Genomic DNA, 144179 nt, shown 5'->3' on the forward strand with positions numbered 1-144179 from the left:
TGGGATATGTAAGATCATACCTTTCAAGTTGAAAGCATAAACTGCTAATATATGAACGCCACGAGTTTATCGATAAAAGGATAAGCTTCATGAACTCAGTAATACTAACAATGCTCATGTGATAAGAATATCTGAAACATGGATATCTTCCCAATACACAGACTAGTAGCTAGTAGCACCCGGGATGTCTTTACTTCGCAACGACAGAAAAACATGAATGTAACGTGGAGTATACCTTTATTTGCAACTCTGATTGGAAATACATCAAGTGCACAACCACGAGTTTATCAATCTTCATGAATCTGCGTGGTGCTCAGTAAGATTGTCAACCACCTCGAGGTGTCTGGTCGGAGTCATCTACAGGAAGCCCACTACTAACATGGAGCACGACAGTCATATGCTGGAAGTACTGCCCCGTCCTACTCGACCCAGATTTACTCATATTCTGATTCTAGGGGAACAGCTCTTCTAAAGTCAATTTCGTGGAACTTACGTACATTGGAGGTGACAACTCTACTGAGGCTTGATTCTTCGAAAGTGTCACGTCAGCGACTCGTTGGAGAAACAGTCATGCGCTGTCAAGCGTAGACTGCGTATCTACAAACGAAAAATTTGTAGTTGACAACTCACTTCTGACTCTCCTAGGGGAAAGCGATCAAGCTCTCAGCCTTCAGTTTTATCAGGAAAACTGGGTGAAGACATCCTACCGTCAACAAGCGCTGGACGTTCAAACGGTCAGATTTGTCAGCTTAACGGGACAATTTACAACCGGCGAACATAGCAACCTGTTATACATCACTGGTGAAATGACGAAAGTTTGTTGCTTTTTCGCAAACCCAATCATTGAATTTTCGTTGTTGCAGATGTTTCTATGTCAATTATTGGTATAGACCCGCAACAATACCGTAATCTATTCGACAACATGAGCAAATGGAGGTTATTAGGCGTTAGTGCTTAAATATCCTTTTGCGTGACTTTTTCCGGTTTTAGATTACCACCCAGTCACATTAACTCACATGATCTATCAATACTATCAGCAAATACTCGTCATGTCTCTCGATCTATATCAAATGCGACAGAAATTACCATGTGTATTCAGCTATGTTACACATCACATCACGACCACAGGACCACCTGTATTTCCAGAATTAGCATTCTGCAAAATTCGGGTAATAAATCTAGACTTGCGAAAACTAGTAAATGAAATGTCGAGCTGCTCAGTCCATCATTGAAAAACCAAAGCATATATCGTGCAGATACAGCTATAAAAGTTAAAATTATTCCGCGGACTTCATTAAAGCTGTCAGCTAAACCGCTCATGCTTCATAAAGGTCCACCACACTTTATCTTAAATAGAAAGTGAAAAATTAGGTGTGATACAAACACATTCGGTTATTCAATAAAGTGAAATATGTAGACTTTACTTCTTTGAGAACGGTATTTTTTATTGAATTCTCGGATCGATCTAAGTTAGACAATCATCGGAAACCTGGAGGCACCAGATAGCTGTGTCGTCCTGGTATGTAGGTTCTCTATAAGACACATTAACCACGGCTTTGCGATTTCAACAAAATTTAACAATCTCCACAACCTCATACTGACATTTATCATGCACTCCAAAGTGCTTAGCTTCAAAAAGACTACCAGATTTCTAGTGAGAAGCCGTGGCCTATGAAGCCAAACTGTGTCAGTTGTGGAGAATGTACCTACCGAAGACAATGAAGATGGTAGTTCACTATTATAGATCGAATACAGACTGCACACAGTTGAATCTCTGCTCACTGGTTTAGAGTTTAAGCGTTTGTGCGCTAGACAAGTCTTGTTTTCGATTCTTAATCGTGGTGTGGTAGACGCGCACTAGTGATGAGTACCATGCTAGGAAGAAGAGGCTATACAGTGCTCCTTGGTTCACAGTGGTGTTCCGATTCAGATCAGTACGTGATTATAATGAGATTCGACCTCTGAAAAACCACACTAACATCCGCATTTCTTACCTTTATATATTGTAGTTAAATGTCTCAAACACTATATTTAAATCTTTCGAACATCTTTTTCTGATTGTTCGGCTCACTCAGTATAGACTTGCTGTCATTCCAAAATTCGTTAATCTCCGATCAAAAGTAACTAGGAGTAGTAGCTCTTCTCAAAATCTTTCCGAAACTCAGTTAAGCAGAATCTAAATGATACAAACTGAAGGGTTTGAACAATCCAAGTTTGAGTAAACCTGCAAGTATTGACAAGTATCGACCATACTGTCCAGTACACCTCACTGCCTAAACGAAATTTTGGAGGTTCGTTATGAAGCACAAACCAGTTTTATACAAGTACACTCGATCCAGCTAATGTCTGATATGGCGATGTCTGGGCAAAGAACTGTCCAGTAGAAGAAATAGATGACCTGATAGCATAATAACAGTAAAGTATTCAAGTTATAAGATCAAAAAAGCTGTATTTGAAAAAAACTTGAGATTCACAAGCAGATAATCGACTAGTCTCCAGTCAAAGGGAGGAAGAACAGGCACAATCACATATTTCTCACTGCTGGTCTATCTTATTTGAAATATTTTTCCAGCTGGTTGTGATCCTTGCTCCTTTACGACTTTACTTACTCAAGAAATACGCATTAGCTTAAACTCAAAATACATCGATATCCTAATATCTACCGAATTCACTAAAAATATTAGAGACGAGTAACTGAACTACTCTTGTTGTACACACACCAAGGTATGAATACATCCTGTCACATCAAGATAAGATTTGAAGAAATGCCTTTGGTTTATCTTGCGAAATCTCAGAGGCATTGGATATTTCGGAGCGGCTAATGCAAACGTGTGGCCTTGCGGCAGTTTAAATGGACAAGGAGGGTCCTTCATGGAAAGATGCTATACTTACATCCCTGCTTGAACGTGATATTATTGAGAAGTCATTTTTTACTGAAATTTTTACACAATGTTTGTTTAAATTCGCATTTATTTACAATTTCAGACGACTCAAATAAGGACATTGTGTTATACATCAAGGGGGAAAACACTCGTCTTGTACGTGAATTAACACTATGCCAACAAGAGAAATCCTCAATACAGCTAGAACTTGAAAAGATGTATCCTTCTTTCCCTTGATATTAAGATTTCCCTTAGAAAGTCTGTCAAATCCTATGACTATGAGCAGAAGGTGTTTCATTTGCAAGAAGAGGTTACCGAATTGCATCGACAGAAAGGGAACGTAAGTTCAAAAGTCTGTTTGCAAAACTGCTAGCTCGCGCAAAATGTTATTGATTTAAACAGAGTTCTTCAGGAGAAAGACACCTTGCTCCAATCAAAGTCCTTGAAGTTGGTTTTACAGTTATATAAGCGAGCTGCTTAGGATTTCGGAGTTAGAGGACTGCCTTAAGGCTAATCAAGTGCAGAATCATCACTTGATGGAAAAGGTTAAGGGACTAGAGGAAACTAAAGAAGTGTGTTGTATTGGTGTTATGCAACGTGTGTTCTCAGTTGCTTACAGATGAACAGGCCTCACACTTAATGACCGCGAAGGCACTAGAAACAAAAAACAGGCAACTTGAGGATGATAATCTGCAACTTATGAAACGAATAAAAGCCCTCCAGTCCACTGTCGAAAGGTTGAAAAATATAGAGTATGATGTGCAGTATAGGTAAGTCTAAAATATTAAACATTTCGTAGAAAAACTCAAGAAACAATCCGCAAGAATCTCCAAGATGCAGTCAATTCGACTATATGCGTTACTGATAGGTTTAATTCTGTTGTTTCTTGTAACTTTTCAGTGATTGTTCGGACAAACCACTACCCTGTAAATCTGCACTTCCGCGTAACGTTGCAGTCAAAATAGTAAGTTCTCTATCAACATTCTTGTGATTGTCGCTTCTAGGATGCTAATGAAAATGAAGTAAATAGTGTTCGGTTCACTCCATCAGGCCACATTTTCGGATCAGCAGGATTTGATCGTAAACTCCGATTATGGACATATCTAAATGGTATACATTTTTTAATTGTCCAGCGTAAAATTTTTACAATGTCAAAACGAAACCTACTTGAATTAGAGGCATTGTTTTATACTCTGCATTTACTTTGTTCTTGAGTGAATTTCGTATCACATGTGGTATAAAATTTGTAAAGTCATACCATTCGTATAATTTATAGTAGAATATTTTATTGTGCAAATGTTTTCATACTTTTGCAATTGCTTATTTTTTGAAACTAGGAAAATGTGAAATCCATTCAACCCTTGTTGGTTGTAATGCTGCTGTCACTGCCATAGATTTTGACCCAAATGTGAGTTTCCCAATGTAACTGGGATGTTTTTTTTTTTGAGTAAGTTTTATGTATACATCAAACGCATTTCCAGAGGAATTTATTCCTAGTTTCATTAAATCGGGCATTCAAAAATAGTCGCGGTCATGTCTTATGCATCGAAATCTGTGGGCCGTCTAAATACTTTAGATTATTATGTGCCATATAATCATTGTAGACCAACCACCATCGCGTTGTCAAATACGTTCAGTGTTTTATTATTAATGGATCTACTCACCTGATTTTCTAATTCGCTTAAGTCTCAGTTTATTCTGCTTACATGGGTCTGACGAATGAACACGAGAACACCTCAAAGCCTAATAATTTTTGTCATTTCACGCTGTTTTAGTATGTCGTGCTTCGGTCTGGGCACCCGGACAGTATCACAGCCCACACACAACTCAAGTGACTTGTATGACGTATATGTATTCTGGTACTCCTTTGTACCAATGTTTGTGTTCAAATAAATAAAATATTCTAATTTATACCTCATAAGACGGATTATGAAAGAAAAATAAAAATAGCAGCTAACTATGCGAAATAAAGTCAACACAAAAAACGAGACAAAATGTGACATCGGTAAAGTAAATCATGGGGTAAGTAGTAACTGAATATTCACGTTACAAAGTACCAATCGTCACAACACCCGCGGAATCTCCGTGCGGCATATTCACCGTATTTAAGCAATGATAAAGAAAACCTTATCTCTAAATTTACACACAATGATGTATTTGACATTACGTTTGAACTCGAACACAATTAAAACACTCCCCATTTGACAGATTAAAACGTCCGTTCTCGCTCAACGTCAGTTAATTTTGTTTTTTCTACATTTGATAAATCGTCGCCAAGTGGTGTAGATCTGTTCATCAGAGGTTTCTTTCTTGCTCAGCAACAAGTACTCAATTTGCAAAATAATGGCTGTAAAATGTTTCACACTACTCAATAAGTTTACATCCGTCTTACCGTTTGCTGCCTGTCTTTTTGTTCATCGGTTTTTATCTTTTAAGTTCTGGCTGTTGTAGTTTGCGCATGTCAATATTATGCTATCGTCCATCCGGAGCTACTGGCTACATCGAGGTATGTTTTTCATTAGAGCAGTCCTTAGAAAGAAATCAGTGTTCTTGCAAATACTTAGCGATAGTCCAACAAACCAGCGACTTTGAAGTTTTGGATCACAGACTGACTTTGGTCAGACAATTAATATAAAACTGAAAGCATTAGACAGGTGTTTCGTCCTGGTCTAGGACTCTTCACCGATTTACATCCAAAACTCTACCGAGACTCAAAGACAGGACTTACAACATTCTCGATGAGGGCCTGATCTTTAAATCATGTGACCCAGTAACCAGTCCGCTACCTGTAACTTCAAATTTTAAAATATCCACAAAACCCTACAGTGACCGTCGATTGTTAGTGTAGACCATAGGGGGCATGACAGTACATGATTTGGCTTTGCGCAACAGTATGACTTACCAGTCGAAATCTCTTAAAATTGATTTCGCTGGTGTAAATTCTTTTCTGCATGAATCTTTTGAGCGTTATTGGTCTGAACTCGTGGATTCACGATTCTTCATTCATCCCATTCTATTTAAGTAAAACTTTTCTTATCAAACTATCGCAGATTGGTAATGATCCTAATTTATATCTATTCATGTTGAAGCACTTCTTTTCTTCAGTCTAGTTATGCCTTTTAAGTATTATTAATTTTGCGCGACACTTTGCGTTACCTAGTATAAGTTCGCAGCCGAAGAATGTTAAATATTTTTGTTTTCTTTCTTTCATCGTACTAACCCACTTTGTGTTTTGTCACTTACACTTTTTCCTGATTTATTTTAGGAAACTGCTGTTTTAGGTGCCTCAAGTGATTTTTCGTGTCGTGTATGGACACTAAATGATTCCAGACTTCGAGTCAATTTGACAGGACATTCTGAGCGTGTTATCTCTGCTAAATTTATGAGGTCTGCTAACCGCGTTGTCACTGCTTCATCAGATAGAACGATCAAGGTGATTTAGAGTGTTTAGTGTTATCACTGCAATCACTCTTTTCAAAAATAATTTTAATATTAAGTGTTGAATTCTTGCTAGAATTCTTATTTTATGGATGATTTTGTTTTATGAACCTAAACAGATTAAGATGCATTAATGACATAAATTCTCTGTTTGTTAGGCATCATCCTGTATGTGTAGAACTATATGATGATGGATCCACATAACAGTGACCGTAGGTTGAAGCGTTTGAGCAAAATCGTTTAATAAAAATCGTACGAGACATTCCCAGTTTCTGAACTAGGTTAAAACAAGATTTTCTTTGAACTCACTAAAATGACATCAGCTGTATTTTGAAATTTGCCAAGAATACATTGTCAAGACAGGATTATTAAAATGGTATTTTGTTCAAATGTACATTCTATACCACATAGATTTTTATAATATAACACTTAAAAGCATGCTTAACTACTCATTACCCTAATCTAAAAGGTTGTGCAGCTTATACTTCGTTTTATGTAATAATGATTGAATTTCCTTCTGTAATCAATTGATTTTACTTTGGGTAATCTCAGATTTGGGACGTTGACAAGTGCTGTTGTAGGCGTACCATCATGGCTGCCTCCACATTCCAAGATGTAGTTGTTTGTCCCTCCATATCTGCGCTTGTTACTGGCCATTTCGATCAGCATTTACGCATTTGGGATGAACGATCTGGGGAAAATACTGGCAAAATCTTGCTCTCCGGGCGTATTACTGGTATGGACATCTCCTCTGGTGAGTGTTTGACTTTTTCAATGATGACTTTTTAAATAATGTTTTGTAGTTTACAATCGATCAAGACTTTAATAAACGCAGTTGTCTCAACTTAGCTTAAACTAGCTGTAATTTTTTATCATGTATTTATACTCTACACGAATCTGTATACTTTTTTGAGCTTACGCGATAAAAGTACAAAAATTCAGTACCGTATTTTCGAACGTCCATTTTGAACTACTTTATGGGTTAGAGATAATCTATCCCTGAGTCAATTTTCACAATAATCTTCATCTTGGATTTCTCGTTCCTGAAGCTACAAATTAACCTTAAGTCCCTAAAATTACATTATGTCCCCGGTTTACGAGTAATAATCAATCCAAAGCCTGGGTCAATCAACCATAATTTGCAGAAAACGTCCACATTACAGTATATCACTATGTTATGTCGATCAGTAGAAATGTTACTAATAGATTTACTTTATGTACCTTGGAGGATAACAGTTCTTCATCATTCGATGAGCTTTTAATTAGATGATTTGTAAGTTCATAGAAGGTTTCAGCTAATACAAATGCACTGCTGTAGAGTTTCATACTAGAACGAAACGGTCATCCAGTGCTTCCAGGTTTTCAATGGTGGTCTAGCCTAGATTGACCCATGGATTCAACCGTTAAAATTAATAGAAATATCGTCAATTCTAACTAGTGCCCCCAAATGCCCTGGTATGGCCGAGAGTGGGGAGTCCGCTCTCCCTCTCGAAATGCTCTCATATGGCCACGCGTATATAGCCTCTGTCAGGGAAGTCCAACTCATTGCCTTCTTGTGACAAGGGTGTTGTTTACGAAATTCAGAGGACGAAAAGTGAATGTCGTCGCTTTAACTGGGTTGGCGGACATGGAGAGTCCACCTAGGGAAGTTGGAAAACCCTGATTCCAAACCAATGGTACCCATGGGTTCCAGTATCCTGAATGAACAAATGGCGTATAAACCAATCGTTGGTCACCGGCTACCATGAGACTGCATCTCCTTATGATGCTCCACTGCCTTGTGGATCAGACCTTCCGGTCGAAGGTTGCGGGTGTGGCCCCCTAGGAAAACCACCTGCTTCGGTTTGGGCACCCAGGTAGTATCACAGCCCTCATACATATCAAATGAGATTTGTGTGGCGCATATGTATTTGGTGCCTCCTTGTACCAGTATCTGTGTTAAAATAAATAAATAGATAAATTCTAACTGGCGTTGAATTTAATAACTTATCAAAATATTAATTAAGAGAATCTCCGTTTGCAGTCAGTGACCGTAACATATTCATTATGTACTCGGCCTTATCACAAAGTTTGGCATGGTGGAGTGGGGGGGATAATATACTTCACAAAACGCTAAACCCGTTTTGTGAAGAAACATAGATGATTAATACCCGTATATTCCCGAACAGACCTTCATGAATCGTTCTTTCTTAGTCGATATGTAGACAAATAAATATTATTTATTTGAATACATAAATATCGGTACAAAGGGGCAACACAAGTCACTTGATTTGTGTGTGGGATGTGATACTGACCGGATGTCCAGACCGACGCAGGTGGTTTTCCTAGGGGGCCACACCTGGAGCTTTCGATCTAAAGGTCTGACCCACAAGGCAGTGGGGCAGCTTCAGTAGATGCAGTCCCATGGTAGTCACTGACCAATAATTGGTTCATATGCCATCTGTTCACTCAGAATACTGGGGCCCATGGGCACCATTTGTCTGGAATCAGGGTTTCCAACTCCCCTAGGTGGACTCTCTGCGTCCATCAACCCAGTTAAAGCGACGGACATTCACTTTTCGTCCTCTGAATTTCGTAAACAACACCCCCTCCACGAGAAAACAGTGAGTGAGACTTCCCTAGGAGTGGCTGTATACGTGTGGCCATGTGAGAGCATTCGGATAGGAAGAGTTGACTCTCCCCACACTCGGTTGTACTAGGGCAGATAAATAAACAGATAGAGTGCCTACTCAGAGGGATTCACTGAAGCTTGAGCAAAAGTATTTGAAATACCAAACACACCGTTTTATGTTTGCCGAAACAATTCACACAAGGTCAAATAAAGTCAAAAAGACTTGGCTTCTCAGAATATGTATGTAAGTATATAAATAATAAATGATTCTCCAACAAATAACAGTCAAAAATTAAGGAGGAAAAATATATTTGTGAAATCTTAGAGATTGAATTTTAAGCAAGTCCGACGTTTCTCTTGGTAATTTGGTTCAAGCTTGTTCAAGGAAATACAATCAAACCTCAAAATTTTGGACTATGAATAGGTACATGGTTCTCCGGTTAACTGTATATTAAACAGGTCATCCAATCATGTTAACAAAGTTGAAAGTATACATAAAATGAAGATAAATAAAACAAAATAAAAACAAATGAATAAATGCTTGTGCTGTTATGCTACTTAGGTTAATTGTTTACCATATATTTAGATAAATCAACTAATTAGAACAGTTGAAAGTAATTGTTGTTGTCCAGATAATGAGTGGTAAATTAAATTAAATAAAGAGTTCAGGTTTACTTATTAAACATTAGTTGCCATGGAACAACTAATTACATTCCATCTTAATAATACTGTTTGGATTTGCCCACATGTGTATGGTTTTAGCTGTTAGTCTCTCTTTTTAAGACCTGAAACTTATTTTTAGGATCTTTATGCCACTGAAGCCAATTGTATGGCCCAACTCTACTGAGTGTTATGTTATCGCTGATTTTTTTGAGATTTTTTAAAATATCATCTGAGGATTTAGAAATGTGCTTCAAGCAAAGTTTGTGTTTCTTCATCTCCACATTCAGTTTTCGTGGTCTCACCTACATATATAGAGTTGGGTCATATAATTGATTGGATGGCCTGTTTAATATACAGTTAACCGGAGAACCATGTACCTATTCATAGTCCAAAATTTTGAGGTTTGATTGTATTTCCTTGAACAAGCTTGAACCAAATTGCCAAGAGAAACGTTGGACTTGCTTAAAATTCAATCTCTAAGATTTCACAAATATATTTTTCGACTTTAATGTCTTACATTAACAATGAAACTATTCGTTCGAATTTAGACGAAATATCTTATGAATAATGGTTAGTTTGTATCAACTCCATATCCAAGGTAATGCATTTAATAAGAACAGTAAAATCTCAACTCATATGGGCACGAAAAATGCTCTTTCAGTGCGGTTGAATAGACAAAATATTTATCAAACCATTAGAAAGTTTACCATTGATTAAGTCAGTAAAGTATAAGTAAGGGGATAAATGTTCGTTACTCATAAGTAATATAGTTATAACTGTGAAGTAATAAGTAGATTCGTTTTGTCTAATTTGCATCACAATACTAATGATTAAAATAACAATTCTAGACTCAGACATGATTTTATAGAGTCTCACATCAGGTCATAGCTTCCAGTTGACAAGCATTTAGCGGCTTCAGGCTGTTTTAAGAAAGCAGGACTTCCAAAACAGACATGCTGTTAATTTAAACAATGATTCTCGCTACGGCTAGCTTAATGTAAACCAATCAAAAATAAAGGGTTTAAAGTCCTGTCTTTTATAAATCCTACACCGCTAAGTGTCTATTTTATGAATGTTATCCGCTAATGTAGGTTTTTATAGAGTTATTAAAAACCACGCGTCCGTTTAAAATTATTATCTTGTCATGCAAGTAATATGGCGTCTAAAATATTAGCTTCGGCAATACTCCGACACTTAGCTAAGTCTCATGAAGAGCAGTCTAGTTTCAGACGTGGATGTAGATAGATAGACCAAATATTCACCCTTTTTCTGGTCCTGTAACATAAACATTGTTTTCGTCTTCCGGCTATAGTTGTATTCCTTGACCTGAAGAGGGCGTTCGACTCCGTTAGTTGTGATATTCTGTGTTAGTGTCTGACATTGAAATGCATGCCAACGAGTGACATCAACCTTGTACAGGCTCCCTAGTTAGACACTACTGGTCTGTCCAGAACTTACGGTGAACTGTCATCGGAATTGATAACCTTGGGTGACTTTCGTTAAGACTATCTGCTTTTTCCATTTTTGTCCAACCTTGTTGTAGACGTCCTTTTAGAGACAATACTTTGATTGCCTGATTTCTGAGAAATCAATCTTCCACTTTGAGATTCACTTGTTGATTTAGAATATGCAGATGACATAGTTGTGTTTAGTGAAGACGCTGACGAAATGCAGTCTTCTGATCACTCTAATCAGTAATGCAAGCATGTTTAGGATGCGATTCTCTCTTTCTTTTTTTTCTCTCTCTCTCTCCAAATGCAAGTGTTGTTCCAGGACTGGTATGGGTAGGTGCTTGAATTAGTGGTAGGGAGTGAAATAGTTGATCTTATATATGTATGCGGCATATACTTGGTCACTGCGAAGCAGAAAAACGACTGTACTCACTTTCTGTCTTTTGAACTTTGGATTTTTCTCATAATTAATGTTTCGACATTTAGAATTGATAACTCTTGACTAATGACGGACTTGTAATTTCACTTCTCTTTTTGAGTCCAATCAGCACTGATGGATGAGCGTCTTACGAAAGCTCAATTGGCTTTTTATGACTTACATCGGAGAGATGTCCACCTGCCCACCAGAGGACGAATACACTGCGCAATAGTTTGCTCCATTGGTACTTTGTGGCTGTAAAACATGGCCATCAAAAGTAGAGAATATTTGTAGGTTAGGGTTAGGGATGTTTTGACCATCTATTTACTGAGATGGTCAGGGCACTTATTAGGTCTTTATCACCCACCGACTACTTCGACGTGCATGGATAGCTGGTGTAAGAGTGGGTTGAAAGGAAGCTAGGAACGTCCAAACCATGAAGATACTGACTAATAGACTGAGCGATGTTAACAGGTGTAGACTACGTGGTTGTGTTTCGTGTGATTATCGTAACCAATGATCAGTGACTTTGAATGTCGTGGCTCAAAATCATTTGCTATGGTGCAGGTGCATCCATTCTTTGTCGTTTCCCGAGATTCCGAGATTCTGAATTTTTCATAAATATTTTTGTCTCACTAATTTATATTTTTTTCTTGAATCTTATTTTAATGGTTGAATTCATGAGTCAATTGAAGGTAGACCACCATGGAAAACGTGAAAGCACTTGATGGCCGTTTCGTCCCATTATACGACTCCTCAGTAGTGCGCATACACGATCCCGCCTGCGGGACTCGAATCCAGGACCTATCGGTCTAGCGCGCGAACACTTAACTTCTAGACCATTGAGCTGACATCTAACGGTGTTAATGTTTAACGTCAACCAATTCACGAAATCGCGCCGTCGTCCACCACTGTCTTCAGTGAGTTACTATCTGACAGCAGACCTGTTTGAACTCCGCTGTTCACGGCTTCTCATTAGAACTTCAGGAAATACCTCGTGAAGCCAGTCACTAATGACCACATAATGATTATCATGAGTAGAGGGTTTTGTGGAGATTTCAGTAATTTAATTTAATTGAATCCATGAGTCAGTTGAAGCTGAACCACCATGGAAAATCTGGAAGCACTGGACGACCGTTCACACTAGTATTTTTAATGATAAAAAATATTTTTCGACTGATTTGATTTCAAAACTTTAATGTTTTAAAGAATGAAATTAATAGGTCTCATTTAAATATTTCTTTATATACTACGCACATCCTAGATTTATATTTAACGAATATTAATTATAGATGAATTGAAGGTGGAGAATAATGATAAACCCTTCCCTGCAAACGTTTGCTCGTAATCTCAAACTATATTATGATAACTACATTCATTTAGGTATCAACTTAAAAATGGTTATTGGAAGTACTTGTCATTATATTTACATTAAATATAAGGTTCAATAAATCCTTGACATGAATACAAACGGATCATTTTCTGCTTATCAAAATATTTCAAAACATGATCTCAAACAACCTTCGACGAATTCAACTTCACAATTATGTCACAAACATGATAAAAAATTAATGTTGTTACTTTTCTGACAACTGAAAATGCAAGATTTTCAATTCATTCACCCTTTGAACTTTGTAATACTGTATGTGTATGTATGTAAACGCATACATGAAATATGTTACTGTACTACTGTTGTTAAGTTTCTGATGCACATCATAGAAAGAGACCAGTAGATCACTAAAAGACTAATAGTTTAAATGGATCTTTTTGATCCATTTTGTTGAATATGTATGAAAAACTAACATGAGTAAATGAATTATCTTCTGAAAGTGGGATTTAAACCCTTACTGAATACTTTTGTGTATTCTCTAAAGTAGAAAAGTGCTCTGCTATCAGTTAAAAATATTCTCTTGTTTTTAATTGATGAAAAAGAACTTTACATTTAACTATTTTTTGCATTTTTAGATTTCACAACTGTTTTATCTTGTACACGTAACAACACTTTAGAAATTGTGGATTTACGTATGAATCAAGTTACACAATGCTTGAAAGCTGATGGTTTTCAAACAGGTTTAGATATAGTTCGACCATGCTTCTCACCTGACTCAGATTATGTAGCTGCTGGTGGACATGATGGTGGAGTTTATATTTGGAGCACAGTTTCAGGAAATTTAGAAATTTGTCTCCGTGACCACACGTATGTTTTGATTTCGAAAATTGTCATCTAAAATTAAATGTACTTTAAAAGTTGTGTAATCGCTGCTCAACTGACTTCTTTGAGTAACGGTTATCGATTTCTTTCTGTTTCCTCTTCATCAGTTCCTTTTTCATTCTTGGGATGCTTGAAGCCTGTTTATTTGATATAAACTACACACTCAAACCTCTTTAATAACGTTAAGGATAAAAAATCAAGTAGGTAGGAAAACAAATATTATTCCATTATCTGATACAATCGATAGACTTCATTGAAGCCTTCATTTTCTTTTCCCTCAAGGTACAGAATTATCACTTATTCATATTTTGTTCTTGGATAGCTCGATATTAAACAAATTCATTCTTATTTAACTGTCAGGTTTTAATCAATATGTTGTTTACAAAGCAATATATCATTAGTTCATATTACTATAAATAAATACAATTCACGACTCATCTTTGAGTATTTTCGTGAGGATACTAAGGGTTTGTTTTTTTGAAATTCTTCTAGTTTGAAGTTTGAATAAAAATACAATAATAAATGTTTAAATTATGTTATAAAATATAGTAGATAATTGTAACGATTACTGTTTGTGGTGACTAAAAACTAAATACGAGGACTAAGTGCTCAGAGTGAATTTTGTTTGACATCTGTTTTTTTAGAAATATCTACTTGAAATGTTTAAGGTACTTTCTTTACTTGTAATCATCATACTTGTAAAACCATGAAAGCTAAACTGATGGGAATGACAATTCAAATCGTATTGGTGCTGTGGAATCATATACAAAGAATATTGAGTTTGTGTTTTTTGAAAATCACTTCTCATGAGGACGTACGCTTTTAATTTTATAATTCATTTATCAAGTGCATGTATGTGTATGTATCAGGCTTTAAGCCACACTTTCAATAAATTTAGTCAGTCAGTCAGCTACAACGTAGAACCAGGCACATAGATGCATCGGTCCAAGCTGCTATACCGCATTACCACAGCAAGATAAACACCGGATTCATAGAGGTAGTTAAGTCAATGGTGATAATGTATAAAAGAAAGATTGCATATAAGGATATAGTACAGGAAGTAAGAATTAGTACGTAGAAAGATATGAAACGATTTTAATCTCATAGTCAAGCTATTGGTTATATTTACTGTGTCATCTAATATTGCAAATTTACTGTTTCTCTAAATTTAATGTATATGAAATACCGGCATATGTGTATATAATATGATAGCAACTGTCTGAAAAAGTACACTTAAACGTTTGTCATCTCAAGTATGGCTATTGCGTTAAGTTTATTTCTACGTGAAAAGCGTGGATACCAGGAGTATATTACAAATTCCCCAGCATTAAAACTCAAAAGAACACAGCACTGCGAAAAAGGTTGGTATTTAACAAAGAAAAAATCAAATGGAACAGCTTTTTATATATGATAAAAAAAAACATGACATTGAGACAGGAGATTAGCAAACTGAAGGTTGTAACAATCAGTATTGAAAGAGCAAATGTTATGCGAAAATATGAACTAAAATGTACTTGTTGTTATCTCTACAAGGAAGCACCAACACTTGTTCACAAAACTGAGTAGCATAGGACCCTCTTAGCAATATGTATACCAGATATAGAAGAAAAAACTGGACTACTCTTCCATCATTTAAAATTGTCGTATTGTTTCCAGTTATCTACAATCTACTTAAGTTAAATCTTGATATGGTTGTGCTTTCAATGCATCTTTTTCTGGAAGCCCAACCCATCAACTGTCTTTCGTTACTATAAGGAGTGTCTGCACTACTGATGTAAAGGAAGTAAACCCTACTTGTGTAATGTCACTTTTTCGGATGCGTTATCTTAAGCCTCTCAATACATTGGGATTTGAGGTGATATTGAGACTAGCTATGCTTCATACTTAACTGGAATGCTCATATGTTTCAATAATGAGACCTCGTTGATTATTCATGTATACTTAAATTTCTTCACATTCATAATACGTATTAAATATATTTTAAATTTACATTTCGCACGCGAGTCTGTAAATCTACTATTTCGTCATGTCACTCACTTTAAACCCAGATGTTTTATTTCGTTTGTTTTATTTCAGAAATATTGTCGTTTGTTGTCATTGGAATCCGAATGGTAATTCTCTAGTTTCATGTGAACGTATTAAGAAAGCAATTGTCTGGTCTAGTTTGTAGAATTTCATTACTATGGTATTTATTTACTTACACATAGTCTTCCAGTAAACATTCTCTTTAATCCGGCTTTACATTAATCTTTTCAATGTTCGTTTGTTTTTGTCATGTTCTTTCTTACCAGATATTTTCCCTTCTCTCTCCTTCCATATTTCCTAATTTAAACACTATTTGTAATTTTTTATTACATACGTGATAATGGTTATAATAGGTTTCATTATATTTATAATTAATTATATCGACTTACGATTTATGTATAGTATTCGTAATTAATTTATGTATTAATTTACTTCTAATAAAAAAGATAATATTGAGCAAAATGCACTTCTTTTTTGTACCTCCCTAGGTATGAATGTCTGATATTCATACTACTGATTGTTTTCTTCATTATTATGCTGTTACTTTCATTTTTAAAATAGGTAGTCAATGTTTCAACTTCTGTTAATTTAATCCCATCATGCTGAATTGGTATGGCAACTTAAGCCAACACACATTTGTGACAGTCTCTACATTGATTATGACTGTTTTAGCATCTAAAAGTATACAGCTGTTTTTTTTCTTGAGGGAAAAGAAACATATTTAGTCTTTTCTGATAATGTAAGTTTCATTCACATTTGAACAAGCCACTCGAATTCGACTAATGTATGAAATAATTCTACGAATTGTTATGAAATTAGCGTGTACCCTAGTAAAAGTCGTTCACTGTACTTATATATGAGATAGTTAACAGGATGACTGAGTACAAGAAATCCGGAATAATCTTGAAGAACAAGCACCTCAGAATAGTAGGTATTATTTTTTAGGGCAAGATAATAAAATAAGAATTGTGGACCAATCATATCTATTCTTCTACTTGGCAATTGTTAATTTTATAATGTTCTGTGCAAACCAGATAAAAACCGTAATTCGGTCGCTTATCTTAAACGTTTGTACTACTCTTATGATTATCGACTGTAAGGTAAAGTACATGGTTCTTACATATAAACTGAACCACACTTCAGTCATGTTGACTGAAAAATATTCGGAAACTAATCATCTGAGTCATTTAAAGGCAGCACATATTTCAATTTAGAATATTCTCCCATCGATTTTTGTTTGTCAAGCGAAATAGAATATGAAAATGGGTAACCAATCAAATGGTAAATAAGTAATTATGGTAAATGAATGCTTGAGAGATTTTCCCTGGATTCAAAAGTAGTGCAATTAGCGTTCGTTGAATAATAATAATTAAGTGATTATGATAGTTACCCATCGAAATGCATAACCTCTATCTATTTTAACCTAGTCACTTCAGCTTTACAGTCCAGTTCACTTATCATAGAAACTCGTAATCAGCCTAATAAATAGACTAAAAAACTGTAGGAATTTGTTTTGTTAAATATCGGGCTCGTTGCCTACAACAATTCATGTTTATTTATGAGTTAACAAATCAACGCGTCGGTGGTGACCTTCGCTATATTGGTAATCCATTTATTGTTTTCATCTAACTTATCACCTAACCTTGAGATATGGTTTGTTCGGTATAGAACTTGACGTAATTTATCAGTTACATTTTGCCGCTAACTAAATAGGTTACAGCCACAAAATATCCACAAATTCGAATTTAACGATGATTTGCAATCAATGACTCGTGACACTTATCTTCGTGATAAAATTTGGTAGAACTGTGAATTTGACTGATATAGTTGTACACTTTTGTGCTTTGTTATATGACTCACTTCTATAGTCACCGGAAGTTATCTTCAATAGTGATGATAAATCGATCTCATGTGTACAATCCATTACGAATATTTATATGCGCAACCAATTTTCGAATTATTCTTAATCTGAAAATGATATAAGAATAATCCAGATTTGAACGATGACTAGTTTTCATCACTATCCGAAAAATATGTTCCAAATAACCCAAGCACAGTCTCTGATTGAATACAAAAAACATGAAGTACAATCTCATCAACTCGTAGGAGAATCACAAAATCCCAACCATGTCTGATGATTCTTGTGTATGATAGAAAATATTAACACTTAACTTAAATAACGTTTAATATAATTATAGATAACAAAACTTTAAAATTTTGTTACCATTTTCGTTTTAATCCTTTAGGTTTTATGATTAGTCACTAATACCTTTATTATAAAAATTCGTAACTCGACTATACAAGTAAAATACCACAATGTACTACAATTCGTATATCATAATACATGCCTTACTAGCATATTTAAAATACTAAGCTGTGTAACACTCAGTTAATTAGTAATAAATTTTCAGCGATTAAAGTTATATCATCAATTGATGTATTAAAAGATAGCTCAATATTAAGGATATTTGATTCAACCTTAAGTAACCATCTAATAAATAAAATATAACTCGTTAAATATTAACTAAAATTTTATATTTTCCTTTTCTCAAGAATTTTCAACATGAACCGCATAAATGCTAATTTTTCCCTTAGTTATTCTAATTCTCAGCCAATATTTAGTTTTCAAAATTGTATACATTTTCACGTTCAAATAATACTAGATAAATAGAAGTTGTTTAGATGCACTGAATATTATTGTTTTTTTTTAAAGAAATGCTCTTTGAATAGGAAACCATCTTAAATAGTCTATATGTTGGCTTACTTTCGGATAAAAATTTTAATTATTACTTGTTACTGATCCACAAATAAGTAACAAGAATAAGATGAAAAAATATTTTTATGTGTACTGCTTTATATTATTTATATCTTTATTTGAAATGAATCACCACTCCAATCCACTTTGATTATTTATTATTTTAAATTTATGCTAAATTTTTAAGTATTTGACGACCTTTTGAATTATCGTGAATTCATAAGCAAAGATGAATAGTGGCTAGCAGTAGAATCCAGGATGCGCTTTTCATTCTATTTTGGACTCGTCAGCTGGATGTATCTGCATCTCAGGATTGATTTACACTCTGGGACTTGAACCCAGTACCGTTCGCTTAAAACGCCATCGCGTTATCCACTTAGCTACTGAATCCTGATAGCCACTTGCTTGCGCAATGGGATGAAGTTTAAATTCACTTGGTATTGTTTACTTGAATCTTCCCATTGATGATTAGGACTGCAGTTGATCAGTCTCTTATTGGCATATGTGTATACTGTGTGTATTGCTTTGATATTGCCTTATCCATTTTTGCTTATATATATATTCACGTTAAGTAGCTCCTACTGCAAGAAAATGACTCAAATCTGACGTTTTTCAAGTAACAACTTTCCAGCAACCATTCTGCCTTCAAAATGGAAGCATATTTAAAACATCAACTATTCATTTCTTTTAACAATAACAAAAACTTGAAAATGATCATCTTTCGTAAAATCGTTGATAATTCATATATGTTAGTGATAAACTTTGTTATTGTTCTAATTAATCTTTTCTACACATTTCTAGCGAGAATGCCTACTGGAGATAAACAACCGGAAAAGCATAAGAAAGAGTCTATAATTGATTTAAACAAGTATATAGATAAAAGAATCCGTGTCAAATTTTCAGGTGGACGGGAAGCTGTTGGTATCTTGAAAGGATGCGATAATTTACAGAATATGGTGATTGATTGTACTACTGAATTTCTTCGTGATCCAGATGATCCTCATCGTTTGACTGAAGATACAAGAGAACTCGCCCTTGTGGTTTGTAGGTTAGTTTTAGTGTTTAGTTCTATAAGAAATTGCTCCAAACTATTAATCGTCATCTGTTATTCTTACTTAGTATTTAAAGACTATTCTTTGATTACGTAATATTTTTCTCGGAAATAAGAATTTCTGCTACTGTTTAGTTGTTGCTAAACTTTAGTGCTTGATCATAAATTCTTAATATTTAAGTGTACTAAATACATCAATACTGACTTACGTTGTGTAACATCAAAACTCTTGAAAAAACTACGGTAATTTGTTAAAGTTCAGAGAACATCAAATGATTGCTTTTTTTTCACGTTCACAAATCCATCTTCAAACCTACTGTCCTATATTAATTATTTAACTTGAATCAATAGTTTTCAAAAATGAAGCAGTCGAAAGGAAAGTTATATTCATGTCTTGTCACAAGAATTTCAAATGATGTTCTCTTGAAAACTAGTTAGTTACATTCATTACAATAACTAGATAGTCTTTCTTATGCTAACAACAATCTCTCTAAAGCTGTCATGAATTCACTTGATTTATACGTGGATATCTTATGTAAAATTATATGCTACAACTATCTTATTAAACTTCACATCAAAAGCTAACCAAAGAATGCTGAATCAATATTATTTATAATTAGGAAATTAATGCTACAATGCCTTGTATCATATGAAAATGATCTCTTGTTGAGTAATAATCGTTTACAGTGTTTAATTGTGTTCGTTTAGTAATTAGCTAAACTGTGGTCAAAAAGTAAGGAGTCCTGAAGTTCTAATTTGTATTTCGACGTTCATGAAACTACTTGTTCTTTAATAATTCAGCTCATTACTGTTATATAATTGTTATATCCGGTGAAGATTAAACTACAGGTAAATTCCAAGGACTATTCATGGACTAATATTCTATAAATATTCTTATTGTATAACTACGCAACAATTACACTATGGATATTTATATTCCTTTTATGATAAGCTTTATTTTGACCTATAATTTATTATTGTACGATTTACGGTCCTTAAGTTATGTTCAGTTTATTAACTACTGCCTCCTTCATTCACAGCCACTTTTTGGCTTATTTGTGTACAAATATTATTTCCTATTTTATGGTACGTTGCGGTCTGTATGATTGATATATAAACCAAGTATGCCTGAAATAAACGATCTGCTCTGATTCGGAAGCTGGTATTGTGTTCTGGACTCAAGTGGAAGGGCTCGTAGGACATAGGACCAATAAGGACGCTAAACTGCCCACACCGGTTGAACGTCATTGGTTGGCCTAGTGTGAAGATTCGTATAAGTCGTATTCGGATTGGTAGATAAGTCGTGTGATCGAAAAGTCAGACATCCAAGGTCATAACAATTGGCGACGGGGTGGAGAAAAAGTTTTGAACCCTCAACTTCAAGGTCATAACAATAATTTTTGAAAAACTTATTCCTCTGCAGTACTACTCTGTGATGGAATGCATATACATAAAATTCCTCACTTAAAACTGATCACTTTTTCGGCTAAGCTGACACGCAAAGAGTTATTTTACATGTACTGATTCCAAGGTATATTAATAAAATTAAAGAGTACTGGCGTACGTCATCAAGGTATCTGATACATAGTGCATTTAACCTATTATATATATATATAAGAAAAGCTATTGCGTTCGAAAATTTTCGTGAATTTACAAAGATAATACCGACTGGAAAGTGTTTTGATTTTCATATTGATTCAAAAGGATAATTTTTATACTAACCAACTGAAGTGTTTATTTTTAGTCATTTTGTTGTCTTTTTCGAATCAGTTTCCAAGCAGCAGTTTTTCTAATCTTCTATTATTCTTATTGAAATGGTTTTATACCGAATAAAATTCATGTAACACTGGAAGTTATTTTAAAGCCTAAACTTTTGAATGAACCATGCCCTTCTTTCTATATAATTACATAAAGAGTTATTATAATTAATAATCACAATCTCTTCTAATTTTTTTCGTCTCTTACAGGGGTCCATCCGTGGAACTTGTTTGTCCTGCAGATGGAATGGAATCTATACCTAATCCATTTGTTCAACAAGAATGATTCGGAAAAAACTTATTTATTTTATATGATATAAATAAATTTGTAAAATATTCCCGCCTTCTCTCTCATTGTAACTGTACGTCACATAAGCTTCTTCATGTCATTAGCTATTAATTTTTTACTAAATATATATATTTAAAAAAATACATTATCTTTCTACAAAAGTCATATTTTCCATAGACTTTTGGCGTATGTTAATCCTTCGAGAAAAGGACTATCAGATAGACTTATTAGACCGTGTAGTAAAAAATAAATAGTCAGTATAAAGTTTCCCAGGAATATTAAAACTTCAAAGATCAACCAGTTTGTTTCTGACAACATTTTTTACTAAATCAGGTTTCCTTTTGGTGTGAGAGCCAAATTAATTCTGTAGTCGCAATTGTAATCTTACCTCCAGAAATAGTAGCTAAGTAAAGAACAAATGCACTCTATATATGACCGCATAACAGCTATATATCTGACTAAATAGAAACTATCAAGTGTCATAGCATTAAATATGAACTAATAATCTAGCAGAATAGATTATGTAGATGTTGTTCATATACATTGTGGGAAAAGGCACTTATTTTTGTGAACTTGAAAGTAGTTCGCCAGTATAACGAACATAAGTAGATGCTTATCAAGGAATGTAAGTGGGAGTCTGTTGTGTTCAGTGTATTCAACGAAATGTACAGACTCTATAAATCCTTGCAGTAAATTAGTTCAGCTCACAGTTGCTCAATATTTGCAGCAGTGTCTAAATAATATAAAATGTGCGATGTATTCTAAGTCAGGGCTAATACTTTTAGTGTATTTACTCATATTTATTACTTCAGATGTTTTCTCATTCTTAGGTTCTACCTTACAAAATGTATTCTATAGGCTTGAAAATAGTAGCTCCAGTCTTTCAATTAATATGCTTGAATACGATAAAAATTCCACTGAATTTGCTAGCAATGTTTCACCGGTTGGTCCCATGTTTATACTCGCCAATATCATAATTAGTAGTTTGTATAATAACGTGATAATTACAAGTATTCAAACTGATTTTCTAACTAAGAATTCCCGAACTAGTGCAATTTTAGGCAGGTAGAAATAAAGAAGCAGAACTTAACATATTCTATTTGGGATTCGTGAAAAGCGCGCACTCAAGTACAAAGGAATTACCAGTTAGTTCAAATACCACAGTAAGATACGATAAATTAATAAATTTCACAGTGTTAATGGATTCAATAAAACAACTAATACTGATAAAGTCACTTGAATCTGTGAAATTAACATATATAAGCATATTGGATACTTTTATGCTAATCATAATCCATGGTACTATTTATTTTAATAACTGAAAGTACTCATAGTGTATGTGAGCATAATTATTTTTGAGAATTTTCCACTGTAAATGTTCATATAAAGAAAGACTACAAGGCAATCACAAATATATCTGTAAGTGAATGAAAATTATTTGAGCGAAATTCGTACTTTAGAACAAGATAGTAGCCTGCTCAATTATATTATTATTATGACCAATATTTCCGTTTCATTAATTTAATACCTAAGTAAAACCCGTATGTTAAGGAATTCGGAAGGACTACCAATCATGCTAATCTTAAATAAATTAGAAAAGGTCATATAAACACTAAAAGGGGCGTTTCATTAAGATCACCTTAAATTACCGTCTGTCATATAGCCGTAAGCAAGTGTCTTCAGCAGTCTGATTTATTTTGGTGGCGTACTTTCCAACTAGAAACTATATCTACAACAACACATATCAAGTAATATACTCAATATTGGTAAAAGTGTCGATTCATTTTCCTATCATAAAACCTGCAAGATACCCTAATTACCCTGTATTTCCTCAATTCTTGAACGAGATAAGATTGATAAATGCAGAAATTCATCCTTTAATATATAAACATGAATACACGCTTATGTTGTATATCCCCATCAACATTCGGGGAAAAAACATCATCTATTGTTAACGAGTACCATGAATATGCAATTGACGCTCCACTGTTTTTTAGATTATGCGAATAAGAATTCTTAAGACAGCTGTATATTTCAGTCTGAATGCTCAGCTTGCCCAACTCAGGTTATAATATAATTTAGAAGTTTGAAAGTTAATCAATACTTCTTTTTGATGCCACGTCTACGTGATTCACAATTTGTTAAAGTGTTAATCATCTTAACGCATTTAACTGTAGTCTTTAATATTTACCTCATTGTGTATATTAGTGGTGTCTCTAGCTCACTTGTTCTGGAACTATGAATGGAATTTAGTACTCAGCTTTGTGCAAAGTTTGCACCGTGGTACTGATCTTGGAATGATTAGAATTAGTCGGAGTTTTTTTATCCTTGGTATACGTACAACACTATTTTGGTGTGAAATAGCACACAAATTGATCTTGACCATTAAGGATCAGAACCTATGATGGTATGTTTCGGACTATTAAAGTATTTTTGTAATATTGCTATTGTTATGTCATTCTTTATACTGAGTAGCATCAATAACATTTCAGTTGATATATATAATAGTTATCAAGCGTTGTTGTAATCTGCATGAGACTTATAAAATAGTCCCCACGAATCCCCATACTAATAATAATTATGTACTCAATAGTGACTAGTTTCGAGATGGATTTCCTGGGGTTCTAGTGAGAAGCCGTGACCAATGGAGTCCAATCTGTGTCGGGTAGAGACAGGTATCTACCTCTGATAATGGATTAATGGTTTCGTAAGATCATTAATCGATTGAATTTAGACATTAACACCATTGGATGCAGGCTCAGTGGTCTAGAGTTTGAGCGTTCACGCGCAAAACAGAAAGTCCTGGGTTCGAGTCCCGAATTCGGGATCATGGATGCGCACTGCTGAGAAATCTCGTACTAGGATGAAACGGCCGTCCAGTGATTCCAAGTTTACAACGGTGGTCTAAGTTACATCAACTCATGAATTCAACTATTAAAAGCATTACAATCTCCGAAAACCCCCATTCTAATAATAACTTATGAAATATACAATTATAATGAACAGGTTTTATCGACTTAATTAATTAGGAAGAGATATTGCAGTACATAGCTAAATTCTTCACTTGATTGTAAAATAAGGTAATTACAGATCGAAATTACCTAATATATAATACTTACCTACAATCGCATCATCATATTAAATACTTTATAATATTCCATCAAATTGAACTGAATTTTAATAAACACGGCAGTAGAACTTTTATATTAGTTATCACATATTTTGCTTAAAATACTGAAATTTAATAAGTGTTAATGTACTCAGTGTCAATAGAATTTTAGTCTAATATATCACGTGTATTTTATTAAAAACACTTAGTTGTATGAAATGAGGTCAACAGTAATTTTTGATAAGTTTTATAGTGTGAATAAACCAAATATTTTTGATATGTACTAAAATCTGTGACTTTTTCTACAAAAAATCATTATTAACTCAGCAATTACATTGAGTTCGTCTATTATAAGTTATTTTAGAGTTCCACTTGTTAGATTTTTCTTTAAGTGACCAATAAATCTTACTGTAAATAATGATATATTCAGTGAAGACTAAAAGTGGAAAAATATCTGGGTCACAATGGAACACAATATATTGAGTCATAGTTGGAACTTTTTCACTCAAGTCTAGCTAACAGATTTAATTGCAAATTTAATATCGACCTTATTTCAGTCACTGATTATTGTGTCTAGGATTTTTTTTCTGCTCGATGTATATAACCATGTATCAATAAATATGTTGAATATTTAATTCTATTTAAAATATTGGCCAACTTTCTACCTAATCACCTGTTTGAGTGTTTGCTTCCCATTTCGATTGAAACATTTAATATACAGTTAAATGTTACAACTGTCAAAGATGTCACATTTTTAATAAAGTAAACGTAACAGAACATCTGATCAGGGGCCAATGGTTAAACTTTTTTAAGGTTTTTTCTCTTAAATCCAGTTATTTTTGTATACTACTTAATATTATCAGTTAGCATTACCTTAGAAACTTAATTAACAATTCGAAAATATTGGTCATTCAACAATCGATTTAGTCTTTTCTTTTATGATTATAACTTTTCATTTAGAATTAACGAATAATCGAATTGTCACGTCAGATAAACCAAAAAGCTTTAGTTAAACAACCTAAACAACTTAATAAAGAACTTCACACAAAATAATCTGTATGAGTCATATTTCCTATATCATTTGCCCCCAAATGCCCTGGTACGGCCGAGAGTGGGGAGTCCGCTCTCCCTCTCGAAATGCTCTCATATGGCCACGCGTATATAGCCTCTGTCAGGGAAGTCCAACTCATTGCCTTCTTGTGACAAGGGTGTTGTTTACGAAATTCAGAGGACGAAAAGTGAATGTCGTCGCTTTAACTGGGTTGGCGGACATGGAGAGTCCACCTAGGGAAGTTGGAAAACCCTGATTCCAAACCAATGGTACCCATGGGTTCCAGTATCCTGAATGAACAAATGGCGTATAAACCAATCGTTGGTCACCGGCTACCATGAGACTGCATCTCCTTATGATGCTCCACTGCCTTGTGGATCAGACCTTCCGGTCGAAGGTTGCGGGTGTGGCCCCCTAGGAAAACCACCTGCTTCGGTTTGGGCACCCAGGTAGTATCACAGCCCTCATACATATCAAATGAGATTTGTGTGGCGCATATGTATTTGGTGCCTCCTTGTACCAATATCTGTGTTAAAATAAATAAATAAAATAAATAAATCTTATATCGTTCAGTTAATTTAACATTAGATTTTTTAATATAGGACTATGTAATTAAGATGAATTACTTTGCTAAATATTTTCATTTTCACCTATCTCTACTGAAAATTTACTGGCTCTAAAATTACCATTTGCTACGAGTTTACGTTAGATAATTATGATTTACAAATTCCTTCGACAAACTAAAAAAACTTACTGATTGAGTACAGGAAGTATAACGCTCCTTCATCAGATTACCGTAAATGAAAAACCGAGTATAATCTGATGGTCGAATGAAAGTATTTTAAAATCAAGCATTCAGATTTAATTGAATTCATACCATATATAAATTATTTTCCCAATACATTGGATTTTGACGTTTAAAAACTAAACATGCACATAAGACTATATATTTCCTGTCTTTAATTACATCAATACTGTGAATAAACAGTGACAAAGCATTATTCCAAAGTTAAACAGCGGTTGAAATAAATGGTTTTCTAACAATTTTATCGATATTTCGAATAGCTTATCGTTTATTCTTAATTCCAATTAATTTCTTTTCTGTTTAGTAAAGATGACCGATTGTCTGTAATAAAAATGTGTTAGCATATGATTACATGTATTAAGACGACAAACAGAAACTCAATATCAGAAGGGGTTTTTGTGGATATTATAGTAATTTTAATAGTTGAGATCACGAGTCAATTGAAGCTAGACCACCATTGAAAACCTGGAAGCACTAGACGGCCGTTTCGTCCTCTCGAAAAACTCCTCAGCAGAGCGCACCCACGATCCCGCCTCGCGAGATTCGAACTCAATTCTTTGACTCACTTCAATAAAAATTATCATGATTATTGACTTTTGGAATAATTTGTAAAGATAAAAACTATCTAGCAAACTTCATCACCATAATCTTGTGAAAATTTAATTGCGAAACTTTTAGAAATAACTAGCTATCTAATAAGATACAGGGTTTACTAGGCAAATAAAACCGTATAGATGGATTTTGCAGTCCATAAGCATTCAATAAATTATTACCTCCGAAAATTCAATTTCTTTGTTAATAAAAATTAGTTGATACTGCTTAAATTAATAATTGACTTTAGAATACCGGTCCTGCTCTTTTCTTACACCTGAATATATACTTGAGTCTGTAGAAACTCTATTACAACTCAGTCTTGTTTTTGTTTTTAACATGTCAATATGCAGATCAAACCAACAGCGAAAATCGAATGAATGCACAATTTATGTGATATATGGATTTGATAAGTCAGTTAAATCAGTGTATGAGTAAATGTATGGATTTACATAGTCCAAAATGGTTAACAATGTAAGTTGATATATAGACATAAACTCAAACACACGTATATATTGAAAAGCCGAATACATTAGAAATTAGCAGTCACTTATATGAGAATAAGTACCATATGATCAATTAGATTAACAATGACGCAACTGATATTCACAAGATGTTTATGTCTTTTAATATTTCAGATAAGAACAAGTCCGTTCGGGTGCGAGGACGATATATATAACCACAGGAAAGATGTAGAACATCGTGAACATGCATGGAAGCGTTTCATTAAATACGTAGGTAGCAAAAGGGTATGAATACATAAAAAATACTAGTTACCCATTCACGTTATTTATTTGCGGGTATATATATATATATATATATATATATATAATCCATTCAAAAGCAAGCAGAAGTAAAAAGGTGGAAGTAGACAGTGTCGTCTAACACCATTGTTCACTAATAAAATATCTGTGAGCTATCTTTCATTCATGTCTCTCCGATTTCTCTCGTCCTAGGAGTTTCGTCTGATCATTACAGGTGAGCCATAATGTCAAAGAAGATTCCATGAAGTTGTACTATCTAAACTGTCAAATCCTCTCTTCTGGTCAGGGAATTCTATAAATAGTTATGTTGCATTCACTTGACTGTTCAACATTGAACCACAATGTCATGATTGGGTCGGTACATGATCGATCCTTACGAAAGCCAGGTTGTTGATCTTGAAGTTGAGTGTCTAGTAAACACTTCATTCTTTTTGGTAACATTATTAAAATATTTGTCTGGTATTGATATTAGTGTGATCCCTCTGCAGTTTTCACACTCGCTAAGCTCTCCTTACTTCTGTAACTTGACCCGATATCCCTCTTTCCAGTCTTCTGGTACGATTTACCAGCCATTTGAGGTTGGTTAACCAATTCTTCTGGTGGTTGATTGGATTATGATGACCTCCACATTTGAGAGGAAGCACAGAATACAATAGACAGGTTGGATGCAACTAGACGATTTCGACTTCATAGATCATCACCTGAACCTTCTATCACATACACACCAACTAACGCAGATGAAGACAACTAGTGTAGCAGCTGTCTCTGCATCAGTACGCTTCAACATACACAAGGAAAAAACAAAATCCTCAAATACAACAAGGAGAACACCCAATCAACCACACTTGATGGAGAAACTCTGGAAGAGGTGGGAATTTTCACGTACCCAGACAGCATCATCGATTAACGTAGAGGATCTGATGCAGACGTAAACGTGAGGATTGGCAAAGCATTCCTATGGTTGAAGAACATATTGAACTCAAAACAACTGCCAACCAACATCAAAGTCAGAATCTTCAATACAAACGTCAAGACAGTTCTACTGTACGGGGTTGAAACTTGGAGAACTACTACAACTATCATCAGAAAAGTACAAGTATTTATAAACAATTGTCTACGCAAGATACTCAATATCCGTTGACCAGATACCATCAACAACAGCCTACTGTGAGAAAGAACAAACCAGCTCCCATCTGAAGGGGAAATTAAGAAAACATGCTGAAGTTGAATAGGACACATAATGAGGAAATCATCAAACTGCATTACGAGACAAGCGCTAACTTGGAATCCTGAAGAGAAACATAAAAGAGGAAGGTCAAAGAATATACTGCACCGGGAATTGTAAGCAGAAATGAAAAGGATGAACAGCAACCGGAAAGGACTGACCAGGACAGAGTTTGATGGGGAATGCTGATAGGCGACCTATGCTCCTCGACGAGGAATAAGAGTTAGTGAGTAAGTATGTATGTAAGCAAATAAGAGAAGTATATATACAAGCGTGTATTTGTGCATGTCATTCGTTAGCCCGATATACTCTCTCGTCTACTCTTGTGTTCTCGCTCAAGTAGTCATGCGAGGGTTTGGTGATAGCACGTTGTGTATCATTATCAGGTCTCGGACACCGCTCATCATAACACAACTTTTGGCTATGTCGTCGACCTGAAGGATAAGGCCGTTTGTTTTATTAGATATAGAGCAGACATTTTTTCAACTTAGGTTCCGCGTGCTAACCAACGCACGTACACTTTGCATATACTTTCATGCATAAACTACACAATGCGAGACTCATGCAATTCATATGCATATGCATACACATCGAGAAGCCAATCACAATTTTCAAAGTCAAGTGGTGTGATGGTCCAATATCTGCCGAAAACTTAAATTATCTATCACGTTTCTACTCACTACCCAGAAGCACCAGGTGCAGCCTTTGAGTCGGATTTTTCTGCCAGACTTCTGGTACTTGACCTTCCTCTCAACATGGAACATCTCTAATGTTACCTCCAAATCTGTCTTCAGTTCTTCAGCTGGCATGCTGTCTAGTCCCATTAATTCACCACTATTTATATATCTGATGGCTTTCCGAATTTCTTTTATTGTTGGTGAATTTCCATCTATGGGGATGCATTGTATGTTTTGCTTCGATATCCTTTGAGTTCAGCCATACTTTTTCATTCCGTTTCGAGTAACTCTCCATAGTTTTTTCCTCTTCCTTTAGTAGGTCTGTTAGGACTTTGAAACTGCTGCTTAGAGCTATCTTGAACTGACTGAGCCTTTTACTATCCCGAAGAAAGGATGCAGTTAAATTTTTAGAATTGTCTAATGCTCCTTTAGCTTCTATTTTAGCCTCGCCACAACCGTCTGATTATCTGAAGCTACACTCGTTTCCCTCTTTGTTCTTATGACTCCGATGTACCTCCTGAATTTTCAGCTCACGTGTATGTAATGGATTTGATTTTCTATAGCGTGGCCAAGTAAAACTCATGTCCCTTTACGTATGAAGTTGGAGGAAATGTTACCATCTATAACCAGGCTACTAAAGGCATATGAATTCAACAGTCACTAACTATTCTCATTCCTTTGTTCCAGTCCATTTCACCCCATGATGCATTCGCTCTCGGTGTTGCCTTACCAAAACTTGGCATTCAGATTCTCCATCATGATTTCCAGGTCTTTTCCTGGTCATTTATCTAAGATAGGGTACAGCCCTTCATAAAACTCATCAATATCCTCTTTGTTGTCACCATTGGTGGGTGCGTAGGACTAGATTACAAAAATTGTAGTTCTTTCCTTTCTTTGTTCTGAATGATACTATTGTGGTCATAGATCATATATTTCCCATCTTATTAGCGCTTTTCGTGCTTATCCAAATGGCGTCAGTACAACTTCTTAATTGTAAGGGGGCATTTTCTTCTTCATGACCAGAATACATCAACAGCTTTCCCGACGTTAGTCCTTTGTGTTCAGTTTGTGTTTAATGGATGTCACTAATTTTAAGCACAGCTAGGTTCTACCTTCAACGTGTATTTGAAGGATCCTCTCAGCCTCCAAACATGTCCCTACTTTTATTGTTGCCATGAATATCAAAAGGAACGTTTGTCTAATGAATTCCAGAGACTTGTTTCTCATAACTAAACGTCATAACTCTTCTAAATGAAGATCCTTTAATTCGCAACGCACATTTTACTTGACTTTTTCTAGTCAGCCACTTTTTAGTAGAGTTCATTTTTTCGAGAAAGAGTTACTAACTCTACGTCTGACCCTACCCCTTTACACAGGTTTGGGACCAATAATAACCCAAGAGGGTCACGAAGTAGAATCGATTCAGTTTAGTTATCAAATTTTCAGTTTTATCGAGGATTAACAACGTATTGTGTCATGAAAGGAGAAAATAAAGAATTACTGGTCAATTCGTCACCATCATTTTATCTTCTATAAGTGTTCCATACAAAAATGACAATGTAGTTTCCCCCGCCCCAATATGTTCAGCCTGTCAGTCAAGTTTTCATTGATAAGCTATTCGATTGTAGTTAGAAAATCGTACCCATAAGCAAATTATTTGTCAAACTACTTCAGTAATCACAGTATTGTATCGATTCAATTAGGGCATCATTACGGTTTATTTCATTCAAGCTTTCTCTATAAATACATGTTTTTATTGTGGTCGCAATCATGCTTTTATCAATACCAATTATTATTTAATTTCCGGAAAATAAAGAGAAACATATCATATTATTCATACTGAACTACTGACCTCTTTCTTTACTGACCCATTAGTTCAAATTATTCACATTTCTATGAAGTAATATTTCCTATTGTAAAACATTTATTTGTATCTTTTATTCAGAATTTTAGCTTATATGATTTATTACTTAACTAAAACCTCAATATTTGCTCTATGATGATATTCAGTGTATGAGGTATAAAAAGGTTTTTCACATGGAGAAATCATGAACAGAACAGTCATTACTATGTTTTTATTCATAACATGTACCAGTAACATCTATTGTCTGTGTATGTACAAACAATAATATTCTTTATTGCATCCATGGATTTAGGTCATTCCTACCTTGTTGAAAATTTTTTAGTATACTTTAATGGCTTATTAAATATGTAATAATGAAAGAGGTGTTAAACACTCCTTGATATTAAATGTTATTTTTTATGTAAACTGTGAAATCAACCTCATCAGAAGTAAGGTAGCTACTCATCGTTGATATTTCAACCAGTGAATGAACTTGAAAATATAGATTATTATATTCTTAGTGAACTAAAGCTGTAATACTCGCTGAAGGATCAGAGTTTATGTTCGCTTCCTACTCCTACTTGTGCCTTGATAAGGGATGTACTTTAAAAAAAATGTAATAAAATTGCTATCATGAATCAAACCTGCACAAAGCTTAAAAAAGGTGTCATACCTATAATAAAATAAAGTTGTAAGCTAATTGTCTTGTATTCATATTTATATTTAATGTATGAGATTAGACTAAAAAGAAAGGACAAAGATTGGTGCAGAATAATATGAATTCATTTTATTTCGTTAGGTTCTCATCAGCTGCTTACAACCTAAATTATTTGAAATTCAAATTATTACAGATATTGACATCTTTATACATAAGAGTGTGATTAAGGATCAATACATGTGTATGATGATGTAGCAAGCAAAGATTCAGATAGAGTTAATGAGCTCATAAAATGTTTGATTCGAATAAATAAATAAAGTTAGAGAGGGGAAGTTCTGGAACATTGAAATAGTGATTAGAACAATAAATAAGAACTTTCGTCTAAATTTGAACGAATAGTTTCACAATATTTGGGCGCCGAGTTAATTTGAGACATTAAAAAGAAGAATATATTTGTAAAATCTCAGCGAATGATTAGAACTCATGAAAATAGATTAATGGTAATAAAGAAAATATGAATTGAAATCAATCAGTTATATATGATGTAATTTATATTTCAGAAAGAGTTGGAATAATGACGTAATAAATAAATAAATAGGAGCAAATTAATAGAAAGAGTGGGGGTTATTGTTACCAGGGTAAGGAAAGATTTATTACTGTCTCTTTTTGTATACATAGATCTGGTTTTAAACGTTTGATTGCTAACGCTTCAGCTGATGAGAACCTAACGAAATAAAATGAATTCATATTATTCTGCACCAATCTTTGTTCTTGCTCTATTTAAGATAATAAAGGGAACTATGTGTATGAAATTTCTCAAAATGCGTCTCCCTGCACAGTCATTCAAGTCACTGAATCGTCTGGTGACAATACGCTGCAGAATATCAAGAGAAATAACTCGACTAAAGTTTTTTGATGAATGTCTCAAGTCATGCCGTTTCCCACGTCAGTTCTTAAAGTCTTTACGCTCATTTAAACTTCCGCCTTCTCTTAAAAATCTTCGACGCATCACAAAATCTCACATTGAATCAACCAAGTTACTGATTGAACGTTTGAGGGCAGAAACTAATGCCTTTGATGAATTAATCAACAATCTAAGTATCGTATGTCGCATAAAATTTATCAACTTTATACAAGATCTGCAAAGCAAAATATGCAAGAATTTCCACGTAACTTTGTCAAAGACTCTGTCAAAGGAACAAATATGTTTTGGCTTTCCGGAAAACCCCGAAAAGTTTCTCTATAATCTATCAACAATGAAGTTAAATCAGATAGAAACAGAAGCCTTGTCACTTGGATTTAAATTTCATATCCCCAAAACACATGCCGACAGAATCGACACAGAAACTCAATTTGAGAATTTATTTGATCAAATTAAAGAGTTGCACCCAGTTAGTAAAGAAAAGAAAGGCTGGTTTAAATCTAAACTAGTCGATATTGCAAACCAATATCTTGTTTCACCCGCACCACAGTCTAAGCTTTTATCCAAAGACCACCAAACAGCATTACGAAATATTAAACGAAATGACGATATAATGATATTACGGTCAGACAAAGGCTCAAGTGTTGTTCTAATGAACAAAACAGATTATGTTTTTAAGATGAAGTCCATCTTGAACGACCATATGAGATTCAAGTTAGAGAAAAGTAACAAAGACTTAACTGATTCCATTGAGAAAAGAATCACCAAAGTACTCAGAGATCTTCTGAAAAGAAGATGATCGATAACTCTACTTACAATAATCTACGACCTCGTGGGTCTCGTTTGCCCCACATGTATGGATTACCGAAAATACATAAACAAGGTTATCCTCTTAGACCTATCTTGTCAATGATCAATTCACCATACCACAAAGTTGCACGATGGTTGGCAGATAAGTTAGAACCAGTGCGTCAACGACTAGCCACCTATACACTAAAGGATTCATTTGTATTTGCTGACAGCATGAATCACATAAATATTGCTGGTAAGTTTATGGTTTCTTTTGATGTAACATCTTTGTTTACAAAAATACCACTTCTTGAGACCATAGACATAATTTGTCAACATTCTGACATCCTACCTCTACCAGTACCAGAATTCAAACGACTATTACTCATTTGTACAAAAGATGTTCAGTTCCAGTTCAACGATATCATATACAAACAAACCGATGGTGTAGCGATGGGAAGTCCGTTAGGTCCTGTCCTAGCAGATATTTTCATGGCTAACCTCGAAAGAACCAAACTCAAACGAGCGATTGATGAAATGACGTATTATTCGAGGTATGTTGATGATACCTTCATCGTATGTAATAATAAACAACAAGCAATAAATCTGCTAGAGTTTTTCAACGAAGCACATCCGAATATCCATTTCACTATGGAACATGAAAAAGAAAACAAGTTCCATTTTCTCGATATTGCGATGAAAAGAAGAAAAGATGGTACAGTTCAACGTTCAGTTTATAAGAAAGACACATGGAATGGTAGTTATCTTAATTTCAATAGCTTTTGTCCAATCAGTTACAAAAGGCACTGGTCAAAACACTGTTTTACAGAACAGAAAGAATATGTACTTCCGATACACTAGAAGAGGAAGTTATGAATGTTAAAAAATGTTTAAAGAATAACGGATACCCACTGAAATTTATTGAGAAATACGGCAAATGTGAAGATAAAAAACCGAAAGAAATTACAGCAAATAAAAAGCCTATTTTTATTAAACTTCAATTCAAAGGTGACGATGTCACAGGATCAATCAATATGAGACTAAAAACTGCACTGACAAGAACCTATCCTGCAGCGAAATTGATTGTCCTGTCCAAAACAACATGTTCTTTGACACAATCAAAGGTCGACAGGTATCCCTTTCATGTTACCACCAACTGTGTATACAAATTTACATGTACCTGCCAAAGCAGTTACATTGGTAGAACAGAAAGGAGAGCCTACGTCCGATTCAAAGAACATATTCCGAAAAGTTTAAGATTAAATGGATTGAACTCATTCAACAGTGCTATCGCAAGACATCTCCTTGATACAGGACATAAAGCTGATATACTGAAGTCCTTCAAGGTGATTAACAAACAATCAAACTCGAACCTTTTGAAATTCGCTGAAGCGTTAGCAATCAAACGTTTAAAACCAGATCTATGTATACAAAAAGAGACAGTAATAAATCTTTCCTTACCCTGGTAACAATAACCCCCACTCTTTCTATTAATTTGCTCCTATTTATTTATTTATTACGTCATTATTCCAACTCTTTCTGAAATATAAATTACATCATATATAACTGATTGATTTCAATTCATATTTTCTTTATTACCATTAATCTATTTTCATGAGTTCTAATCATTCGCTGAGATTTTACAAATATATTCTTCTTTTTAATGTCTCAAATTAACTCGGCGCCCAAATATTGTGAAACTATTCGTTCAAATTTAGACGAAAGTTCTTATTTATTGTTCTAATCACTATTTCAATGTTCCAGAACTTCCCCTCTCTAACTTTATTTATTTATTCGAATCAAACATTTTATGAGCTCATTAACTCTATCTGAATCTTTGCTTGCTACATCATCATACACATGTATTGATCCTTAATCACACTCTTATGTATAAAGATGTCAATATCTGTAATAATTTGAATTTCAAATAATTTAGGTTGTAAGCAGCTGATGAGAACCTAACGAAATAAAATGAATTCATATTATTCTGCACCAATCTTTGTTCTTGCTCTATTTAAAAAGAAAGGGGAAGAACTATTCTTTGGATAAAATTTTCTGATCTTATTATGAAGTGAAAAAACCTTTGTATGTTATGTATGTATTGACTGACATTAGTGGATTTCAGCGGTGTTTACTGAGTTGATAGATGAGGGTTCGGAACAGGATGACGAGTAAATACAACTTTGGCCGAAAAAAATTCCACGCAGTAGTCATTAGCACTGAGAAGCAACTCAAGTAAAATCGATGGAAAAGGCCTTGACAATAGAAAACAACAGCAAAATTTTCAGATTTATCAAAAGATAGTTACTAATTACTCAGGAATTTCTGAGACAACTTCTGAAAAAGTAAGACAATAATTCACCCCAAACCTAGGAGACTAAAACGATAGGCATAGCATTTTAAAGAACAGTTTAACTGTTCTTCATCTTCCCATCATTCGTCTACCATTATTAGGCACACTAAACAGGATGTCAACTTAAGCTCTCCGACTCCAAATAAAGTAGGAAAAGCTAATATGAAGCCAGTGCGAGCAGTAGAGGATGACAGATTAACTTCTGAGTATATCAAGGATACTGTTTTTTAACTGTTGAATTAACTGAGCTATCATCCAGAATCTGTGAACTGAACTTAGTCTCATGGGACTGGTCTCGGTAGTTGATCGTTCCATTCTACAAGGGGTAAAAATCCCTATTGACGACAAAGGAGTAATCAGTTTGACCAATATGTTGTTTAAAACGTTAGCCCCAGTAACCAACCAACGCTTATCTGGTGCTCTTGAATAACAAACTCGGGGAAACCAGTCTAGTTTCAGACGTGGATGTAGATAGATAGACCAAATATTCACCCTTTTTCTGGTCCTGTAACATAAACATTGTTTTCGACTTCCGGCTATAGTTGTATTCCTTGACCTGAAGAGGGCGTTCGACTCCGTTAGTTGTGATATTCTGTGTTAGTGTCTGACATTGAAATGCATGCCAACGAGTGACATCAACCTTGTACAGGCCCCCTAGTTAGACACTACTGGTCTGTCCAGAACTTACGGTGAACTGTCATCGGAATTGATAACCTTGGGTGACTTTCGTTAAGACTATCTGCTTTTTCCATTTTTGTCCAACCTTGTTGTAGACGTCCTTTTAGAGACAATACTTTGATTGCCTGATTTCTGAGAAATCAATCTTCCACTTTGAGATTCACTTGTTGATTTAGAATATGCAGATGACATAGTTGTGTTTAGTGAAGACGCTGACGAAATGCAGTCTTCTGATCACTCTAATCAGTAATGCAAGCATGTTTAGGATGCGATTCTCTTTCTTTTTTTTCTCTCTCTCTCTCCAAATGCAAGTGTTGTTCCAGGACTGGTATGGGTAGGTGCTTGAATTAGTGGTAGGGAGTGAAATAGTTGATCTTATATATGTATGCGGCATATACTTGGTCACTGCGAAGCAGAAAAACGACTGTACTCACTTTCTGTCTTTTGAACTTTGGATTTTTCTCATAATTAATGTTTCGACATTTAGAATAGATAACTCTTGACTGATGATCGAAATACATAGTTTTCCGTAGTTCTTATTCTCGTTCTGCAGACTGAACTAATTGGTTTGATTTCATTTGAATTTATATAATTTTTATTAAAAACACTGATAATTATACTGGGTATTTCAATTTTATCGGTGATAATGTGATTAATCTTTATGACAGGACTGAATAACATGGGACTTTATAGGAAGACGTATTTGACTAACGCTTATCTTGTCATAACTATTATATTTCTGCATATCTTTCAAACAAGTATGAGGTTTATTCATGTATATTATAGACTAATTACTCACTTATTTAGTGACAATTTATATCACTCAGTTTTAAATATCTTATTTTAATAATAGAAATATTAACTTTTTATAAGACACTAAATTTTATGGAACACTTGTGACAGAATATTCTAGAGGTGAATATTCTAGTTAGCTGAATAACTCCTGGAATGTGCTTCTACGATACACGGGATGAACACTATTATTCTTGAAAAAATATCACAATTTTCATTGTTAAGAATCTACAGTAATACTATGTATAAACATTGTGTATTGAATTTAGGTTCAGTTTTAGATCAACATTAATAATTACCTAAGGCTGTATTTTGGGAAAATGTTATACCAATAAAAAATAATTTTCAATACAAATTAACATTAATTGATAAATTATTGGAAACCAGGCGTTGGTGAACATTTACTTTGTCCTATTTAAAAAAAACTATACACCTCTAAATAGATCCAAATTACAACGAGCTTAATATTCAAAGCTTTTTTTATTTCCACTAATTTTTGTCTTCATAATGAAAATTACTTTCAAACCATTATCAATATAATCCATTTAAAAATATTCAGGGAACATTCTGAGTGTTTAAATATCTCATTCAGGACAACAAAAACATTCTATCATGTCCCACAGTTGAAATATTATTTGTTACTTAAATGAATTAATGAAGGATTTTTCTCGACTTTACTACTTAATTTGCTATATACATATATAACTCAGAATGATCTGAAAAAAATGTAATCTTTTAAATATTGATGTATAAATTAGCATTGTCTATAATATAGTAGCATTTATATTTTAACTTTATGATTACTTGCATAATTTTCTACCAAAGTAACTACAATTAACTTGTTATTTGTACTATATAATGATTTTGAAAGCAATTAAGAGTTCTTATTGTTTCATGACAAGAGATTGAAACAAGTTCAAGTCTTAAAAAAAAACGAAATAATAACTTCAATAGACAGATAACCATGATAGACTATCATTCAACTCCTGTCTAAGTATAACTGACGTTTTATTCATATTGTTATAGAAAGTAAAATCTATCTAGTACAATTATTGTGAATGGCTTGGAATCGATAAAATTGATAACCTTCACAAACGAATTCTCGCGATGAAACGGGGAGACGTATTTACTATGAATGATTCTATGAAATTAAAATATTTAGTTCTTGTGTAAATACTCTGTAATAATATACTATTATGAGTACTGAGAAAATCTCTTGTAGACCCTGTAAATTCACTAATAATAATAATAATAATAATAACAATAATAATAATAATAGCAATAATAATAATAATAGTAATAGTAGTAGTAATAATAATAGTAGTAATGATAATAATAATGATAACAATAGTGATGATAATAATAATAGTAATAATAATAATGATAGTAATAATAATAATAATAGGTTTTTCTATATTTGATAACGTTTTTCGATTTTAGAAATTGAAATCGAACTTCAAAGGCAATCCTAAACGAAAAATGAATTAATCATAACTGTCATCGAACCTACGACAGCGTTAGTTCAAACAGCTTTTTAACTGGTAATTTTTAATTCAATAGTTGAGATCATGTGTTAATTGAAGCTAGACCACCATGGAAAACCTGGAAGCACTGGGCGGTCGTTTCGTCCCAGTATGGGACTACTCACTAGTGCGCATACACGGTCCCACCTGCGGGATTCGAACCCAGGACTATCGGTCTCGCGCGCGAACGCTTAACCTCTAGACTACTGAGCCGATATCCAACAGTGTTACTGTCTAACTTCAACCAATCCACGAAATTGAGCCACACGTCCGCTATTGTCTTTAGTGTGTTACTATCTCACAACAGACCCGGTTGACCTCCATTGGTCATTGCTTCTCACTAGAACTCCAGATAATACCTCTTGAAGCCAGTCACTAGTGAGCATATGTTGATTCATATCAGAAGGGTTTTTGTGGATATTATAGTAATTTTAATAGTTGAGATCATGAGTCAATCGAAGCTAAACCACCATGGAAAACCTGGAAGCACTAGACGGCTATTTCGTCCTATTGTGGGACGCCTCAGCAGTGAGCATTACTTTTTCCCATATACCGTTTGATAATAGTAAGTACTTTACTTATCAATCATCTAAATATCTAGTGTTAGTAATAGGATCTAATGGGAAGGTTACATAAATTATTATTTTAAAATTATGGGATAACTTATGTAATGTTACATATAAATCACATAACAATGAAACGTTATTTGAGCTGAAGTAATTTATCACATAGTTGAATCTCAATTGAATTTCCGACGTTTTACAATGTAGTGCAAGTTAGTTTTTCAGAAATAAATAAATAACTGAATTAAAATTCACACAAGTGTAAATAGCATTTAGGAACAAATCAAATAATATTAGCACAATCACAACATATCTAGCCATAATGATGCATATCACTCAAGTCAAAGATGAAGCACCTTTTTGTATTCGTGCATATCTGAGTGGATGGGAATTTTGCAATTTAAAGAAGTTGAGTTAGCTTGTTTATATGTTAATAATATGAGGTTTGCGTAGTCTAAATAAATGGATAGTTAGGCATTTCAGCGCAGTACGGTTTAGCATTATGCAAAAAGTTCCAGTCAATCAATTTTCTTTATAGTTAAAAACCTTTCTGAATAATTTTGATATTTTTAATACCACTTTAATGTTAGTTGATAATAACACACTTATATAACTGAGTTTATTTGTAAATTTTCGATATCATCAAAATTATTAGGTCTTATATGTAGCTTAGATGTTCCTTGCACGAGTCACGATTTTTTATGAAGACTCTTGATTATATTACAATAGACAAAACCTAATCTGCACACACAATTCTGTTCAGAGATAAAATGGATCCTTTCCTTGATTCAAACTAAAGCATTTCAAAGCGTCGATTTTTTATATTACGCTTTATTCTGTGTATTTTTAAGATTCGTTGCAGTTTTTCTGTTGACCAGCAGGGATAAAACCACGGTATCAAAGGGCAATAGTTCATCCTGATTATTATTTAATAATAAACCGTTTCGTTTTAATATATATTTAATGATATTCCTAAGAAAATTATTAAGTTGAGAGACGTTTATTATATTCTTCTGTTCTGTTTGCCTGTCTTATTCTGAAGCAATAATCTTGGTAACCTATATATGAGTAACAGTTATCTAACACAAGGCAGTAATGAACATTAGCTATTATAAAATGTATACCTTTCAATTGGTTAATGAAAAATATTATGAATATAGATAATTGATTAATACATTAGATGATAGATCATTTACAGTGTATTTGATTGAAAAACACTCAATACACAACCAGATCTAGTTTCTTTTTATCAAGCACGTTGCATAATGGTATGATGATAACAATGAACCCAGTTTAGTGGATAAAAAACAGATTTTCAAGAGTAAACGATTTCCAACGTCAAGCATAAATATTCCAATTTGTAACATTTAAAAAGGGATCTCCAGAATAAATCGAATACTCAAATATAAAAATAGATTGACATATCTAATCCATTTCTTTTAAATCAACAATATGATCATACTTTAGTATTAGTAAATCCCTATGCAACTGGAAATACTAACAAACTTCTGTAATATATACAGTTAACTTCACTGTTAAATTGAGTTGTTTTTTCTCTCCAAAAAGTCGCATGGTATATTACAGTAAATATGTGAACTCAACAAAACTAAATGTAAAATACTACTACCCAATGACAGACTAAGACACTATTGGGTAATAAAAGACAACTCCACATAACTAACGTACACTAATAAATATTTAGATATTTTATCTGATGAAATGGACAATGTACTTTTTGATTACATAAGTAATTGTAAATTTGATAGAGCAACTAAATCCAGTCAATAATACAACATTAATGACATAAGCATACCAGTGAAATATTTTTACTGGGGATTGCATACTTATAATGTTATCTTCAGATAAATACCGTAGTAAGATTGGGTATAACCAAAATTTCTTAATGAACAGATATGTACCCAATAATATTTAAATGGAATATGTAAAGAAAGTGTTTCAAATATCATTTATCCATCATACACTTCAAATATTTAAAAGAAATTAAGGAAATGAGTAACGTTGTGTGTCATGTAATATTTAAAACAATATATATATGAAATACGAGGAAAGAATTCATCATAAGAGATTTTATGTCACTGGAACATATTTTCATATTGTGAAATAATAACTATTTATTAAAATAATTATTACTGTTTATCAAATATGGTGGTTAGTTTCAATTTGGCTGATCAATATTTAGTTAGAAGGTTCGTGGAGATTAGGTAGAATATGAAAATATTTTTCTACATTGACTGACAAAAACTGAAGGATTATAAAAAAAATCAATAAAAACTGAATAATTATTTCTCCATAGTTTAGGATTATACAGTAGTCTTCTTTACCTACTACTTTACAAGGAATTAGATGAAAGACATTCACGTCTCGCAGCAAGTACGATACCTTCAACCCACTTGGTGAAAAGCCATAAATAAATTTATGGTTAGGCATATTGATTATCTAATATTATTGATAATGACTATATCACTTCTGATAACATGGTAATTAACGTTTTAAGAAGGACATTAGAATATATTATCTAAACCTATTATATATATATATTAGAAAGTTTGTGTAAAAACGGGAATAATCTCTGACTGAAAGTGGATAACAATCAGGTCACTTCCAAGATTAATAGAGCTATCTGATCTATTGATTTAATAACGTTTCTATATGACTTCCTAACGAGAAATCTTTTAAAACTAACTGGTCCAAACTACAGTATTAAGTAGCGGTGACTGGATAATAGGTTCAGATATCTGGTAAGTTTCGAAGTTATTTAAATAATATGAAATGTGCTTTGGCTACAATCTAAACACGAGTCAATATATTTGAAAATCACTGCACTATATCGTTGTTTAACCACACAAATATAAACAGCCACACACCATATCCCAACTAGGTAATTCGAAGACTTAAGTATATTTACAAACTAGAATCCATGATGCAAATGAAAATGTTAGGAAGCAGTATATTATTTATTCCAAAGAAAAAGAATCATTTGGCCAACAGGTTGTGAGCCACGAAACCAATCATGCAAAAAGCATACCACCAGTAAGAGTGTACACAAAGGCACTAATCGAATAAAGTGAGAATCGACAATAACTAGCAGTTTATCTTGAAATGACTTATCTGGGTATCGATAACAGTTGTAGGTGATGGGAAGTGTAAAGATATTAGACTAAATTGCGATTAATTAGTTGTAGTGAAAGTATAATTGCATTAAAAAAAATTGTTATCCGTCCCGTTTTATAACAAACTATTTGAGCAGACTTTGAAATACTAAAAAAAGTATTTATAAAAGCAGTAAACTGAATTCCAGATTATATTTTCATATGTCTCACTAAAGTGCTTTTAGATTACGCGAAAATTGACCACGTCCCCAACTTCCTGATAATGTCTACAAATTCATAAAAGAGAAATTAGTTAACGACAAGAATTTTCGTATAGCGAAGCGTAAGTTGGGCTATCATACGAAATACGGAGTGATTACAAAACAGCCTACGGAACACAAACATGTTCCAGACACAGCTAAGCTAGATACAAAAAAGTAATCAAAATAATAAAAGATAGAGTGGATTTACTAACGGAAGCAATTTTGTCTAATCGTAACTGCGGCATCTGGCGGCTTGATGGACGCGGTGTCAGCTCAACTTCCAGTTGTGATTCGGATAAGATGGACAATTAGGCAAGTAAGACATTGTCATCGTGTCACCTTACCAAATCCGAAATCATTGGGACTATGAACTTTGGCAACTAAAATAAGCCTAATGTGAGAGGCGAGAATTCCCCTCTACATAAGAATGAACCAGGTTAGAAACTAAATTTGACCTATCCTGGAAACCAGAATTGTTGGAGCAGTGTCCTTAATGGTATGACAACGAAAAATTCAAGAACTCACAACCACACAATTCATGATATGAGAATCAAAACAATGATTTTAATGAACGAAGAGAATACAAATTCGAATGTGCGCATGATTATCGGATTGAACAAACTACATTCAACCTTAAATCCACCAACTATCCAAAAAATCTCTAGGAGACATGTTCCTTATTTATTTAGAAAAGTAACACAAAGTACGAAAGAAACAATAAAAAAAATAAGGAGAAACAGGTTGAAGTAAAGTTATTTTATGAAAATATCAACAAATAAGAAGGAATATAAATATTCCGCGGTTGTATAAACAGTGATTAAATCAGGTTAATTTCGTTATACATGGCTTGTACAGCAAATGCAAGAACGCAAATAATTACATTCATAAATCTTACGAGTGAGTTATGGAAATAAGAATAAAAGAATTACACAATACGAATTAATAAAAATAAATATCGATATGCTCAAAAATTTCAGGTACACAGCTGATTGTTTAAAAAATAATGACTCAGTAATGAAATAAAAATTTCGAAACTCTTACTTCGGTTCTTCTTAAAAAATTAGGGTCTCCAAAAACAAAGAGAAACTAACATTTTTTATTACGGTTATTCACAAAAGACTTGCGACCACGACCACGGCTGAATTTTGGTGGAGTTAAGGCAGTCCGAATAACATTCTCCTGTTGAAGTTTTGATTCATTTACAACAAAACGTGCCATTTCAATTGCACCGTCACGTGTTTTATTGGAACCTAAATGACCACAGTTATGCACAAAAATGCAACCTGATATTCCAGTCATCGCACACAATTGATCATCTTGAAGTGAACGCCAGTCGGTAGGGAATGGTAACCTAATTCGATAAAACAAGTTGTGGAAAAAGGTTAGAAACAATTCTTACGAAGTTTATGTGCACGAAATTCAATAAAAAACAAAAAAAATCTCATACACAGGGTTATGAAACCATCCAATGACTGCTCAAACCCATACAGATAGATTGAAATACGAACAAGCGATCCATCGACTGAAAGTTAGTGATTAGTGGTAATTAGTAACTAGATGCAGTAAATAATAAAATGAGTTTCTGAGTTTATGTAATAACCTTTAATATTAATTTGAGAGAAGGATATATTAGTGATTTAGGAACAATTGGTTCATCCTTCGGTAGCGTTTCTGCTTGCATCACTGAGAAACAGAACTTATTGAAATTATGCACGAAAACTAGACTATACAATGTTCATACATGTCAGTTAGTTATGACAGTAACTCCACCTATAGCTCTTCTAGGGTTGCTGCCGGTCCCAAGCCCGGTTAAATGAGGAGGGCTAGGTGTGGGGTTAACTCTCCCATCCCATAGAAAACAACCTTGCTAAAAATACGCTAACCAGAATAACTCGTTCTATTTGATAATGTCCTACGTATGCACTGAGATCACCTATTTCTAACCATAATCTGGAAACTATGAATAATTTATTGTAAGCAACATTACTAAAATTTTTTACTTCTCCCAAGCATTAATGGATTATCACTTCATATATATAAAATTTTTACTTTCATATGTATTTTGGACACATGTACCTAAACTGATTTCAAATATACTGTCAGTACATTTGTCCCATAAAACCTATTGGTTTGAAGTACAGGGGGTGAGACTTTTGAGCGAAGCCAAAGTGATTTTGAGAGTTTTTACATAATGGCTAGGACCAAATGAAGGTTATAAACCAGTGTGAAGAATTGGAATTATGATTTTCGTTTGATGGTTAGGGTAGGGAATTAGATCTAGGGTTGTCATCACGAACTGATATAAGCTATTATGCCAAAATTCTATTTGGCCAAAAGGATGAGTTGATTCCACATCAAAATCCGAGACCTGGTATCTTATACCTGAATGGTCCGTCCATAAATTATTGTCTGGCCGTGCAAGCGAAAGATTTGCATCACAGAAATCATACAGTCGGCCTTTCTTATTGCTCATATGGAAAATGCCCTGAGTGAAACAGCATTACGAATATCGTTATTAGGCCTAAAGCTATTTTTGATGAATTTTTATTAGGATTGTTTTATTCTGAATCCGCCTATGGCTCTTCTAGGGTTGCTGCCGGTCCCAAGCCCGTTTAAATGAGGAGGGCTATGTGTGAGGTTAACTCTCCCATCCCATAGAAAACAACCTTGCTAAAAATACGCTAACCAGAATAAACAAATTAAAACATTTAAACTCTGCCCACCGAGTTGAAGGATCTTCATTCAGAAGAATTATGACGCCTCATGGTGAAATCCAAGATTCTTCGGAAATCACGAGGTTGATGTCCCTTTTAACAACCACAGCAACAACTTTTATAGGCACATGGAACATCCTGACAATGTGGGAGACTGTGAGGACCAGTCAAATAGCAACAGAAATGAGGAGATACAACTTGACAGTGCCCAAAGCCAGAGAAACCGACTAGACCCAAACTGGACAGCAATAGTTAGATACAGAAGAGATGCTGCTGTACTCCGGACACGAAGAGGAAAGTGCTTCACACACTCAGGGAATTGCACCAATGCTGTCTAAAGAAGCACGAAATGCACTTATAGGATGAGAATCTCGTGGATTCAGGATCATCAAAGCATCATTCAAAACAAAGAAGCAGGGAATCATAATGAATGTCATCCAATGTTATACAACCACCAATGATAGCAATGACGATGATAAAAATCCGTTCCACGAGAGACTGCAATCAACCATAGCGAATTGCTCAGGAAAGGATCTCATCATCCTGATGGGAGATCTAAACAACAAAGTCGGAGTACACAACACTGAATATGAGGATATGATGGGACGACATGGACTGACTAAGAGAAAAGAACGAGAATGGTGAAAGATTTGCAAATCTATGTGCAATCAACAAAATAGTTGTAGGTGGCGCAATATTCCCACACAAACTCATACACAAAGCTACGTGGGTCTCACCGGACCACACCACGAAGAACCAGATCGATCATGTTCACATCAATAAAAAATTCAAAAGGTCAATGGAAGACGTGAGAACCAGGAGAAGAACTGACATAACTTCAGATAACCACCAACCGGTGGTTGTTAAGATGAAGCTGAAGCTATAAAAAAAGCATTGAACAACTGGACAAATAGCATTGTCAAGGTTCAATATAGCCTTCCTCCGAGATACTGACAAACTCTAGGAATTCGAAATGGCTCTCAACATCGGGTTCTAAGCCTTAAAAGAAGAAAACTACTATAGGGGACAATTATAAAGAGATCAAAAAGCACTAACTTCAACGTGTCAGGAGGTTCTGGGCCGCAAGGAGCATCACCATAAGGAAGAACAACAAGACAGAAATCAACAACAGCTGAACGAGGACAGTGAAAGTCAAGGCACAAGCTGACTACACAGAAGCAAACAAGTAAGTGAAGGGGGGCATTAGAGCTGATGAGCAGAAATATGTGGAAGAACTAGAAACGACAGAGGAAAAAGCTGAATAAGAAGGAAATATAAGACAACTATATGACACGACGAAGAAACTGGTAAGGAAATATGGTAGACCAGTCAAGGATAGAGAGGACAAGCCAATCACTGAAATTCAAGAACAGATGGGTGGAACACTTCGAGGAACTCTTGAATAGACCAACTCCATTGAATCCACCAAACATCAAAGCAGCGCCTACAGACCTTCCTATAGATGTCACTCCACCAACGATCGAAGAAATTAGAATGGTCATCAGACAAATCAAGAATGGAAAAGCAGCTGGATCTGAAAATATACCAGCTGAAGCACTAAAGTCAGACATAGAGGTAACTGCAATGATGCTCTACATTCTAATCAGAAAGATATGGGGGGAAGAACAAGTGCTGACGGACTGGAAAGAAAGACATCTCACCAAGATGCCAACGAAAGGAGATTTGAGCAAATGTGAGAACTACATAGGCATCACACTACTGTCAGTACCAGGAAAAGTATTCAACAGAGTATTGCTGAACCGGATGAACGACACATCACGCGCTCAACTTCGAGATCAACAAGATGGATTCCGTAAGGAACGGTTGTGAGCAGACCGAATCGTGACACTACGGTTCATCGTTGAACAATCAATTGAATGGAACTCGTCACCATACATCACTAAACAGCATTTGACAGTGTGAATAGGAGAACATTATGGAAACTTCTTCGACATTATGAAATCGTCACCATTATACGGAATTCATATGACGGACTATACTGCAATGTGGTACATGAAGGACAGCTGACAGACGCATTCCAATCAGTTAGTCAGCTACAACGTAGGACCAAGCACATATATGCATCGGTTCTAGTTGCCACACCTCATAAGTACAAAAAGATGAACACCACATTTATAGAAGTAGTTAATTGAATAGTAGTAATATATAAAAGAAAGATTGTGTATGAGGACATAATACAGGAAGAAATAATTCGTCCATAGAAATAAAGGTATAAAGCAATTTCAATCTCACTGTTTAAGGACAGACAAAGAATGTATACACCTACATCATTGTGGTCGATTTTAAGAAATTTCACCCATACGCATTCCAAGTGAGGACCGGAGTCAGACAAGGCTGCCTACTGTCCCTCTTTCTCTTTCTTCTGGTGGTTGACTGGATTATGATGACCTCCACATTTGAGAGGAAGCACAGAATACAATAGACAGGTTGGATGCAACTAGACGATTTCGACTTCATAGATCATCACCTGAACCTTCTATCACATACACACCAACTAACGCAGATGAAGACAACTAGTGTAGCAGCTGTCTCTGCATCAGTACGCTTCAACATACACAAGGAAAAAACAAAATCCTCAAATACAACAAGGAGAACACCCAATCAACCACACTTGATGGAGAAACTCTGGAAGAGGTGGGAATTTTCACGTACCCAGACAGCATCATCGATTAACGTAGAGGATCTGATGCAGACGTAAACGTGAGGATTGGCAAAGCATTCCTATGGTTGAAGAACATATTGAACTCAAAACAACTGCCAACCAACATCAAAGTCAGAATCTTCAATACAAACGTCAAGACAGTTCTACTGTACGGGGTTGAAACTTGGAGAACTACTACAACTATCATCAGAAAAGTACAAGTATTTATAAATAATTGTCTACGCAAGATACTCAATATCCGTTGACCAGATACCATCAACAACAGCCTACTGTGAGAAAGAACAAACCAGCTCCCATCTGAAGGGGAAATTAAGAAAACATGCTGAAGTTGAATAGGACACATAATGAGGAAATCATCAAACTGCATTACGAGACAAGCGCTAACTTGGAATCCTGAAGAGAAACATAAAAGAGGAAGGTCAAAGAATATACTGCACCGGGAATTGTAAGCAGAAATGAAAAGGATGAACAGCAACCGGAAAGGACTGACCAGGACAGAGTTTGATGGGGAATGCTGATAGGCGACCTATGCTCCTCGACGAGGGACAACAGGCGTAAGTAAGTTATGACTGCGGAATAACTAAGTGTATAGATATTTTCTAAAAATCATTTTAACTGTTATAAGACAGAAATAAGAGAACATGAAATTTATAACTGGAGTGAAGAGTGCAAAACCATAAACACAGACGATTTATTACGATTCAACGCTGATCCAATATAGTGTCTAAAATATTAGCCTCAATAATACTTCGACGCCTAATCAAAGCTCGTGAAGAGCAGATTAGAGAAAACCAGGCTGGTTTTCGACCTGGACGTGTTTGTATAGATCAGATATTCACACTACGTCAGGTTCTAGAACACAGACACACATTCAGACACCCCACAATGGTAGTATTTCTCGACCTTAAGGCGGCATTCGACTCTGTTGATCGTGAGGTTCTATGGCAGTGTTCGTCACTGAAAGGAGTACCAAAGACGTACATCAACCTTATAAAGGCTCTCTACTCGAACACAACTGGTAGAGTGAGAGCTTATGGCGAACTGTCATCAGAATTGATTACCTCAAGTGGTGTTCGTCAGGGCTGTCCACTCTCCTCATTCTTGTTCAACTTTGTGGTCGACGTACTTTTAGAGATAACACTCTCGTCATCTAAATTTCCAGGGGTTGAACTTCTACCGGGAGGTTCACTTGTTGACTTAGAATATGCCGATGACATAGTTTTATTTGGTGAAGACGCTGGCAAAATGCAGAGTCTTCTGGCCACTCTAAGCAACAATGCAAGCATGTTCGGGATGCGATTCTCTCCCTCGAAATGCAAAATGTTGCTTCAGGATTGGGTTACATCGACACCCGAACTAGTGATAGGGAGTGAAGTAGTTGAGTGTGTCGACCTCTTCACTTATCTTGGAAGTCTCATCAGCCCTTGTGGTCTGGTATGTGACGAAATCTCAGCACGGATACAGAAGGCTCGACTAGCTTTTGCCAACTTGCGTCATTTATGGCGTAGGCGAGATATCCGTCTATCAACCAAAGGACGTGTTTACTGTGCAGCAGTTCGTCCCGTCCTACTTTATGGCAATGAAACATGGCCGGTAAGAGTAGAGGATATTCGTAGGTTACTAGTATTCGATCATAGGTGTCTTCGAAACATTGCTCGTATATCATGGGACCATCGAGTAAGTAACACAGTTGTTAGAAAACGGGTACTAGGTAAGGATGGCAAATCAATTGATGAAGTAGTGAAACTTCATCAGTTGAGATGGCTGGGACACGTGTTACGTATGCCCAACGACCGACTACCTCGACGTGCTATGTTCAGTGGTATAGGAGTAGGTTGGATGAAAGCTAGGGGCGGCCAAACCAAAACATGGCACAAGTCCATGAAGTCACTGACAAGTGGACTGAGTCATGTTGGTAGGTGTAGACTAGCAGGTTGGGGACCACGAGATGATAGTAACCGATGGTTAGAGACCCTGAATGACATGGCTCAAAATCGTTTGCAATGGCGCAGGTGCATCCACTCTCTGTGTTCTCCCAAATTCTAATCTTCTGAATTCTTCATGTCCCTTTTTTCCTCTTTCCAAATTTATTTCACTGGATTATACTCGTTAAATAACATCTTCAAACCCTAATCTTCCCGATTACTGCTTATACTCTTGCTACCTCTACCACTACGGGATTTGAATCGACAACTGCATCTCTGTGCTAAGGTGGTGTGGCAACTCAAACTGATGTACGTACGTACGAAGTTCTACGTTGCTACTGACTGACTGACTGACAACGCTGATCCATTATTCGAAGCATTTTATAAAATGAAGTGCTAAGTACATGATTACAGTCATTGTACAACATTGAAAAATTCGAGTTGATATTAAGAGTTAAGGAAATGGTCACAATAACAAAAGTCACAGGAGCTTCTTATGAATGTTGTTAACTTGAAAACAGCAGTTGGATATTAACGACTTCCTGGAATTATTTCAGCACACAATTACAGACTCCTTGCATGACTTACTGGTCTTGTCTTCGACTTTGAGTCGAACCATAACAAATCCATACAGCGGTTTCGTCATATATGATCAATAATAGGGAGATACATATGACTGTATATCTGTTATCTATGAGCGGTACAGCAGAGTTCGTGTCTAAAGAAATCACCAATACTAATTTAGAGAGCCGGCTTAATTATTATCAAATAACACCATCTATATGTAGACTAGGTATCTATATTTTTTCTAATGAGAGGATATATTGCACAATAATCCAGTTTCACTTTATAACTGTGAAATATCGATTTTGAAGGTAGACGATGTGCGTAGGCGTTATAATCTCTCTTATTACGACCCGGCTACTCTTGTCGCTTTGTTTTTTGGACACTTTAATTCACTCAACAATTTCTCAAATCAGAACACGGTTGAACATGAACGTAATGATATCCCAAATACACAGGGTCGAGTGGAAGTGGGAGTCACAATAAGAAAAATGTCAGTATATTTATGATTTTACACAAAAAAATTCTGGGGTCTTCTCCAAGTATCTACTGGCGCTGATTGGTCTCAACACAATCCTGTACAGAACACTCTTTAATATAATCTATATCCCGCTAACAGTGAGTTTGCAGTACTTGATCATATAAATATTTGGAAAGCTGCTCATTTTATGATAAAACTGAATCAGTCATGTTCAGTTAATAAACGGAATCTTTTTTTCTTATTTAATGTTCAGTTAAGACGTAAAGTAATAAACCAACATAAAAAATTAGCTGATAAAGCTGTGAATCTCTATCGACTGAGATGGGCGGGACATTTATGCCCAAACAATGACTACATAGACGGAGAATGTTAGCTGTCTGAAATAGAAGAAAGCTAGGGAGGGGAAAACTAGAACATAATATCATTTTATGAAGCCATTGATTGTTAGCATGAGCCGTGTTAGTAAATGCAGACTGCCTTATTGGAGTCCGTACGATCACGGTGAACAAAGGTTTCAGACCCTAAATTACATGGATAAGTATCAGTCACAGTGGAGAATCATTCATTCTTTAACTTCCCTTATATTTCGGCTTTTTATGTTGCCCTATAGTTTTTTTTAATCCGCAAATTAATCCCTTTTCTTTGTGCTATATTTCCTTTGCTTAATTTTTTACCTATCAGTGACACTAATATTAGTTCGAAACCCTTTAATATCCATCTTATTTATTTCACCATATTGTACTGATGGAGTGTGGAAATTTGTGCCGAAATACATTTGCGTTAGGCCCTAGATTGATAGTTACCATAAGAGAGAAACACGGAGATCCTGTGTAATATATTTGCCCTTAAATGAATAGCTGAGCACCCCAGTCAGTTAGCTACAACCTAGGACCAAACACATATATGCATCGGTTCAAGTTGCCATACCGCATTAGTACAACAAGATGAACACCGGATTTATAGTAGTTAGTTCAGTGGTGGTAATATATAAAATAAAGACTGCATATAAGGACATAGTACGGGAAAGAATTAGTTCGTAGAAAGGAAGATATGAAGCGATTTTAATCTCAGTTTAGGGGAAGACAGAGAGTGTATACACCTACGCCACTGTGATCGATTCTGAGCCATGTCACCTAGAGTCTCCAACCATTGGTTACGATAGTCACACGGACCCCAACCAAGAAGTCTGAATCTACCAACATGGCTCAGACTAGAAGCTAGTGACTTCAAGCATTGATGCCACCCCAGAGGCATTATAAATCATGGTTTTTGAAAGCTAAACGAGCCAGGTCTAGTGTCACGGTTTCGCAAGCCGGCAGGATTTCAGTTTTCTAAATAAATTAGTGGTTCACACCAGAAGACTAATCCTGATATATTATGCCCGAAGTGACAGATGCGAAAGATACATTAAACATTCGCTGACCGAAAGTCAGATATCCTCTTTAAGTCAAAGAATATCCTTTCTCCAAAACGTACGGATAAGAATGTAATAAACATAAATAGGCATTTAACCGTGTAAATACAACTATAAGTCAGCTTTATAAAAAGATCCGTTGTTATCGAAAATGTAAAAAACCACTGATCGACTGAAATAGATTTTGGTAACCAGAGTATTTTCGAAGTTGATAGTTTTAGATCAATGGTGTGAATGGAATTACATGAAGATTATAATTACGATTCCTTATGTTGAATTTACAACAAACTTAAGTGATGATAACGTTTAATAAATAGCAGTGGAAAACTTAGGGGAAAAAAAAGCGTACCGAATACCAAACTTGTCTTTTGGTACGGCTTGAACAACCCAATTACCATCTGATGGTAGTATGACAAAGAGAATTTGAGGGGGAAACTTTGGTATAGGACGATAACTTGTTTGACGGAGTGGTTCCGGATAAACGACTGTTTCCATACGTTCTTCACGCTCTAAGTCAAATAGATGGCTCTTCCATGGACAGGATCTATCTAGTACTATGATAGTTCTCGATGAATCTACATCTCCACGAACATTCATTGCTTTAGCTACAATATTTCGCGCAGGCCACCAGCAATTAGTAAAGTAGTCCACAGTATCAAGAAATTCACGACTGACTAAGTTGATTGCTCTTTGGAATGCAGTCTAACAAAGAAACAGGCAGGAAGCTCAGGATTAATACATACAAAGTTACGGTTGGTGAACATAAATTTGCTATGAAAGATTAGTCCTCACAACTTGTAGATGTGATAAGAATGGCATAGAATATGCAATGATAAATACAAACCCATGTAAGCATATTACGTCAACCATTAGGTTTTAAAAACTCATTCAAGTGTCTAACTGAATATTTACAAGCAACCATAACAAAAATAGAGATATGACTGGAGGAACTGTGAACAGTCCATTAAAATCTTAGTACTAAGAAAGTTTCTTGTGAATTACAAACAAATTGTTCAAAGGCCACTAACAACTAATTTTATGATGGAAATCGACTCACGAAGTGACATTTACAGATAATCTCGTGATGGTACAATGACAAAGAAACCTCGGATACAATTAGGATACATAATCCAGATCACCAGATCAAACAACCGGTGTCTTAGTTTTTGTATGGATACAGAAGTGTCGAAGAGTAATTTGGTGTAACAAGGAATACGTGAGATTGTGTGAACGACTTAAAACTATGGTGAGAGCATTGCATACAAACTTATGTTATATGGTTTGATGGACCATATCAGTTAATTTTCTTTACCAAGCAACCACTCATTTAATTTTATAAGCTTAGTTGCGTTAATTATCAGAGTTGAGTATAACGTGCTGAAGATGCTAAACCCCGCTACACCCAATAGGTCTGTTTTATGGCTGACGAAATTCAAGCTAAGCATTTATGTTTATTTATGTATTTGAACACATAAATATTGGTACAAAGGGGCAACGAATACATATGCGCCACACAAGTCACTTGATTTGCGTGTGGGTTATGATACTACCGGGTTGTCCAAACCAAAGTAGGTGGTTTTCTTAAGGGGCCACACACGGAGCTTTTCGACTCAAAAGTCTGATCCACAAGGCAGTTGAGCAACGTAAGGAGATGCAGTCCCATGGTAGCCGGCGACCAACGATTGGTTCATACGCCATTTGTTCCATCGAGATACTGGATCCCATGTGCACCATTGGTTTGGAATCAGGGTTTTCCAAGTCTCCTAGGTGAACTCTCAGTGTCCACCAACCCGGTTAACGTGCCGGACATTCGCTTTTCGTCCTTTCAATTCCGCGAACAACACCTTCACCACGAGAAGGCAGTGAGTGGGACTTCCCTGTGAGTAGCTGTATATGCGTGTCCATGTGAGAGCATTTCGAGAGGAAGAACTGACTCTGCCCACCCTCAGCCATATCAGGACATTTGGTGGCAGCATTCATGAGAATCGCAGTAATGTCACTGAGTGGTCACACATTGAATAGCTCTACAAAAATCCATGTGTATTCCACGAAGCAACATTTCATGACTATATTTATGAAGTTAATCACTGAATCTTTTCTTTGAGGACAACGGAGCTATGACTCGCAGTCTGAGAAAAACAGAATCACTGGGCGTTCAGAGAATCCATGTAGCATTACATAGAATAACTGTGACAATCCATGGTATTTTCGTCTTTATTAATTTCAAATGTTTGAACGAAGTTATCACACTTGAAAACCTTAAAACTTAAATGAAAACATGGCTTATTAAATTGGGTGTTAGTTTAGTGTAGCTTCATGGAACCAACATCAAGGCATGAAACTTATTATCAATAAAGTTATGCCACCTGTTCGCGGTTTTTTGTATGCCTTCGATCGAAAGAATGGTGAAACGAAAAAATTATTCAAAAATGTAGTGTTCTCACTACTTTTAAAATCTATAAGAGGGACACGGTTATGAAACTATATTTAGTCTAATCATTTGTGAAACCAGATTTGACCTAGAGACTGAACTCTTGTATTTGCAAATATAGACAATTTGTTTACTATTAAGACTTATAAATGGTATCTCATTTAAGGTCAGGTTACCTTAAACCCATAAAATTCTTAGGTGATTGGCAAACGGGTTTCTAATATGTTCAGAAACAGGCGCTTACTAAGAATCTAGAATCAAAAACGTACTTCTGATTCCTCTGATTCGTTATTCCACCAAGGATTAAGTCGTCGAACTCTGCAATATAAACTAGTGCCTATATTGTACCTGAACGGTAAAATATAGAGAACACTCACTTCAATGGAGTTTTAGACTGTGGAATACCGTTGTCTTGCCCATCAATTTCTAAAATGAACGATTCATATATCTTTATCGAGTTATAATATTTATTAGTGTACTTTCATGTATATCTTTTCTAGTACTTCGTGTCCAATTTCAAGGCCAGTCAGAAGAGAGAGTACTCTTTTGCCAAAATGTACGTACACCAGTCCAGCGCTGCTTAGTTTAACATCCCACATCTTCACGCCGAAATATTGCGACCATGTTAACGAGAAATCCCTAGACCAAGGATAAAGAAGCCTTAGTCTACTTACTTCTGATGGTGATCAAAACGAAGTGTTTCAGGGTCATAAACACCACCAACGTCAACGACCACATCGCAAGTAGACAGTATGTCTGGATCGCGAGATCGCACTATGGTAGCATTTTTGTATTCAGGAAGATATTTGAGTAGGACAACTGCTAGCACTTCGTCACAGTGGAAGCAACCGTTGTGAGTCCCAATTCGTTTTTCACTTGTCATTATAGAGCCCATCGTTGAAGAAGTCTGTCGCTAAAATATACTCCCGTGATCATTCGTACGGACTAGGAGCCGTCTTGGCACCAACCAATGAGGGGCCAGTGACAAGGTCATATAGTGAACTTTAAAGGCCACATCTAAGATAGCAAGTCCAAATAATTTTGAGTGTGGTCTTGAAATACTGTTGGAGTGAGAGAGATTTTCCATCACTTTAATCCTGCATCTGTGTGACCTAAAGCCAATTTGGTTTGCTAAAAGAAGTGAATATTCCTCTTTCTGTGTTATGTGCTTATCGTTGTCTTAATCACATTGAAAGCCTAATTTTAAACTCTTATTGAAAGTTTTTAGATTTTATTTTTTGGACAACACCAAATGTTTTTACTGGTCCGATCACCATTGGTTAAGGTTTGTTGCCGTATAGGGTACACATCTCGTATCTTGTGTGCCTTCAGTTATTATAGATAAAGCTTGACTTTCTTCTTCACTTCTGTGAATAAACATACATTTATTTACATGTTTGTGGACGGAATGGAAGAAGCCTCTTTTTAAGGAGTCCACGCTCCTTGTATCAATCAGTTACCGATACCTCTACATGAAGATTTTGATATATGAAACAAAAGGAAATAATATTCGATCATTAATCTCACTTAAAATGACTACATACTTTTATAGGAATGACACTTTTGACAAGTTTAAGTCAGTACGGCATATATTCAAGTGTGTTATACGGTGATATCCTGCTATAAAAAGTGAATTACATATATCAAGAGAATCCCTTTGTAGCGGTAAATAAATCCCCAAAATAAATAGCTCTGTAAGCTTTCGACATTGGATGCTGACCATATGTTTTAGTGGACTCATCTAGCTGAAGGCGCTCGGTCAGGCATCCACACCAGATCACGTGTGGTAACGCCGTGCTCAACATCAACCACAATCGCTAGCCAGATTAGATCAGAGAATTCCGATATATTGGTCATCGCCAAATATACTCTTCCGATCTCCTCGACTCTGTCTTTTGATTTCTCTGGGTGGGAACGAAATATATTAGAAGGTGTTACTGGTAGAAGCGTTGTCAAACACTGAATACCTGTGACATCATCATTGGTGAGACTGACGTGATCTGGTACACCTTATTGCAACTGTGAGTCTGTTCCTTTTTGGGATTTATATATATCATCGCCTTATTTTTTTATTTTTTTTTAAACATTGTGATTTTTTTTTCGTGTTTTTTCTTGGATATATATATATTTTCCCCTCGTTCATTATCGTACTTCATACATCATCATGACTGAACAGACACCTAAAGTACTCAAGCTTAAGACTTTGTCCCCGCCTTCGTTTCAACTGATGCCTTTCTGGCCCGACAACATCGAAGCCTGGTTTTGCTACGCAGAAGCCGACTTCTCCGAGCACGGCGTGATCGACACACGTGCACAATTCCTCGCAGTAGTCAAGGCACTACCGCGCGAATTCAACAGGTACGTAACACCTAGTATGTTTACTAGTGATGTTTCCGATCCTTACGAAATCTTAAAACGCTCGATTCTTAAACGAGGAGATCTAACCGATCGACAAAGGTTAGATCAACTCTTCAATAACATCGACCTGCAACACGGTTCTGCGACGGACATGTTGCAACGGATGAGAGAGGTAATAGGCCCAAGAACTTTCGACGAAGGTCTATTCAAACAACTCTTCTTGTCAAAACTTCCCCAACAGGTGCAAGCAGTTCTGGTCTCGTTCCAGAACAACGCCTTAGACGAGCTAGCTGCATCTGCCGACCGCATTCTAGAAATTACGAAACCTACTACCGAGGTATTTTCAGTCAAAGAAAAGCCTCACACGACTCAGAATGATATAACCGACTTATGTCACACACTCACGCGTTATCTTAGTCTTCGTACCGACCGTAAGAGATCGCGCACACCACGTAGAATCATTTCTCGTAAGCGATCTGTCTCTAGACCAGAGAGACAGATAACCCCGACTGGTGCTGGTATCATAACCAGTATGTAAAGTTTTCCAGAAATTGCAGAAAACCCTGCAATTTTCCCAACACGAAACCAACTGATTCGAAAAGCAATTCGGGAAACTTCCAAGCCGGCACGCGTTAACGGCAACCGTAGCCGGCGAACAAAGCCGTCTGTTATTCGTCACAGATGTGACGACGAGAGTTCGCTACCTCGTCGACACTGGCGCAGAAGTTAGCGTCCTCCCAGCAAATCCTAACGACCGACTACACGAATCGACCCTAAACTTACAGGCGGCAAACGGAAAACCGATCGCTACGTATGGCAAAAGGTACGTTTACCTTAACGTGGGTTTACGCAAACCCATTCATTGGATCTTCGTTGTTGCTGATGTTTCTATGCCAATCATTGGTATGGATCTTCTACAACACCATAATCTGATCATCGACACGCGCAAACGGAGGCTAGTAGACGGAAACACTAATTTGTCCGTTTGCGTAACTTCTTTTACTGGTTGTAGAGTATCCCGTCACAGTTAAACATATGATAGACCCACTCTATCAACCACTACTCGATAAGTACCCTGGGATACAACAAACGCAACCGAGATTACCGTGTGTAACCAGCAATGTTACACATCACATCACGACTACAGGACCACCTGTATTTTCTAAAGCACGACGACTAGCTCCCGAAAAGCTAAGGTTAGCGAAAAACGAATTCGATCACATGATAGACTTAGGGATCATACGACCGTCAAGTAGCCCATATGCATCTCCGTTGCACATGGTCCCTAAAAAGGACAGCAACGATTGGCGTCCAACTGGTGACTATCGGCGATTGAACGCGAAAACCATTCCCGATCGTTACCCGTTGCCTCACATTCACGATTTGACAGCTACCTTGAAAGGTACAACTGTTTTTTCGAAAATCGACTTGGTTAAAGCGTATAACCAAATCCCTATGGCTACTGACGACATACCGAAAACAGCTATCATAACTCCCTTCGGACTCTATGAATTTTTGCGAATGCCTTTCGGTCTACGAAATGCTGCTCAAACATTCCGAAGATTCATAGACGACGTTTTCCGAGGTCTCAACTTCGTACACGCGTATGTTGATGACTGTCTAATCGCAAGTCCGGACAGAGAAACACATCTCAAGCATCTGGATCTTGTTTTCGAACGATTACAAAAACATGGTATTACTGTAAACGTTCAGAAATGCCAATTCGGAACCGACTCGTTAGACTTCCTAGGACACACTATCGATGCTCAAGGCATTCGACCTCTTAGGACCAAAGTGGCGGCCATTCTGGATTACCCAGAACCGACCACCGTCAAGCAATTACGCACGTTTAACGGCCTCGTAAGTTTCTATAGACGTTTCATACCGAAATGCGCATTACTTATGAAACCTCTGACCGACCAACTTCGTGGAAATGCGAAATCCATTAATTTGGACGACACCGCACGAAAAGCATTCTCCACAGTTAAGGAACTGATTGCTAAAGCAACAATGCTCGCACATCAGGACACCGAAGCACCCATTAGTATCGCAGTAGACGCATCGGACTCGGCAATCGGTGGCGTCTTACAACAATGGGTTAACAGCTCTTGGCAACCCTTGGCATTTTTCTCTAGACGGTTGCTAGACACCGAATCGAGGTACAGCACATTCGGTAGGGAACTCGTAGCTATGTATTGTGCTGTACGGCATTTTCAACACTATATCGAAGGCCGTGAATTCACTCTTTTCACGGACCATAAACCGCTCACTTTCTCGTTAAGCTCTCCTTCTGACAAGTACTCTCCCCGTGAGTCTCGACAACTAGACTACATTTCGCAGTTTACTTCAGATATTCAACATATTTCTGGAGCAAACAATGTAGTTGCAGACGCCTTATCTTGAATAACTTCCTTGAACAGTTTCCAAGGAATCGACCTTCTTAAACTCGCCGAGCTTCAAAAAGAAGACGGTGATCTTCAGCACGAGTTATCGTCCACAACACTTAAACTACGCATCAAACAGATGGGAACAGGTAAGGAAACCTTACTTTGTGACACATCTACAGGTAGGGATCGCCCAATCGTGCCGAAACATTATCGACGCAATGTCTTCAACACATTGCACAAACTTTCTCATCCAGGTGTTCGTGCAACCATCAAGCTTATAGCAGAACGATTTTGCTGGCCTGGCATGAATAAAGACGTGAGGGAGTGGGCACGCTCCTGTGTAAGCTGCCAAAAATCTAAGGTTATCAGACACAATAAATCTCCCTTAGACTCGTTTAAAACTCCCGATGCCCGTTTCGACCATGTTCATCTGGATTTGGTAGGACCTTTACCAGATTCAAATGGATACTCTTATCTTTTAACCTGCGTAGACCGTTTCGCTCGATGGCCAGAAGCAGTACCTATCAAGGACATCACTGCTGAAACAGTGGCTCGCACCTTCGTCGAACGATGGGTAGCAAACTTCGGCTGCCCTTCAACCATCACTACAGACCGCGGACGTCAGTTTGAATCTGATCTTTTCCGTCGTCTGACCACACTTTTAGGAATCACTCGCTTCCGAACGACCGCCTACCATCCACAAGCAAACGGGTTGGTAGAACGTTTTCACCGACAACTGAAAGCTTCGCTATCAGCTGCAAACGTTTCACAATGGACCGACGCTCTTCCACTCGTCTTACTAGGTATCCGCAATGCAGTGAAAGCCGACATTGGATACACTGCGGCTCAACTCGTTTATGGAGCGACACTTCGACTTCCAGGAGAATTCGTGGATCCTTCATCCTCTTCAATGAACATGGATCCAACCTCCTACACGAACAGGCTTACAAACGCAATGCGTTCGGTTAAACCTGCTTCCACTCGACCTCAATCAACTGATGTTTTCGTCCAACCTGACTTACGATATAGTACACACGTTTTCGTTCGTCGAGACTCGCATCGACGACCATTCGAATCAGCATACGAAGGACCCTTCAAAGTTCTTCAACGTGAATCTAAGTACTATATAGTCGATAAGAACGGAACCAACGATAGCATCAGCATCGATCGCTTAAAAGCAGCGTATTTAGAAGGAAATCCTATCTACGTGGATTTTCCTTCGGTACAATCGAACGACACGACTCCGACACTTATAATACCTCATCCGACAACCAACACTAGCGATGATACTCCGAATGTATCTGAAAATATACCTAAAACGACGCGTTCTGGAAGAAGGGTGAGATTTCCAGAACATTTAAACGACTATTGCACGTAAGGCACTTCTCGACATTTTATATTGTTTTTTTAAAAAAAACAATTTTAATATGCTTATATATTTTTATTTCTATTTAAAAAAACAAAACAAAAAAAACAAATTTTTTTAACGCTATTACGTGTTCATGAGTGTATTTTCCATTTTTTTTCCGCCGACATTGTGTTTTTACGCACATACGAGTGTATTTCGACATGCACTTACATTTTCTTTTTTCTTTTCCAGGACGGCTGGAAAAGGACGATGACGTTTATGAGGATCCGAAATTTTCATTGTACATTTTCTTTTTTTACTATGTTGTACCTCCGTCCCATATAGTAAGGAAAGACGACCAGACGCTGCTACACTTAGTAAGCTATCAGAAGAGTGTTTACCAACGACAAACTCGTTGGGTTTAAACTTCTGGCTGGCCACGTCTTAGGGTCGTCACTGCCCCACTAGGGGGGGAGTGATCTGTAGCGGTAAATAAATCCCCAAAATAAATAGCTCTGTAAGTTTTCGACATTGGATGCTGACCATATGTTTTAGTGGACTCATCTAGCTGAAGGCGCTCGGTCAGGCATCCACACCAGATCACGTGTGGTAACGCCGTGCTCAACATCAACCACAATCGCTAGCCAGATTAGATCAGAGAATTCCGATATATTGGTCATCGCCAAATATACTCTTCCGATCTCCTCGACTCTGTCTTTTGATTTCTCTGGGTGGGAACGAAATATATTAGAAGGTGTTACTGGTAGAAGCGTTGTCAAACACTGAATACCTGTGACATCATCACCTTTGTCTTGATCAGATAATACTCTGTTGTACTACGATTGGCTGATTTGTCTACAGAATGTTTAAGACTCTGTTCACATTGGATGTTTCTATGTCTGATAGTCTTCACTACCCGGTTTACCTTTCTTCTGTCTCACTCATTAACTTACAATCCGACTATTTTACTACATGTGTTTCATGCTAATTTGGTGTTTGAAACACCTTATGCAATACAGGTTTCAAAAAATTTATGAACTATTCTTAGTGCTTTTCATTAACGTCACTATGATCTTTCTATCCATTTATTTCTATCTACTGACTCTGCAAATGCAATAATCGTCTGAACGAATGCCTATCATAGCGGCACATTACTCTCAGACATTTCAACCGGCCGACATCAACTTTACTGACGACAGTTTCATCTGCAATTCCACAGGGCTTTCCGGATTAGACCTAAGCGCTGACTTGGTGTTCCGGAAATTGCAGCACTTAAGACTAGATACCTCTCCTGGCCCGGATATAGTCCATTCTGCCATACTGAGGGAAGCAGCCGCAATCCTCGCAACGCCGCTCAGCGTGATGTTCTCACACTCGCTAAGCCGAGGCAAACTACCGGAAAATTGGAAGTTGGCTCACATCACACCAATTTTCAAAGGAGGTCGACGCAATGAACCTTCAAGTTATCGGCCGGTGGCTCTTCTGTCATTACCTTCAAAACTCATGGAGTCCCTGATATGCGACGGTTTAAACGACTATCTACTGTCCTTAAATTTCTTCTCGCCCCAACAGCATGGTTTCAGGAAGGGTTACTCTTGTATAACCAACCTGCTGACTGCGGTGGACAGATGGACAAGCATCCTCGATCGCAAGGGGAAGGTTGATATCATTTACCTTGATTTCTCAAAAGCTTTTTATAGGGTTAACCATTTGTGTCTTATCAATAAGCTCAGACGACTATGTATCAAACCACCTCAAATCGATTGGCTTACTTCGTACCTGAAAAATCGACGTTTTAAGGTTAGGGTTAATTTCACTTTATCTCAGGCTATGGAATGTCCTAGTGGGGTCCCACAGGGCTCAGTACTAGGGCCTCTTCTTTTCTTGATCTACATAAATGATCTTCCTAAACAGGTAACGTCAGACACTACTTTTTGCTGATGACGTGGAACTTTGGAGAGAGATACGCAACCGAGACGATATGTAGGCACTTCAGGAGGATCTGACTCGACTTCAAAGTTTGGCAGACGATAACGGACTTACCTTTAACACTTCAAAGTGTAAAGTAGTCCATCTGCGACATGTTGCAGACTATCGTTACAACTTGGGAAACTCCTTTCTAGTAGTATCCCGAGTCGAAAAATATTTAGGAGTCCTGGTGCCCTACGATTTAAAGTCTTACGCTAACTGTGACAAAAATGCCTTCCGAGCAGACCTTGCACTGGTAACATTGAAGTGCATTTTTGGTCAGTTTGACGGAAGAACTTTCCATATAATCTTCAATAGTTTCATCCGTCCTCATTTAGAGTACGGAAACATAGTACTCCCCCCTCACTCCAAAAGGATAAGATCACTTTGGAGCGTATCCAACGGCGAGCCACGAAATCAGTTCGAGGACTCAAATTTAAACCTTACGAAGAACACCTCCATTCACTAGACTTTTACGCATTAGAGTATAGGCGTCTTAGAGGCTATTTATTAATGGCTTGTAGTGTTATTAACACTTCTAGACATCCTCTTAAACACCTACTTAGGCTTAGTTCGATCAATAGCCTAAGGGGTAACACCCAGAAACTGGAGACACAACGTAGCGAAACGGAATGTAGACATGACTTCTACTCCTTAAGAGTTGTCAAATGCTGGAATTCGCTGCCGGCCGAGCTAGTCCAAGCGACTTCTCAAGAGTCCTTCAAGAGGCAACTTGACCTATTCTTAAGGACCAAGAACAGCATCATACTATGATTTACCAATTTCTTTTCCTCTTTTATTGTTAACATACCTAGGTTCCTGCCTGGAGGATTTGGTGATCCCCTGCTACTAGACACGTACGCCTGTTAAGCGAAAGCTTCTCCTATTCCGTCCACAACCATTTGAACCATTTGAACCAGCATAGGCTAACAGTATTATTGTGTTATGATATTGTCACATGCAACCTAGCCGAGTTGACTATTCTACATGGATGCTTCAATCAGTCCTATCTACTTTAAACAAGCCTTGTAGTCAAACATTGAACTTTGCGACAACTGAAAAGTCATTTTCTCATCAGGACTGTTACTTTCAGACTATGACGCCCACTATGAAATTCTGAGATAGAATACTAACTCATGAATCAGGGTCAATGCAACTGATACCAAGTCTGCTGACCAGCTGACCCATATAATTATCCAGAAAACCTGAGTATTGCTTTTCCATAGCCTTTATTTAACAGTTTCAATATATATGTCGCCCATTGTAGAGCACTGGCTTGAAGCATCGTTTGCCAAATTGTCTTGATCATACGCTTGTGTTACTAGTGTCTTGTCAACTGCCTTCAATATTACATGTAAGTGAGCTTTATGCGTTTGCTGAGCCATCAGCTCAACCTTTGAGTTTTCCTTATATACACTACTCCGCACGCTCCCTCAATGCCCCAAATACCCTCAGGCCGAACTCAGACGGCCATAAAATATACTTAAAAACTTTCAACCCTTTCAGCTTACTCGGTGGCCTAGGACTGCGATAGTCTGCACAAAAAATTGCTTCATTCTGGCGAGATCTAAAAACGGTATGGTAGGACTTATTTCAACCCTGACAGCGTTTCATATCGAAATAATTGACAAGAATCTGAAATGAAATCCCATGATTACAATCTCTGTTCACCTCAATCGTTTTAGCTCAGTTATCGAACCGGTATACAGCACTTGCCATCTATCACACCATATGGATAATCCCTCAATTGCCAGCACAGTAGGTTGTCACGCCGCTTTACTTTAGTCTACTCCCACGCACTGGTAAAATTTGCGGTCACTACTTTTGAGGCATCTGAATATTAGCTGGACATTAAATTTGCACCTCAAAGTCATGAAGAGCATATCAGTTTTATGTTGAAGAACAAGTAAGTGTCTTGGATCACCTGATGTGGTAAGGAATTTCAATAATTTATTACTGCCAAATAGAAGAAAGTATATCTGTGATCCAACATGCTTTGATACCCTCCCAACTTCAGAAAACTCTATCAAAATTGTGTTGTAGCGGTAAATAAACCCCCGAAATCAATAGCTCTATAAGTCTTCGACATTGGATGCTGAACACACTCGTTTTAATAGACTCACCTTGCTGAAGGCGCTCGGTCTTGCATCCGCACTAGGTCACGTGTGGGAGCGCCGTGATCAACATCCCTTGTGATCGCTAGCCAGTTTAGATCAGTCGATTCTCGATATATTGATAGCTTATCAAATATATCATCGAACCTCCTCGCTTCTGTCTATTAGTTTTATTTGGTGGGTGCGATTCATACTAGGTGTTCCTGGTTAAAGCGTTGTCAAACTCCAAATACCTATGACATCTTCATCGGTGGGCACGACGTGATCTGGCACACCAAATTGTAAACTGTGAGTCTGTTCCTTTTTCGGAATTATGTATATTACTGCCTTATATTAATTTTATATACTGTGATTTTTTTCGTGTTTTTGAATATTTTTTCCTCGTTCATTCCTGCTTTTCATTTATGTTATGACGAAACAGACTCTTAAGGTACTTAAGTTAAAAACTATGACTCCGCCTTCATTTCAACTAATGCCCTGTTGGCCAGATAGCATCGAAGCCCGGTTCTGCTATGCAGGGGTCGACTTCAACACGCACGGCGTGAACGACACACGTGAATAATTCACCGCGTTAATAAGGGCACTGCCGTGCGAATTTGACAGGTACGCCACACCTGGTATGTCTATTAGTGGTGTTTCGGAACCTTACGAAACTCTTAAACGATCTACCTTTAAGCGCGGAGACCCAACTGATCGACAAAGGTTAGACCAACTCCTTAGTAATATCAACCTGCAACATGGTTCTGCGACAGACATGTTGCTAAGAATGAGAGAGGTGACTGGCCAAAGAACTCGCGATGATGGCCTATTCGTACAACTTTTCCTATCTAAACCTCCCCAACAGGTACAAGCTAAGCTGGTCTCGTTCCAAAACAACGCCTTGGACGAGCTGGCTGAATCTGTCAACCGTATCCTAGAAATCACCAAATTTTATAACGTCGAGGTTTTTTCAGTCAAAGAAAAACCTCAAGCGACACAGAATGACATTACGGAACTATGTCATAGGCTGACACGTTACCTTCATATTCGTCATGACTGTAAACTATCATGAACCCTTCGAAGACAACGAGAGACAGATAACCCCGACTGGTATTGGTATCATAGTTAGTACGAAAAGTTTTCTAGGGTTTGCAGAAAGCCCTGTAATCGTCCGAACTCAAAACCAACTGACACGAAAAACAACTCGGGAAACTTCCAAACCGGCACGCGTTAACGGCAACCGTAGCGGGCGAACATAGCCGTCTGTTATACGTCACAGGTGTGATAACGAGAGTTCGCTACCTCGTCGATACTGGCGCAGAAGTTAGCGTTCTCACAGCGAATTCTAACGACCGGCTTCACGAATCGGTTTTAAACCTACAGGCTGCAAACGGAAAGCCTATCGCTACATACGGTAAAAGGTACGTTTACCTTAGCGTGGTTTTACGCAACTCCATTCACTGGATTTTCGTTGTTGCAGATGTTTCTATGCCAATCATTGGTATAAACCTACTACAACACCACATTCCACAGATCGATACGCGCAAATGGAGGCCAGTAGACGGAAACAATAATTTATTTGTTTTTGTGTAACCTCTTTTTCTGTTTGCAGATTATCTCCTGTAACAGTTAGGCACACAATAGATCCATTCTATCGACAATTGCTCCATAAGTACCCTGAGATATACCAAGCGCAAGCGAAATTGCCGTGTGTAACCAGCAATTTTACACATAACATAACGACCACAGGACAGCAACGATAGGCGTCTAACTGGCGCAGAACATTCCAGATCGTTGCCCGTTGCCCCACATTCACGACTTGAAAAATACAATTATCTTTTCGAAAATCGACTTGGTTAAAGCCCACAACCAAACTCCTATGGCCGCTGACGATATTCCTAAAACCACTGTCATAACTTCTTTCGGTCTCCACGAAATTTCGCTCATGCCCTTCGGCTTAAGAAATGCTGTCCAGACCTTCCAAAGTTTTATAGATGACGTTTTTCGAGGTCTTGACTTTGTACATGCGTATGTCGATGACTGCTTGATAACAAGCCCGGACAGAAACCCCCATCCACAGCATCTGGACCTTGTTTTCGAACGACTGCAAAGGCATGACATTACTGTAAACACTCAAAAATGTTAAATCCGAACTGAGTCCCTAGATGTTCTCGGACCCACGATGGATGCTCAAGTCATCCGACCTCTTAGAAGTAAAGTGGCAGCTATTCTGGACAACGCAGAACCGACCACCACTAAGTAGTATATTTCTTTAGATAGTTCATACCAAACTGCAAGTCCTTTATGTAAACTAACTGACTAACTTCTTGGAAATGCGGAATCTATCGATTTGGACGATACCGCCCGAAAAGCATTCTCAACAATCAAGGAACCTGTCGCAAAAGCAACCACGTTTGCAGATCAGGACACCCAACCACCAATTAGTGTCGCAGTAAACGCATCCGACTCAGCAATCGGAGGAGTCTTACAACAATGGGTTAACGATTCCAGGCAACCTTTGTCATTCTTCTCGAGACGGTTGCTACACACCGAATCCAGGTATGGCATTTTCGGCAGGGAACTCCCAGCTATGAATTGTGCTGTACGGCACTTCTAACACTCTACTGAAAGCCGGGAATTTACTCTTTTCACTGATCATAAGCCTCTCACCTTCCCATTAAGCTCATCCTCACATAAGTACTCACCTCGAGAGTCTCGACAACTGGACTATATTTCACAGTTTACTTCAGACGTTCAACACATTTCTAGAGCAAACAATGTAGTTGCAGACGCCTTGTCTCGTATAACTTCCTTGAACAGTTCCCAAGCAATCGATCTTCTAAAACGCACCCAGCTCCAAAAATAAGACACTGATCTTCAACACGAGTTATATTCAACATACCTAGCACTGCGCATTAAACAGATGGAAAGGGATAAGGAGACCTAATTATGTGACACATCTACGAGTAGAGATCGTCCAATCGTGCACAAACATTATCGACCCAACGTCTTCAATACGTTGCAAAAACATTCTCACCCAGGTGATCGTGCAACCACCAAGCTCACAGGAGAGCGGTTTTTAGCTGGCCTGGTATGAATAAAGACGTGAGGGAGTGGGCACACTCCTGTGTAAGCTGCCGAATACCTAAGATGATTAGACACATTAAATGTCCCTCAGACTCCCGATGCTCGTTTCGACCATGTTCATCTGGATCTAGTTGGACCTTTACCTGATTCAAATGGATACTCTTATCACTTTACTTGCGTGGACCGTACTCATTAGGATATCATCGTCGTCGGACGATGGGTAGCAATCTTCGACCGCCCTTCAACTTTCACTACAGTATGTGGACGCCAGTTCGAATCTGGACTTTTCAGTTGTCTGACTACACTATTAGGGATCACACGATTCCGAACGACCACCTCCTACCCACAAGCAAACGGGTGGGTAGAACTCTTGCATCGACAGCTAAAAGCCCCACTATCAGCTGTAAACGTTTCATAGTGGACCGACGCCCTCCTACTCATCTTACTAGGTATCCGCAGTTCAGTGAAAACTGACATTGGATACACTGAGGCTCAAGTCGTTTATGGAACGACACTTCGACTTCCAGGAGTATTCGTGGATCCTTCATGGATGAACATGGATCTAACCTCCCACACGAACAGGCTTACAAACCCGATTGGAATCTGAGCTATTCATCAGATTGTCTTAACTTCTAATCCTTAACAGATTACATCGCACAGCACATAATCCTCAGGGTGATGTGATGTTGGAACGTTCCCATCACTAGTTAAAAGTTGCCCTAGTATCATGCTCAAACTCCGTATGGCGGAAAGAATCCATGCCATCAGTTTTTCTAGAAATAAAAACATCCATCAAGGCTGATTCCAAGCGGAATTAGTCTTCGAGATTACTTTGATATTACCAGAAGAGTTAATCAATCCTTTTATTGAGAGTAAAATGTTTGACTTAGCGAGTTATGTGAATTAAATACGAGATCGAATGTCCAAATTTAAACGAGTAATACTCATGGACGGTCGTGAGTACATATATACTCGAGGAACTGAGCATTCTGACGCATGTATGAGTAAGGTGAGATGAAGCAGAAATCCTAATTAATACCCCTTTCGAAAGTCTGTCCAAAGTCATCTAAAAAAATCTGAATATTTTGACGTACAATAACATAGAAACAGACACAATGAATTCAGATCCAAAGTTAGGAAGTTGCGAAAAGGGTTCTTTGTTTAAGATGATTTTTCACCTATGCTCAGTATCCAATCAATATTTATCAATATTAACGACTTCTATCAGATTAAGGAGCTGGAAGCTGAATCAACTTTAAGTACAATCTGATCTTTCTACTGTTTCAAAGGTCAGTGATGAATTTATAAGAAACCCAGCAGAGCTATGTGAGCTGCTTACCAACACATATGCACAGGCATTCACTGGATGTGATTGGAATGAATATGTAGCTAGCAGTTTAAACACGTATGCATTAGCAGACCTGGAATTCACCTTGAATATTGTTGGAAATTCGATAAGACCATTAAAACTTTCTTTCGGAAGTAGTTGTGGTAGAATGCTAGCTAATCCAAATAAATATTAAAGTTCTGACTTGCCAATCTTGTTTTCCAAAATATCTAATCTGTCCTTTGATTTATTTTCTTTTGGCAATGATAAACTACCTGGTCGTCGACAACTATCTACTGATTAGTCACAATTTCATATAGTCTAGAAATATGGACTAAGTTATTAAGAAAGCGGTCGGCACTCTTCTGGATGAGTAACGAATGATCATATTTTGGCAACATAAGTTCAGTTCCAAAATGTCATGAGTAACCTGTCATCTACAGCACTGTGATTATATAACAACCAATAAGGATGAAAGGAAATTAGTTGTTACTCCATGACTTGGTTTTACTGAAGCACTCGATAAAGTTCAACACTATTCTCTACCATTTAATTTTGAACGTCCGGTATGACAGATAAAATACATTACTGGATCTCATCTAAACTAAAGGACCGAACCCAGGTAAAGAAAATCGGGCGACACTTCTAACCTCAAGACATTACTAATGATGTTCTAAAAGACTCAGCAGTTAAACCCCTATTATTCACCATGTATGATGTAGAAATATGCAGCTGATATACCCTTGGCAAAAGTAGTTTATGCGTTCCAGTCAAGCCCCAGTCTAAGTGTCAGTCGCATAGTAGAGAATAATATGGATAAACTCGAAGATTCATGTGATGCAATATTTCTATATCCTAATAAGGAAAAATTTGGGCGCTTGTATTTTGGTACATTTAAACTGGAGATACACTTTCATATACACACATCGGAATTCGGACAGTGAGGGAGCATCTAGGATTTGCGAGTGAAATACTCAAAAAATATTTCATTCACTGAACAGGTTATATTGATCCTGGATCCACGAGATTCTCATCCTATAAGTGCATTTCGTGCTTCTTTAGACAGCATTGGTGCAATTCCCTGAGTGTGTGAAGCACTTTCCTCTTCGTGTCCGGAGTACAGCAGCATCTCTTCTGTATCTAACTATTGCTGTCCAGTTTGGGTCTAGTCGGTTTCTCTGGCTTTGGGCACTGTCAAGTTGTATCTCCTCATTTCTGTTGCTATTTGACTGGTCCTCACAGTCTCCCACATTGTCAGGATGTTCCATGTGCCTATAAAAGTTGTTGCTGTGGTTGTTAAAAGGGACATCAACCTCGTGATTTCCGAAGAATCTTGGATTTCACCATGAGGCGTCATAATTCTTCTGAATGAAGATCCTTCAACTCGGTGGGCAGAGTTTAAATGTTTTAATTTGTTTATTCTGGTTAGCGTATTTTTAGCAAGGTTGTTTTCTATGGGATGGGAGAGTTAACCTCACACATAGCCCTCCTCATTTAAACGGGCTTGGGACCGGCAGCAACCCTAGAAGAGCCATAGGCGGATTCAGAATAAAACAATCCTAATAAAAAATTCATCAAAAATAGCTTTAGGCCTAATAACGATATTCGTAATGCTGTTTCACTCAGGGCATTTTCCATATGAGCAATAAGAAAGGCCGACTGTATGATTTCTGTGATGCAAATCTTTCGCTTGCACGGCCAGACAATAATTTATGGACGGACCATTCAGGTATAAGATACCAGGTCTCGGATTTTGATGTGGAATCAACTCATCCTTTTGGCCAAATAGAATTTTGGCATAATAGCTTATATCAGTTCGTGATGACAACCCTAGATCTAATTCCCTACCCTAACCATCAAACGAAAATCATAATTCCAATTCTTCACACTGGTTTATAACCTTCATTTGGTCCTAGCCATTATGTAAAAACTCTCAAAATCACTTTGGCTTCGCTCAAAAGTCTCACCCCCTGTACTTCAAACCAATAGGTTTTATGGGACAAATGTACTGACAGTATATTTGAAATCAGTTTAGGTACATGTGTCCAAAATACATATGAAAGTAAAAATTTCTATATATATGAAGTGATAATCCATTAATGCTTGGGAGAAGTAAAAAATTTTAGTAATGTTGCTTACAACAAATTATTCATAGTTTCCAGATTATGGTTAGAAATAGGTGATCTCAGTGCATACGTAGGACATTATCAAATAGAACGAGTTATTGTACAGTTAATAGCGAATTCGAAGTCAGTAATACTTGACTAAACTATGTAATTGTGAAAGATTGAAACAAATAATAATGAGTCGATTGAAATGAAAAACGATTGCAATAATCGTCAGTTAACATGGAATTGACTGCAACTTTTGTGCTTATGAAAATGAACAAATCAGAATGCGGATTGGGATTTGGCGCGAATATTCAACTGACAACTTGTAACGGTACTAAAAATCACTACATGTGACGTTACTAATATGAGTTTGTTTTCCTTATTGCAGGGCAACAAAGAGTAAACGTACTAGAAGAACAAAAACAAGTCTTACGCAAGCAGAACAATGAATAAACCCATTTTGTAATAAGCTTCCCGTTTCGTACTCGAACCGCGTCTTTCAATTTTTCAATATATTACTGTTGTGCCAGTACGCCGCGTTCTTACTTCAGTGGCATTTACCGGTCCTGACAGTTGTGTTGTGTTTCAGATCGCTCGTGCTTGCAAGTAAACGCTAGTAGTACGTGCTACAAACTGCCTGTGCATTTGGGTTTTTCCTCGTGGGACACCCTCGCAGTATATATTTACTATTTGCTTAGAATTGTGAATTCTGCTGTCAGTCTTAAAACCGGAATGCATCGTCACAGTAATTAATCCATGGGTATCAATGGTACCAGCCCCATCGACGGGGCTGATACCACGTATCCGGGTAGGGTGTTCCTATCACTGACTACTCGATGAGGAAAAACGGTACCTCACTCTTGGTTTATTTGATTGTCGTTTTTTGAACCTTCTTGCTATGACCTCGTTATTAAACATACGGAATGCTAATCTAAGGTCACCTCGCGTTCTATGGTACGGTGAGGTGTAAAAATTCATGTGTTTCAGGCATTCATCGTTGGGGGTTTGGGAAGACCCTTAACTTTGCTCTCTAGAGCTGAACACACCCGAGTGTCAGCATCTTCAATATGATATGGACCAGCTGCTTGAATGTGGTACTTTAAGTGTCGTCTTACATAGGTGGAGCGTAAAAGCTGGGACATCTCGTCAAAGCATTTGAATTCTCAGTGAAGTGACCATCCAGCTCGAAATCATTTGGCGGCCGCTGCGCTGCACTCTACAGTTGCTTTTAAGTCATGAATTAGTGTTACTCCTGTCTTTTTGTTCCTGCACACGTGGGAGCGATGTACAGTTAGCGATATACTGGTAACTTGCTGGGTTCAATGTGCATTAGCATATTTCATAGAGTTGATTAATAAGACCCTACCTTTGCACCATCTAACCAATTCGCTTCGGTCAGCTGAGAGATCAAGTCCGTCCCAAGAAACATTTACACGCAAAATACTAGAAACTCCCGATTATGTTATGTATTTTCTATATATGTAAGGCAAAATAACCATAAGTTGAGCTTGCTTGCTTGTCAGGACACTTCCCAACGTCTAGCTAATCAGCTTAGTAGACTCGCGCCTGTTAGTCTTTGGCTACGGTCACATATCGTCCCTTCCAATAGGTATCGACTCCCGAATACAACGTTTGAGAGCTGGATATGAGTATCGTCTGATTGTGCTGTAACGAAACTCGCACCAAAGGTCTTCAGTCACTATAACCGCTAATTACCGTAATACTCAGCTAATTACTGAACGTTTTCATACAATACTCCTATATTTTCGTCTGATCTTATCAACCTACTCCTACAGTAGTTTGGCCAGCCGTTGGGAATGGATAAAGCTTCATATCCCCCCGTAAATTTTTATTTGGTATTGGATGATTTTGTTGGTCGCCTTAACCCAATTCTCAATCACTTCTCATGTATTGCTGCCTATCCTTTTGTCTCCTCCTAACAGTGTGGTGGGTGTTTAAATCAAGTTTCGCTTCTTGGAACTATTACTACTTATCTATATCTGTTTGTCTCATTATTGTAGTCCGCCTATCTGTGTTTTGCACACCATTGACTGATGTTTACATCGTTAATTACCATAATGGTATTTTAGAAAGAGCTGAAACTGACAGGCCCGGCAGACATTAACCGTTCTCTCCTAAACAATTATATTCAATGCTAGCTGCTTGTTTAACAAATAAACTTGGTATTGGTTTGATACCAACCTTTGGTCTCCGTGCTCCTGAATTCATAATCAGAAGGTATCTACTTTCTCCCAGTCGCCCAATTAAGTAGGTTAACTTGGATTCTTTAATGTTCAACTACAGATTAGAACTAATTGGTCACCTGCAAAAGGCCTCTGAATCTTTATATGAGCCTGGTCAAATATTCTTACACAAGAAATTTGGTTATCGTGGTATTGTGCTACAGCGTTGGAAGGGAAAGCTGTTCGATCGTAATCTACAATCTACGAAATCAATGTATGTTTACTTTACTGTTTGCTAATCTGATTTAGAGAATTGACGTCTCATGAATCTCCAAAGGGAGAAGGATCTGAAACAAATGTTTACCAAGTTCTAACGGATCAAAGCGACACTGAAATTTGTGTACGATGGTCTAGTTTTTGAGCTCTAGTTTCTAGAATTCTGCTTTAAAACATGGTATTACTTTTTTACCTGATGATAAACGAGCATTTAATGCCATATATATAGTGTCAGGTTTGTTTGAATTACAAATTAACATCTACAGAAATGGACTATGTTTTCCATGATGATATCATACCTTACGTTCCGCAGGATGTTTCGCCAATTAGAAATCAATATTTTAGTGAATTCTTGCTTTCTACTCCAGACAAAGGTAATTCTTACAAGGTGTTAAAGTAATAATAGTTTTTAATGATTTGTCATTCGGCACCGATTTTTCTATGTCCCTTTATTTTTTATGCATGCACAACTCGTCTTATCTGTTTCAACTATCTAGAAAGTAATTGACTGTATCGATTACGAAATAATGCTATTTCACAGAATATACAACTTCTACTATAATGAAAGTTAAATTGTATGACTTCTCTTAGATGTCTAATTTTTTAATACTTCAATGACTCCAGAGCAGTAACCAGAGAGTTGAAAATGATCGACGGGTCACAGTTTTGTACAATAAACTTTCATTCTGTGGCGTCTTGTCACAAACTGGCCTCACTTCCTTTTCCACCAAGTCCAGGTATTGGTTGTGTGGAGGCCTTCTGTATAACATCAATGAAAAAACCAGTTAAAACATGGATACCCATGACGTACCTTTGTTTCCAAAATTAGAAATGACTTAATTAGCGCAGTAGTCCAAAGTTATCACAATCATTTGAACTAATCTGTACATACTAAATGTTGCTGTGTAATTTATCGGATAAGTAAGACAAATAACAGAGCCCTAACCGACATGAAAAAGACAGTTGTGTAAATATAAAGTAACTTTGGAAATGTTAAAAGATTTGTAAAATCTCGTCGCAAAACTTAACTGACGCGTTTGTACAGTTCCTTGAGTGGATCTATCAGCTTAAACAGACATTATACTCACTCAGTATCATAAAGGTTTGTTTAATTATATCGGTTTGTCGGATCTTTCCCACAAATAGATTGTTACGATTAATGTTTTGTTAGTCCCTTAATATAGATTAAATCTTAAATTAGACATTGTCACATGTACCCTATTTAATTTCACTCATTTGAATCATAAATTGAGAAACGAAAGTAGGGTGAAGTCACTAAGTAAAAAAAATTATTTACAGCTAGAAAATTCTACTCGTAACCGTTGTGCATACTCTATATAATCTGGGGTTTTTTCAAGCCAATGAAGATACGTAGCAACAAACTGTGCACATCTCTGTGATCATTAAATAACTAAATAGAGAGAATTGCAACTTAATCCCCGATCTGCAACATGTTACGAAAGCCAAATTAATCTGCAATTGTTCTTCGACCAAACATTCGAAACAAATACATCCTTTTCAATTTCGAAAGTATATTGTCGTTGTATTAAAATGTAAAAGGACTTAGTCTTATTTGGTTTTAGAAAAGCATCCACGTTATAACTCAAACTTGAAAACGACCATGGTTTCTGTGATATCTCTTTAAAGCCTAGTTTTTGTTACTTCTATCATTTTATTTGATTTAAACCATTCAGATTAATTTAAGTTCAGCAGAACTCGAATTCAGCTTAAAATATTTAAAGATTATAAGCAGAGTTGGATAATAAATTGATTATATAAAAGCGAAACTGTCTCGTTCTCCCACATTTTCAGTGTGCGATAAAATATTAAGCATAAAAGTACTTAGTATTTTAAGAAAATCTTACCTTCTAAATTATTTATCTCTGTCCGATTGTTTGACTGTTTAGTTTCATGAAATATTGTATCTGTTAAGATTATCAATGTCTGTAAATATTCTCTTACAAAAGATCCACCATTTATTCCAACCGATCATTTAAGACGCTGGATTGAGGCGCGAAAGCAAAGTCTAGAAGTTACATCGATACATCGCGAAGTGACCGAAGGTATTCAAACGACAGTAATGCCTTTTTACATGGGCCGTCGAGTAACAGAGGTAAGTTATTAAATATAAATTTTATGTAGCCCAATCTATCCTCTATTGTTTGTTATAAAAAAGTTTCTTTTTCTTTCAGGATAGAAAAGAAAATGATGTACGCTACGTAAGTTTGTTTTTCAAAACTATGCCGTTCCTTAATATTCAGTATTTAAAATGTAAATTTTACGGTGAACAGCTCTCGAAAGATAAAAGATCAGAAAAAGGCAGTTTACTGTTAGGACACCTAGATAACTAAATTGATTAATCACTAAGTGGTAAGAATTGTCACTTTTAGCTAGTACTTAGTGCTCATTGTATTCTATTGACCATGTGGCAATGTTTATTATTTTACGTGACTCAACATCGCGTGTGCTAGAGTATTATGAAAGGTGGTTGGAGGTACTCGGTAGAGAAACCTACACGTAGATTTCATGTTAGGTTGCACTCGTCAGCAAGACGTATCTAATTTCAAGAGAATCCGACTATCTCCAAGGTCTAGACAAGCACAACAAAGTTCACCACTGAATAACCAATCAATCTATTTATCTCAGTCCTGAAGAGGGGCATTCGCAGCCCGAATGCCTCGGTGGTAATGTTTCATACTGCGAAAATGGCTTACATCATACGATAAGAACCAATTCCCTCAAGATCCCAGCTGTCTTGCTGACGAGTCTCAACTGGCACGAAATCTAGGCCCATGGTTCTCTGCTATCTCTGACGATCTTTCACCGATGTGTAGATGGTCTTCGAATCCCAGTGGAGCATGAATATGATCAGGAATTAGACTTTTTTTATTCACTCTTGTAATTTTTATGGGCAACTTTAGGTTAAATCATTGAAAACAAACTACACCTCACAGCTTTTACCCCAATGTAATTTGTAGTAACAAAAATTAAGTCCAGTATTCAAGTACAGGTTCGTGTAATCAGCAATGCACCACGTTGTTGGAGCCAGACAGATGTAACACATCAAGTAAAAGTGTTTGTTAGGTCATTTCAGATGACCGTAAAATATGATAGTAATCGACTTAATGACAAGCATCTACAGCGGAAATGGTATATAGAATGAATTTGTGTCTATTTGTTTCGAAATCTTCGATTACAGCTCAAAATGAAACAATTGTACATTAGGCTGATGGGTTACACCCTAGGTCATATTTTCTACACTTCATTGGAACGAAATTGGGATAAATGAAGTGCAATAAAGGCTCAAACTTCTTAATAGTATGTGGCTACACCTTCAGAAAAGAGAAAGTAGTTAACAACAAGAATATTTGGACATGTACGGATTATTGTATCGCAAAGTGTAGGTCGCGCAGTATTACGACGTGTGAATTCATTACAAAATGTTCGACGAAGCGAAGTCATTCCAGATAAAGCTAATATAAATGCTAAAAAGACAATCAACAACAAAAGATTAAGTAGCTTCTTCGCCAAGTTCCCACATCAAATAATGACTACAGTGTCAGCCGGTTTGTCTTATGTAGTATCAACTCAACTTTCAGTTGTTAGTCTGGTGAAACGGATAGTTCGGCGTGTACGAGATAAAAACCAGGCGCCCTTACCAAATCCAAGTCCCTTGATAAGGCTAAATTTACCCTCTGAGTATAGGGCGACTGTTAGGGGAGGGAATTACCTACAGACAGAAAATAGGATTTCGATACTGGAATTGTTGGAACAGTGTCCTTATTAGTATACTGATGGGACATTCAGGATCTCACCACTTTTATTTGGTCAGCTATACGCAATTCACTCTTTGAAATCTGTTACGATCTTTCCATTGGTTTATGTTTTGAGTGACGGAAGTAGGGATTCGTATGCGCACATATTTAACAAACTAAACGAACTACATACGTCAGCTATCATGACTGTCTACGAACATTGAACATTTCGACAAATATATCCAAACGCAATACAACAAGGTTGTCTCTCCCAAGTGAGCCAGTGTATATGGCGAAAACTTCAACAATCAGCGAACGTTCAGCAACGTTGCATGATAGGTAAAAATTTTGCCATGTAGACTCGTAATTTGGCAGTGTTAGCTTTTATACCAGTCGAAGATGTCATACCTGGATTTGATAGTTTGATGAAATTACAATTCTCTATAGAGAACGAAAAAGAAGTCGGGGTTAACGAACTACTTTGAAGACACCTGTGTCAAGAGATCAGTAAGATATGGTGGCCGCGGCCAACCAATTTCCGAAGTCACACTGTGGGACGTCTACACTTCCGTTGTTAAACTGCGTTACAAAAGTTTTATAATGTATGTAGCGTTTACATCTACATTCGATTGACGTTCCTCCCTACTGATCAACCATATTTAGTCAGTTAATATATCTATAATTATTATATTGTATTGATAAATCACCCTTTCAGGCTGAGTTATCAGTGTGGGGAGTTTGTACTGCTTACTTACGCCTGTTAACCCGCGTTGCCTGTCGAAAAGTTTGATTGGTAGCTAATTTCGAGGTCAAAACGAGGTTGCGTAATAATCGAAAAGTAAAAAATGATAAAACCGAATATCCACTTAAGGAATATAAGAAAGATGAATAGATTTTAAAAAAATCAGAATAAAGTTTCTGTAAATAATCGACTGTGTATAAGAAATTAGGTGTTTGAGTCGTGGTATAATGACAGCTTGCAGTCATAGCTCAGAATCGAAACGAACCGCTAACGCCTCTGCAACGAAATCATCTATAATATATTGTAGCGTAGTTGGATTTGTGATTTAAGACTAATAATTTTTTAAATGTTTTAAGCTTGTCAAGCGTAAATCTCAGCATTGTTTTAAGTGAAAAAAAATGATAATTTGGCTCACAAAAATAACTAACAATCATATGCTACTTAGTAATAATAATAATAGCATCAGGTCCGCATAATAAGTTCCACCTGTTCATCTAATTAATATTAAATGAAACCTAGTCAATTGACTACCATTATCACGGACTTCAATAATATACAGAATAATAGTTCACTAGGTTTCACTGAATAGGACGAAGGACAATATTTTCAGGAATATACATAATGAGAAATGTCGAGCATCATCTTTCTACTCTTCTTTTAAAGATCTACATTTTTGGTCATTAGGGCAAAAGAACAAAGTAGATCGAATAGAATTCACAACCTTAAGGATTTTTATTTCGGTTATTTGTTTACGAAATGTCAGAAATACAATTTTTCCACTCGTTGGAATGGGTTCTATTTCCTCTTTCAATCCTCACCCTTAATAGTATGTGCCTTTTTGATAGTCGCCCTTATTAGTAACCACTATTACTGAGTCTAGTAGGGAAATTAATTCATTTGTGCAGTACTCAAAACATCGAAATTGAATTCAGTTATGTCAAAAATTACCGACTGAACTACAGAAAAAAATCAAACTACATCCCTTGGAATGTGTCGAACTACTAAACTAATACAGTAGAAAATAATACTTAGTGACTCAAAAAACCGCGTAAGTGAGTGACTGTAATCACGATGTAATCCAGTATTGTGTTGACACTGGCTACCGCGTTCTTTTAAATAATGACATTTGCATGTAAGTAACAAATGTTGCTCACTGAATACAACACGGACTAAAAATGTAATTATACCATGACTAACCCTAAATCGACTAACTACGCATGACGACTGTGTTCAGCAAAACAGACCCCAACGACGAGGAGCGTGATATAAGATACGAGAACCTTCGACCCATGCAGAGCTGAGCTCGAGATAATACGATTTAATTCGCTGACTGAATTTGTGGTCAACATGCATACCGACGTTATCATGTATTATTATTGCTGAAATTTCATCGGTAGTTAAAATAAAGATACGCCTTTTTAGTCAGCCAGACTACCTTATAAGGTTCGGATAATTACTTTTAAGAGTAACTACATTTCCCATGTTTGTGGATCGACAATTGTTGCCACGGTTTCTTTAAATAACCTTACACAGAATAAAACTCAAAACTATCCAGCGTGTAGTCAGATACGGTTCCCTTGAAACCTATTTTTAAGAACCGTTTCTGATGATTTGTCACTGGGCGACGGTAATCAGAATTACGTTTTTCATGGTCACAGAGGTTGCGTAGAATCCTCATATTTTGTAGAAAAGAGAAGGGTTAGTAACCGGGTAAGGTTAATTATCTAGTATACTTCATGTACAAATTACATTTATTAATCTCGAAAACCACACTACACTAACATCATACGAAATGACATATTTCCTAATTTCTTTTATATTTGAAAGTGGCGCTATTTAATCCGATTAGAAAACCTCACGATGGACCGCGTTCAACTTCGTGAGCGCTTTTTGAAAATTTTCTCAATATCCGGAAACCTTGAGTCAATCGGAGGAAAAGGAGTTGTAGGGATGGTAAGTACGGTGCAATTTTCGCATACTCTGATTTACTTTTCCTTCAAATTTCAGCAACCTGTCCTTTCTCCAGAATGTCCAGTTTTTCAGTATCACAGTCATATCCACTTCCCCGTGGAGTGGGCCCACATGTGGGGAACGTTTCGGTTTGAAAAACACAATGGTACTAGTTTAGATGTTAAAATACCATCTTTCCCGCTGTATGATCCCACGTCTTATTCAAACTCGAGTAACGAAAACCTTGGTTAATTATCCACAATGATCTTCGTACGAGCCCGGTTACCTGATTTTGACACTCTAAAGACAATTGTATGTCTGTTTAAACGACTGCAGCACACACCAAAAAATTGTAAACATAATAAATAAGAAGTTTAGATTTCTACCGAAATCCCATTTATTTATACTTCACAAAATGCGTTCAAATGATTTGCTTCGCAATAAGAAAATGCACATCTATTCACTCATGAAATATCTTGCATAACTTTGAAACCAAGAAGTTATTTTTAAGATTTGCAAGGTAACACTATAAGGAAAAAAATATCTCAAAATAAACAGTTTAATGGAAAATCAAGGTGCTTTAGCAGCTTAAATTAATAAGTCTCAGGGAGAGCACGGATAAGGAAAAAATCTCAGCTTGTTTGTAATTAGAAAGTCAATGAAAAACAAATAGTTTGATTTCGGTATAGTTCTAATCCTTTAAACTCCTAGTTGCATATAACTACGAAAATCTAGACCTAAGGCGCTTATCTGGAGATTTTCTGGGATATACGTATATGGTGAGGTAGGATAATTGGTTTCTCTTTTGCATGGGGAAATGTAAATTGTGCAGTATACCTCGCAAAATGATAACACTTAAGGAAGCTTGAAGTAAAGCGGTGGTATATAGATACGTATGTACTGACAATAAATCATATATACAAACAGGGTGGAATAAAAACAGTAACTAAGAAATCTTCAAAATGAAAGAAAAGGCAGTTTAGACACCATATAGGAGTGGCCGTAACGCGAATTCTAATCACAGTATTTCCCGACTTAAAATAAAGCATTTGTAATGAAAATGAACAGCGTAATTGTGACCGGAACGGTGGTTCGTGAATATGCAGGATGAAACGGCCAGTAGTTATGGTTCTTTGTTTCTATTTCCGTCGCTTTAATTATAATGGTGAAAAAGATAACTGGTAAGCACAATATATGTTCTGCTTATGAGTTTCCTTTACTAGTCTATCCAGTAAGCTGTGTAAAATTACTTGGAACAAATGACTGCATGATATTGGATGATCACTTGTAGCTTCAGTGAATGATAATACAAAATTATGAATTTCATCATTTCGGAGACTCATGTACCAGTAAGTTTTTCTTTAATTCGTGTTGAAGACTTGTTTCGTACGTAGTCAGATTTCGGAATAATACGAGTTGGTTCGGTTGGTGTGCACGACGAATTGTTACGACTGTCATTATCACCAGTGCTAGTGGCAGTCATGTCTCCTATCCCAGAACTAACTGAATCCTCAGAATCATGAACCGAACCAGGAGAGGTCATTTTTTCAACTTGTTTGGGAAGCTTATGAGACTGATTGTCGCTAATAACTGCGCATGTAAAATTTTCAGTAGATGAAATTAACCCTGGTAACACAGACGATCCACTATCCAATTGATTTTCAGATGCAAGAGACACATTTATTGCAGCATCACTTACCATATTATCTACTGCTGTATTGTTATCAAGATTATCTTTTGTGTCTGAAAACGTTGGTAACTCTTTGAGCATCCCATTATTGGCTACCGAAGTAGAGCCATTAGTGTTAATGACTGTGAAGTTAATGGGTATAGGCGTTAAACCTACTGAATTGAATGCTCCACGTATCGACTGACCAGGGTTGTGAACCTGCCACCCTGTACCATTCATATGTGTGGGTAACTTATGCTGTATGTGCACGGGTGGTTGCAACAGTATAGGATAAATCAAGTTATTTGTATGTTGTGGGAGATTCGGTACCGTTAAGCCACATCTACTATCTGACCTTAGATTATCCGATGACTCAGATACTGGGACGTTTTGGACTGTCTGATAGCCATAGCTTTGCATCGGATACACATTTTGTTGTAAACGCTGTAAAGAGTTCCGCGCACCAGAAGATTGTAACGATAACTGTGGAGCGGTGTAGTACACTGGCAATGGCACAGGGGTGGGGATATGAAAAGGATTAGTTTGAGATACAGGATTCTGAAAATAAGGTGTAGCATTCGAATGTTGTGCAACAGCTGACATGGCAGCTACTGCTTGGAGGTGATTCAAAAGTGCATTTGATGGTCGTTGTTGGTTAGCTCCAATTGGACTGATGTTTGAAGAGTTGGTTAACAACTGGTTGGGGAAATACTGCGGTTGATGTCCATAGTGGTTTGGATTAATGCTATTACTGGTGCTTGTACTCATGGATGCTAAAGCAGCTGCTACAGCTAGATTGAAAGGTTGATTTGTGTTACTTGTTTGTGGTATTGAAAATGGGACAGGATATGACTCTATAACATTCCCTGTCTGACGAATGAAATAATTTGGCAAATGCGTTTGACGCCGTATTGGTACTACACTTGAATGTGTACTGTTCGCAGCTGGGAGATGTGGGCGCTGATGAAAGTCCCACGCGAGCGGTTGGTTTTTATTGTAATTTGTAGAATTCGTTTGATTTATAGACTGAGGAACTATCACATGTGCAACACGAGAATATGGATTATGCTGTTTTGTAGGCCGTTGTAATATCCAAGGAGCAGTATTACGACAAGGTGCTACTGAAGGACCCGCTGTACCGGTACATTCTATATGAATATTGCTGCAGTTCTCGATACCACATAAAGGTAACAATAATGGAATGGACATTTGATGAGACGCAGGTGCTATGCAAACATTCGTTGTCACCGGGTTTTGAATTAAAGTACTTGCTTGTAGAAGCTCTTTGCTTGTTTCAGAATTCATGTGTCTAGATCTTATAACGCCATCAGATCGGAATTTGTCTGAACCAGCAGTTTTCAACACAACTACGGATTGAAGACTGGTAGTAATTTGTTGATCAGGCAATTGTGGTTGGAGAGAGAAAGACCCAATCAACGAGGTTAAATTCTGAGACGATGTAAAAGTCGATAATCCACTCTCAGATTGCACATTTATTGAAGTATCAGGATTCGTAGACAGACCAGGATCTGAAATAAGAATGCAACACAAGCGATAAACAAAGTATACCTATTTTTAAGTCGGAAAATAGAAATCAACAGACAATGAGGGTGTAACAAGTTTCTTGATAAACAAGTTCTTAAATCAAACCTTAAATAAAAACGCGATTTAATTCCGGTAACAAAGAACCTATTAGTTTTTCTAATAAGAGAAATACAATGTTCAGTAGTTCATAATTATGAAACAAAAAGCTGTTGAGTGCGCATACCGTCAAAAATATAAAAGTAATATCCACAAGCTAAATTAATCCTGCTGTATATTACACTAGTTGTCAAAACGGAAATAAATGAAACCGTGACCAAGTGGTGAAATGTCAAGTATGTAAAACCACACAGCTACATTTGAACTACTGAAATGTCAAAGGCAAACGAAATCAAATAACTCTAATTCTAACGTAAATAAAATAACTTACAACCATCAATGCGGCGAACACCACGCATTCCCGCATTCATATCTTCAACACAAACAATCTTACTGCCAAGTAAGGCTTTTTCCACTTCTTCATGAGTAGTATTTAGAGCTGCTAGGCGAGGAGCTTTGACAAGCTTTTCGATTGGCAAAATCAGTCGATCAACAAGCATATTCAGGAACGTCTGATCCCGGCATAAGTTTTCTCGAGAAAAATAATGATGACTTAAAGAAAATAGCAAGATATTAATGCAATTAAAACATCATTTACGAAATTGGAATAATATCACCAAAATGCGAAGTATTTAAGCTTTCAATACAACTGGATTATCGTGATGAGCAGTTAAATCGGACTTACTCGAATTAGCAGGAGATAACACAAGGTGGTAACATTTAAATGTGTGAAAAACTTTACCCATGGTTACCATGTCGATGCGTTCCGTAAGATTTTACCTCTAGGAAGGTTGTCTATTATTAATTACTAAAACAAAGAAATTGTGTGGCTGCTATTAAATTGTATCTGACGGTTACAGTCGTCAGATTCCGGACTTTTTTGTAGCACTGTAATTGATTTCCCTTGTGTAGACTAGCAAGAAGTAAGTGTGCGCATATCCTATACTCCAATCTATACGTACCCAGTGTTTTTTATGCATCCACCACTTTATTTATGGTCTCTGTTGAGAACAGAATAATTCATAATGGCAGTGCATATTCGCTATGGTTGTTGTATCGGCAATTATAATGTGAACCAGTTTAATTTTGAGGTAGAAGAGTAAAACTATGTTAAGGGATTTTGTTGAGTTTGATGTATGACATCATGTCTGAAATAATTTGTTGAGCTGACGATGTTTCAGTTTTACGGCGTTATTAATTCGTAGTCATCACCAGAACACTTTTCAAAAAACTTACATGTTTCTAATGATTATATTAACTTTAGAGCGCTTTAAAGTGAAAACATATATGTCTGTTAACGGTACAACGTATGTTGCGGTATTTATGTCTTCAAGAAAGGCAAACTGACAGAAACTTACGTGAAATACAATATATAGCTATATTTTGATGCAAATAACAAGTAATTTTCTCGACTTGCTGTTTTAGGTGCATAAGCACACCCATTCGGAAGCAAACCCAACTCGACGCGACCAGATGGTTTGGGTTCTGGGAGTAATTTTTCAAGCTCTTCATAAGTAACAATTTGGTAGTCTTTTTCCAGCACATCGGCAGGTGAAGTGTAAGTGCTCTGGACCTGGGAGCTGGAGAAGTCCATTTCACTAACTTGAGGGTCATTATAACCAGCAAACGACAATGGAAAGTATAATGACTTTTGATATGATGGTTGGTGGGCATACGCAGTAGCACCGCCAGGCAAAGGAGAGACAAGGCTGAGTCCTGGTTGAGGTAGTATGTACCCAGCTTGAGACAGCATCATGGGTTGAATGCGGTTTGGATCCATAAACCTAAAAAGAATCCACTTAATGAAGTTTTGTTTTTAGACATATTTCCTGTTACAAATAACTAAATGTTTATACATAAGAGTGTAAAACGATAATCGTCTTTACTTAGATCCAGTCATTTTTTACATAACGGAAATACAGAAATATGGACCCAAAACTATGTAACTGTTTTCGGTAACATTTATTGTCTTATCTGTAAAGTATGGAGACTAGTGATAAATTCCGTACGACCTGACGAAAGTGTGCATCGACACGAACTGTAACACATCAGATCAGAATAGTGAAAGTTAACAAAGTGATAATCAAATTTTAAAGAACTGCACAAAGAACCTCGCTAAAAAACCTACAAAACATGAACCTTGAGTTCAGTAAAACGGAAAAAGTTTCGAGGCATGACAGTGAGGATCTCCAACTATTTAATACTATAATCAGGACGACTTACAATCAGTAAAGAAACTACCTTTCGGTACTCCTCAGTCCAAATACAAAGACTTAGTGATCTGGCGTTGTTCCCGTTTAACTCACACATATCTTTCGCACTTAGCAATGCAATACATAGACGTGACCAATGTTTACGTAAATAGTTATCTAATATTACTCCTACTGGAAAAAAATCTATTCGGAAATAGGTCGAAATTTCCAGTGTTGAATGAAAAATGTCAGGACCAGAAGATCGTTGCAATCCCCACTTTTAGAAAGTTTCACATCCACAGAAACAACATTTGAGGACTACAGATACCCTGAATAGTGACTGTGATGGGTAATTAGATGAAATCAACCGATTCCGAAGTGTGATAGACAAAAAAATAACCGACATATACGACAAGTCGTTCACCCTAAAAAGACAGGAATAGTGGAGTGGTGACTCAGTGTTCAGGGCAACTATTGAGCCGCGTGGTTGAACCCAACCCCGCATCAGTTCAGGCAATCGGGTGGCATTACGTTTCAAGCTGCAACGCGCTGACTCAAATTTTGTCGATGAGCCGCCAGGAAACATCCATTCTTAACGCGCATTATGACCCTAAAATATCTGCTAATTTGTCCGGAGGACCGCCAGGCGTAATGCTCCGTCTCGATGTACAAATGTGACAAACCCGTACTAGGAGTATCTTTCATTGCTTCAGACACTAAGTACGAGTGTTAGCAATTAAATCAATAGCTAAACGCACCTGCTAAGTCCTTAACCACGTGAATAGTCAAAGAGACAGCATAATCGAGGCAATATTAAGAACGAATATGAATACGTAGATACAGTGATAAATGCTAACAAACTAACCGGACAAAAAGTTATCTCACAAATTCAAATAACAATTCTGTCGTTGTCTGATGATTTAAATGAGTCATCTTTACGAAATAAGACTAGTCACTTTGACACTATTTGCGTAGATCCGTGTATTTTACTGTATAATAAATAATTTTAACGAACTTTCATAAATCAGATCCCTCACAATATTTTAAAGCGAAGACGTCAAAATATGACAAGTAGCACTAAATTTTTATATACTATACATATATATATATACTTTGAGCCGAACTTGGCGGCATGTTATGGTGGTATAAAATGTAATTGTTTGTTGACGAGGCTGTTTTCATGCACACTGGACACGAAAGCAGATGGAATTACGAAACTGAAGAAACATTTTGACCTTAGTTCGCAACTAATGGACCGAGGGTTACAGTAAGTCATAATCTGAAGACCACGGTTCACTGCGTCTGTTTAAGCCACAATATCAGGACGAAAGAGTATATTTGGATAAACTTCTACTAGGTTAGATAAACATTACATTTGTCATTTCACACTATTATAGTGAGTTTTAATTCCGTTTGAAGTACGACTCAGGTTCTTAGGAAAGAGCGTAGAATCACTACCTGTGCTTTCCTGAATGTCCTTAGTCTGAGGGACTAGACTCATGAACTTGACGACATACGGTGTACAGAATACTAAGAAAACGTCTCGGATATGGCATCCATTCTTTTAAGAAAAAACCAGGACAACCATCGAATCCAAAAGCCATGGATGAACACAGTGCCTGTATTATCCATTTTATACTTCCAAGTACTCAACTTTAGTAGTTTACTACCAGAATAGGTGTCTGTACGTTCAATTAACTGATTTAATAAAAGACAGGACCCTCGCAGGGGCACGCTAGAAAAGGGATACCACACACAGCCCTCAAACCTTCAAGCAGAGATCTGAATGTATTCATGTGTTGTACAACTACGGAAGTTAGTAGGCAGCGGATGGATTGTCAGTTGAATAATGTCCTTGCTTATATATCTAGTTGCTAATTATATCTTTTATTAGCGAAGACTTCTAAAGCGTTCGGGGCAAATCCAGACGCAGTGCTAATTAGCGGCAGTATTATTAAAGTACTAGTGAGTCAATACACGCAGCCCTACAGCTCATAAGCCTCAAGTTTTTATATTATACGAACGAAGTACCATGTGAAAAAGACTTATTGAGTGGTAAGATCCGTTATTCGTAGACACATTAATGTGAGGGCCTACAGTGGATAGTTCTGAATACATATCCCTAACCTATACGTCAATGAAACTAAGAAATGAATTATGGACTTCTAGATATATGGTATACTGAATTAAAACAATACCAACACCACAATACAAGTAATTACCTCAGAACTTGGTGTGCTGAACAAAACAAAATGCAGAGGTTACATTGAACATTGAAATCACTTCAGGCTTTTTTGTTCAGGTCAAAAGCATGAATCGTTTTTTAGCAGTAAAAGGACTTCGAAAAATTGGTTTGATGGTCACTCATAGTAATAAAGTTTTACGAACTAAGGATCCAACTGTATATATTGTACTCAGAATTTAAAAAGATGTCTCAAATCAGGTCAATAGTGTTAGTAGTAGGTCAGGTGTATTATGAAATATAAACTACTTTGAACATTTAATCATACTTCAAAATTTCCGACCTTCATCAGCCTGCTGAGGATCTAATTGAAAACAATAATGGTCAGTTAATAGTGAGGTCAGTAACCTTATGAGAATCAGATGTTCCTCTACAAACTGTCTTCGTCCCTCATCCAGAATTATGTTCGGCGGGTCTAGACGTATAAATATCGATGTCAATTAACTAAACCGAGGGTTTCCATAATGGTGCAAAATTTTGGGCTAAGACAAGCATAAAATCATCGGAAGTTTGAGAATCATATATGTGCTGCTGCAGTATCAAGCTGGGAGCATCTGTACCTTAAAATACTGCTCACTTAACTCGGAGTCGCTCGCGAAATTTCATCAGGGTTATTAACAACATGAGCAGATTGCGATGTGCTGTGGCAGTGTCTGTGATTGAAAGGCGTACCTCAGTACACAGACCTCGTGAAGGCTCTTTATCCAAACACTACTAGTCGAGTCAGAGCTTATGGCGAACTTTCATCTGCTTTTGCAACCTCAAGTGGTGTCCGTCAAGGCTTTCCACTTTCTCCATTTTTGTTCGACTTCATCATAGACTTACTGAAGGAAATAACGCTCACATCGACTGAATTCTCGGGTATTGATCTCCTTACAGGAGGTCCACTTATCGACTTAGAATACGCAGATGACATAGTCCTGTTTGGTGAAGACGCTGGTAAAGTGCAGAGTCTTTTGGTAGCACTGAGCAACAATGCCAGAATGTTTGGAATGCGCTTCTCTCCCTGTAAATGCAAGTTGTTGCTCCAGTACTAGCCTGCGTCAACACTTGAACCAAAGATAGGCAGTGAAGTAGTCGAACGCGTTGACAATTTCACTTATCTTGTAGTCTAACCAGCCCTAATGGGTTGATGTCTGACGAAATCTCAGCATGGATTCGAAAAGCTCGTTTGGCTTTTGCTAAATTACGTCACCTATGGCGAAGGCGAGATATCCGCCTATCTATAAAAGGACGGGTATGCTGAGCGGCAGTTCATTCCGTTTTACTTTACGGCTACGAAACGTGGCCATTAAGAGTTGATGATACTTGTAAGCTACAAGTATTTGACCACAGATTCCCTAGAAATATTGCCGGCATCTTCTGGGATCACCAGGTAGGTGAATGTGAGGTTAGACGCAGGGTATTAGGTAATGATGGTAAATTAGTTTATGAGGTTGTAAATCTTCATCGACTAAGACGGTTGGGCCACGCATTACCTATGCCTGAACACCGATTACCACGACGCACAATGCTGACTAGTAATGGAGACAAATGGAAGAAAGTTAGGGGCGGCCAAACCAAAACGTGGCATCAGTGCTTGAAGACACTAACCTCTAGTCTGAGTCATGTTGGTAGATGCAAACTACTTGGTTGTGGTCCGCATGACTGTCGTCATCAATAGTTGGAGACTGTTGGTGACATGGCTCAGAATCGATTACAGTGACGTGGGTGTATACACTGTTTATCTTCTCTTAAATCATGAGATTACTTTATACCTTTCTTTCTACGATGTAATTCTTTCTCACTGCATCAAATCATTATACGAAATCTTTTTATATATTGCCACCAATAAAACATCTGTTTCTATGAATTTGGTGTTCATCTTGTTGTGCTAATGAGGACCGATGCATATATGTGCCTGGTCCTACGTTGTGGCTGACTGACTGCAGATGAATCGTTCATTGACAAGGTAATGCCAATCACAGTTTGTGTACACAACCCACTGTTTATTTTTTCGACATGATATATCACTTCACTGACAAAATTCTTCGTTCTCTTGAAAAATTTGAGCGGCGCGACGGCCTGACAATCTGGTTGGAACAGCCTATATAAGAAATAATTAGGTGACTTTGAGGTAATAATGCGTCAGCTAAGCTGTTACACCATTGAAACCAACTGATGTGTATTAGAACTACTAAATAAACAACCTCAACAAGATTTCTCATGTCAGTTTCGTTTTTATGCAGATGAATCATCAAAGAAATACCTACTTTGTTACTCATGTACTATCAGGTATGATGGAAAAATACAGATAAGAGCTCTTGGCTACATGTATCACTAACGTCGCTTCTGGCTGGTTTACCATCAAGTGATGCCATGAACATATGACAAGTGGTTGAACACATCAATCTTATTGAAGAGACTCGTTTACAAAATACAACAAAGTAGGTGAACCTCCGACATGTGAGAGTATGTTGGATTTGGAAGCAAATACACGATCATACATACAGATTTACATCAAAAGTTAAAACAATGATTGAGTAACCAGTGCACAATCATAATCTTATATGGTGTCGTACAAAGACTAAGAGTAAATTTGGTAATAATTATTTACTTCTTACGCATGAAGTTCACTCCAATCTTGCAGCTATGGTCAATAGTTTGCAATATCAGCTTATAAACGAGCTAGTGAAAAGATCAAATCAGTGGAACCATGCAAAGTGTATTCATGCAGACACACCAACTAGTTGGCAGATAGTTTTGTGTGATAGAACTGCATAAGTCTGCTTTTTTACCAACTGTCGCAAAATACCATATCATACGAACTGTGACCTTTGAGAACGCATATGTGATTCGATTTCGCCTAGTAGCCCTGCTGTTGCGTGCTACAGAATTCGTCCCGACTATGAACAGAAGGAACACTAATGATAGTGAAGAAAGTGATCTACAATGCCAAGTTTTTTGCGATGAAACGGATCAAAGTATGTTTAATTACCAGCCAGAATTGAGGCTGATTGCCGCCATTAGAATGAGACTGGTGTCTAAAAAGCTACAGACAAATCACTGAGACGAAGTCTAGTGTGATAAATCGTAGCACAGTAGAACAGGTTGTTTAGCTGTCATCGGTAGGACAACAAAAAGAAAAGGAAGAAAAAATTGGACAGTGAAATATATAGTCATTAGTATTCTTAACACTTCACCTTCTATATGCACACTCCCTTCTAATAAGCCGCTTTCCTTGTACCACTCATGACTTCCCTTCCTTCATGTGAGCTTACTTCGACTTGTTAAACATTACAACTCATTGTTCTTTATCACTACATTCTCTTATATAGAGCCTCTGACTTCATTTCACTCTAACAAGAGATAATATGAATTTAATCTAATTTATTATACCTCTCTGTTTGACTACAAAGTGTTAAGCAACGTTTGGCGTTCGTAACCAAGTGCGTTGTTGCTCTTCTGTTTCTCTTTTTTTCTTCAGAGTCTTGCTCTGAGGGCACAGCTATGGAACTTCTGAAGTCTGGAACGAATTTGACGTACGCGTCTCCTCTGGTCATGGTTTACAGCAAGCGCTCTACGAGTCTACTTTACCACAACTACAAACTTAATAAGTTGGGGTGCATGCTGTGAGCCAACAAATGTTGCAATTTGTAGATCATGCCTATAAAAATGGCGTGTACCTGCTCATGCAGAAATATATTATTATTATTATTATTATTAATAGAAGCCTCGAAGTATAGTGTGGAATAAATGTTTATTGGTTTTAAAATCGCTTTTTCACGGTTTCGGTTAAGATCAAGAACACTGATCATTTCGGCGTAGTAGCAGTGAAGTCTTTCAGCCGTATGTGTTAACCGAGTCCTGTAGGTTGACGAGTTTACTTTGTCGACCTGTAGGCGTGCTGCTGGATGCCTTTAAACAGGTCTGGGTAGCGGACGACATCTTCAGTAGTGATCCGACGTGACCTGGCACACCAAACGTTAAACTTTGAATTTGTTATCTGTCGTAGCATTATATATAATTTGTCATTTTTATTTTTACATATGATGATATGGTTTCATAATTTAAAATTGTTCTCGTCAAGTTGTCTATTTCATATTCATGATTACACCAAAACTGTTTGAGATAAGGACTATTACGACTTCTATCTTTCGACTAATAACACTTACTTGAAACTAAAGAGCTTCATCAACTCTTCCCTGAACTTTCACCCACCACTGAGGCAATTTATTATGAACCGCCTATCTAAACCGATCATGAATATAACGGACCCCAACTATCATTAATATGAATATAACTAAACGATAAAATATATGGTTTACCCGTTCCTACTATTCATTGACTACTAGTTATGATCTTATGCTCCTACTTCTCACTTTCAGATTCCGAATCTCTTCAATGGTTAAAATTGTATTATTCTTCTTAAGTGCTATGCACTGTTTTTCTATTACAAGCACACAGATAACTTACTAATCTCATGGATGCTGATCAACTATGAACGATCATAAGAAGCTCATAATGTCTTAGGTTCTTGTAAGTCGCTCAACGTGGGAGTTTTTCCTTAACACATAAATAAACGGTATGCAAGCCTGATAAGACGGTAACGAGCCTAGCTCAGCAGAAAGTCATCACGAGGGACTTGTAAATTCGTATTTTCAAGATTTCAGTAACTATATTTTTCAAATATGATAATTCTAAACTTTTATTTTGGGTGGTCAGTGATTGTTTGAATTGTGGTTTTGGTATAAGGTTCCCACTGGTCAACTTATATAAATAACAAGGATGGAACCTTGTTCAAAGACTTGCTAATTGCAGGCTGATGTGTTTAGGTTCGGTATGACCTAAAGCAAAGCGCCCAACACTCGTTATTTGCTACAGGTATATTTAAAATCTATTTGGGCCAAGTGTTAAATTATTCACAAAAGCTAGATAAGAATCATTCTATACGGATTGTAAATTTGTTCAGTAAAAATAATCAATCTAATCACTTTAGTGATGAAACGTGTTTCTTTTATTCAGGGGACATTATTTTATTCTTTTAAAATTGAACTAAATATTCGTATAAAAGAGCAACAACCAAAGAATGGTAGGACGTTACGTAGTTAATTTAAATTTTGATGAAACTGAAATTATTGTCAAAAATACACAATAGCATGACAAAACATGACCGTTTCCTCAAATCCACAAGTGAGTAAAAAAGGCAAAATGAAAAATAATATCAGATAGTAAGTGTAAAATCCATTCTGAATGTTTTGTGTGAGAAAATCCCTCTATGTATACACTTGCAGTTTGTTCCTACTGATTCTTTTAGCTGTACATTTTGTTAGTCTCTTGATTCCATTTGAGTTGGTAACATTTGTATTTTATTATAGTTTTTAATTTTCTTGCGCCTTTACTAAGTTTCCATGTTCTTCCTGAACTGCATTAATGTTGGTTTACTTGATACTTAGTCTTGGCGGCAGCCATATTGGTTTGTTCCTCCTTTTGATTGTGTAGCTCGTATTGACTGGAACTGTGCATTTTCTGATTGTGAATTGAGGCACTCCTCCAGAATTGAAATTGTTTTAAAACAACCAAACATTATCCTTTGAACGAATCTGTGCATGGTTTATCCAGACAGAATATAATGAAATTTATTTGTTGTGACTGGTAATTTTCTCGCATCCTTTATAAACGTCCTTATTTATTGTAATTTAGATTTGACTAATTGAACAATTATTGGTTGAATAACTGGGTCGTCATATTTGTTTAAGTAACAATGTACATTTAAATTTATGGTGAATTTCAAAACCTTCATTTTACCCAGTCACTTTGTTTTGGTCCCAACTGAGCAATAACGCGTATCTAACACACCCTGACAGCTATTCTTCAGTCCAAACCTTAGTTTGGATCTAACAGTAAGGGCAAATCATTATTGTCACATAAAACGTGTATGAGAGAAGTTTTCATGGAGAAAGCATAAATGAATGCAAATCTTAAAACAAAAGGGTCTTGATATGCTTATAAGAAATATCAATCAAAGGAAAAGAACTCCCTTGCATGAAGTTTCGTTATCTGAGCTGGATAGTTTGGTATTGGAGCTTTTACCGTTCTTCTGAACAACATCCTCAGCACAAGCTCCAGGTGGAAGTGAAACGTTCGAATTTTACAACATATAATTCTTAGTTTGTTCTGTAGACATCGATCCTGATTGATTGTTGATAAATTTTAACTTGTCACTGTTTAATTCTTTATTTTTATTATGCTTACCATCGATTTGATTCTTGGTCCTATATTTGCACATGACCTTTTTTATTGATTGGTAAATTGGGTCGATTTCGATGTGTTTGTTGCATGCTGATTGACCTGAGAACCAAGCCAGCAAATATTTGATAAGTACCACGAGATACACCAAACGTGTAAGAAATTGACATGTGTTACCAGATTCCCATGGCTGCTGACGATATTCCGAAAGCCACTCTCATCGTTCCTTATGGTCGTTCGGTTTAAGGAATGCTGCACAAACTTCGCAGAAATTCATCGATGACGTGTATTGAGGTCTCATCTTTGTACATGAGTATGCTGATGACTCTTTGATTGCAAGTCCAAACAGAGAATCTGATCTCCGGCATCTGGACCTTGTCTTTGAACAAAAGCATTAAACACAACACTACTGTAAACTTCCAGAAATGTAAAAGTGGCACCGACTTCCTGTATTTTCTCAGTCACATATCTGATGCTCATGGCATCTGTCATCTTCAAAAGTGTCGGCAATTCTGGATTACCCAGAACCTATCACAATCATGCAATTACGTACTTCCGACGTCAAAATCCGACTCAAACGTCCGCGTCGTGCCTCCTGGATAATGGATCGAATGACTCATGAATTAACGTGGGCGGTATCCTGGGTTGTGGAGATCGGGCTAGTCACCCACTCTCACCGATACCCACAAATCGATTATGAAATCCACGGAGAAATACAGCACAATTACATTTGGACTGGGAAACGACAAAAATGGTGCATGTAACATATGGAGTTACTCGTCTTAAGGCAAACTCCGAAGGGTTGCTAACACAACTGTTCTAGCCCCGGTGGTTGTGACGTGCTTCGATGTGGCCTGTTTCTCTCCAGAAGGGCCCAATATGACTCACCAACTTGTTTGGATGGAATGGGATGCAAAAACATTGTTAATTTTCATCGGCGTTTCATGCCAAATTGTTTGTCTCTCATGAGACCCTTGACCGACCAAATCCATGCAGATGTGAAATTCATGAAGTTGGACAACAACCCGGAAATAGCATTCGTCACGGTTACGAAGACAGTCGCAAAAGCAACTATCCCCGTATAACATGACTTCGAATAACTCACTAGTATCAACGCGGGCGCATCAGACCCGCTATTTGGAGGAGTCTTAAAACAATGGGTTTTTCGTGCCTTAAGGTAACCCTCATGCTATTGATAGAAGAAACCAGACAAATAGTGAATAAGTCTTTATTTCGATCTTCGCGCAGCCACAGTGGAGCGTGGGATTGTCTGTTCAGACAAACAAAACCTCTAAACATTCAATATAAGATAATAGGAAATACATCGCCTATATAAAATAAAGAAGTGACTGAATACTTGAAATATACTGTTTTGACATATGCTTAGTTGTTTGATGTGAACTCTTAACCAATCAACCTAAGCTGTTACATTAGCTTCCCCCTAGAATCGACTTCCATAGGAACGTCGGTTCGACTAACCTATCTATCAAAGACACCTTAGTTCTGTTTTCTCAGCCCAAGGGAAAATTATCAACTCGCTCACTGTTTGACTTCCAATCAATTACGACTAACTTCGTCGGCAATCGCCGCTAGTCCGTGGATGTCTCGTCATTTGCTAGATTGTCCTCTTATTTTGTATCATGTGATTTCTTCTACAACTGTCGCTGACGGTTTGCTACGTGCTCGCAAGTGTGTGGGAATGTGGAAGAAGATTATCTGAGGAAGTGCCGCGAGCGGGCTACCCAACACCATGTTGGTGAGGTACGATTCTTCCATGCTCAGACCGGCCATCAACGTTTACTCACCTGCCTCTTGAGTCGCCCCCAAGTAAAAGGTAAAGAAGAATCTACTTCAAAGGTAATGGTGAAAATCAAGCAAACCTGAAGAACTGCTCCACTGGCTGCATAAAATAATAAAATACAAAATGGAAATACATAAATATAATTGATAATTGTTCGGTTTCACTTAAATGCTTGGCCTCCAGAACGGATTGGTATTCTGGAAGGAAATAGACATAGTGTAGATATCTTGTGTACGAAAAAATATGAAAACAAAATAAATACTTTTTTATAATGTATGTATGTAAGAGTGTAAACTTGCTAGGAGTTGGATTCTTTGTCAAACCCGACCAAATGTGTGGCCTTGAGCCTATGATGACCGCCATTTATAACCAGGTACGTAACCAATGGTGCATAGCAGTACTCCACAAAACGGAAAAGAATATACGGCTAAGGAGGAAAAAATATGTAGAGTATGAGGATCAAATACATTTGTGTCGAAAACCCTTTTCTGGTTTGATGTAGGTCTGCGTGATATATTGAAGCAATATTTCGTCAGTTCATCCAGATAACAAATTGATCTTCACCGAAGAAGTGTGTAAGTTCTATTACTCATTGGTATTATGAATGATTAATCGGTGTAAGGAAATATTGTAGTCATTTCCCCAACGGTCTGATGTGGTCTATTGGCTAAGCATTGTCTAGCATTCAGCCGGGCAGAGGTTCGAATGCGTGTGGGTCCGGCGTTTTTGTTCACAAAACCCCCTTGCATATAATGTTTGTTGCCCGTAAGTCGCTCAGATATAAAGAAAACATGACACGAGGACAGATTGATATGTCAAAGTGCCATATTGGAACAGTACAATTCACTGGTTTATATTAATAATAATACTATAGAAACACAACAAGTTTGGTAGATTTCTATTTTACGTTATACTTAAGCCAACAAAAGTATAAGTTGTTGAGATAACATCCTTGACTGACTAATCGGATGTGCCCAGCGAACCGTTTTAGTCATTTGTAAAGATTTATCATCTTTACATTTCGATTCCGTAATGGATTTGTCAGTTAAACGATCTAACAACACGTATGGTGGTTCATGATGTAGATAAGCCGGCTTTAGCCCATCAATACTTACCGTGTCGATGTTTCCATGTTTTTCTATCACGAAATATTTAGATTTCCTTGAGACGACTTTGAAAGGACCTTCAAATGGAGAGCTAAGTGGTGCTTTTATTTTGTTACATCTTATCCAGACGTGCGTGCAATTGCTTAGGTCTTTGGGTACATATATGTCGCGCGATTGTTCACGAGTATTAATTCGCTTAAGTTTGGACATATGGTCCCGTAGTTGATCTACGTAACTTTCTAAACTAATTTCTTGGCTGTTAGTAATAGGGTTAATAAATTCATCTGGTAGTTTCAGAGTTGTTCCGAAAATCAGTTCCGCAGCTGAACACTGTGCGTCAGTTTTGACAGATGTTCGTATTCCCAACATAACCAACGGTAGGAATTCTGTCCACTGATTGGGGTTCGAGTGAGATATAAGGGCAGTTTTTAGCTGACGGTGAAAACGTTCTACCATCCCATTAGCCTGAGGATGATATGCAGTGCAGCGTTTCCTATTGGAGCCTAGAAGTTTAGCCAAGTTATTAAATAGTTCGTATCCAAATTGCGCTCCTCTATCCGTCGTTATTGTTATGGGCGTACAAAAAATGGTTACCCAGTTCTGCATGAAAACCTTGGCTACTGTCTCCGCTGTGATGTCCGCTATCGAGATAGCTATAGGGAATCTGGAAATCGATCTATGCATGTTAAAAAGATAATTAAAACCGTTTGAACGTGGTAAAAGACCTACCAAGTCGATATGCACTTGGACAAAACGTGCATCTGGTTGCGAGAAAACATCTATGGGTGAATTTGTGTGACAATTAATCTTTGATTGTTGGCATACTGGACACTCTTTAACCCACTTGTGTATATCCTTCTGTAAGTTCGGCCATATATATCTGGCATTGATTAGTTTAGTTGAAGCTTTTGCGCCAGGATGAGAAAAAGAATGAAAGTTATTATATATCAACTTTCGCATATTTTTTGGGAACGAAAGGTCGCGGCATTTCCTTGGTTGTGTCACAGTAACTTAGAATACCATCGACAGGTGATGGGAATTGTTTTAAATTAAGACTTGAATTGTTTGTTTTAAGTAGGTTTTGTAATTCTAGATTCTGCTCTTGTTCGTGTCTCAACGTCTCGAAGTTTACTGTAGACTGCTGTAGCACTTTCATTTCCAGCCTAGATAAAGCATCTGCCTCCTGATTGTCCTGATCTTTGACATGTCGGATATCACTTGCGAACTGTGATATATAGTCAAGGTGTCGGACTTCTCGAGGTGAGTATTTATCAGCCCTCGCTTTTAATGCATTCGTTAGTGGTTTGTGATCCGTAAGGACTATGAATTCCCTGCCTTCTAACATGTGTCGAAAGTGTTTAATGGTCAGGTAGATTGCAAGAAGTTCTCGCCCGAAGGTAGAATACCTTGTCTCTGCTGGAGCGAGTTTTTTCGAGAAGAAAGCAATTGGTTTCCAGGCGTTTTTAGCCAGTTGGTTAAGGGTACCGCTTACTGCTTTATCTGAAGCATCCACCATCAAAGCAAGTGGGGAAATAGAATTCGGATATATCAACGCAGTTGCTTGAGTCAGTTTATCTCTAAGCTGTTTAATAGCTTCGACGGCGTCAGAAGACAGTTTGAATTCTTTTGGTTTTCCTTTGAGTGAATCTGTCAAAGGTTGCATTAATTGTGCACAACCTGGTATGAATCTACGATAAAAGTTAATTAGACCTAGAAAACTTCTCAGTTGTGTTAGAGAACTAGGTATGGGGTATTGTTTGATGGTATCCACTTCTTCTATGGTCGGTTTAATCCCTTCTGGGATTATTGTGTGACCGAGAAATCCTAAAGTTTGAACACCGAAAACACACTTACTTTGATGTATGTTCATTCAGTCTTTTCAACACTGCTCGTACATGTTGTTCGTGTGATTGTGAATCGGGGCTGGCAATTAACAAATCGTCTGTATACCCCTGCGCAAATGGCATATCTCGTAGCAGGTTATCTATGAATCTTTGAAATGTCTGTGCCGCATTTCTCAGGCCGAATGACATGCGTACAAACTCGAATAAGCCAAAGGGTGTAGTAATAGCTGCCTTGGAGATATCTTCATCAGCCACCGGTATAATGTGATATACCCTGACTAAGTCAATTTTAGTGAATATGTTCATACCATGTAAACCGTTTGTGAAATCTTGGATATGAGGTATTGGGTACCTATCTGGTACGGTTTGACGGTTGAGGGCTCTGTAATCCCCGCACGGTCGCCAGTCGCCTTCATTCTTCTTTGGGACCATATGCAAAGGGGATGCCCATTGACTATTAGAGGGACGGATAATATCCAGTTGTAGCATATAATCAAACTCAGCTCTGGCGATTTTGAGTTTATCTGGTGCTAGTCTCTTGAGTTTTGCAAACGCCGGTGCACCTTCGGTTTCGATAGTATGACTTTTAGTTTGTCTTTGGAGGGCTGTGGGTTTGGTCTAGTTAAGTTTGGAAATTCTGCGAGTATATCTTGGAATTTCGCTGTTGTTACTGGAGGAGTTTGAATCAGGTTAAGAGATCTGATGTGACTTTCTTTGCCTTTTGTGTAATTAGAAGTTTCTTTCAGTGTTAAGCGCCGTTTTTTAGTGTCAACTAGAAATTCGTATCTCTCTAGAAAGTTCATTCCCAGTATTGCCAGATCTATGTCGGCTACCGTGAAAACCCAAGGGAATTGCCTCCTGAACCCCAAATCTAGGGTTAAAGTTTTCTGCCCAAATGTCGCGATTTTAGTTTTATTTGCAACTTGAAGTGTAATTGGGGATGTTTCTCGAGGGATGATACTAAGAGCAGCGCCAGTATCCACCAAGAAATTCAAGCCAGAGTTTCTGTCTCTAACATAAGACAAACGATTATTTAGGCGCCCCTCCCAAGTCGTCGCGACCTCAGGAGGGTTACTCGTTTCCCGCTGTCTTGGGATTATGCTTAGGCCAGGCGCATGGTTGCATGCACTTGGTTGAGTTGACACCAAACTTCCAGTGGTACCAACAAAACTGCCCAGATTGTCTGGACATTTATGACCTGTTTTGTGACTTGGATCATTGTCGTTGTGATGACCTGCTCCTGTTTCTATGACTCATTTGCATTCTGGCGACAGCTTCAGTGAGACTCTTAACACTCGCAATGAGTCCTTCTATGACCGGGTCTTTTGCTGATTCTACTTTTTGTGTGTGATTTATCGTGCCTGATCCAGTTGGAGGACCTCTTTCCATTATTCTATCGGCTATGCGCGCTAAATGAGATAATGAGGTTTCAGGATCTTGTGCATCCAAACAGTGTTGGACGTAGCATGGGAGAGCTTGTATCCATCCTTGTTTTAGGACTGCTTCACCCACTGTGTTATCACCCACTAAGACTTGGAGGTGACGTAAAAACTGTGACGGCGACCGATCACCTAGTAATTCTCCTTGGAAGAGTCTTTGGATTCTTTGACTGTCTGATAATGATAAACGGTTCATTATCTCTCGTCTTAAGATGGTGAATGGTTGTGGTGATGGTAGGCTTAAAATCAAGTCACAGACTTCTTTGGTGACTGAAGGGGGAAGGATAGAACATAAGTCTCTGTAGCGAATTCCTTCAGATTTGATATTGTCTCGTGAAATAATGCTCTAGTTGAGCAAACCACAACTCAGGATCACTACGATCAAATTCTGGAAGTCGGGATTTCGTAGTCATAACAGTGTCTATCTCCACTGGTGACAAATCCTCCAGATTACGGGTTTATATTGAGTCTGACATGAGGTATGTGACGAATATAGCAATACACTTGGCACGAAAAATGGTTGTTATAACACGAATAACCTAAGATAATAAAAAACTACTTATATACCCAACTTAGTTTACGGATAATCAGGTCTACTTTTACGATTAAGTAAAATGATAATGTTAATAACAGAAATGAAGTTAAATTTGTGTTTAAAAGGGCTCACCAGTTTCGTGCCTTAAGGTAACCCTCATGCTATTGATAGAAGAAACCAGACAAATAGTGAATAAGTCTTTATTTCGATCTTCGCGCAGCCACAGTGGAGCGTGGGATTGTCTGTTCAGACAAACAAAACCTCTAAACATTCAATATAAGATAATAGGAAATACATCGCCTATATAAAATAAAGAAGTGACTGAATACTTGAAATATACTGTTTTGACATATGCTTAGTTGTTTGATGTGAACTCTTAACCAATCAACCTAAGCTGTTGTAGGTTAACCACACCTGACAACCTTTGGCGTTCTTCTCAAGACGGCTGCTAGACCCCGAATGTAGGAGTAGCAATTTCGTCAGAATTCCTAGTCATGTATTGTGCTGAAAGGCACTTTCAACACACTGTGGAAGGCCAAGAATTCATTATATTAACTGATCAGAAACCTCTTATATTCTCTTTAAGCTCATCTTCAAATAAGTACTGGACTACATTTCGCCGTTTACTCCAGATTCGCAGGTATTTCTGATTAAACAGTAGTAGTCGCAGACACAGTGTCACGAACAACTTCCTTGGGAAGCTTCCAGGAAATCGACTTTCTTAAACCTGCCCAACTTCAGGAAGAAGGCACTGATCTTCATCAGTAGCTATCTTCGAAAACCCTGAAACTGTGTATTAAACAGATATGAGCAGGTAAGAGAATTTTCCTATGTGACACATCCACAGGTAGGGATAGTCCAATCGCACTGAAACATTATCGACACAACGTCTTCAATACTTTGCACATGTTTTCGCACCCAGATGTTCGTGCAACCCTCAAGCTCATAGCAGAACGCTTTTGCCGGCCTGGTATGAACAAAGACGTGAGGGAGTGGGCACGCCCCTGTGTAAACTGCCGGAAACCCAAGTTCATTAGACACAACAAATGTCCCCTAGGCTCTTTCGAGTCTCCCGATGATCGTTTCGACCAAGCCAATCAGGATTTGACAGGGTCCTTACCAGACTCAAGTGGACGCTCATACCTCTTAAATTCTGTAAATTGTTTCATTCGATGGCCATAATCAGTACACATCGAGGACATTTCTGCTAAAACAGTGGCCCATGCCTTCGTCGAACGATGGGTATTAAACTTCGGCTGTCATTCAACTATCACTACAAATCATGGACATCAGTTCGAATCCGTAATTTTCCGTTGCCTTACCACACGCTTCTACCGACAGCTGAAAGCTTCGTTCTCAGCTGCAATCGTCTCACAGTGGATCGACGCTCTTCCACGTGTTTTACTCAGTATTTGCAACGCAGTGAGATCTGACATTGGACACGCTGTAGCTCGAGTCGTCCACGTAATGACACCCCAACTTTCAGGAAAATTCGCGGATCCTTCGTCTACTTCAATAACGATGGATCAAAACTCTTACATGAGCAGGCTTACAAACGCAATCCGTTCGGTTAATCTGTTTCCACTCGGCTGCAATCAACTGGTGTTTTTGTTTGATCTTTCCGACGACATGGTGCGCACGTCCTTGTACGTCGCGACGCAATTCGACAACCTCTCGAGATGGCATAAACAACAATCACAAAGACCCTGTATCGATCGAACTATCGGAGGCTTGCAAGTTGTCAGTAGAAGGCTAGTTATACAGATAAACAATGATCACCTAGGAAAAAGATATTATCCGAAGCCTCAAATATTAGAACAACATAATCAGTAACTTTCGAGGTCACATCTCAGATAGTGTAGTGAGTTTATTCGCCATCATGTTAAGTTCGTATTCATTCACAGGTTTTCTAAGGGGATTCCTAGCAAATGGATTGCTTAGAGTGGTAAATATCTTGTAATCCATCGATACGCAAGTGCAGCCACTCATATATGTTCATATATGTCTGTTCCTCAGAAAATTAAGTCAGAGGTTACGTCTGACTTTCTATTTAGAAACGAAAACCATTTTCTGAGCACTCCGTGCACTTATCACTTGATCGATTATTGACTTGATCAGTATAACATTTTTCTCTCCGAAAAATCTGTCCGTTTTCTCAGATTTAGCTACAGAGGTTAAAGAAATCTACGTTATTTAACATTCTGGTCGTTGCTTCTGATACTCTGAGTTGACTTATCTTGACTCGTATCAAAAAGAAAGCTCAAAGGTAGGTTGGACACAGACAGTCCGTTGAATAACATGTGGTGAACCAAACAATATACGAACTCAAAAATAAAAACAGAGTTATTGAGTACAAACAGTAATGTTAATATATATCAGTCAAACGTTATAAACACAATAAAAATTAGGGACGTTACATAATTCAGCAGGTTTGTGCGTGTTCAAGTTGAGTTTGGTACCAGAATCCACAATTATAGATGATTGGTAGTTCCAGTAAGACTGTTTTCCATCCAGTGATACAACCCAACGTAGGATATAATATAATTTGGCTGTAGTCTATAAATGTAGACAGTAGGTGACTTAGAGTTCAGTTATCAGAATAAAACGCAATTAAGAACAAAAGATGTGTGTATAGTAATGTATTTGTTAGTAGGTAACAGCGTGTGTCATGCTATGAGTGTAACACTACGGAAGTGTGTTCAAGGTCATACACTCAAACAACACGTACATTCGTTTAATGATAAATGTACAGGCTGTGAAAAATTACAGAGTAAATACAAATAACATCAAAAACTATTTACAAAATAAATTTGTCATGCCTATCTCCACAAACATATTATATCAAGACCACACATTGTTCGATGTTGTCTGTGAACTTAAATTCGTAGATCACGGCACCAAATCGTCTTATAGCTACAATAACTGCCTAGACAGACCCCCAATGTCGAAATCTTCTTGTATACATCGGTGACTTGCCCGGAAATTAATTTTCATTGCTGCCAATCCCCTGTTCGCCCTCTAGTTCAGGTTTCTGTGAAAACAGAATCCAACGAAAAAGGAACGTACATACCAAAATCCTCCTCACTTGTAAGGATACCTGTGAGAGAGGCTGGGTTCAAGGTTGTTCCTAGTACTCTTCACAAATTTCGGATGGCCTCTTTCGTGAAGGACTCACGGTGTACGTTGAACACTTGGGGAATTTCGCTAAAGGTCAGTGCGAATACGTTTAATCGGGACTATATGGCTTGGCTATGCAGACAGAGCCACGTTGCAAATCTTCTCACAATTTATGTTAAATATATGGTTTCAGTACCACCTGGAATCTATTCTTTGTAAAACACACACGTCTAACTGTCTCAATAAGACGAGTCCGTATAAACAATGATGTAGCTTCGACAAAAGATCTTACAGAATAAATAGTAATATCATGGAAGTTTTGCAGTATTGTATTATGACTACTACCTTAGTGCCATAAACAGGTACACTAATACTGATCCAGACCTTAATCTTTTAACCCTTTATTATATGACAACGTAATCAATCCTCAAAGACCGTCCCAGATACATATATCGTTCAAAACGTGGCACGTAGCTCATCTACAACTTCTCCGTATCAGTGTAAAAATGTAAGATTAAATTTCAAAAAAGTATAGGGTTATACCTCATATTGTTTTAAGCTACAGTAGGATTCTCGAAGAATTTCTTTTAACATTTAAGTAATAGACAGCCATCACTTCACGGGTGTCCTTCCAACGCTAAATGTATGTTGGTAATTCTCTCATTACTTTACTATGCTCCAGGAACATTATAGCTAAAAATGGGTGTCAGCAATTCAAGGATACTTCGAAAATTAGAAGATGGTTTCCGAGAAATGAGACTAACTGGGATTTTATTTAAAAACTTCTTCTCTGGCATCTGAGATTCAGATAAGCACTGAGAATTGATGAACGTTCATCAGAGAGATGTCACCAGTAGATCAAATTAAAATATTGTTATACTCAAAGGGGAAGTTTTGTGACCTCAGTCGACTATGGAAAAAATGTGTTATAAGTCAGAATACGAGGGCGAAGAGGCTACCAACCACGATTTTAGCATCTTCGGTATTTACAAACACGTTCTTCCTAATACGCACAAAGATGCAGCAAGTATTTGAATTTCGACAACGCCACAACTGGCAACACCATTATAATCGAAACGTGCCAACGCATTCAAATCAAAAGCGAGGAGGCTCGAAGATTTATTTGAAAGAATATCAACATATCGGGAATTTATCAAACTAAACTCACTAGCAATTGTGGGAGATGTGAAGAAACGCTTACTTACTCGTGATCTGGTGCGAATGCGTGACCGAGCGCTTTCAGCCAGGTGAGTCGATTAAAACTGATGCGGTGGGCATCAAATATCGAGAACTTAGAAAGCTATTGAAGTTGGAGATTTATTTACCATTTCACGCACTTTTGAACTAGTAATTAGTACTATTATTATTATCATCTACAAGCATCTTATGGGTACATAAGTGTTGTGAAGAAACCATTTTGGGTTTCTTCAAAAACGCAATAATACACAAGTTTCAATAATGTTAGCATTATATTTGCCATATTTGAAAAAATAGAGTAATAATAATAGAATAATAAAAAGGAGAAAGAGTGATGGACCAATCACACTTCCTTGTATAACCCCACTGGTTAGATTCACAGGTTTAGAGTAGAAAAATCCAAAGCGAACGATTTGGCTACGTTCTTCCAAAAAAGATTTGAGCCAAGATAAAAGGGGACTTTGTATGCCGAATGAAGAGAGTTTTAGAAGAAGAATTTTATGTGAGACACTGTCGAAAGCCTTACTAAAATCGAAGTAAAGAATTATCACTGACTGACCAACATCTCTTCTCTGAGTAATTTGATCCAAAAATTCCAGGTGCGATGTGAAACAAGAGCGTTTAGTCACAAACCCGTGGGCCAATCAGACTAGCCGGAAGTAAAAATGGTAATAGTTGTTTGTGGATGATTTTTTCCATGGTTCTTGATAGCACGGATGTTAAATTAATTGGCCTATAGTTAACAATATCACTATATGATCCTGTTTTGAATCTAGGGGTGACATGAGATGTTTTCCATGCAGATGGATAGGTCCCATATTCCATAGATAGGTTGAAGAGTTTCAAACAAAATAGTGGGGATTCTCTTCTACTATATTTCACAATCGATGAAGGAATCCCGTAAGTTCCACCTTCATAAGACTTTTTCAGGGCAGCTATGGCCTGTTTGATGTTGGAGGGTATGAAATCAATTTTCAACAGGTATCTGGGTGTCGGCACTAGAAATGCACTGACAGAGTTTTCAGCTCCAGTGTTGTAGCATTGCGAGAAGTGCTGGCTGAATTTTTCGCAAATAATATCAGGGTCATCAACAATGCTTCCGTTAACTATGAAGAATTTGGTCGTGCTAAAATAATTTGACTGCACACGGGAATTAAAAAGCCGGAGTATTGAAAACTCTGGGCTTTAGCCACCTAGTGATTTATTTTCTATATTCTAGAATACTTGCTTTTGGATGAAGCATTTCTGTCGATTAAGTTAAGCATACTCTGAAGTGCATACGTCATTATGCTTATGGTACCGGTGTTTCAATTTCTTCAGCTTTCTTTTAAAAGTTTTCTGACCCCTATTAGCGTTATAAGCCACATGGCCAAAAATTGGAGCGGTACAGTCAAGACAATATATCAGGTTGTTGTATAATTCGGAATGGGCAACGTCAATATTATTTGTTGTAAAACAAGCTTCCCATGGTAAACATCGAATAAAAGTTTCAGTCCGTTTTCAGGTTTGCCGGTGGAACTGTCCGCTCAGATACATCATTGGAGCTTTAGAGTTCAATTGTATGGCGTTTAATGAGTGAATAATACTCAATGCAACTCTATGAGCATTCATGAAAAACTCATGACTAACATGCACTGAGATAGAGTCTGTGTTGATTGTAAACAACAAATCAAGTATATTATTCCCCTTAGTCGGTTTTCGGACCTGTTGGACCCATCCACAAATTTCTAGTGTTTCAACTAGCTTGTTATATCAACCTGGTACCGGAGTCGAACCCCATGTGATGTTTGCAGGCTAAAATCATCTCCGATGATTCTAGACGAATGCAGTTGGTGCGAAGCAACGGAAAAGATGTTTGCTAATAATCTGTCAAACTTAGTGTCCGCATGAGGTGGTCTGTATATGCATCCCACCAGCAGACAATTTTAACATTCACAGTTTACAGCAACCCAAGTGGAGTCTTCTAGAACATCAAGAGATTTACGTGCGAGTAACATGTTCCCGACGTTTATTTCCAAGGTTTTTGGTTAATTTTCGCTCCTTCGTAATTTGGGGAGAATCGTGCGTTGTTAAACATACTTGCAATGATTTTCAAGGTCTGAATATATCGACGTTAAGTGTGTGGTCAGTTATATAAATGTTATGATTAGTTTTCCCGTGATCCGTTGCATAGCTACTGTAACTGGGTGTTGCACTAACAGGGAGTTGGATTGTGTTATCCCATTCGTCATCAGCACAACTACTCCGGGTTGAATCTAGGTCAACATTTTTAAGAGGATGGTCACTACCAACATCGGGATTACTTTTGTCTGGGTTTTGAACTTCACGAGATTCAAGAAAGTTTTTCCGTGGCGGCGTACTTGTAAAGTTAGACGTCCACTCAGAATCGGACTTCATTTCAAAACCATTAGGATTATGATGCGTTTGGGAGTTTGATGCTGGTGGTCTGTAGCTATCTCTTCCTGATTTTCGCTGGCATGGTGTTCTGTCTGGAAGAATCTTAATATCCTTGAAAATATTTTTTTGTCCCAATGAATTGGAGAAAGTCAAAAACTCATTGGCGTCTACAGACGAGTTGAATTTCAACAAGATTTGTGAGTGCACACCTGGGTAACTTCATTTTAATCTTGTGCATACACGTGGTACGTGTCATATTGCTGGCTCCAAGCAAACCAGATTTGATATTTTTAAGGGCATATGTGTCCGGTATATTATACACAATTGCTTCGCCAGATCGTCTTATTCTTTTAAATACCTCTGACGTAACACGATCTAGGAAATTATTTATGTCATTTATTTGATCTGGAGTCTCTGTGAGGTTGGGGTTGATGGGATACTTAAACGGATTGAGAATGTTCGTGTCAGCTTGTAAATTTTTTATATCATCCATATGGTTGCAGTTGTGATTATCATCAATGTATACCAATAGGGTCTTCAACATGTCTGGAATGGAGACAACTGGTACAGGCTTGTCTGTTTCCGAATGAACGGCATAGCTCGTCTCGTTAAAACTGCCGGAAGTCATGTCAGTAGAATTGTTAGATTGTGTCGTTTTCTTACGTTTGTCTGGACGCCTAGAAGCAGGGGCCTTCATTTTCTTTTGTGGCATGACAAGAAAGTGACAAATGGCAGATGGATTGAACTAAATGTCGGAAACAGAAGGGGGTGAAAAAGTCAATGCCGAGGGCTTAAGATAGTCTGGAAATCAAGACCTATGTTTATCACAGCAGTGAATGTATCGTGTGGATTAGTGAAGGTGTCAAAAACAAGAGATGGAAATGGCGGGAAGTTCGTAGTAGAGATGTGGTATGCATGTCAGTACATGTGTGTAGGAAAAATAGAATATAAAGGAGCATGTTGTGTAAAGTTTAACATATATATTACACGTATAGATAGCCTTATATAATAAAGTAATTTAGAAATGTCGATAGCTAGTATCAAACAATCAAAGTGTGTACGGTAAGTGGTACATATATAAACTGAAAGCCTGCGTTAGTAAAGATTGGGAGGCACAGAGATAAGTAGTTTAAAAGATTATTACCGTTTTAGATTATTATGGTGCTTTATGACCAAATATATGAAACAGCTTTTTGGGTAAAAATACTGTCAAAAAACTATAACAGACACACCGAATTGAACAGGTAATTTCGGAACTTAAATGAGTTATAGTACCCAAATCTAACTTAAATGGTAGTATGGAAAATAGCGAGTACAGTACTTTATCAAAAACTATTATATATATTTCTGGATATTTGGTAGTTTGAATAGTTCCTGTAAATAGATAAAGTACGTGCGTTGTAGCATCCAAACACGGTATAAGGAATAGAATACAAATATGAAGTGCTATTCCTCGTCGAGTTTGATCATACATTTTTTAAAAATGACAACATGGTTTGATTGTATAGCCAAAATGAATATGTAATTATATGATTATGAATTATTATATGAACATGATCATAAATACCATGAATAAATTAAACTGAAATCCTATCATATAGCATGAAATTCACAGTTTATATGTAAATAGTTCAGAATTGAGTCATCTGTAATTCCAAGAAAAAATAATCAATCCAGCTCTGTGTGAATCCTAGAAAAAACTGAAGGCCTCTGCTTAAAAGTAACGTCCAGTCCGTAGCGCGCTTGTTTTTGTAGTAAAAGAACTATCTAATTTACCGTATCGGTATGAATAAAGAAAACTGATGGCTCGAACAACTTTATGCGACATCTCTTTGCAGCAGCAACGATATATGACTCCCTACATTGAACGGCGAAAGGCAATGACAACCATTCCTAATGCTGTGAAGTTTGTTACTTAATAAATGCTGGACCGACCAACATCATCAAGTTTTCCGTTCACTTATTAAGTGAATGTTGGATACCAACGCATAATACTTGTTGAGTATTTCATTTCAATAAACCATAACTACCTATTAACCTTCTATGAACCGCTCAGTGAAACCCATCCCAATATACTGTGTAAAAAAGCAACTAGTGAAAAATTTAGATCTTGGTATTCCATCATTGGTGAAAAAAATGCTTCCATGTCCAGCATCCACCCACTAAGTGAACGGAGAAATGTTCAAAAATGTTTGGTAACGAAAACACGTATTCATAGTAAAAACAGACGCCTTATAAATTAACTGATAGGTATCCAAATTATTTTTACTTAGGATACTATCTGAAAAAACTCGAGCGTCATACTCCCACGTTTTAATAAAATATTCTCTTAAATTAAGTATAAAGAAGAGTAATTAACTAGGTGCTGACGCTCAAATATAAACCCTGATCGTCTATCTTAAAATCTCTCTATTTGTATCCGATGCAGTACAGACGGATTAGAAGAAACACAACCTTGATGAAACATATTACTCATAATTTTCTCCACTCTGTTATGATAACTAAACCCTCAAAATAAATAGTTCTGTAAGTCCTCGACATTTAGGTTGACCTCATCAGTTACACTTGATACACCCTAGCTGTATCAGATCGCAAGTGGATAGGCTTTTCTATACATCCCTTGAAACTACCAACCACCTTATACCAAACACCATTCAACATATCATGAAATTTCGAATAGTATCTTCGAACTCATTCATCTCTGGCACCTCATTTGACTGGGTTGTTGTCTTTCGAATATGGTATTGTTGCCAAATTCTAAACATTTATGAAATCTTTAATCCCCACGGATTAGCAGTTTATTTTAGTACTGAATTACATCTAAGAGGACATCTATTTAAGATAAAACATGAACAAGCTTGCACAGTAGTTCTTGCGAACTTTCTCGTTATCACCATCATCCAACGGCGAGCCTTACTATCAGAATAGAAAGTAATGGCCCCGTTTTCAGAGTCCCCTGAGAAAATTCCCTACTTTTGCTGAATAGTTATTGAGGTTGATTGCTCCAAGTGATGTCACACGCCTTTCGAACGGAAAGTTCAGCCCTAACGTGATTTGCATTTCTCAAACTTTTGCTGTGTTCTTGCGCAACAAAAGTACCATTTCCGATCTAATGAATCTATTCTGAGCTATACATTCGGCAGATTACTTTTTTCTCGAGTTTCACCCAATTTTATAGTTAACTGTGGTTTTGCCTCAGCTTACTATTCAGTATTTTTCAGTTTTTCACGTAAAGGCTAGTTCAGTTTATCTCATCCGTTTTTATCCATTTTTGGCCGTTTTTACTGTATTTTTTAACAGTCTTAGGCTTTTGCTAGCATCCACAAAACAGTTTATGTCAATATAGTCATGAAAAATCCATGCAAAAGACCTGGATGCTGTTTTGCTGTCACATCTGGCATGCAGTGCGATAAATGTGAGGGTTGGTTCCATCGTGTGAGCACAGATCTCACAGCAGCTGTTTACAACAGACTCAGCAAGTCGGATCATAAGTGGATATGTGTTACGTGCAACACGGATGCTGTAGTTTTGCTGAGTAACATCATTGCCTTATTGATAGGTCTGCAGAATTAATTGTCAGCAAGCTTGAATAAAGACAGTCATAAAACGGGTAGACAAACAAGAACGCGCAATGAAAACAAGAACAGGGATGTCGACAGGTCTACCATCGATGGAACATTCATTAGCACTAGTGATGACATGCTGAAACTCAGCACCATCATTACGTCGACAGTAATAGACTACCTCAGCAGACTCGGGTCCCCCAGCTCAGGGTCATTGAATGCAACATTGGTTCCCAAAAACTCTGTAGGTGATTGGACCCATGTCAAAAGAGGGCCAGGCATCACCGTCTAAGTTGAATATCCCAAGTGTTGTACGGAAATCGACTGGTGGTTTGGTCGCACAGTCTACCCCCAAGAATTTCCATCCGGTTATCAAAGATCCTAGGAATCAGAGACGTGCTTCGACCTCCAAACAACAAGGTGCTGAATTTGAACGCACCGGAAAACCTGGGAAAACAATAACAGTTCGTGATGACTCTCTCATAATCATGAACCTCAAAGACAACCCTGACCTTCCTCTCAGTTTGCTGGACAAAAATGACAGGATGCTCTGGGGAGAATTGAACAAGAAGCTTGGGCTTTCTAAAACAGAGCCTCTGACGGTAACACGGCTCACTCGAGGAAAGGAATCTAAGCATCAAAATCACCCGAGGCTACTTCGTGTAACACATAACAATGGTACTGACGTAGAAAAAGTCTTGCTAGTGAGTCATCTACTGAAGTCAGATGGGAACGTAAGAATAGTGCCCGGCCTACCGTATTCTGAGCGCATTTTCATTCGGAACATCCCTAAAGAATCTCCCGAGAAGTTTTTCCGCGAAAGAAATATTATTGTGCAAGGTGTATCGGAAAACACGGACCTTAATCAAGCAAACTCTGATATCAAGCAGTTCTTGAGGCTCAAAAACGTACTGACTCAACATGTGACGAGACTAGCCAAGAAGGACGGTGATTCTAGACCCCGGCTAATTAGGATAACTTTCCCATCCTCTGGAAAACTTCTTCCTCATCAAGTATGCAATGATATGGAACAGTCTTCTTTCCGAAATGCGCATGGAAGATGAATTACATACGTTTGTAAAACTGCTTGATCAAGCCGTCACTTGCGCTGATCTTGCACGTACGAACACATCTGCGCCCCACTCAGACATCATAGGCTCTCTACATGTCTAGACCAAAATGGACTTCAGGTTCAGTTCGCCTTATTTTTCCTACTTTGCAGTTGCATTAGTAGAAGTAGACAGGTAACTCTTTGGACCTATCGATACTGTTCAACCAAACTCGGTCGCTAAGGGACACTAACTACCACCCTAAAAATTCAATAGAACCGCACAATCGACTGCCTCCTACCAGTGGTCTTGACAAGAAAAAATTAGACAATGAAAGATATAGTCACTAGTATTCTTAACACTTCACCTTCTATATGCACACTCCCTTCTAATAAGCCGCTTTCCTTGTACCACTCATGACTTCCCTTCCTTCATGTGAGCTTACTTCGACTTGTTAAACATTACAACTCATTGTTCTTTATCACTACATTCTCTTATATAGAGCCTCTGACTTCATTTCACTCTAACAAGAGATAATATGAATTTAATCTAATTTATTATACCTCTCTGTTTGACTACAAAGTGTTAAGCAACGTTTGGCGTTCGTAACCAAGTGCGTTGTTGCTCTTCTGTTTCTCTTTTTTTCTTCAGAGTCTTGCTCTGAGGGCACAGCTATGGAACTTCTGAAGTCTGGAACGAATTTGACGTACGCGTCTCCTCTGGTCATGGTTTACAGCAAGCGCTCTACGAGTCTACTTTACCACAACTACAAACTTAATAAGTTGGGGTGCATGCTGTGAGCCAACAAATGTTGCAATTTGTAGATCATGCCTATAAAAATGGCGTGTGCCTGCTCATGCAGTAATATATTATTATTATATGGCGGTTGCAACTTTAGAAGCATTTCGTGCCAACAGACGTCGGTTGTCAAGTGGAATCCATATGCACCCGGATAGGCCACATGACGCCAGAATCAAGCACAAAGGCAAGTTGGAGCTGATCATTCCACTTGTGGACTCTCTTGACCATAAAAAACGTCTAAAGGACAGGGCCTTCCAACTCGGCAAACCTGATATAGGTAGGGTACCTGTCTATTCACGTAAGGCTCATACAGACAAACAGGAAGAAGCTCATGCGCTTCAAATTGAAAGTATAAACTGCTTATACATGAACGCCGTGAGTCTACCAAATAAAATGGATGAACTACGTGAAATTAGCAATGTTAATAAGGCTCATCTGACAGGAATATCTGAGACTTGGATATCTTCTCAGTTTACGGACCAGGAGCCAGCAATGCCTGGGATGTGTTTGTTTCGCGACGACAGAAAAACAGGGGTTGAAGGTGGAGTGCCCGTATACATACGATTCTGCCTGGAGGTACACCAAGTTCACAACCATGGGTTTAACAATCTTGATGAATCCGTACGGTGCTCAGCAAGATTGTCTACTACTTCGATGTACCTAGTCGGGATCATTTATAGGAAGCCCACTGCCGACATCAAGTATGACAGTCGTACGCTAGACGGACTATCCCGCTCTACTCGTCTCGGTTTCACTCATATCCTGATTCTAGGGGACTCCAATCTCCCTAGAGTCGATTTCGCGGAACACACGTATATTGGAGGTGAAAACTCATCTGAAGCTCCGTTCTTCAACTTCATTGAGGATCTGGGATTATTCGAGAATGTGAAGTCGGCAACTCGTTGGAGAAACAGTCAGATACCATCGCGCTTAATCTAGGTATTTACAAACGAAGAATTTCTAGGTGACAACCTCTTGAACCCGGCTCCCTTAGAGAATAGCGACCACGCTGTTAAAGCTTTTAGTTTTGTCAGCAAAACTGAGCCAAGATATACCACTTACAACAGGCGCTGGAATTTCAAACGGCTGAATGTGTCAGCTCTACAGGACTATCTACAACAGGTGGATTGGGATGTTCACTCTCAACTTGATGTGGATGCTTGTTGGGACTTCTTGCTGCACACGCTGTTATGTGCTACAAAGCAGTCAGTTTCTCAAACTGTCCCCTAAAGCTACAAGCAACCTACAATCATCAAGAACCGCACTCTTCGTTTGCTAAGCTGCAAAAAGCACTGTTGGGCAGAATAGAAACGAACTGACAACAACGGCGCGTACAAGCAATACAAACATATAAGGAACATATGTACGAAGGCTAAAAGAGAAGACAGGCTTCAGTACTAGATAAAGCTTATGGATAAATTTGTCTTCAATCCGAAAAGCTTATTCCGTTACGCAGCCTCTCTTCGTCAAACCAAAACCGGAGTTTCCCAACTGCTAGGTCGTAATGGCCCGACGAATAACGACGGCGACGCCGCTAAACTTTTGGCTGAACAATACTCTTTGACATTTTAACCGACCCACATCAACTATATTGATGACGGCTTCATCTGCAACTGTACAGGACTTTCCGAAATGAACCTGAGCGTTGATTGGTGTTCCGGAAACTAAGAAAAGGCACTTCTGGCCCAGATATGGTTCATTTTGACATACTGAGGGAAGCAGCTTCAATCCTGGCAACACCGCTTAGTGCGATGTTCACGCACTCGCTGAGCCGAGACAAACTACCGGAAATTCGGAAGCTGGCTCACGTCACACCAATTTTCAAAGGAGGTCGACGCAGCGAACCTTCAAATCACCGACCGGTGGCTCTTCTCTCTATACCTTCAAAAATCATGTATTCCCCGATATGCGATGGTATACATGACTATTTACTGTCCTTAAATTTCTTCTCGCCCTAACAGCATGGTTTCAGGAAGGGTTACTCTTGTATAACTAACCTGCTGACTGCGGTGGTCAGATGGACAAGCATCCTTAATAACAAGGGAAAGGTTGATATCATTTACCTTGGATTCTCAAAAGCTTTTTATAGGGTTAACCAAATATGTCTTATCAATAAGCTCAGACGATTGGGTATTAGACCACCTCTAATCAATTGGCTTACTTCATATCTGAAAAATCGACATTTTAATGTCAGAGTTAACTTCACTTTATCTCAGGCTATGGAATGTTCTAGTGGGGTCTCTCAGGACTCAGTACTAAGACCTCTTCTCTTCCTGATCTATATTGATGATCTTTCACAACACGTGTCGTCAGACTTATTACTTTTTGCTGATGACGTGGAACTTTGGAGAGAGATACGCAACCGAGACGATACACAGGCACTTCAGGAGGATCTGACGCGACTTCAAAGCTGGGCAGACGATAACGGACTTACCTTTAACACTTCAAAGTGTAAAGTAGTCCATCTGCGACATGTTGCAGACTATCGTTACAACTTGGGAAACTCCTTTCTAGTAGTATCCCGAGTCGAAAAATATTTAGGAGTCCTGGTGCCCTACGATTTAAAGTCTTACGCTAACTGTGACAAAAATGCCTTCCGAGCAGACCTTGCACTGGTAACATTGAAGTGCATTTTTGGTCAGTTTGACGGAAGAACTTTCCATATAATCTTCAACAGTTTTATTCGTCTCCACTTAGAGTACGGAAACATAGTATTTCCTCCCTCACTTCAAAAGGATAAGGCCACTTTGCAGCGTATCCAACGGCGAGCCACGAAATCAGTTCGAGGACTTAAATTCAAACCTTATGAAGAGCGCCTCCAATCATTTAATCCTTACCCATTAGAGCTTAGGCGTCCTAATGGTGACATTCTAATGGATTACAGTATCCTTAACACTTCCGGACATCCCCTTAAACACTTACTTAAGCTTAGTCCGAATACAAACCTAAGGGGTAACACCCAGGAAATGGAGATACAACATAGCGGAACGGACTGTAGACACAACTTCTACTCCTTAAAAGTTGTCAAATGCTGTAATTCGCTGCCGACTGAACTAGTTGAAGCGACTTTCCAGGAGTTTTTCATGAGGAAACTTGACCTATGCTTAAGGACTTAGGATAACATCTTATTATGATTTACCAATTTCTTTTTTCCCTATATTATCGATAACATACCTAGGTTCCTGCCTGGAGGTACTGGGCATCCCCTTCTACTAGACACGATAGCATGTTAAGCGAAAGCTTCTTCTATTCCGTCCACAACCATTTGAACCATTCGTTACTCTAGGATCATTCTCACCATTAAAAACTGGCTTGTTTTACCCTTCCGTTTAAGAAAAAGCCTAATAAAACTCATACATTTTCACTGTCAATGCTACTCTTCTATCACCCAGACACAGACCCCAAGAAACCATTAGTTTATGAACTTTTTCTAAACAGGGATTGAGGTTTGAAGTTTATGATCGAGCGCGTTCGTATAGTTGGTTCGTTACTTTCAAATTGATGGCGATTAGGAGGAGAGCGGATGTCTTGGATCCAGACTTTACTGTTATAAGACGACAAATATCCAAACTAATGCAACATAGCATTCACGATTGTAAAAGCTTTCTCTTGATGCTAAAATCATTGTTTCCGAGTTCAATAAAGTTAGAAGTAAACGTCTAATAATGTATCACACTTAGATAATTGAGTATGAACTTATGCAGGAGTATGGAGACGCTACTTTGGCAGCTGAAATTCTGTGTCGTCTGTAATCATGTTCTATATCATATTAATCATGTAGGTATGAAACTCAAAGGCATCTTGATATGGCACAGATCGAACTTCTTAGCAAAATAGTTAAGGATCCTACTGATAAAGTGTGTTGTGGTAAGTTTGTTTGCATATTTAACTCCTTTACCAGATATATTCTCGCACACCAACCCATCACTACAGAAGGATTTGACATTATCTTACTTCAACCAGATGTCCGATGAGCTGGGAAGAGCGGAAAGCATTATTTTCCTACTGAATCTTAAAGACGTAGTCTTTTACCCTCAGGTTCTACCCGTACTTTTGGCACTGGTTTATCAAAGCCTCATAGACGGTGAGCTCTCCATGCATAAGAGTAACCGAATCTCAACCAGCAGTGGTATAATGTGCCATTCATCACCCGCAGATAACTATGGATCGTTAGTAAAGTAACTGGTTCAATGTATAGCTTAGGTTTTAGGAATGAGAATGTTGACGAGGGTGAAGAGGGAGAGGTAATGGGATGTGATGACGAGGACGAGTTTGCGGATGAGCTTGACAATCCAACTCCCGAGATCGGAGATAACTCTTGGACTGATATATCTAGTTCAATCCTCAATGTTTATCGTTTCAAGATAACTTATGAATTACTTCCACTAGCGTACAAGGTAATCTCTATTAAGGAAATATTTGCTTTCTAGGCTAGTTCTTCCTCGAAAATGGATAAAAACGTCGTCTACAAGATTTCGGTAACTTCAATCAATTTTCTGGTTACATACATAACACATGTCCCAGCGAACCCATCTATCGAAGGATTAGAAAAAAACGAGCTATTAGCCAAGAAGGATCCAAAAAATTACATGACAGACTGTTTAAAAATGATAGGGCATTTATTACAATGGCCTATTGCTACGTTCGACTTTACATCTAGTAAAACTGCATCCTATCTTGTTCAGCAGACTAGAAATTTGTTTCGGGAGGCCAAATCTTCATTCGATAGTGTGTCAACAAAAAAAGACTCGCGATCTGGTCGTAAACTGTCTTCGTTCTCTTTAAGTCATAAGTCTCATGCCATAGTTTTTCAGGCTCTGTGTATGTTTTGGTACACATTTGTTGATTTAAGTGCAGCTTATTTGCACAAAGTTCACAACAGGATATTTGAAGGTAGTGTAGAAAATAGCACTTCACCTAGAGTTTTATACTTGCCTATCAACCTAGATATTCTATTCAACTCAACTTCTCATAAAAATGTTTCTTTTGAAAATGAAGAGATGACTCTCTTAAAGCACATACATGAAGTCTGGAGTCTTCGTGAATATACTTCTGCCTCATACTCATTTGGCAGCAAGGAAATAGATTCGTTGGATAATGTCCATCCTCACTCAAATAATTCATCCGAATTCAACCAAGAAACACTGTTTGAGCAAATTATTCGTTTCCACTTTGCCATTAGTGGCCTGAATAATAATTCGCAGGAAATAATATGGGCTTGTAATTTTGTGAAAAAACTCAGTGACCAGTTGAAGTCAGTTTCTCTTACATCCGCTAACTATAACTTATATAATAATGCAGAACTTAAGCTTATATCCTGGGTTCTTCAGATGCTTTTGTTATCTCATGACCATGATAAATTTAAGGTCGTGGTGAAGTCAGAAGCATGTAATGGGTTGTGGGATCAATTCCTTCAAGATTTCAAATCGCTGTCATTACTTTTTAACCAGAGTAAAGATGAGAAGATTTGCATCCAAAACATTTGTCCTCTCGTACCATTCACTCGTCAGTGTATAATTTTTATCGTGTCAAAAACATTAGCAAATTACCTGTGTACTATTTCTCGACGAACGACAAACCCGACTCTTGCTGTCGATTCCGCTTGCTTGGCATGTATACTTTGTCAAGTCGATGGAAAGTTTGGTGATATTTCTCATCCGGCCGCTCAGTGGCCATCTCTGTCCCCATACCTCTCGGAAGTAATACAAACTCATTGGGTTGATATACGAGATCGTTTTTTAAAGTGGATCATATCTCCCCATACATTCATTTTCGACGTTGACCTGTTGAACACTATTTTCCGATTGGAATCCAACGCTGGGACAGGTATTGATTGGTAAGTTGGTTATTCGTTCTCCATATTTTAGGTATCACAATAACTTTGCAAGATATTTCGTTATTTTTTTTGGCACCATGACCATTAAATTTCCCGGTTATTACGAATTTATGTAATCAATTTGCTGTCATTCATATGATGTCTTTTTTCTTCATACGTGTTGGGTAATGAATTTTTTCCCTTTTATTCAAACTCAATAAATCGCTCGGCTCGCCTCGAAGTCTGTCAGGTTTTTGAGTCCTGAAAAACCTTATTGTTCCATATGTTCTTCAACCATAGGAATGCTTTGCCAATCTTCACCTTTACGTCTGCATCAGATCCTCTACGTTAATCGATGATGCTGTCTGGGTACGTGAAAATTCCCACCTCTTCCAGAGTTTCTCCATCAAGTGTGGTTGATTGGGTGTTCTCCTTGTTGTATTTGAGGATTTTGTTTTTTCCTTGTGTATGTTGAAGCGTACTGATGCAGAGACAGCTGCTACACTAGCTGTCTTCATCTGCGTTAGTTGGTGTGTATGTGATAGAAGGTTCAGGTGATGATCTATGAAGTCGAAATCGTCTAGTTGCATTCAACCTGTCTATTGTATTCTGTGCTTCCTCTCAAATGTGGAGGTCATCATAATCCAGTCAACCACCAGAAGAAAGAGAAAGGGTGGGAGTAAACAGTTATATCTGACACTGGTCCTCAATTGGAACGCGTTTGTCAGCTATCCTCCTTGCACGACTTTGCAGTGTAATCCATCATATGAATTCCGTATGATGGTGACGATCTCCTTAGGTACTCCATAATGTCGGAGAAGTTTCCATTATAATCTATTCACACTGTCAACTGCCTTCTCATAGTCAAGGAAGTTGATGTATAGTGACGATTTCCGTTCAATTGTTTGTTCAACGATGAACTGTAGTGTTCCGACTTAAGTCAGTGCACGACCGAACCTCACGGAATACAGCCTGGCAATCTCGAATATGGGCGTCTACTGAATCTTCTACGCAGTTCAGCATCACTGTTGAAAACTTTTCCTGGTACTGACAATAGTGTGATGCCTCTGTAGTTCTCACATTTGCTCAGATCTTCCTTTGGAATCTTGATGTGTTATTCTTCTCAGTCTTACGTCTTTTGCTCTTCCCAAGTGTTTCTGGACAGAACGTGGAGCATGTTTTCAGTTACTTCTCTCTGTGATTTCAGTGCTTTAGTTATTATGTTGTCAGGTCTTGCCTCCCCATTCTGATAGTCACGCTCATTTCTTCTATCGTTGGTAGGGTAGAAGTTATGAGAAGATCTTAAGTTGCTGCTTCGATGTCCGATGACCTTCTGAATTTTTTAGTTGTACAAATATCTATCTGGTCCTCTGTTGTGTGGTCCGGTGAGACCCATGTAGCTTTGTGTATGCATTTGTTTGGGAAAATTGTGCCACCTATAACCATTTTGTCGAATGCATTTAAATTTGCAAAACTTTCACCATTCTCGTTCCTTGCAGTCCATATCGTCCCATGATGTCTTCATACCCTGTGTTATCCATTCTGGATTTGGCGTGTAGATCTTCCATCAGGATGGTGAGTTTCTTTCCTAAACACTTCTCTATAATCGATTGTAGCTTCTTGTGGAACTGATCTTTATCATCATTTCTGTCATTGGTGGGCGCACAGCACTTGATAATATTCATTATGATTCCCTCGTTTGTTTTGAATGATGCTTTGATAATTCTGGATCCATGAGATCCCCATTCTATAAGTATTTTCCATTCTTTTTTGAACAACATCAGAGCAACTTGTGTGTGCGAAGCATTTTCTTTATGACCAGTGTACAGCATCATCCCCTTCGAATATAACCTTTTCTGTCCATCTCGGGTCCACTGGTTTCGCTGATTTCAAGCACTGTCAAGTTGTATCTCCTCATTTCCGTTGCTATTTGACTGGTCTTCACAGTCTCCCACATTGTCCAGACGTCCCATGTACCTCCAAAAATTGTTGCTGTGGTTGTTAAAAGGGACATCGGCCTCGTGATTTCCTAAGAATCTCAAATTTCACCATGAGGCGTCATAATTTTTCTGAATGAAGATCCTTCAACTCGGTGGGCAAAGTTTAAACGTTTTAATTTGTTTATTCTGGTCAGCGTATTTTTAGCAAGGTTGTTTTCTATAGGATGGGAGAGCTGACCCCATGCTCAATTCTCCTCCTTTATGTGGTCTTGGTACCGAGAGTAATTCTAGAAGGGCTACAGGCGGAGTTACCTTAATGCGTACCAAGCAGCAACACACCTAAAACCCGTCTTATCCTGAATAAGTTCAGAGCGGCAAACTATTTAATCGTACTTGGAAATTCCGCTTAGGAGTATAGGATTTTCCCTAAGCCGCTTAGATTGTTTAATCAAAATCTTGAAGTAATTACCTTCCACCGCTAAAAGGTTATATGTGCAAAACAGGCATTCTAGTTGCGTTAACGTTTTGAGATGTTACTCCAGTTAATGAATATGGCGTGACACAGAGTTGGACCGACAAACAATGTCATATATGTGTCCTGCTGCTTAATATGCGTATCACCGATTTTGCGGAAACTAATCGGTAATCAACTTATTACATCATTCATTGATAAAGATAGGCCACCGTACCCAAATCTCAAAAAATAACCCATCAGGTTACATTGCCTACCGTTTCTTCAGGTAAGGTCCACTCAGATACGTGCTAGCACGGACGTAATCGCGGTTCAGATTTGTGCTTGAGAAAAACCAGCAGTATTTTATCGCTCTTCTACACTAACTGGTAGCAATATGGTTTACCTGTGTTCATCATTTAGTCAGTGTCGAGGGTCGGAAGATCGGATTTTTTCTATATTTCGGGTTGAGATTAGCTAGGAATAAACAATCATCTAATCATAGTCGTAGCAGACAATCATTATTACTTGGGACAGTTCCAAAAGTCCTTCCGAACTGACGTATTTTATCTTGAACGATAAAGTCCATTGAATCTACTATGTCTGTACTTCTAGCTTTTCTAAGAAAGCCAGAAGGCATTCTGAAAACCATCGTTCACTTTTGGAATGCCATAATTATAAAGAAGTAGAGGGATGTATCCTATCCTTTGGTGGTTTTACCGTCCTATTTAATCGTACAGCTCAAAAGCAAATATCTACTAATGTCTAGTTTATGGGTCCGTATTTTGTTTCTGAACTTAATGCTATACATACCGTAGTAAGGCCACGAAAGTTTACAGTCAAGTTCGTGAGTGCACTTGGAGTGGATCTCTCTGACTTTACATTTCGGCTAGGTAACGCCAAGTGAATGACCACACTTGTATCCTTCATGCAAGTTTCGTGGATAGCAACTGTTAGTAACACGCAACTCTAGAGTGTTGTTTGATGAATTTTTTTAAATCTCATATATGATTCAAATGATAATCGACCCAATATATAGTTTGAATCTTGGAAACCAGGTTTAATATTTTGTGAACTCGTATAGTTAACACCACTAGCGCGTTTATCGAGTTAAAGAAAAGTGACTGATAGTGGGAATAAAAGAAGTACTAGGAGGTGAGGTAGGGATATAATTATAGACAAAGTGTGTAGATAGTCGTCACTTTCCAGGTACATAAACCACGAAGGCTTGCTTCTTGAGGGTCCTGTAAAAGAGATCGGGCTTGGCGTAATCTTTTCCATCCGCAGACGTGATTGAATAGCGCAGATGATTGGTGTTTCTATATAATTGGTTTAGTATGTGTTCGTTCTTGACTTTTGAGACCTCACCACTAGTACTGAAAATCCCAGGAGATGGAGTTATTCTTATTTTGTGCCTTCCCTTTCATAACCCCTTCTGCTCTCAGACCTTGAGTTTACTGCGTGGTACTATAAAAGTTAAAAAACAATTGTCTTGATCGTTACAAATATATTAGGTCTTCGTAGTAGGCGAAACTTAACCACTACAGTGTTTAACTTTAGCTACTACAGCTCGTTGAGCTTAGTGGTGGAAATATGTAAGTATGTGTCGCAGTTACTTCTCTTAAGCAAATTAGAATCTGTATTAACTGATATTTGTTTTTTGTAACTACTGCTCATCATTCAATGTCGAGTCATAAATGTTCTTCATCCAGAAGACAATGCATTGATGAACTATTATGTTGCATTTTTGCATTAGATTCAATGAATTTTGCGTTACATAAATTCAGTTCACCTCGTTTTTATTCAAAAACGAACGATTACTTAATAGTCAAGATATTGATATTCAACTATTGGGTTGTTTCTTTGGGGAACCAAGCATCATTATTAACTCCCCCCTTTTAATACTAGTTATATTTGTGTAACAAGTATACGTTTCTGTACTCGGTGCTAGGGGACAGTTTGCTAGGACTGATGATACTGCCTAACCACTCCGACTGAAATGAGTCGAACAGTGTTCGAGCCTTTTTCCAGGAGTTAAAAGTTGACTGTCTGCTCTTAAATACTGAGCTGTGTAAATATACTTCCTTAAGAAAATCTGTTACTAAAACTAGTCTTTTAGTACAACTACGATTCAGTTCGCTCGTACTGTGTATCAGGGTAACTTTTATAGAATCTAGTCTTCAACTTCATATTTGATCCGAAGAGCTGTATTAATAATATTTACTACTTTTCTGTTTAGGTCAAATCGTGATACCTTTTTATCGCGTTGCACAAACCTCGTTCAGTCCAAACCACCTGATGCAGTTGATTCAGTTCTTGAGTTCATTCATTTGGAATCTTCGAATATTTCGATTTGCTTAGCATCACTCCAATTATAAAAGAACATTTTGTAACCCTGTATCATAAAAAAATCATTTTAATATTATCTTGATTCGTAAATGTACTTTGGCTAAATGGGTTTGTTTACTTTCAGCTTGTAGGCACTTTAGTAATAATTTTACAGTAAATATATACTTTACTATTTGTCGCAACCTAATTCATGAAATACTAGGTGATTATAACGATTAATTTATTTGCGGTTATGCAAAATGACTATGGCTACTGGAAAAAGATCAGTCGTCAAATATTATGGAACTGTGCTAGCTTGATATAATTACAGTAAAAAGCCGTTACTCAGTTGCCGCTAAATCTTTTCATCAAGAAGTTTTGTTTCTCGAACACTCATTTGCCAAGTCTGGTAGTGATATACTGTTGTGTGACGTTTTTGTGGCTTCATTTCTTAACCACAATATTTCTCGATCTCTCACCTGCTTTTTATATTTATCTATCTATACGTATGTGCCAGTTTCATCTACCTCCATCATTTTTGTCCCTTCAAATCAGATTTCGCTGACAAAAGTTAGTTGTTCAAGAACGATTACAAAACGAAGCCTGATATCCTCGAATTGTGAGGTAGCTTTCTCTGGATAACATGCATTTACTGTTAGACTTTTTTTTAGGACAATATCGACTTCTCAGTCTCTCGCTATGTAAAGGTCATATTTACAGGCTTTCGGCCTTGAAGTTACCTGATAAGAAAGTAGTGATATTTCTTAATTGTCATTAGGTTACTGTGATTTAAACCCCTGTTTGAATTTCTTTTAGCTATTTTATGGGTGGTTTCAGACATATTCTACGACACGGTATTCATCTCATTAAGTAAATTACGTCGAACGTTTTGTCGCATTATTGATCAAGTTAGTTTATGACTACTAGTGATAGATTGGTATTCAGACTGGTGATCAGTTCACACGGAAGCTATGAGTCTATGTTGCTTTCAGATACACATAGTTCCTCTTTTTTATAGCCACTTTAACGCACCATGCGAACCACTAGATAGTCGGTAGTAGTCACAGGCTATTCAAACTGTTCTCCTGGTATTGTATTTGGCTCAAAATAAATAATACAGAAGTAGCTAGTATCATCACAATTTGGCCTCTAAATAATGTTATATGCGTTCGCGAAGTAAGATTAGTTCGGTATAGTGGTCTTGAGTGCTGCCACAGAATCTCGCGGTCTACGGAGTCAAATACTGCTTTTAAGTCAAGAGAGACCACCATTACCGGACGCCGATAAGCATGCCTATGTCCTAGAACCTGAGGAGTGGTGTGTGATCGATGCATACACGATCGGGTCTGAAGCCAGCTTGGTTCTCTCGTGTTTGCAGTTCACGAGTCTTTGTCAGGCGCTCGATAAGTATTGAGGCTAGCATTCTAGATGCTATGTTAGTCAGACTAATCCCACTATGGTTTTCACAAGATGATTTTGACCCCTTTTATATATTGGGACGATCAGTGATTGTGGCCAGTCAGATGGAATTACGTCCAACTCCCAGATTTTAGCTAAAACATTAGTCAACCGGGTAAGTAATAGTGAGGTTAGACGTATGACATTAGGGAATGATGGCAAATCAGCTGGTGAGGTTGTGAATCTTCATTGACTCAGATGGTTGGGTCACGTGTTACGTATACCTGGGCACCGATTACCACGACGCGCAATACGGACTAGTGTAGGGGATGGTTGGAAGAAAATTAAGGGCGGCCAAACCAAAACGTGGTATCAGTGCTTAAAGTCACTAACTTCTAGTCTGAGCCGTGTTGGTAGATTCAGACTTCTTGGTTGGGGTCCGTGTGACTATCGTAACCAATGGTTGGAGACTCTAGGTGACATGGCTCAGAATCGATCACAATGACGTAGGCGTATACACTCTCTGTCTTCCCCTAAACTGAGATTAAAATCGCTTCATATCTTCCTTTCTACGAACTAATTCTTTCCCGTACTATGTCCTTATATGCGGTCTTTATTTTATATATTACCACCACTGAACTAACTACTATGAATCCGGTGTTCATCTTGTTGTGCTAATGAGGTAGGGCATCTTGGACCAATGCACATATGTGCCTGGTCCTACGTGTAGCTGACTGGCTTATTAGTTTGGTAATTAGTTGTGCTTGGTTGTAATGAAGAATCTTAGAGTTTTCCGTAATTGTCTGAATAATTGATGAAAAATCGTAGTGACAGCAAAGCTGGACTCCACATGCCTTTTCTCAAATTAAAGATGTGAAGAAACAGTCGTTATTATTCATATTATAGAGCCCATTTAACGATAATTCTTAAATTTTCAAACGTATTAGAGAGGCACCCCGACACTAATCAGAGGTTTGAGTAAATGAGTATATCCTTGTTAGGACTAGTCTAATACGTTAATTATTGGTTTTGTATTCAACATTTAAACATGGTTTTTCAGCTAAATATTTGCTTATGATCTCCACATATCAATTCCGGGTCAAGACTTGCCCGAACGTTATCGTTTCTGAAATGTTATTGTCTAAAGAAATAATTCTTGGTTACATTAAAAAGCTTTAAAGGCTTTTCAGAGATCTCAGTCTATTGACCTGGTGACGATTCGGATATGAAAATGTCCTTTAAGCGGACTGCTAAGATTTTGTGACTAACGCATTAGAATTCTTATTGCCTCTTTCTGTAGTACAACCTAGCTTCTGTGACTTTTGGTTTTAGTCATGTACTGACTGCTATTTCCAACCTTTCCATGCTCAGAGGTAAAACACGCTTTTGTTTTATTGCAATTATTTAATATTTTGTAGAAAGCAAACTACGTCTGTCATACACCACTTCCTGTTTATACATATATTCTTTGATAATATTTTCTAATGTCTTATAATGTTTTGAATTCTTTGAATTGTATTATGAACTAGGAATCCCAGAATTAACGCAATTGAATTAAGAAGTGACACACAATCACAAACGAATGTATTGTATTTGGAATTCGAAATCAAGCATTCAACAAGTACAAAGGTATTATTAGTTCGTTTAAACACCACATCCGCCACAGCTTAAATAGAAGTATAAGTGTTTGTAATCGGTTGTACGTCTTCTTGTTAAGTTCATCCTGAGTCTGTCCTACATTGTATAAGATAAAAACTTAGTAGTATCTAGAAAGTGCTCATTAGTATTGGAATTACCAAACGAAATTGGAACAGACTCACCTGGAATTGTATACAATCAGCATATCGGTTTTGTACTTAAATCATTAATATCTAGAATTTGAACCATAGATTTTTCAACACTATCCTCCCCCACGAAATAATGTTGGATCTTTATATCCCCAAGTTATGAATAATGTGGCTTCATTTAAAACATATTTCTCACACTGTTTAGAGTAAACATTAGAACTGTTTTTGTGATAAGGGTAAACAGCAGTTGATATGAAATCATCCGAAATGTAATCAAACTCGAGGTCACTTAGTACTCGTGCTTCGCATTGAGCAGGTTTTTCACAAGGATCAAATGCATTATGAGGATAGGTAATATATGATATGACATCAGGATTTGATTCCTCTGAAATATTCTCATGAAATTCATTAGGATTGTCATTGCAGAGCGTAGGATCGTTAGAAAAATCAGCATCTATCCAAACCACATCAGGTTTTCGATCATGATTACGTTCATTTAACATATTTTCCTCAGAATTGCGAGTAATTTCATTAGAAATATGTGAATCATTAGGAAAAGTCATACCTGGTACAATAGCATGAGAAGGTGAAACTCTATTTTATGGACGACCTTTGAACGTATTTTTGAGTGACCTTGAGAACATTAGCCAATCAGAAGAGAGTTAGTATAAAGTAAAAATATTATAAAAAACTGATGAACTACAATGGATATTCTTCTTTTACATGATTTAAGAACTTGTTAAGGTTTGATAAAGGTTCAGAAGTTTTGAAGTCATAATACATGCGATATAGGAACTCGTCCATATGGCTCCATAATAATCGTCCTGTAGCGGTAAATAAATCCCCAAAATAAATAGCTCCAAGTTTTCGACATTGGATGCTGACCATATGTTTTAGTGGACTCATATAGCTGAAGGCGCTCGGTCAGGCATCCGCACCAGATCACGTGTGGTAACGCCGTGCTCAACATCAACCGCAATCGCTAGCCAGATTGGATCAGAGAATTCCGATATATTGGTCATCGCCAAATACACTCTTCCGATCTCCTCGACTCTGTCTTTTGATTTCTCTGGGTGGGAACGAGATATATTAGGTGTTACTGGTAAAAGCGTTGTCAAACACTGAATACCTGTGACATCATCATTGGTGAGACCGACGTGATCTGGTACACTTATTTGCAACTGTGAGTCTGTTCCTTTTTGGGATTTATATATATCATCGCCTTATTTTTTTATTTTTTTTTAAACATTGTGATTTTTTTTCGTGTTTTTTCTTGGATATATATATATTTTCCCCTCGTTCATTATCGTACTTCATACATCATCATGACTGAACAGACACCTAAAGTACTCAAGCTTAAGACTTTGTCCCCGCCTTCGTTTCAACTGATGCCTTTCTGGCCCGACAACATCGAAGCCTGGTTTTGCTACGCAGAAGCCGACTTCTCCGAGCACGGCGTGATCGACACACGTGCACAATTCCTCGCAGTAGTCAAGGCACTACCGCGCGAATTCAACAGGTACGTAACACCTAGTATGTTTACTAGTGATGTTTCCGATCCTTACGAAATCTTAAAACGCTCGATTCTTAAACGAGGAGACCTAACCGATCGACAAAGGTTAGATCAACTCTTCAATAACATCGACCTGCAACACGGTTCTGCGACGGACATGTTGCAACGGATGAGAGAGGTAATAGGCCCAAGAACTTTCGACGAAGGTCTATTCAAACAACTCTTCTTGTCAAAACTTCCCCAACAGGTGCAAGCAGTTCTGGTCTCGTTCCAGAACAACGCCTTAGACGAGCTAGCTGCATCTGCCGACCGCATTCTAGAAATTACGAAACCTACTACCGAGGTATTTTCAGTCAAAGAAAAGCCTCACACGACTCAGAATGATATAACCGACTTATGTCACACACTCACGCGTTATCTTAGTCTTCGTACCGACCGTAAGAGATCGCGCACACCACGTAGAATCATTTCTCGTAAGCGATCTGTCTCTAGACCAGAGAGACAGATAACCCCGACTGGTGCTGGTATCATAACCAGTATGTAAAGTTTTCCAGAAATTGCAGAAAACCCTGCAATTTTCCCAACACGAAACCAACTGATTCGAAAAGCAATTCGGGAAACTTCCAAGCCGGCACGCGTTAACGGCAACCGTAGCCGGCGAACAAAGCCGTCTGTTATTCGTCACAGATGTGACGACGAGAGTTCGCTACCTCGTCGACACTGGCGCAGAAGTTAGCGTTCTCCCAGCAAATCCTAACGACCGACTACACGAATCGACCCTAAACTTACAGGCGGCAAACGGAAAACCGATCGCTACGTATGGCAAAAGGTACGTTTACCTTAACGTGGGTTTACGCAAACCCATTCACTGGATCTTCGTTGTTGCTGATGTTTCTATGCCAATCATTGGTATGGATCTTCTACAACACCATAATCTGATCATCGACACGCGCAAACGGAGGCTAGTAGACGGAAACACTAATTTGTCCGTTTGCGTAACTTCTTTTACTGGTTGTAGAGTATCCCGTCACAGTTAAACATATGATAGACCCACTCTATCAACCACTACTCGATAAGTACCCTGGGATACAACAAACGCAACCGAGATTACCGTGTGTAACCAGCAATGTTACACATCACATCACGACTACAGGACCACCTGTATTTTCTAAAGCACGACGACTAGCTCCCGAAAAGCTAAGGTTAGCGAAAACGAATTCGATCACATGATAGACTTAGGGATCATACGACCGTCAAGTAGCCCATATGCATCTCCGTTGCACATGGTCCCTAAAAAGGACAGCAACGATTGGCGTCCAACTGGTGACTATCGGCGATTGAACGCGAAAACCATTCCCGATCGTTACCCGTTGCCTCACATTCACGATTTGACAGCTACCTTGAAAGGTACAACTGTTTTTCGAAAATCGACTTGGTTAAAGCGTATAACCAAATCCCTATGGCTACTGACGACATACCGAAAACAGCTATCATAACTCCCTTCGGACTCTATGAATTTTTGCGAATGCCTTTCGGTCTACGAAATGCTGCTCAAACATTCCGAAGATTCATAGACGACGTTTTCCGTGGTCTCAACTTCGTACACGCGTATGTTGATGACTGTCTAATCGCAAGTCCGGACAGAGAAACACATCTCAAGCATCTGGATCTTGTTTTCGAACGATTACAAAAACATGGTATTACTGTAAACGTTCAGAAATGCCAATTCGGAACCGACTCGTTAGACTTCCTAGGACACACTATCGATGCTCAAGGCATTCGACCTCTTAGGACCAAAGTGGCGGCCATTCTGGATTACCCAGAACCGACCACCGTCAAGCAATTACGCACGTTTAACGGCCTCGTAAGTTTCTATAGACGTTTCATACCGAAATGCGCATTACTTATGAAACCTCTGACCGACCAACTTCGTGGAAATGCGAAATCCATTAATTTGGACGACACCGCACGAAAAGCATTCTCCACAGTTAAGGAACTGATTGCTAAAGCAACAATGCTCGCACATCAGGACACCGAAGCACCCATTAGTATCGCAGTAGACGCATCGGACTCGGCAATCGGTGGCGTCTTACAACAATGGGTTAACAACTCTTGGCAACCCTTGGCATTTTTCTCTAGAAGGTTGCTAGACACCGAATCGAGGTACAGCACATTCGGTAGGGAACTCCTAGCTATGTATTGTGCTGTACGGCATTTCCAACACTATATCGAAGGCCGTGAATTCACTCTTTTCACGGACCATAAACCGCTCACTTTCTCGTTAAGCTCTTTTTCTGACAAGTACTCTCCCTGTTTCGACCATGTTCATCTGGATTTGGTAGGACCTTTACCAGATTCAAATGGATACTCTTATCTCTTAACCTGCGTAGACCGTTTCACTCGATGGCCAGAAGCAGTACCTATCAAGGACATCACTGCTGAAACAGTGGCCCGCACCTTCGTCGAACGATGGGTAGCAAACTTCGGCTGCCCTTCAACCATCACTACAGACCGCGGACGTCAGTTTGAATCTGATCTTTTCCGTCGTCTGACCACACTTTTAGGAACCACTCGCTTCCGAACGACTGCCTACCACCCACAAGCAAACGGGTTGGTAGAACGCTTTCACTGACAACTAAAAGCTTCACTATTAGCTGCAAACGTTTCACAGTGGACCGACGCTCTTCCACTCGTCTTACTAGGTATTCGCAATGCAGTGAAAGCTGACATTGGATACACTGCGGCTCAACTCGTTTATGGAACGACACTTCGACTTCCAGGAGAATTCGTGGATCCTTCATCCTCTTCAATGAACATGGATCCAACCTCCTACACGAACAGGCTTACAAACGCAATGCGTTCAGTTAAACCTGCTTCCACTCGACCTCAATCAACTGATGTTTTCGTTCAACCTGACTTACGATATAGTACACACGTTTTCGTTCGTCGAGACTCGCATCGACGACCATTCGAATCAGCATACGAAGGACCTTTCAAAGTTCTTCAACGCGAACCGAAGTACTATATAATCGATAAGAACGGAACAAACGATAACATCAGCATCGATCGCCTCAAAGCAGCGTATTTAGAAGGAAATCCTATCTACGTCGATTTTCCTTCGTTACAATCGAACGACACGACTCCGACACTTATAATACCTCATCCGACAACCAACACTAGCGATGATACTCCGAATGTATCTGAAAATAAACCTAAAACGACGCGTTCTGGAAGAAGAGTAAGATTTCCAGAACATTTAAACGACTACTTAAAAAAAACAAAACAAAAAACATTTTTTAACGCTATTACGTGTGCTTAAGTATATTTTCCATTTTTTCGCCGACATTGTGTTTTTACGCACATACGAGTGTATTTCGACATGCACTTACACTTTCTTTTTTCTTTTGCAGGACGACTGGAAAAGAACGATGCAGTTCACGAGGAGTCGAGATTTTCGTTGTAACTTTCTTTTTTTACTATGTTGTACCTCGGTCCCATATAGTAAGGAAAGACGACCAGACGCTGCTACACTTAGTAAGCTATCAGAAGAGTGTTTACCAACGACAAACTCGTTGGGTTTAAACTTCTGGCTGGCCACGTCTTAGGGTCGTCAGTGCCTCACTAGGGGGGGGAGTGACCTGTAGCGGTAGATAAATCCCCAAAATAAATAGCTCTAAGTTTTCGACATTGGATGCTGACCATATGTTTTAGTGGACTCATCTAGCTGAAGGCGCTCGGTCAGGCATCCGCACCAGATCACGTGTGGTAACGCCGTGCTCAACATCAACCGCAATCGCTAGCCAGATTGGATCAGAGAATTCCGATATATTGGTCATCGCCAAATACACTCTTCCGATCTCCTCGACTCTGTCTTTTGATTTCTCTGGGTGGGAACGAGATATATTAGGTGTTACTGGTAAAAGCGTTGTCAAACACTGAATACCTGTGACATCATCAGCCCTCTTGAGCCGTAATAGGGTCTTAAAAAATACTTCAGCCTAGACCACATGCCTTCAATATTGTTTGTATGAACCCCCGTCGTTGGATCGACAAAATGACGTTTGTGCACTACAACATGATGCACAAAACCAAGTGTCGAGAGGCGTCTATACGCCTTCGGTATAGATAATGGTGCCAGGCTGAACGTACTCCTTGATGATTGGTATTATTGTCGTTACCTGACGGTTTCTCATTCTTTGAAAAAGTCCCTTTTGAGTTGAACGATCGTAAAATCCAAGTATCTGTCAAGTATATTCACGGAAGTGCTACTTAACCAACATAAAGTACTATATGTTGTACCTACAACGAAATATAATGTCATCACGGTAGTCTGCACATCGTGCTGCAGTCATTTGATTGCCGCAGTCACAGATAATGGAACTTCTTAATAGTCTCATCTGTTGTAGTCGCTCAACAATCACCCCTTCTCTAAAATCTGCTGTAAAACGATCGAATGAGAGCATCTCGCATTGACCTTGATATTCCTCAAACGCTTCTGATTGGCTCGTCCATAAATTAGAGTCCTACCGAGAATTCTGATAAATCGGTTGATTAGGAACTGTTGTCTCACAAGAATTATGGATTTCATCTAACTCTGAACTACCATATGACTCTGCACTGTCTTTTGAAATCGTTGATAAAGATAAATGATCATCATGAATACTCGACTCAGTAGAATCAGAATTACAAGACTTAATATTAGTTGCAGTAAGATTAACATTAGCATTACAAAATACACATGAATTGCGAGCATGAAACTTTCCACATGATAAACATTTACCAAACTTCATCTCACTTTTGTGGTTTGCTTTGTAATTCCTCGTTGAAACACCTTTTATATTTACACAAGAATAGGAATCACTGTTAAATGAACGCAAGTTCGATTGACCCTGAGATTGCAGTTCATCACAACGACTAATCAAAGTATTAGAAATCTTCATCGACTGGATATCAAGTTCATTGACTGCTTCGTAGTTAATACACGCAGTTCTAGCATCTTGAAAGGAACAGTTTGGCATTTTTAACAACTCTCTTTCCAAACTCGGTATGTTAATTCCTGCAATTAATCGATCTCTCAGTTGCACATGAAGTTGATCACCGAAATTACACTTGGTAGCTTGTTTCTGCAATTCAAGGATAAATTCCCGGGCCTTTTGGTGATTTTGACGAACCATCTTATGAAACTTCGCCCTTTCACAGCACTCAAAACTGGTGCATTTTACATGACTTAACAATAGCTCTTTAAGCGTTGCATAAGGGAGTGAGATAGGTTTTTCTGGATATACCAAAGTTTTTAATAAGCTGTACGCTTTTCTCCCAATGAATGTCCGAAAATGTGCCACAATTTTATCACTTTTAACATCTTTCTTGGTCATGCTCCAGATTTCGAACTTTTCCAAGTAATCCTCAAAAGCTTCAGGAGTTGAATGAATATCTAATTTTTCCATTACAGGCTCCATCGCGACGCCAATATAATGTTTTGAATTCTTTGAATTGTATTATGAACTAGGAATCCCAGAATTAACGCAATTGAATTAAGAAGTGACACAATCACAAACGAATGTATTGTATTTGGAATTCGAACTCAAGCATTCAACAAGTACAAAGGTATTATTAGTTCGTTCAAACACCACATGTCTATTATTAGCTAGACCCCAATCATGTTATTTAGCATTAAATCTTCCGTCTTCTATTCAGTAATAAAGCAGCTGACACAGCATCTCACTGATTAGTTATTCATCCAAGTCACACGAGAGTCCATCATTGTGCAGCCCAATAACCAATCTAAAATAACCCAGTATATTTACACGTAGTAAACTATTTGTTTATTTTCTTTCGAAATATGTAGTTATTAGAAAGTGATTCTAGCGGAAATTTATTTTTGGTAGTTTCTTATCAGACTTTCTGCTCTCAATAATAAAACGGTTATTTTTCTTCAATTCATTTATGAATGTGATATAATTTATTGACCGCAATTTACACGTTTCGTAAATAAATGTTTTCAATGTAATGATTGTTAAGTTCTGAACGGAAAATAACAAGAGATATCAATTAGTTTGGACCTTAACTATCACAATAGGAATATTCTAATTATTTTCTATCATGAATGTTTACTAAATGATCTCTGCGCGCCTTACTTTGTGTTATTGTTAACGTTTTGTACAAAATTGTGATGTCAATCAGATAAACTAAAAATACGGGAACTGCTTTTAATAGATGGCTTGATACGGTATGGTTTCCATTACTACCATTTAAATCAATGTTTTGTTGTATAGGAGTAGATTGGAAGAACGCTAGGGGCGGCCAGACCAAAACATGGCACAAGTCCATGAAGTCACTGACAAGTAGACTGAGTCATATTGGTAGGTGTAGACTACCTGGTTGAGATTCGCGAGATGATAGCAACCAATGGTTAGAGACCCTGAATGACATGGCTCAAAGTCGTTTGCAATGGCGCAGGTGCATCCAGTCTTTGTGTCCTCCCAAGTTCTAATCTTCTGAATTCTTCATGTCCCTTTCTTTTTTCTCTTTCCAAATTTATTTCACTGGATTATACTCTTTGAATAACATCTTAAAACCCTAATTTTTCTGATTACAGCTTATAATTTTCCTACATCTACCACTACGGGATTTGAATCGACCACTGCATCTCTGTGTTAATGTGGTGTGGCAACTCGAACTGATGTACGTACGTATTAAGTTCTACGTTGTTACTGACTGGGCACGGTTTAAACGTTAGGTCCCTTCGAATGTGCCCGCCCTTTCGTTTCAACGACTTTGAACGGCCTGACTAGAGGCAGTTATCCCGTATTTCAATTGCCGTGGGTTGGTTGGATTGCATGAGTATCAAGTTTTTTCATATATTAGTCATCTTATGCTGCATAAAAAAGCACGAAATAAATACCAAAACCATTAATTTAGCATTCTCTGTTTTGTAGTGTACACTTTGGCTCTGTTGTTGCTTTGTAATTTGATCTTTGATCCCAACAACTGTAGTAAAGCTCAACAAAATGTCAGGTCACAGGTAAATCCTAAGTATTTATAGTATTTCCTTGGGTTATTATTGTTGCAAGGAATAATTAGTCATGTCTGTTTTTAGTGCTTATGCTCAAGTGACATTTCAGTCGACCTTACCGATGCCTTTCGAAGTATGATACTGACTGACTGACTACCATTCAAATCAACCTCCATTTTATATACAGTGACCTGAAATATGACCTTATTCGGATTATATGGATGGTTGTCATCGAAATGCACATATCGGCTATCCTCGTATGTAATTATCGAGTTAATCTACGTTAGTGAATAACGGAATTAAATAAACAAAATATGAAAATGGATTTTGAATACGCATATTCCTTGCACTCATTGATTCGATTAAACAATCACGGAAAAGAAACAAATAGGAAAGTGAGAAGCAGATTGGAGAAAGCGAACGTACGATGGTATAAAAATAGTCAGGGTTAATAAGCCAATAAGTTACAAGGTCAAATGTGACTTGAGAAGAATGAATAGATTGGTCTGTTCAGAAACTAGGATAGCCTGTGCGTGCAGCGATTTCACAGGTAATAATGGTAATTGTACAAATTGTTAGAATTGATGAAAAATGCAAATAATACCAAAATTAGTTACAAAAAGTCTATCTCACACAATATAAGTATGTAAATATCACTGAAATTCATAACTTTTTATTCGGGTTTGTTAATATTTTATTTGTACGAGTGTGCATTTTGAACAGTTTTGTACTCGACGATCAAATGATTCTTGTAATGAATAACTACGAACTACGAAAATACCTTTTAAATGACCCATTATATATTTGACTCAACTATCAGTTAAATGGAGTGAAGTTTAATGATTATTGTATAAAAATGTCATTAGTTGCCTATACAATGAATAGAAGTATATCGGACTACTAATCGGTCGGATATCAACTAGTGAAATGCTGCCTACCGTATTATGCACTACCTCAAATATACTGGTAATATCACCGGCTGTCACTGAAAGAACGAATACTTGCACGAGACATCTGAGACTGTTGAGTTGTTTCAAGCTAGGTCAATCTAATGATTCTGGCTAATATCAATCCATAACGAAAACTATCAGATTGTGTGTATTTTTCCCATAGTTAGTTATGATTTATGTGGAATCAATCTACAGTGATGTACTTTTATCAAGAGAATGCGATTGGTATGATGGAAACAACTATTATTATAACCAATTGTACTAGTGATTGTTTTACCGTACTTTTTTGTTTAACTGTACTAAAAACATACATTCTTCCCTTGACTGTGACCTTGCACCCTCTCGGTTACGCTCAGTAATTCCACTTGTACTTCCTCGCCCGACCTCGGTGTTCTACCGATACCACGAGATTGCCAACAAACATATCTTACTACAACCGTCAACTGCCTTCTGGTTTTTGGCCTACGAAGGGATCCAACCTAATAATTGGCACGAAGTCGCAGTGTAGTGGTGATCATAGTCAACCGTGACTCGACGCCACGCTACAACGCTACAAATCTCCCCACGAATGTTGCTTACTTTCGGAAATTTAAATCAAAGGTTGTTGTAGTGTATATGGTCTCAATGAAAGTGAAAAATTGTGTTCAGCATTCTGCGCTGGGTTTTGAACACGCTACATAATAGCCCTCGTTGGTTTATATAAGTTAGGAAACGTCATAGTAAGCTGATTATAGAGGAATTGTAGCGGTATATAAATCCCCAAAATCAATTGGTCTCCACGTTTTCGACGTTTGAGGCCCACCGCATCAGTTTTAATGGACTCACCTAGCTGGAAGCTCTTGGTCACGTATCCGCACCAGATCACGAGCTGGAAGTCGTGCTTTACATCTACAATCGCTAGTGAGTTTAGGTTGATAACTCGATATATCGACATTCTATCAAATAAATCTCCGAACCCTTACTCTTCTGATTCGACTGCGTTGGCACATGAGTAACACTACTTTGGAAATGCGTAACTATTTATAATTTGTGAGTAGCTCAACAATGTATCATGATTTCCTAAATCAGGTACAAATTAATTTTAAGTTCTTCGACTAAATGTTGATAATCAGCTATTGTTGTTAAATAGCAGTTTTCATTAGACTGCGAGGAGAAATAAACACATCTCAATTCCTCAAGTGACGTGAAATATGGCTTCAACGAAAACCTAGTAACAGAGGTTTCTTTTGGTTTCAATCTGAGTTCTGATTAACATGTGGTGATTCGAAAGAGTTTGATGAACCAGCGCTTTTATTTAAACAAGATGCTATGCCCCACCTTTGGCACAATTTTAATACGACTGACATATGTTGCGGCGGAACCTTCATTAAGACTGCTGAAGAAGACTGACTAACCTATCTATCGCCAGTTAGGCGGTATCTACAACCATAGCGAACTGCATATCATCTTATGTGCTTTTCGATCAACAAGACCAAATGAATTAGATCAAAATTTAGTCATTAATCTAATATGTGTATATAATTTGTAGCATCAGTAAAATAACTGACGTGAATAAGAAGTATGGTTCACCCATAATTTGGAGCTTTTTCTTTTTAATAAGATATCCTTTTAAATTTTGAAAGTGATAGGTTTCTCGATTAACAAACCGACAACAAAAACGGCAACCGCAGAAAGCCAAGTAAACTCGACCTTGTGAACTTGTAGCGGTAAATAAATCCTCAAAATAAATAGCTCTGTAAGTTTTCGATATTGGATGCTGACCAGATTAGTTTTTGTGGACTTGCCTAGCTGAAGGCGCTCGGTCAGGCATCCGCACCAGATCGCGTGTGGTAACGCTGTGCTCAGCATCTACCGCAATCGCTAGCCAGATTAAATCAGAGTATTCCGGTGTATTGGCAATCGCCAAATACACTCTTCCGATCTCCTCGACTCTGTCTCTTGATTTCTCTTGGTGGGTACGAATTGTATTAGGTGTTGCAGGTAAAAGCTTTGTCAAACACTGAATACCTGTGCCATCTTCAAGCTTAAGGATCTTCGTTTATAAAGTTATGATGTCTTACGATGAGAAGCAAAACGCTTTAAAAATCAATTCATTCACACCTCTCATGACAACCAAAACAGCAATAAACATTGGAACATGGAATGCCTACATAATGTGACGTGCCGAAAAGATCGTCTAACCAGCTCTAGAAATGAGGCAATAAAATTGCTATGCTTGTAATGTATGAAGTTTATTGGGCTCAACCTAGACAGAAAAGACTAACTTAATGACAGGTACTGCTATATTCCGGTTATGGAGAAGAAAACGCTCATCATATATGGAGTTTCTCCATCTCTGTCAGATCAAGTACAATATGCGCTGGTACGGTTGTAATCTCATCTTTCTGGGATCATTGAAGTACTCACATAACAAAAAAGGAAGAGACCATTTTTATGGTAGACCTGAATGCCCTGACTAGAATGGAAAACGCCTGGTACTAACACATTCTCTTGAGACGGACTTGGAAAAATAATAAGAATGATGAGAGACTGCTAGATCTGTATAGCCTCCTCTGAAAATGCGTTTTGAGAAAGAGGTTCTCAATAGCTAGACAGGCAACACTACAAAAGGTTGATATGGTCCTCCTTCTACATGATAACCATTCCAACGTACCTATGATCAACTTCAGTAGCGAATCTAACGAGAACAACTAGAAGGAGGGGTGATTACTAGGGAGAGCAACTTGAAGGGGACTAAATAGGTACCTCTGAACAGCCTGGACACTAAAAGAGCGCGCGCAGACTTCCCTACAAATATTATTCCATAAAAAATAACAGAGTTTAAGGGGTTTTAAAACAAACTAGGAATCACAGAGCACTTGGGTCAGACAACATAAGAGTTGAAGTCAAATAAAGAGGTGACTAAGGAGACGTTCTACTTATTGGTTACGAAGATGTGGGAGCAAGTAACAGTACCCGCTGCATGACACTTGATAAGGAAGGTATGAGAGAGATGGGTGCTTTATGTAGGCACCGTAAGTGCTTACCGCGAACGTTCTTATACAGATGTAAAAACAAGAACCGTAAAAGCAAGGAGAGTATTCGTAGTGACAACAACACTGTATCTTAACTACAAGATACTATAAGTTCAATTTACCCTTTTGGCGTTGAATGGTGAATGAAGTATAATATAGGTCTATGAAGATCAATGAGAGAAGACCAATGAAATGACATCTCTCAGTCGTGCAACAATGGTGTTCTTTGCATCTCTTTCATCATTACATTGAACTTGTTTTACTGAAGAGAGTACAATTATTCTTCAAAGTTTCTTTCAAAGCAGAAAGCTTTTACTCCGCCATAGAGCGACTTTAGATTGACGATTGTCTGACCTCGACATAAGATGGTAAAAATTGGGCTATCAAAACATGGCTATTGAACTGGAGTATGTGAGCTCTATTGGTCCGGTCTCGTGGATAATCTATCAATACTGACCAGTAGTTTTAAATCCAGGACATTCAAACAATTATAAACTTAAAAAGATGCATAAATGCTTAGCACGGCCAGAATTCTAACAAAATTATGCCGAGATTGGATCTGGCGAGTAACATGGACGCGATGCAACTCTGGAAAATATTTGGAAGACTGTACTCAGTGTAATACTAAAGCATAAACCTAATCATTGACGCTCCAAGATATCTTCACGAATGCACTGTTGTTCACTTCTATTGGTTTATTCTATTTAACGACCCTACTTGGGTAGCATATTGTCAGTCAACAAATGTTGTAATTTGTAGATCATGTCTGTAAAAATAGCATCTACTTGTCCTGGTAGAAATATATTAGAAAAAAAGCGAATCGAGCGAAGAAATTTCTTTTCAAATAATTGAAAAGAAATTTCTTCGCTTTATTCGTTCCTTCTTTATTTACGAAATGTCGAGATGGGAATTTTCACTATATTGAAGGAAACATTATTATTAACGGGCTATTACTCAAAGTTTGAAAGAATTGAATGTCTGCTACTATTTGCCAGCATTCCAGTGCAGATAAGTTCACTACAGCGGAAATGATTATTGTTTGTTGAGTATCACTGACAGTAGCCTGTGATGTTGATTCAACATTGTCGACTGCATCATTGAACTTATGATCAAATTTTAACAATTTTCGATATTTTGAATGTACTGTAATTGGCTTGGTAGATTCTACATACTTGCTATAACAATTGAAGCCTACTGGGAGGGTTTTCAAAAGCTCGTTGCTTGTTGTGTTTGTTCTAGATGTAGCATCAGAATATCTCACGCGTTTGACTCTCTGGTAGCTAGGTAAAAGGAACATATTTCACAATGACGGATTGTAATATGTTAGTTACTTCATGCTTCCCTTGTAATTTTTAGGATAAAAGGAATCCCAGTAAATTTCATAAACGGATAAATCCTTTGTCTCAATTCCAGGGATGGTCGGCACTATAAGGAGATTAATGCCAAAATCAAGAACACACTCTGGAAAACAAACAGACGTCAGGACTAGTGGCTGTACGTCTGATACAACAGTACGCCTATGAACCATTGTAATTATCCACTCCCCACTGCCCCGAAACGATATATTTCTCTAATACCCCGTGTTAAAACCTTTAGAATTATGGTCTACTTCGTTCTTGGTACTGCTACAATAATAGACCTAATCCTAAAATTGCAAACTTGTCATTACGTGAAAATATAATCTATAAGGTCTTACTTGGAAGTCCCGTTATTGCCTATTCTGACTCGTCGTACGTAACAATCAGCAGTATAATGTTTAGTGTTTCTAAATGACACACTTAGACTGGAGATAGAACAATATGATTCATACAAATAAGAGATAAGTTAAACAAAGATGATCACACCTGCGAGTTTGGGCAATGGCATTCAAGTGAATCTCGAATAGATGTTCCCGTGTTCATCATTGTTGACCTTCTCTTCGTTTTAGGCGTTGAACATCTATTTTTCCAGTTATCTCATGTTCGGCTTTGAGGATTATGTGGATAGGACCAATACCATTACAGACCCTTACCTGCCCTCAACTGTACTTATACTGATAATCCGTCATCAATATGCAGTACTCCCAGCGGTGGATCAAAGAGCTGTTGATTTCTCTGTGAGGACCCAGGAAACGTCACTTTATTTGGTCATTTCCTCATGCTTCTTTCCAATTAGGTCCACTTGGGTTGGTGTTGTTACGAAGAAACGCATTGTTGGGACCAACGCTTCTAGAATGCTTCAGCCAAATATTTTGCTTGTCCCAACCTTTCAAAATACCTGGGATTTGATCAGATGTTAACTGAAGCTTAATACATTCTGTCTAAATAATAACAACTACACTGGCTTCATCCTATCGTGATATACGGTATGCCTACAAGATGACCTCGAGGCTGGTCAACGAAGTTACTTTTAGCTTCCATCATGAAGGTTCCAAGCACTCATCCATTCAAAACTGATCACGTACTATGTAGCTTGATTCACTGCGTATATAATGAGTCGTGCCCTCAAAGATCCACCCTCAGTGACAAACAGTCGAATGATTGGAGTGCCAGCCAATTCCCTCTGTGCACGTAATTATGTGTACATTCAATCTTGGGAACAAAATTAATTTGTCTTGAGCTATAACTATGGATTTCCCTTGGATAGCCTCCTCTACCCAAGAGCTTCATCAGCACCATTATAAATGGGCTCAATGAAAAACTGTTTACGGCCTCTAGATGCACAACCATATAGTTTCGCCAAACCTCCATCTTGGTGTGATGGCCCTGAAGTAATCTACCCCTTTCGATAAGAATGGGTGATTATCATATTTTACTTTACTGGGGGGGATAAAGTGTAATTAGTAGTTGAACAGAATATGTGTTGCTTTTTTTTGTGACAACCTCAACTTCCCACCACTATTTTAACAGCTACGTTGTTCATCAGCTCCAAAAATACCTATAAGTCGATTATAATTATCCATTTAGTCTCCATATGTCACAATAACTCACGATAGTTATGAGAATGTAAATTTGAAATTGTGTGCTTCGTAGCAGCATGATAAGATGTTTCCTGTCCTTAACCCAGGAACCGCATTAAAACTGACCACCTACTCACAAAAAGCTGTCTTTCACCCGAGAACTCAAACTTCGTAACAAGGAGTTCATTATCCCTGTTTTCGTATCAGTCTTAGATGAAAGAAACAATTTATTCTTGTTTCAGAATCTCGTCCCTTGGACAAATGGAGTCAAATCTAAACAAGTCAAGTGTTACGCTTTGACTCTAAACACACTTGACTGTAAGGACAAATCAATTTTACTACACCGAATTATTAGAAGGTAACTTTAAAGCCTACTTAGTCAAGCAATTACCTTGAGTATCTCAATCCAATCTGAAAAGTGATTTCTGGGTTGGCCAACACTAGGTGCTCTAAAAACTAAGTGGATAGTAGCTCATATCTTTACTTTCAGTAGTTGGGAGTTAGAACCTAGTTTAACGTCAGTGACTTGTCACCACACTTAGGTCTTTCTAATAAATGTGGACCTTCCGTCTTCCTCGTCATTGAAATATGGGAGTGGAGAATTCCCACTATTTTGTTTGAAACTCTTCAACCTATCTATGGAATATGGGACCTATCCATCTGCATGGAAAACATCTCATGTCACCCCTAGATTCAAAACAGGATCATATAGTGATATTGTTAACTATAGGCCAATTAATTTAACATCCGTGCTATCAAGAACCATGGAAAAAATCATCCACAAACAACTATTATCATTTTTACTTCCGGCTAGTCTGATTGGCCCACGGGTTTGTGACTAAACGCTCTTGTTTCACATCGCACCTGGAATTTTTGGATCAAATTACTCAGAGAAGAGATGTTGGTCAGTCAGTGATAATTCTTTACTTCGATTTTAGTAAGGCTTTCGACAGTGTCTCACATAAAATTCTTCTTCTAAAACTCTCTTCATTCGGCATACAAAGTCCCCTTTTATCTTGGCTCAAATCTTTTTTGGAAGAACGTAGCCAAATCGTTCGCTTTGGATTTTTCTACTCTAAACCTGTGAATCTAACCAGTGGGGTTATACAAGGAAGTGTGATTGGTCCATCACTCTTTCTCCTTT

The 144179-nt window shown here is 37.6% G+C and overlaps 5 protein-coding genes across 11 annotated transcripts; 3 read left to right on the plus strand and 2 right to left on the minus strand.

Moving 5' to 3' along the window:
• Positions 1–2810: 2810 nt before the first annotated feature.
• MS3_00007342 (uncharacterized protein) lies at positions 2811–21712 on the plus strand (the record flags this gene model as incomplete). Of its 2 annotated transcripts, none has more annotated exons than XM_051215607.1 (16): positions 2811–2951; positions 2986–3100; positions 3138–3222; positions 3256–3329; positions 3364–3454; positions 3492–3652; positions 3682–3750; positions 3783–3846; positions 3887–3992; positions 4220–4290; positions 6148–6315; positions 6873–7074; positions 13429–13660; positions 15752–16439; positions 19257–19503; positions 21474–21712. In XM_051215607.1, the coding sequence occupies 14 exons, from the start codon at positions 2852–2854 to the stop codon at positions 15843–15845; spliced, it is 1632 nt and encodes a 543-aa protein (XP_051073698.1). In that variant the 3' UTR covers positions 15846–16439; positions 19257–19503; positions 21474–21712. The 2 variants fall into 2 exon arrangements, with proteins under 2 accessions (XP_051073698.1, XP_035586896.1); XM_035731461.2 differs by having other exon boundaries at positions 2852–2951; positions 15752–15837.
• Positions 21713–42052: 20340 nt separating this feature from the next.
• MYG1_1 (UPF0160 protein myg1, mitochondrial) lies at positions 42053–66679 on the minus strand (the record flags this gene model as incomplete). 3 transcript variants are annotated; one of them, XM_035731462.2, is made up of 8 exons in its annotated part: positions 43252–43292; positions 44360–44619; positions 53399–53751; positions 55750–55828; positions 55858–55928; positions 55960–56119; positions 56155–56393; positions 66674–66679. In XM_035731462.2, 8 exons carry the CDS (start codon positions 66677–66679, stop codon positions 43252–43254), a joined length of 1209 nt encoding a protein of 402 aa, XP_035586897.1. The 3 variants fall into 3 exon arrangements, with proteins under 3 accessions (XP_051073699.1, XP_035586897.1, XP_051073700.1); XM_051215613.1 differs by lacking the exon at positions 66674–66679 and having other exon boundaries at positions 42053–44619; positions 56155–56590; XM_051215614.1 differs by lacking the exons at positions 43252–43292; positions 66674–66679 and having other exon boundaries at positions 43934–44619; positions 55750–55817; positions 55858–55906; positions 56155–56590.
• A 4181-nt stretch (positions 66680–70860) lies between these two features.
• Positions 70861–88969, plus strand: POLDIP2_1 (polymerase delta-interacting protein 2; the record flags this gene model as incomplete). 3 transcript variants are annotated; one of them, XM_051215627.1, is made up of 12 exons in its annotated part: positions 72119–72490; positions 72548–72778; positions 74250–74427; positions 74464–74616; positions 74652–74742; positions 74778–74853; positions 74885–74992; positions 76586–76731; positions 76811–76837; positions 80943–81068; positions 81123–82414; positions 85801–88969. In XM_051215627.1, 9 exons carry the CDS (start codon positions 74312–74314, stop codon positions 81315–81317), a joined length of 1038 nt encoding a protein of 345 aa, XP_051073701.1. In that variant the 3' UTR covers positions 81318–82414; positions 85801–88969. The 3 variants fall into 3 exon arrangements, with proteins under 3 accessions (XP_012799437.2, XP_051073701.1, XP_051073702.1); XM_012943983.3 differs by lacking the exons at positions 72548–72778; positions 74250–74427; positions 85801–88969 and adding an exon at positions 70861–70928 and having other exon boundaries at positions 72211–72297; XM_051215628.1 differs by lacking the exon at positions 85801–88969 and having other exon boundaries at positions 72460–72490; positions 74778–74992.
• MS3_00007375 (uncharacterized protein) lies at positions 80733–88823 on the minus strand. The gene is made up of 4 exons (XM_012943984.3): positions 88790–88823; positions 85734–86159; positions 84707–84927; positions 80733–84263 (listed from the first exon to the last, which is right to left on the minus strand). Exons 2-4 carry the CDS (start codon positions 85967–85969, stop codon positions 82405–82407), a joined length of 2316 nt encoding a protein of 771 aa, XP_012799438.2. The 5' UTR covers positions 85970–86159; positions 88790–88823; the 3' UTR covers positions 80733–82404.
• A 28418-nt stretch (positions 88970–117387) lies between the features above and the next one.
• MS3_00007386 (uncharacterized protein) lies at positions 117388–128427 on the plus strand (the record flags this gene model as incomplete). 2 transcript variants are annotated; one of them, XM_012943986.3, is made up of 7 exons in its annotated part: positions 117388–117537; positions 117567–117634; positions 117668–117753; positions 117788–118064; positions 118097–118283; positions 118317–119722; positions 124332–128427. In XM_012943986.3, 7 exons carry the CDS (start codon positions 117388–117390, stop codon positions 124468–124470), a joined length of 2313 nt encoding a protein of 770 aa, XP_012799440.3. In that variant the 3' UTR covers positions 124471–128427. The 2 variants fall into 2 exon arrangements, with proteins under 2 accessions (XP_012799440.3, XP_051073703.1); XM_051215652.1 differs by lacking the exons at positions 117388–117537; positions 117567–117634; positions 117668–117753 and having other exon boundaries at positions 117861–128427.
• Between the last annotated feature and the right edge of the window lie 15752 nt (positions 128428–144179).

The sequence above is a fragment of the Schistosoma haematobium genome, chromosome 1 (assembly GCF_000699445.3).
Source record: "Schistosoma haematobium chromosome 1, whole genome shotgun sequence".
NCBI lineage: Eukaryota > Metazoa > Platyhelminthes > Trematoda > Strigeidida > Schistosomatidae > Schistosoma > Schistosoma haematobium.

Excerpts from the sequence above, each read along its gene's own strand:
- MS3_00007375 (XM_012943984.3), bottom strand. The coding sequence starts at position 85,969 with ATGGACTTCTCCAGCTCCCAGGTCCAGAGCACTTACACTTCACCTGCC. Across the intron at positions 84,928-85,733 it reads AGCTATATATTGTATTTCAC|TCATCATTATTTTTCTCGAG; the intron begins GTAAGTTTCTGT and ends ATTTTCTTTAAG. Across the intron at positions 84,264-84,706 it reads TGTTCGCCGCATTGATGGTT|ATCCTGGTCTGTCTACGAAT; the intron begins GTAAGTTATTTT and ends TTCTTATTTCAG.